The sequence below is a fragment of the Psittacula echo genome (genome assembly GCF_963264785.1).
Source record: "Psittacula echo genome assembly, chromosome: 18".
Classification (NCBI taxonomy): domain Eukaryota; kingdom Metazoa; phylum Chordata; class Aves; order Psittaciformes; family Psittacidae; genus Psittacula; species Psittacula echo.
This window is the reverse complement of record NC_137754.1, coordinates 3,522,878-3,655,153: the sequence shown is the minus strand read 5'-3', so window position 1 is coordinate 3,655,153 and position 132,276 is coordinate 3,522,878. Positions and strand designations below refer to the sequence as shown.

Genomic DNA, 132,276 nt, shown 5'->3' with positions numbered 1-132,276 from the left:
TGCTATGCTCCTGTTCTCAAATGCCTTCAGAGGGTGAAGCAAAAGGGTAAATGTTTGTGAGGGCTTTTAGGGTAAGGAGAATGTAATGCATTTGCCTGTTGAACTTTGCTGGGATACTTATATGCCTCCTATCTTGTATGATAACACATATGTATGCACTAGTGAAAAATGGCAGCGTCCAGCTTTAGATGTATCTGAAGATGCAGGAGTGGGTGTTAGGTCTGTACTTACATTTGCTTTTAGAAGGCATGGAGCAGCTTTCCTAAGGGAGAGCCAGCAGAGGGAGCAGGGCAGCCTCTGTGCATGGTGCTTGTTCATTCATTGCTTCCACACCAGCAAAAATAACATTTCAGGGAACAGTGTGTGTCTGTCTTAGTGCCTTAGCACAGGGCTATCTCCAGTGGGAGCAAAATGTGTTGTTTGGGGTTTATCTTCCCTTTGAGGCCAAGGATAAAACAAAACCTGACCTTCAAGTGATAGTTTTGTGGTGCTGAAATCACCTTTCAGAGGTGGAACAGAACTGCAGAGGAGCTAGATATGTATTGGCAGGTATATACATGAGCTCTGTGATTTCCTTGTCCTTTAAGCAAGCTTTAAAGCAAGGCTTTGCAGCCAGCTCTCTCCAGTAGCAGGCAGCCTGTTAGTGAAGGCAAGTAGAAGAGGCTGAGAATGTGTTCTGGGTCAGTCCACTAGCAAAGGGGGGAAGTTGTGAGGATTCCTTGTTTCCTTAGTGGAGAGAAGGAAAGTCCCCTCTCAGCAGAGGGAAAAGCTACTGCTAAACCTTACCTGGTTTTCCTTCTTCAGTTAACCCGTGATGTTAAACCACAATTCACAGGCCGCAAGTGATGAACCTGTATAGAGCTGTCAGGAGCCACATTAAAACAAAAGCTCAAGCAGTATTTTGACACTGGTAATTTAGGCATTGGTTGTAAACCACTCCTTGTCTGACTGCCTACAGCATTTATCTCCTGGTGAGCAGGGAATGGCACGTTGTGTTTCACATAGCACTTTGCAGAGTTCATGGAAAGAAAGGAAGAACATTAACTCTCTCCCAACCAGAACCAGGACAGGATTTCTGTGCTTCTTTATGATCTTCCTTTCTTGTTACTCTAAGATGAGTAGAAAATTATGAGGAGAAATAGGCTAAATTCTTCTTGTCTTCCTGCTTCCTAGTGCCATTAATATGAACCATTACCAAATCCAAGGAAAACTGATCATCTTCCTCTTTGCAACTTCCTGAGGCTGTCCAAAGGTACAGTCAGGGCTGGAAGTTGGTGTGGGAACACAGTACAGCTTTCTTCTTTAAAAGTGGTGGTATTCCCAACGCTGCATTTGTGATCACAAATTATTTATAAGACTTGGTGAATTCTAGTCCTTCTTTCAAACAGCTATTTCATTGCTTTCATCATTCTCAGGCAAGTAAGCTTGTAAAATACATAGTGTATGTGTTAAATGTTTTAACTACTTCTGCCTAGAAATACTGCTCTGCTGCCTGTGGTCAGCAAACCTTTCCATACACAGCCTCTGGAAGGGTGTTCTCCGTTATGTGTCAAAAGGATTATTTCCTAATTTCATGGGGAAGCAAAGTAAGTGTTATTTAGCAAAGATGCTCTTTTGCTTTGAAAATACTGGTCCTTTGGCTTTTGGGGGTATTTTAGGATGAAAAGCAGGTCATTGCACTAATGTGACTGCACAAGCTATTGACAACTGATAGAGCGGGGCTGGATGTTGACTAGCAGGATAGCTCTCTTTGGAAGGTGGCTGAAGTACCACAGCCAGATGTTTACCGCCTGCATGACCTCTATTGGAAAGTGATTAAAAATGAGTCAGTTGGGTGAATGTGGGTCGCTCAAACAGCTGATCCTCTTCACCCTGTGGTGTCCTCGCACTGCTGCGTGTCACCCCGGAGCCCTGCTCACTGAACATGACAGCCTGTGAGCACAGAAGTGGTGAGCGTTGCAGCTGAGCGTGCCAAGATGCTGGCTCAGAGCTTGCAACAGCTGCCAGCAGAGCAAGTCAGGATCTTTAGTCACAGCTTGCAAAGCCGAAGGCTGAGACTGACGAAGTGATGGCTCATGGTTTACAGGAGCTGACAGCCAGCGACCATTGCTCCTGCACAGATTGACCTCTGTATTTGGTGCTTCCATCTGGAACGGCGCGAGCAGATTTGCAGGCAGGAAGCAGAGTTTAAATGGCCTGAAATAGCTGGAATGGATGTTGAAAACTGTTGGCTTCGGTGGCGTACTGCAAGCAAGAGTAAACTGTGTTTAAAAACGAGGGGGTTTCAGCTATTTTTTCATCTTGCCTTGCGTTCCCAGACAAGTGGGTGGATTGTACAGAGCTGCTACCAGAGCAGGCAAGGTTGTAGGTATCTGTTGAAGCATTTAATAGAGAATGCTGTCCTCCTTCTTTCATTTCTCTTTTTGTCTTGCATTTACATGCGATGGCATTGCAGTGCAATTCTCTTGGCTGCTTTAAAAGGTGGGGTGGGACAGCATTCTCTTCTCAACTCACAGAAGCATAGAATGATTTGGGTTGGAAAGGACCTTAAGATCTTCTAGTTCCAACCCCTCTTTCAGAGCATCTGTACATATATTCATTTCTCATTGCCATCTCCTTCTGAAGCATTCTCCTATAGCATTAATGCTCACATTTGTGTCCTTGAGTAAGTTCACAGCAGGCTTTTTGGGATGAGAGAAAATAGTCTTTGAATAGCTCAAGGTGTTTCACAACTGAGCTGTGATTTGAAGTTGCAAACAGCATTTTACCTGTGGAATTCGAAAATCACATGCGTTTGCAGGCAGCCCAGTGTGAAATCTTCCCTACACAGCCCTTGCACTCGGCCTTGTGCAGAAAATACTTGAGGTCAAGAAAAACTTGTTTCATATTTGTGAAAGCCACGTGAAGGGGCTTGGCCAAGCCTTCGTGCCCTGCCTGCCAGTGCCTCTGCTTTGGTCCCACACCATCCTTCATGCTTGTAACCCAGCTTTGCTTCAGGGTCATACAGGCAGCCTGAGACATTGCAGGTGGATGAGCAATGTGGAAGGTAAAACACAGAACTAGAGGAGGTGCCAGTGCTGTGATACAGGGTCTTTGCACTGTGAGAAATTCAGTGTTCAGTGTAAAACTCACTGGTTTCAGGACAGCAGCCCTGATATAGGCAATGATGATGAAAAAGCTGCCCTGCCGCTTAGTTGTAGGTCCCTGTACACGGAGTGATGGCCATGAAGGAAAAAATGTCCATAAAGAGAACTTCGCTTTCTCCTCAGAGCCTTCCAGGAAGCATGAATGACACTGCCTGCGCCGGGGCTGTCACCTGCCTGTACACCAACGCCAAGCATGTTCTGTACGTGGGCAGAATTGTGCTTTGAGGCTTGGGGCAGCTCATGCTATAGTAAAATCCAGGCTTACCTTTGACCTACTTTCCTCCTGGGAAGATGCCCTTGACTTTGATTTACCCTGGAAACTGTTTGACTGCTATGAGAAACCAGTCCAACGGCTCGTTCAATGCACGTTAGAATAAAGTCGGTAAGTAAGAAATATAGGAAGTTACAGAATTGGGGCTTGGCTAGCAATGAATTCACTAGTTTTCAGTCTGTTTGACTTTGGAAATGGCTCAGGATAGCATGGTTAGTATTTTGAAAAGCTATTTAATCCACAAAGAACGCAAAGTTTTGTTAGCTGCAAGATGCACTTTGTAGTCTTGTTTTAGTGAAGCATTTGTATTTAACAGTTCCAAATGTTATCTTAACATTTAATGGTAAGAAAATGTTAGCTGAGGTTTAGATTTTTCCCTGTAGCTCTTTTGTAAGTCATCTTTGGCATCTGTTTTTACTGTGCTCAGCTTGAAGAGGGTTGCAGGACTGGGCCTTTTTAGTATCACACCTAAAGGCATTTATAAAAAGCCTCTAGTTAGTGAGTAGTAACACCTCGTTGTTAGGGTTGGGTCTTTTTCCTTAGTAGATCTAATAATAGGCAAAGGAGGTCAGGAGCATCATCTCCACTTTACAGATGGAGAAACTGAGTCACGGAGAGGCAGTGATTTGTACTAGATCAACCAGTAAATCTGGGGTCCTTGCTGAGTGTCATGTCCACTTGGTATGGGGTCACAGCCGCCTGCTGAGTGTCTTTGCCAGATCTCTGACTGCCACCTCAAGCACTGCAGAATGGGGTCATCATTCTGTGAAGTGGTGCAGAAAGGGCCACTGTTTGCTGGGGCATCATGTTGGTCCCCACAATGTGAGTGCCTCCACAGTAAAATGAATAGCAGCAATCAGGTCCCAATGAAAGCATGAGACCTTGATTTGTGTGTCCCCCTTCCCCACTTAATTTCCTTGATAGCTGCAAAGCATAATGAAATCTCCTAGTACCAAATTGCTGAGGATGGGATACAGCTCATGTAATTTAACTCTGAGGCTGCACTAGTCACTCAGGTTTCCTTTATAGCCAAAAGGAAGGAAGAAGCACCTCCAGACAGCAATTTGTCTCGTTCCTGTTAGGCATATATGAGAGAGTAATTATCCTGTAGAGGCAACTGTGCCCTGCCTCAATAAAGGAGCAGCCTGGAATGAAGTATCTTGCTTTTAGGAGAGATGAATCCTGTCCTTGGGAACAAATATAGATGAGTCCAGATGACATGATTTAAATAATAGAACAAATGTTTCCTAAGCTTGCACTGTTTGGATTTTGCTTTTGTGTCCATACATGTCTGAACTTGTCACACATGTGAGCATGCGTCGTCCTTGGGCTTCCTTTTAACACCTTGAGCTTCAGTTGGTCACACTGGTTTCCCATGGAGAAAGAGTTGCTGTTAATGCTGATTTTTATGAAAGGAGGATCTTGCAAGTCCCATCTAGAGTCAGTTTGAATGTGCCTGGGTGAGCTGATTTGTGAAGAAGCTGGCTATGAATGAAAGGCTCCAAATCCATGTTCCCTAGGCAAGGTTTTGTGGTGAGTAAGTAGGCGGTGGCTGAGGTCTATCATGAGTTACATGCAGGTAAGCACAAGGTTAGTATAAGCAAGGAAATAAGCCAAAATAGCCAGGCAACAGCTATTTGTACCCTTGACAAGAGGGAAAACAAATTGAGTCCTTTTGGTAGTGGATCTGACCAAAGTTCCCAGGATGCAGGAGGTTGTTCATCTCCTGGGACAAATGCCATGTGCTCCATGTCTTTGCATGGAAGAGCAAGAGAAGGGAAAAAAATGAACAGAGTTACAGGAGGTATTTTGAACTCAATAGGGCAAAGGGCTGTAAAGTGCAACCTATGCTCTTGATAACCCTGTGAAAAGATGGACAGAGCGGGGGATAAGCGGGACATCCTTGTCAAATGGAGCTGGTTTACTTCTTCCTTGCTGCTGTGCTGTCCTTGCAGCACAAGTATCTGGGGGTACAAAAGTGCTGAACTCCGCCTCCTGCTTGGAAGTCTATTTTGATGTCTTGTGATATTTACTCCAGGTGCTTTCCAGGATGGTGTGACAGAGATGGAGGTTTCACAGTACGGCTGTACCCTGCTATAGAAGGCAGGCTGGGCAGAGGCCACAGGGCTGCTGGCACATGGACTAGCTCCACAGCTGGAAGCAGCATAAGCACATCAGCACTGTGCTTGTGTTAATAAACTCTGCTGCATCATGGTGGTAATTGGTATAGCACTTTGCAAATAGGAAAGCAGTGCTTCAATGCAAGTGATAAATAGGTTGGCTTCCAGCCTGCCTAGAGCTTGCCCTCTCAGCTGATTAGGCAGTTGGGCACTTGATTGAATGTGAAATAAAGGATTGAATCAAATACCTTCTTTATAATTTGGTTCTGATTCAACAGGCCTGTTCCTTTTCAAATGTGGAGATGAGCTGGGAAACCATTTGAGTTTAGAAAGCTGCGAGAGGAATGTGCAGCATTTGGGATCTTGATTTCATCCCTAAAATCCATTGAAACAGCCATGCTTCTGGTTTACTTAATGCGAGCCTCTGTGATAAGATACACAATGCTTAGCATCATAATGAAGGGCAGGGACTGTAGTGATAGGACAAGGGGTAATGAGTTCAAACTTAAACAGGGGAAGTTTAAGTTAGATACAAGGCAGAAGTTCTTTACTGTAAGGGTGGTGAGGCACTGGAATGGGTTGCCCAGAGAAGCTGGCAATGCTCCATCCCTGGTGGTGTTCAAGGCCAGGTTGGACAGAGCCTTGGGTGACATGGTTTAGTGTGAGGTGCCCATGGCGGGGGGGTTGGAACTGGATGATCTTAAGGTCCTTTCCAACCCTAACTATTCTATGATTCTATAATGCTAACTGTACTTGAGTATTTTTCATCCTTTCATTCATTTGGGAATGTGTGCAGCTTGGGGTTTTATTGGACACTTGAGTTTTAGCAATGGGAAACTCCATCTCTTCTCATGGAATTGTTTTCAGCTGTAGTGCAATTTGGGGAGGCAGCATAGTATACACACACGTAATGCATTTGGGATGACTAGAAAAGGTCCAAAATGTGGTTTTTATCTCTCTCCCATGGAAAATGCAATCATGGCGAATTAAAATACATGAGTTAATATTCTCTTCCTTGGAAGTAAAGTCAGATACTTTGATTATTCACTTTCTTTTCAGCTGTTTCAGAACCCTGAAAATTTACACTACTTGACAAAATAAGGTTTTGTATTCGTACTGTGTAGGAGCTCAGGCTCCTGCATCCTTTGGAAACAGATTACTCTTTAATGTAATGTATTTTCAGATTAATAATTTCAGAGCATCCATTCAAGAGAACAGCTCCTTGGAAAAATGTCTATTTTTATCAGGTTATTGCACAGAATCAGCATTGCATTCAAGTGCTACTGTTTTGCAGTATCATCCTAAAGGATATTATTCAGCTGCTGAAGTGGTACTACAAAATGAGCATCATCTTATCACAGAGTGAATGCATGTGAAATCAAACATCAGAAAGGAAGAATTATATGCCATGCTAGGAAGAAACAGAGACTAAAATACAGTAGAGAAAGAGTTTTGCAGAGGCTGCCAAAGTTCAGAAAGGGAAAATAACATCCTAAAGAAATCAGTCTTAATAAATTACCAGTCCTAGAGGAACTGTTTCGTACTCTGAGAAGCAGTTCTGTGTTCTTCTTCACAGCAGCATGATTAATGGACTTAACTCTGCCCAAGGTAGCGTGTTTAAGCAAAAGGTAAGCACTAAAAATGAAAGCTTAGTATATCTGCAGCTGCCCATTGTGAAGCTGGATTCTCTAAGGAGAGGCAAAAATTAGTCCAGCTTCCTTTGCAGCTATTTGAATGAAATAAAGCAGTTACACTATGATCTATCAGAGGAAACTGCAAGCCCAGCAGAAAGCTGTATTATTCCCAGATAACTACCTTGCCTATGCCCTCTCTCCCCCACTACCATCTCAGCTACCTTAGTCACTTGACTGTGGAATTCACAGTAAGAGCCTGTCACTGCAGGTTCTCCTTCTAAGCAGTTATTTGACCTCTACTGGGTTCAGTCTCCTGTTCTGAATGGTCCCTTAAGATTTTGTCTTTCTTCATGGGTTCTATGAAACCCAGTATAACAACAGGATAAGTCTGTTTCTCATGGTGGTTTGAAGGTGCTGATGGTCAGTTCTCATTATCTCCTGACCAAAACACTGTGTGCCTTCGGACGCATCCCTGTTTGTTATTAGCTGCCTTATGTGCCTTTGTGATATCTTGTATGATTGTGCCCTTGCAAAAAAGCTGTAATCTGGTAGAACGTGTACTTTGTCAGCTGGAAATAAAGTGTCTTACCCAGTATTTGGACATACTGTTTGCCATTTAATTCTGAAGGCCAGTTCTCCTTTGGTGTATGTTGGAGCAGCACTACTAACATGTTCAGTGCTCCAGCTTCCTTCAGGCCGTATCAGTGATTTACACAAACCCCATTACCCAGGAAGAACAAACTGTCTATCAGTGCTTGATAAGTATGAAAATAATCCCTTAAGCAGGTGGCACATAAAGGTCTTTCAGGTGCATTGCTCTGGATCAACATATGATTTACATATGCTTGTCTTCCTCATGGAGATGAGTCAGAGGCTAAAGAGTTTCAGTCCAGGGAGGAACTGAGTATCTATTTCAAGCTGCTATATGGTCTTGATTTCTCCTGAGAGGGAGAGAGCAGGGACCCAACGCCTTAACTGATAGCGCTGATGTCTCAAATGATAATCTGTGGCATGGAGAGAGTCAGGAGAGTAAAAATCACAAGCCTACACTGCAGCAAGCCCACCAGATAGTGAACATTGCCCACTTGCTGGAGGTAGATGGACTCCACTTTCTCTATGGCTGGTGCTGCTCCCATCCTTCTGTGCTGTTCTGTGCACTGTGCTCTTGTAATTGTTTCTCTTTCTATGTTTCTAGACTATTAAACACTTTAGCTGGAGGTTTTGCTTTGTACGGTGCTCTGTTGATGCTGTACAATGCATACTGGCCTGTCAATAGTTATTTACAACCTGAAGGTGGGTTCTGAACCTTTGAAACTGTGTGATTTGATCACCAGTACCATGGGAGTGCTGCCTGTGTCAAACATGCTGCTTTGCAGTTGCAGATCTACCTTGGAGATGAGAGGGCTGTGACCATACAAAGTCTATGAGGGGGACGCAGACTCTTGTGCAATCACCGTAAGTGTGAATGCGAGTCTTCTGATGTTATATGCATTTTTCATGGCTTTTTCTTTTAGCAAGAAGCCTGGGTGTAATACTGATATCTTGGGCAGGAGAGGGAGCTTTCACTGGTGCATGTCACATCATTGCTGCCATTAATTCCTTTGGTTTTGTGAGAGTGCAGGCTGTTGTTGCATTAGAAAGCATGTTTATGGAGATAATCCACTTATCAGGCCAAGAACACATTCTCTCTCTTAACTAGACAACAAATTAGTTCTTTCCTTACTGAGACAGATAATAATGGGTATCCTAACGCAGAGGAACAGGGGGAGGGCACGGCCTGAAGGTGACAAGATGAGAAACAAAAGTGGAAACAGGAGATGAAAAATGAATTTATTGGAGAATGGCTGTAAAATACAAGTGATCTACTGCAGCAAGTCATTCATCAAGGGAATTTGGCCCTGCCTCACTCTAATCTAGATTGAATCTAATTTAGATTCCAAGCAAGGGATGGGAATCCTTTCCTGAACCAAAACAAGCCTTGCCACCTCCTACCTTTTCATTACTCATCCCTTAATTTGTTTGGGTTTCTTATGTAGGACACTCAGGAAGAATAGCTTAAAGCTGTGTGTGCCTGTGCTAAATCTGATGTTATAATCACTGCTTCGCTCTGTGTTGGGTTGATTTTTTTGCTGCAGTTACAGCACCTAAAGCTGGTAAAATGCCTCTGCCTGGGGCCCTCAGGAGGTTAGGTGTGAATATCTTTCTTTTCTAAGTGCTGAATTGCCTGCACTGCCGCTTGGCTTAGTGTGGGGGAGTCCACTTCAGCCTTGGGCTCCAGCCGTTTCTCTGGTTTTCATTCTCAAAATCAGCTCTGCATACATGGTTCACATATACCTACATACATGAACCAAAACCACCGTGGGAGAAGGGGCTGGGAGGTAGTTCTGTTCATTTTTGAGATGCCATGCTTGCTGACCTACTTTCTGTTCCTGCATTATAAGCCGATAAACAGCAAAGCTTGGCCTCCTAGGCTGTGCGTGTCTGGGAAAGCTAAATGGCATCATTCCTTCCCCGAGGCTTATCAGGACTCCCAGCATCTGAACCGAGGTTGTGGCTGTGCTCGGGGCCGTGGCAGCAAAGTCTTTACGTAGGGCTCTGTTGCAGATTCCTTCTTAAAATGTGCTTTTTCAGAGACTATTTCCTGAGGAGTGAGATGAGATTTGAGCATTGATTTCCAGTAGAGACTTCTGTAACATGGGGCATGTCAGGACGCTGCCTTGGAGCATGTCCCAGACCATCATTCCACCTCATCACTTTTTAACCCCCTGCTTGATTCTTTGCCACATGCTCCTCAGTGTCTTGCTATCCTCCCTCCTGGAAACCCACCTGGGAGGTGTTTGCTTCCTTATGAGTACTCTGCTGCCTTAGGGAAATCTCCTGTGTGTGCGTGCTCCATAGTCTGGTCACTGTCTCTGTGCTATAAATCTTGTCATACCTACATCTATAGTTCCCATACAACTAATTTGTCTCCTACTGATTCTGAACAACATGCCTAGATCTGAATAAAGTGGTGGGTTGAGCAGGTTGTTACAGCCCAAGGGTAAAGAGGTTAGCTGCAAGTTCAGGGCTTGGACAAAACCTGCCTGCAAGCAGCAAGACAGAGCATGGAATGGGAAAATCAAGTAGCTAAACAGGGATGGTAAATGGGGCTTGGAAGGGCTTTAGAGGGAAAGAGAATCAAATGGTGGAGTTGGGGGGATGCCTGTTGAGAATCTGCCGGAAGAAGAGGCAAGTTATTACTTTCCCTGCAGAACTGAAAGCATGAAAAGTGACAAACAGTTAAACTGAACCAGCCCATACGTAGTTTATACATCTGAATTCCTAACTGACAGCGAGTTTTCTGCCATCTCCATCTTAGTGCTCATCAGGACCACGTGCCCCATTTCAGCACTCTTCGCCAGCTTGTACTTGCCAGCCTCCTTATGGAAAGTATTCTAAGCCATGTGAGAGAAGTGGGTGACAAAACACTTAGCAGCAACCAGCTGGTAATGGGAATGCTGCTTCCTTCCCGCTTCCGAGAGCTCCACCAGAAAACAAGAACCCCTAGCACATGTGAACTAGACTGCTTCAGGCGAGGGCTGGGAAGCCTTGTTCTGGTTGCAGTAGGAAATTCTAGTCGAAACCAAGGCTGGGTTGGCCTCATTACAGCAGGACACAGGCAGCAAAACATCTCCTTTCCCAAGACTCCTTTCTTGTTGCTGAGGTGAGTATTGGGATCTGCTGTTTAATGCATCCAGCCACCTTCTGTGCTGTCGTGAACAACCTGCTTGGGTAGATGGAGGTAGCGCTTTCCACTGCCAAGCATGAGTTGTGCATGAGTAGACTGGGCCAGAGAAGCGATGCTGTCTGAGAGCTGTTTGTATTGCCTCCTCAAAGTGAGCTGTGAGCTCTTTTATCCCCTGTGGTAGTGTTTCCATGGGGCTAGGAAATGCTGCCACTCTCAGCATGAGTAGATCCCTTTGGTGGCAATGCCAACATTCTGATCACAAGTAGAACAAGTCAAGGAGAAAGCTCCTTCTCACAGCAGGGAGTTTGTCTGTATTGTATTTTCTAAATGTAATCAGAAGACTTGAACCTTCCAAGCCAGCATTTTGGCTTTGAAACTAAAATAACACACAGGAAAATCTATATGCTGCTAGAAATACTCCTGAGTGCATTAGATCTTCCTTATCAATCTAAGCCTGCATTTGGAATTGTGCCATGGATTGCCAGACTTCTGTTACGGGATGCTCCATTTCATGCTTGTTTCTGAGCGTGAGGCATGAATGTCTCTCAAACCAGTAAATCAGCAGAACATGGAGTCTGTTTATAGAGAACTGTAGCTCTTTCAATATTTAATAGTTTGCAAGTCATTAAATTCAAATGACAATGCCCCAGGAAGGACAAATATATGGGAAAGGGAGGAAAAAAACACAAAGTATTTAATTCTGAGCTATGACCAAGAGGAAAGCTGATTTTATGACTAGATTTCACTCAGTTGAAAACGCAAGGGCAAAGGCTTTCGGTACTTAAGGAGCTAAATGGTTCCTGTTTGGGTATTGGCACCCGAACGTTCCAAGAGTGTGAGACAAGATATGGAAAAGAACAGACTGTAAAGCTTTGCCTAGAAAGGGAAATGGGGTGAGAAGTTTTTGCTGAGCAAGATGCATAGGGAAGGAGAAGGGCTGCTATTGCGAGGCAAGGCCATGTGTGATCATGGGACAGCAATGAAGTTATGGGGGTCAGTGGTGGGGCGGAGGCTCCGTAACCTGGTCATTAAAACAGGAAGCAGGAAGTTAAGAGCCCTCACCTCAACCCCAGTTGTAATCTGTGGCCTTGGGCAAATCACTTCACCTTGATCTACCCCTGTTTCTGCTCTTCCTCATGGCAGGGAGGATTTCATGGGAATTGGATGGTAAAAGACTTTGTTGGTTTATGGATGCAGTACCCACTGAAATCAGAAGTAGGTGCAGAACCGACCCTACTGGTCTTTCTAATTCTACATTTCAATTCTGCATTTATGGACCCCACAGCACTTAGGAAAAGAAAAATCGTACTTAATACTCTATTACAGTTCAGGAGCACATTTCTTCCTAAGTTGAAACAAACTTCCATCTTCTGTTGAGGATATGTGAAATATCTTCATGCTTTTGCCATCAGTACATCTCACTGATGTGCTTTATTTCTTCCTTTCTCACAGGACCAACCAGTGTTGATATTTACTTGTGTTGCTGCTCCTAGATGCTGGGAAAGGGTGGCGATGCCTCTGGTGTACAAGAAGAAGACTATTTATAGAACAAACATCTTTGTTTAGAAGTGTCATTCCTTGTGTGGTTTACATCAGGATGGGTGTAGGAGGAGGAAAGACTACTGTCAGAGCACAGGGAGTTGCCCTCGGTAGTCAGCAATGCAAACCCCACTGAGCATCTTGCACCACGGCTGTCTGGGAGCAGGGAGTAGCTGCACAGGGAGAACAGTTATATGCAAGAGATGAGAACATAATCCTTGCCAGGCAAATGGAATATGTTTAAGTGAGAACGTCTGTCAGGGCTCTGTTATACAGTGCACAGCTTGGGGTTTAATACAGTGACATCTCTGGCATAAAGCTTATGGATTTTATAGAAGTTAATTTTGTCTCTCCTCCAAAGGCTTTGTTCATAGACAGCCTTGATGCTATATAATGTCTTGGGGTTTTAGAATGAAAATGGTACTTCCAGAGATGTTTTTACTCAAGGACTGTTTACATTGCATCCCATTAACTAACTACTGCGAGCATCCTGAGAGCATGAATGATCAGAATTTGGTAACTCGTGCACTGCTAGGGGCTGGTGACCATGTGTAGTACCATTGGAATGGAAATGATCGTGCCTCTGCTTAATGGGTCACAGAAGTAGCCTTTCACCTCGTTCTTACTGGGCATTTGTGGCCATGTGGATGGCTTCCAACATAATCACTTTTATATAAAGGGATATATGCATGTCTTTTGAAGTGGAATATATGTGCATGGTGGTTTTTTGTATAGCTTTCTCATACTATCAGCATGATACCTTATCAAAAATCAGTTGTTACCACTGGATAACTGTACCTGGACAAAGTTCCTATGATGCTGAATCTATAAAAGATATGAAACAAAAAGGGATTATAGTCCAAGTGCTTCTCTGTGTTGATTATTCAAATGTGTTCATAAGAATAGCAATAAGGAAAATGTGACACAAGTTGCAGATAAAACTTAATCCTCTTCAGAGCAGCAAGCGTCTCCCATGTATGAGTAATAAGAAATGCCTTTTTAAATAGGAAGCAGTGGTTATGATAATGGCCTTCTGGAAACATTGTGCCAAGAGCGTGTATTTCTGCATGTGTAAGAGGGATCGAGGAGTGAACATCAACAGTGTCCCTTGTTCTTGAGTTGGACAGCCCCATCTCCAGCGCTAGAAGGAAACCGTTTCTATCCCCAGAGTGAGTCCCATCCAAGAAGAGTTTGGTTTTGTTTAGTTTTGAGAGTGGGCAGGTGATAATGGCATCTGACCATTAGGACCAAGGATTCCTCTTGAGCTTCATTAATCCCCCATACAATGCTTGCAGTTTATCCAAATCTTTAGTCCTTGCCTGAACACAGACTTGAGCTGATGACCTGGTTTCAGCTGACCTTGAAATAAGCACCCTCTGTGACCTCCAAGCAATTACATGACTCAGCTGGCTATACTTCTGCTGGCTCTGGAGCTAAGGCTGCTTTAGTTATGCTCTGTTCAGGGCTGCTGGTGCAATTAAGTCATTCCCTTTGCCTTCCAGCTTGCCTGATCTCGGGGACTGTCCTGGGTTCAGCAGCAGCAGTCAGTTTTTCTTCTTCTTAGTAGCTGGTGCAGCGCTGTGGTTTTGACCTTCTCCCTGGGAAAAATATTGATAAAGCTGATGTTTTCAGTTACTGGTCAGAATGTTTATCCTGACCAAGGACTTTGTGAGTCTCATGCTCTGCCAGGGAGGAGGAGGGGCTGGGAGGAAGCAGGGACAGGACACCTGACCCAAACTAGCCAAAGAGGTATTCCATACCACAGCACGTCATGCCCAGGAAGTGGAACTGAGAGTGGCCCAGAGGGGCTAGATCACTGCGGGGTGGGGGTGAGGTACCGGTTGGTGAGCGGTTGTATTCTCTTGCTTGTTATTTCCTTTATCATTATTACTATTAGTGGTAGCAGTAGTGATTTGTGTTATACCTTAGTTATTAAACTGTTCTTATCTCAACCCGTGGGAGCTGCATTCTTTTGATTCTCCTCCCCGTCCCTCCAGGAGCGGAGGGAAGAAAGGTGGGGGGGGAAGTGGACTGCGTGATTCTGATTTACGGCCTGGGCTTAAACCACGACAGGGACTTTCTAATTTCTTATTACTTTATTTATCTTAACTTGCTGATGTCTGGCAGGAATACACTGAAATCTGTACCTGTTATCAACAGTTACTGCTTCATCCTTCTCAGAGCATTGGGTGTTCTACTGATAGCCAGTGCTTTTTATAGTCTGGAGTTTCTTGGAAAAAGCACTGACCCACTCTCTAAATGGTTACCGTGTGCAATGAACTTTATTACTGTGTAGTGTCCTCTCTGCTCAGTGTAAACCTGGAGAGGAATTTCTGCATCCCTCTGGCTTTTGTTGGGTCACAGAAATCTAATTCTGAAGCCCATATTGAGCTGGTCCATCACTTAAGTCCTTTATGGCTGAATGCTTTTAGAATTCGACCAGCATCAACAAAAGAACTAGTCTCTTTTTTTCACGCTTTTGCTAAATGGGGAACTTCAGATCTTTGGGGTGAAAGGGGAGTAGTTGCACTTGCACACAAAGTATTAGGTATTGCAGCTGATTTGGTCACCATGTGTGACCTTAATGTAGGTTTGTACCCCTGTTCTCTAAGAGAAGTGATGTACTTCTGTAGAGTTCCACAGTAACGGGGGAAAAGGTGTAAGTGATGCAGACACATCATCTATTTGTAGATAAATTACAGGGAAATCACTTCAGTTGCTGGGACACTGAAGCACTTCTGGCCATTAAATCATGGCACAGAAAGGCAACACTGAGCTCTTTGTCCAGCATCTTGTCTGTGATGGGGCCTCTCTGAGGTGAATAACAACAGTAATAACAACAGTAATAACACAGATGACGAGGGGCAGCAGCTAGAAAAGACACGGGGAACGCACACAGTGGCACCGTTTCTCTAGCTCTACGATCTGTATTGCCTGAGCTACTCATAGGAGCAGAGCAGCTCGGCTGCGTCTGCGCTGCAGAGGGGACAGCGCTATCTGCTGGCTTGGCAGGATTGGTGCTCGGGTGCTCCAGGGTTGCACAGCACCAGGCATGTTCCACGTCCTGCCTGCAACACACACATACATACATAACCTGTACGCACACATACGTGTGCATGCATACGTGTTCTCTTTCCCCCATTGTCCCCCCTAGGGATCTGTTCCTGTAATCTCTCCTTTCCCACACACTATTTGAGTTGGTTTTATTCTGGTTGTTTCTTTGTTTAACGTTTATAAACCAACAACTAAAAGCAAGCAAACTGTTGCAGAGTACCCAACAGGAGAAGATGCCTGCTTAGATGCTAAAGTGCTATTGAGAAATAGTGGGTTTGAAGGGGAAAGCGACAGTTTACAGATTCAAAGCTCTGTGTAACTTCTGCTATTGCACACAGCACCTTTGAATCTGAGTAGGGAGGTGTTCCCCCTGTTGGAAGACAAAAGACCTTTCTATTCTGGGAAGGTGGAAAAACTGCTTCTCCTTCCCTTGTTTTACTTATGCACTTGTTGTTTTAGATGAAAGATGATGCTGATTGTGCTACTATGAAGAGAAAGTTGAAACCCCACAAACAACAGGTGCAGAACGCAGCCAAAGCCCAAACGAGTTTCTCTTTCACAAGGGGAGATTGGATTCTGCAAGACAAGAAGTATACCTGACCCTGCATTTCCAGCTCAAAGAAAGTCTCTTGAAATCCTTCGTATTTCCTGGATGCCAGTGAAAACAAACCACACTTGAGCAGCAGCCCAGAGCTGTCTTGTGGGGGATTTGGGTATTGACTTAAAGGTGTCTGTCCGTGCTTATTGACAGCTGGGAGGAGATTCAGCCTTGTCCACTATTAAAGCAGCCAAGCAGCAGCTACCTCTTCAGCCAAGGTAAGATAGTACCACTTGCTGAACAAGCTTTTCTTTACCAAAATGCAATCACAGCATGGTGCTAAAATAATTGATGCCTTTATGTGTTTTACTAGCAGTAAGAATTCAGAAATTAAATGAGCAAATATGAATGAATGTGTGGCAGTCTGACACACTAATGGGTTTTCATCCCCTGCTAAAGTGAATGGGCTGAGGAGAGGCCTAAAAGCATGTCTGTGAAAGTGCCACCTCATTAGACTCCAGCTTGGTAAAACAGCACTTCAGTTACAGCACACAAAGGCTGGCCTGTGTGCATGTGTGCTGCTTGATTTCATTGGCATTGAAAACGGAAAACAATACTCCAAAAGTACCTGGACCAACACCAGGGCTTAGTATTTCCAGGATGTACACAATAGCATGCTTCTGAACATGGCCTGTATTAATGGTCTGAAAAATGTGGGTGTTTAGTTACTGACCACAGAGCGTTAGCAACGTGCAGGAATGTAGCTCAGTGTGTTTCTTTGTGTGTAGAGGGGAGAATCTGCAGCCCAGACTTTGGAGCACATCAGCTGCTCAAAGGGATCCGGGACCCCAGCCCTCTGTGCATGTGCAGGTTTTGGCTTAGGCAAAACTCCTCTGTTTGAGGAAGCCTTTCTCTGACAGGGAGCATCGCTCTGGAAGGCAGGAAAGGCTCACAGGCAGCTCAGGCAGTTTGCTTGGCAAGGCAGCTCTTATTCGCATATCCAGTTCAATATCTTGTTCTAATATCCAGTCCTCAGTCCTGAAAGGAAAACAGTTCTCAGAGCCAAGGAGAGATAGAGGTGCATTGAACAGCCTGTGTTTTCTCTGGGAGGTAAGGATGGCAAAGGGCCTGTGCCTTGTGGGTCCTCAGTGAAAGTATACAGGGAGAGCAGCCAGCGTTAAAGGGTCTATTGCCCATCAGAACAGACTCAGTTGGCCTCTTCCACAGGCATGAAGGAAGAGGCTAAGCCAAGCTCAAGTAGCAGCAGTAATCCAAGTGGCAAGAGGTCATGCAGCGTGTCTGTGACAGACAACAAGAGCTCAGTATGGAGCACAGCTTTCAGGAGCCACAGTGGGATGCACATGGAGAACCTCTCTCCACTGCACAGGGAGATAGATCTGTCTTAAAATGATGCAGCACAATTGCAGGCAGGTATCTGTGTGGTCACTCGGGGTACCTCATCTTAAGAGCATCACTGGGGACCTGCTTTCTTGAGTACGGGGGGGACAGGGCATGCAACTGGGGCTAGGTGCACCTCAAGACTGGAGGCCCGGTCACAGCATTGGGAAATCAGCTGCAAAATGCCACCCTGCAGATGCAAAGATGTGTGAAGAGCATAGCTGGATCCTCTGTACTTTAGAGGACATTATGATGAGGATCCAGGTGATGGCAAGTACGTGGAGATGCATTTTAAAACTTGAGTGGGAAAAAAGCTGAATGAGCTTTTGTAACCTACAGGCACCCTGTAAAGGCAGCTAGGGAAGCCTTGCCTTGCTGAGGATTTCTGTGTGTGGGAAGGATGCCTACATCTATTAAATTCAGCATTTTAACATTGGTATACATTATCCTGTAGGACTCCCCTGCAAATCGTTCCTGCTCCCATACCAGGCAGAGGCTGCTCTGTGGGAACAGCAGTGTAAAGGGTGCTCACTTCATTTCCCTGCTCTTACATCTAGCACTTGTGCATCAGGGGCTTGCACCACTCTTCCGTGGCTGTTGCACAGCTCTGGTGGCCTTGATGTCAGGATGGATGTGTAGGAGCAGTTGATACAGGGCTGGGTATAAGTTGGCTCCTTGCTGTGCAAGGAACAAGTTTTGCTGGTGTTCAGCAGCACAGTAAAGAGGGTGTTTGCCCTCATGCGAGCTGATGACATTGTGGATGGCAGAGGAAGCTGTCACAGGGAGGCTTTGTGGTCCTCATCCCATAGCCTGGCTCAGAGACCGTGAGAGTGAGGATTAGCAGGGGCAGGGTGCTGAAGTTATTTGTACCTCCTTGTCCTGTTGTGCCTGTACAAAAGTACCAGCCTTTTTTCTTTGCTTTTCCCTTTTTTCCTTCCTATTTCTTCCCTGTGAGGCTTAACTGGGTGGGTTGCCATAGCAACCCCTGCATGATAACTTAGGCTGCTCCTTGCAGCATTCAAGATTTCTCTCTCAATGTTCAGTCCCCTGAGTGTCAAAACAGTTTTGCACTTCATGGTGTGCTGAGCATCCTGCATCCTGAGCGTTGTGCCCATCCTCCAGCCTGGTCACTTGAGGCATCAGGGCTGTGTTGGAGCATGAAGGAGAAGTTGCACAGCCTTACCTTGCAGGAATACGTGCTCTCCATCTCTTTCACAGCACACAAGGCTGAAAATTGACACAGGCTTCCCACGTGTCATCCCATTTATTGCAAGTTTTCCTCAAGAGGGCTGGGCAGTGTTTGTTGCCTGTTGAAAATGGGCACATGGGGATGTTGGAATGGTTCCCAGCTTAGCCCACACTACAGCAAGAATGGAAGTATCTTATCCTTTCATTCCAAACCCATACAGTGTCCCTGAATAAGTCCAGAGAAGTGCGCATTAAAACCCCACACAGGTTCTGGACTGACTGCAAGTACTCAAGTTAAATCACCCTTGGTTTGGTCTGTAGTACATGAAACATGCAGTACATGCGGCATGAAGACTCAGCTTCTCCAGAGCTGAGAGAGAGGATGTGATTTCTGTTTGCTTCCTGACCTGTGGCTTTTGGTGTTACAGCCCACCTAAACCCAAACCCATTTTCTTCACCTCTGAGCCGTTTCCCTACTTTAAACAGCAGCTCGAACACTGTTTCTAACATGAAGTGCTTGAGGTTTGCACATGAGCGGTTCTGAGGGGCAACTCACTGCTGGTTTAGGATGCTTGTCACTGTGATTTGCATTGGTTGGCAGGTGAGTGTTGGAGTGCCTGGGATTAGAGGAGGAAAAAGGCTTCTGCTTCCTCTTAATCCTCTCAGAGCCCCTCTCTCCCTGGCAGGATTCTCTGTAATAGATGTAATTAGAGCAGCCGTAGCACGAACAGCACAGCTCTGCTGATCCGGGCTCTGTGTTTTCTTGGCTTCCTGAGAACAGATGTGATTTCCACATCCTGAAAGAGCTGGTTGTCAAGTGAGATAGCCGGGAACACTGTCCAGTAGCTCCTGTGTGTATATAAACCTGCCGCCAGCAGCTCTCATCCTCCATGCATGGGCTGGATTGTTCCAGAAGAGCTGGGAGCAAATCCTGTGCCTCAGCCTTCGTGGTGAATATAGCGAGGGGCAATGGGAGAAAAGGAAATGGTTTCAGGTAGGAGGCTACATCCTTCCCTTGTCTATAGGTATCGCAGCTGCCAGTTTGTCTTCCTGCGGAGGAAAGTCAGATTTAACGACGTGGATATTTGTGATGGATGGCTCCTAAGCTGGGAATTGGAAGAGTGTTGCTGGCACCTGAAAGCCACCAACTCTCAAGCTGTCACTGGACACACATTGAATGGGTATTTCCTTTGAACAGCAGCAGAGCAGGGCTGGGGTTGGACCTCGGAACAGGGCAGAGTAACCTGCCCAGTCAGTAAAATGAAGCAGAACAAGGAATCGGGAAGTTGCCCTTAGCTGGGAATTACTTGGAGTTGTCACAGTAGGCTATACAGGGCGAGGTGGAGGCAGTTGCTGTGTGTGTGGTTACTGGCAGATGATGAATGCAGCTTTGCAGCTACGAACATGATGTCCAGGAATAGCGTTGGCTGCCTTTGTGCTGTGCCTGCTGCACTTCAGCAGTGTTGGTAGGGACCAGCACCAAGGCAGAGCCCACCACCTGCAGCCGCGTGCCCAGAGCTTTCTGATGGCTGCGAGTTCCTCTTGTTTGGGTGGGTCTCTCTATCTGCCCTCCGAGTTTTGGCACTGCCGCTCGCTCACGTGTCGCTCTCTGATGAGGTTGCTCAGGTTTAATTCAATAGACTGGGCTGTTTGTCAAGCTGCCATCAGAGCAGATGCTTTAGGAGGAGGGAGCGCTTTGTTTTCCCCTCTATGTCCACAGTGACCTTCAAAGTTGGAGAAGCACAGTGGCCCAACGCCAGGAAGAGAAAGCCCAGCCTGCCGCTGGCATTAAACTCAGCCAGGACCAGGAGGAGAGAGGATTTCCCACTCTTTCCCACTGTGACCTTCAGCGCTGCGTTAAACCCATCCGAGCCGGAGCCTCATCCCTGACCCCCCGGTGCCAAGCAGGAGGATGCCCCCGGAGGGGCTGCGGGGCCGTGCGGAGGGAGGGAAGGAGGCGGCTGCCGCGCATGCCCGCGGCGGGCCGTGCCCCCCGCCCGGGCTCAGGGGCTCCGCGCAGCCGTCGCGGTGCGAAGGAGCCGCCGCCGCCACCTGCTGCTGCTCCGCGGCTCCGCCCCGGGCCCGGCTGCGGCTCTGCCCGCGGCACGGCCCTGTCCGTGGTGCTGCTGCCGCCGCCGGAGCCCGGCCCCAGCCGCCGCCGCCCGCATCCTGTTGCGCCGGGGCCACTGCTGGGAGCGGAGGAGCAGCGGCTTCCGAGGGAGCCTCTCCCCTGATGGGAACAATGGCTGCGCTGCCCAGGCTGCTCTGTGCCTCCTCGGTCGTGTTGGTGGTCTGGGGTAGGTGCTCTCATTGTGTGTTGTCTGCTCCGGTGCTTGTCTCTCGTAGAGTGCTGCTTCTCGTAGCAGCCCTTATCAACGCCAGCTTTCGAAGTGGCTTTTTGTATTTACAAGAGAGATTCAGGCAGAGTTGGTGTGAATGTAATGGAGTTAGTGCGAGCAGGAAAATGCATTACTGCTTAGCAGACACAGGGCATGAAGCGTGTGCTTTAATATGCATGCAAGTTCTTTCTCGTTGCCTTTCTGCTGCTGTTGTGAAATTTGCAATGTTTGGTTACCCCAGGGTGTGCAAACTGTGGGGCAGTGCTCGTTTTCCATGCAGTGTGAGCTGGAGTAAATCAGTTTATGGCAATCACGGTTGTTCTCCTGCAAGCAAGAAAAGGTTGGTTTTGCCAGTACAGCCACATCTGATGAGCACGTAACCTACAGCTCCATGTGTGGGTGCTTAGCTCTGCGTGCAAAGCTAATTTAAATGGAACAAAGCACGATCCAGGAGCTGCTTCCTTAGTTCTCCTAGAAAGCTGGTGCTACCCACAGAGCTGGTAGTCCAGGAGAATTGGAATCCCACTGTGTCCTGGGATAATACAGTGCTTGAGAGAGGGTTAATGGTATCTCAGAGCTGGGGAGGAGGGAGGGAGCAGGCAGCGAAGTCAGCACCTTCAGTGAGCTGAACTCTGGGCTCCAGAGGCAGGATTGGACAGCAGAACCCAGTATTATTTAGCCCAGGGGACAACTGTCAGCAGGGATTTAGTCTGAGACATGGTGCTGAAGCGTTTCTTTTCTTACCAAGTAGCTCCACAGGCAGTGATTTTTGTCTCGGTGTGAGCAGTGTGTACAGTTGCCAGTGTGAGCACAGATCTCATTGGAAGCATTGAGCAGGAATGTGTGTAAAATCAGTAACTCCTCCTGCTGCCACCTTTACTCGGGTCCAAGCCCCTGTACTGCTTATGAAACCTAGAATGCTCCCACATTGCCAGATGAAAACGTCCAGCCCGTTTCACTAAGCCCAATGAGCAAGCTGTCCCTCCACACTTCAATTCTGGGCTTTCTCTCCTACCAGACGGTAATTGCTGCTGGAGCCGGGAGCATGCTCAGCATTCATGGAGAGAAGCAACAATGCCTCCAAAGTGGCATTAATTACTATTGGAAGGATTAAAGTTGTGGCAAAGCAGATGCTGGAGGGGTGAATCTGCGTGAAGTGATCACCCTCTGTTAATTATTATGAATTATTTATATCTTGGAAAAGGAAGGTTGGTAAAAATTGACATTTGAGACTTATCTGTTGTCAGACAGAGTTAGTAATGAATCCGTTTGCCGTTGGGGATGATGCGATGCTGAGATGTGGATAACAGATGCCTCTCTAACTCCATCTTACACTTCTTCTCTTGCTGCTCCTTCTCCCTAGCTGGTTTTTGTTCTGCAGTATGTGTTGAAGTTCCATCAGAGACAGAGGCAGTCCAAGGAACACACATGAAGCTGCTCTGCATCTCCTGCATGAAGAGGGAAGAGGTCACAGCCAGCACGGTGGTGGAATGGTTCTACAGGCCAGAGGGTGGAAAGGATGAACCTGTATGTATGCCTGGTAGCTGAGCCCTTGTGTCGTAGGTCTTACTGTGAAACACAGCCCAGGGAACTCATGTGGGAGAAGCCAAAAGGTATTTATGAGAGTGTAAGTTCCTCCTGTGGCAAGATCCCCAAGGAAGGCTGTAAAGGGAAGGAGGGAGACCCAAATATGAGCAAAAGCTTTTATTCAAAGCCTCTAGAAATGCCCAGCGAGGCTGCTTTCATATCATAGAGGAGAGATGAGCTTGTTAAATCAGCTCTTAGCTGCAGATCTTCACTATTTCTGCAGCATTCTCAACCAGAAGTGCCACAGCACTGATTCTGAGCAGTAACTAGAGTGCCTTTTTCTTGCTTAGCTGATTTCCACTCTTGGGCACAGCCTTGTGACACCAGAGGGTTCCTTATGACAGGAAAAGCTAGAATCTGTGGTTGAGTTCAAACATTTGGGGTCATACATATATGAATGAGAACTTCCAGTTATATCCCTTGAATAGATGAAGTCAAGCGTGTAAGGAAATCAATTAGGGAAATAGAAGTCTGGAGTATACCTTTGGCTATATCTCCCTTTTTAGGACACTTCTGAATCCCAAAGCTATTCTTTGGAGATTAAATTGAACTCTGATAAATCTGCAGGATGGGATTCACTTTTTTGCCTCGGAAAGCAGTGGTATCCTCACTCTGGGAGGATCTGTGTGAGCTGGTTTGGTGGGTCCCTGTTAGGAAAAGGTAAAATTCATTTTCAGAGAGAATCAAAGTGGGAAGTGTAGAGATGAACAGCCAGAATTCAGGAAGGATAAGATAAAGGCTGAGTGCACGTGTTTGTTTCTAGCTTATTTTATCTAAGTACGAAGCATTAGATCAGTGGTTGCATTTCATCACAGTTGAGCTGGGCCAGGCAAGAAGGCGGATACTCTCCTACTGCCTGAGAGCTAAAGGGACCACACTGAGGAATGAGATGGGAATCCACTTTTAGTGACCTGGGTGATACATTTGCCAGTGGAAACACAAGGAATACTGACGAAAGTGAGCTGGGGTGGGTGGGGAATTGACGGTGCTGTGGTCAGTCCAAAACTTGGAGGGTATTAGAGCTACCAAAGCTCCATTCTTCTGAGGCACCGTTTCCATGCTGTCATTTTCATCATGCATCACTTCCATTTCAGCTGAATACCTCAGGGCTTACCAGAAATGTCTGTTTGTCTTCGCTGTATTTATTCCGTGGTTACTTCTTAAGATGATCTTAATGTGCAGTGACTGATAGGCTGACACAAAGACTGCTTTGGTTTTAGTTTCGTTGCTGATCTTTTGTGTCGTCCACATGTGACTTTTTCTCTGCCTTATTTTTAATACCTCTGTGATGGAGATAATTCAGTTTTCTGTCTTCTGCAAAGATTTTGAGGAAAAGGATGATGGAATATGAATAGATGCTGTTACCAAGGAAGCCTAAGCCTGAAACGCACATGTGTGTAGCTCGAGGGTGGTGATGTTCCTTGCATATGCTGCACTGTTGTCCAAGATACGAGTCAGTGATTAATCAGAAATACCCTTTCCCCACAGATCTACGAGTACAGGAAAACCAACCATGAGTTTCCAAGCCGCTTCAGTGGCCGGTTGCAGTGGAATGGGAGTAAAGACATGCAGGATGTCTCCATCACTGTGTTAAATGTGACCTTGAACGATTCGGGTATCTACACCTGTAACATCACCCGGGAGTTTGAGTTTGAGATTCACCGGCCTCTCTTCACAAGCTCCAGACTGATCCACCTCACCGTGGTGGAGGAGGGTACGAAGTGTTGTGCCTTAACTCATCAGGCTTACCTCTATCCAGGGCTAGAGCTTTTCATCGTGTCGTAGGAGAGGGGTGACTGAGCTGCCAGAGAATTGTCTCTCTTTGCACAGGGTTCAGGAGGAGAAACCCGTTTTCGTTTGCTGGCTGCAGCCTCTTTGTAGGCTCAGAGTGGTTGTGTGTGAATGTGGGAAGTTACAAGAATGCCTTTGCCTGGTAATTTGATTCCACTGAAACAAGCCAGGGGATCATTGCTGGTGTATTCTGATGGCAGGGTCCTGCCTGTTCCCTCTCTTTTACCCCCTCATAGTGTAGTGGCAGCTGGGTATTTCTGTTAAGGTGGGAAGGATGGCACGAGGGTGGGAATTGTCAATGGAGCCTACCGTGCTCCAATCACTGCATGTAACTGATCAGAGATTATTTCCCTTTCCTAACAGCTGGAGAAGACTTCACCTCAGTCATCTCTGAAATTATGATGTATATTCTGCTGGTCTTCCTCACCCTGTGGCTGCTGATAGAGATGGTCTATTGCTACAGGAAAGTCTCCAAGGCAGAGGAAGCTGCCCAAGAAAATGCGTAAGTGTGAAATCTGTGTCTGCTCCCGACTGTACCAAAGAGTTTCTTACTATGAGCATCTCCTACAGGTGACATTAGTTACCTTAGAAATACTTACAGGCATTCAGTATCTCTGTAAGGGTGGATGGACCCACCCTGTGGTCTGCACTGCAGCACTGAGGTTATGCTTTCCCCTTTCCCTCCCAACTACAGGACAGACTATCTTGCGATTCCGTCAGAAAACAAGGAAAACTGTGCCGTGCCTGTGGAGGAATAGCAGAGAGGAGTCAGCGGAATGAACGGCACCAAGGTAGGTGATGAGAAAAGAGTCTGCTTGTGTCTCAACCTTTCAGCCTTACTACAGCTGGTTACATATGTGCGGGGCTGGAGAAGAGGTGAATGGGAGACTCCTGCAGTCTGGTTGTGCCCGTCCCCTGGAGCTTCTCCAGTGACATTAGAAGCAATATAAGTATCTACTTGGTGGGTGTACTAGTATTACTTCAAACCCTGAACCAACATGCTTGCTTTCAGGCCATGGTGTAATTACTCCTCTTTTGCTCATTCCTGTTGAATGGGGAATAGTCACTGTCCCCTGTGGATGCTGAGCTGTGCTCAGAGACATGTAAGAGCACTATCTCCAATGGAAGCATCTGCATGGACTTTGTGGGAAAAGACCAAAATCTAGATCTTTTAAAGTCTTGTCCTGCTAGTTACCGTGCTAACTGTATCAATCATGATCCTCACTTCTGTAAGGTCAAATGACTCGTGCTCCAGGAGGAATTCTCTCCATTGCAGGGGCTCTGAAGACAGAAGGATCGCATCATGCCAGCCAGGTTTGAGGGGGAGCTCTGCGCCGTCGGGAGGAGATACGGGGAAGTGTAAATTCTCTTCCATTTGCCTTGGACTCTGTACAGCCTTGACTTTGGCCTCATGACTCCATTCTGAGCTGCCAGCCCATTTGCTAAAGGACTCTTCTTTTGAAGCATGCTGAGCAAAGGGCACAGGGGTGTGGGCAGCACGGCTCCTTTCCCAAGTTTCTGTTCCATCATCATGTTAATGGCTTTGTAAATGTCAAGTGTCATTTCTTAGCTGCTGTCACCACCACCTTTATTTGCTGACTATGCTAGTTCTCCATTGCAGAGATAAAGGGTATGTATGTTATGATACTCTGACCTATGAGACTGGGAATGAGGTCATCTTAGGGTGATGTTCCACCATGTCTTACAGCCCAAGCAGTCTTACTGGTGTTAAAATAGGAAGAATTTAATTAAGTGGTTGTTGCTTGGCAAGTTGCTCTGGACTTTGGGCTGCCCCATGCACAGGCAAGGTAGGATGAGGACTGTGATGGTGTTAGAATGAGTCCCCCTGTGCCCTGTTCACGCTTGCTTTTGGAGGAGGGAACTGAGACTATAGATCCTGAAGTACCCCTACTTCAGGAAGCAGTACTACGTAAGTATAAGAATCCCCTGTATCCCCCCCTTTTCATTTAGCAAGCATCAAAAGTCTTAGTTCCTTCCTTTTGCCTTGCATAGCAGGTTTACTCCCCAAGTGCACAGAGATACAGGGATAGGAATAACCTGCGGAGCCACGTTCTGTGACAACAGGCAAGTAGACAAAGCAAAGTCAATAGGATGCCCAGCCCTCACAGGAAAGCTTTGTAAAATGGTAGTGCTGTTAGTAACTGATGGTCTCCTTATTCTATAATGCAGCACCACCTAGAGGAATAGGCACCACATGCTTATTTTTTCCTAGGTAATGGTATTTTCTTGCTTGTGACAGTCACTGGTTTGAGTAGTTGGCATTCATTGTAAGTGATCCACTGCTGCATGGGAATCCCACTGTATGTTCAATGTTTCCCATGCCAAACCTACCTTTTCAGTTGTAGTGGCTGTTTCTGGCCTCAGATGTAATCGGTCAAGCTCAACAACTAGGATTATGAAGAGCGAATAAGGCAGAAACTGGCCGGGGTGGAATTGTACCTTAAGACCAAATGGGGAAGGTTTGGGTTTGCATCTAGCAGACGTTGTTACATCCCTGCTGCAATGGAGCCTCTACTGCTTGCAAGAGTTGACAAATTCTGCTACACTGACCGCTTCTAAATAGTTACCAAGTGCTTGTGAATCCAGGCATGCTTCCCACGTATGGAATTTCCCCTGCTTTGTTCTGCTGCTTTTTGTGTGTTGCTGAAATCACAGAAATTACTCTGTTTGTAAGTCAGGCCCGGGCCAGCTTTCCAACTGGCAGGCATTCAAAATTCCTTTTTTGGAATGGGTGTTACCTTTAGTAAACCACCACAGCACAGCCGCTGCCGTAGGATCGCTCTTGAGTCCAGCGCTGAGTCTGGCAACGTGAGCACGTTTTCCAGCACTTGTCTGGAAGCACGCTTGCTCCTTCAAACCGAGTAGCCTAAAGGAGGAAAAAGCAGCTCCTTGTTCAGCTGCATGTCTTCATTTTGGGCACAATCCTAACTCTAAACCCACAGCACCAGAGGAGGGACTAGATGGTAACTCCGGAGTATCTGTCACTGACCACGGCATTGACGCCCGCGGTGATTTTTAGGTAAGGCTGTGTAACCTCTCTCCCACTTTAGCTCTGCTCCTCAGCCCCCTGAAGCATTGGTAACCCTCTGGTGTCATAGTATGAACTCAGAAAAGGGGTAAACTAAGAACTTGGTGAGAGCTACCTCAGGTGGTAAAGAAGGGCCATCCTCTAGTCCTGCACCTTTGGTATCTTACACGCATCTTCTTAAGATGCTTTTTCTTGGACATATCTTTCACTTTTCCAGTTCCTGCAGCCAGATACTGTCCTGTGTTGATCTAGGCAGGAGAAAATGGTGTGTAAATATAGCGAAAAAGGAACAAAAGTGATTTTTCAGGGGTGGTGGTGCTGGACGCAATGGTCCTGGTTGGTGTCTGAAAAGACTCTCTCTGTACTTGGAAATGACCGAAGAGACTTCAGAACAGGCAGGATAATAAAGAGAACAAAGCACTCACGAGTCGCACTGCTTGTTTGATAGATTTTTGTTTTAATTTATACTGTACTTCCATTGTACTAGCTACTTTACATTAAGGTTTGGCTGCACAGCCTTTACAACTCCTAGGTTCTAGCAGGTAAGTTTCATTATCATTTTACTGCGTTCTTGCGCACAGCGCAAAGTTTATGACAGTTAGACAACTCCTAAAACAAAACCGCGGGGTCCTCCCCCCAACCCCAGAGTTCACCTTAGTGCTACAGGCCCTAGCCAACAGCCCCCCACCTCCTGGGCTCAGGGGGAACCCCATAAGGGGTGATTGTACCCCTCATTCCGTGCCGATGGGATGCGATCCCCGTTAAGTCGCAGTTACACACAGTAGTTGGGTTGCGGTATCCAGCGCCTCGGGTGGGGAGAACATGCTCCCAGGTTTATAGCAGCTTTACCCAGCCCCTGGAGCATGTGATGGGAGAAGGATGCCACCAGCATGGTCACGTCCCCGAGGTGCCACAGCCCTGTGATGCCACTCCTTGGAACGCTGCAATGGCTCTGCTGCTCCTCCCTCTGCCCCGACCAAGAGCCAGGTTAGTGCTACTGTGTCTGCTCCATGATGGAGGTGGGCTTGTGAGGATGGGGAGCGAGGCGCGGGTGGCACAGGCTCCACCTCTTTGCAGGATAAAGATGCTGTTTTGTAACAGACGCTCTCCCAAATCTGGGGCAGATTGAGGCCAAAACTGAGAGACAACCGAATGGCTCTAGAGCCTGAGCTGCACATTAGTTTTATTCCCTAACTATTCTGGGAGTTCGGGTTGGGGAAGGTGGCCATTGAACGTTAGCAATGGAATTGGCCTAAATGAGTGAGGTAACAGAAACGGCCAGAGGAGAGGTACCTCCCTGAGCCATGTGCAAATATAATTCCTTCAGCAGAAGGAAGTCCTTTTCCCTACTGAACAAAAATAAACCACATTCACTTAAAGAGCATACAGACTGTAGCAAGGGAAGGCGAGCAGGGACAGCACCAGGTCAGTCCATCCATGATACAGGGAATGATTGTCCAGCAGCAAAGGTGTGAAGGGAGAGGGAAAAGCCATAGCAAGCACTGCAGAACATGTGTAGGAGAGGAGGGCATGGCACGTCACCATGCTGAGGAAAGCCCATGCTGTCTGGCTAGACGGGAAATAATCTCAGTCAAGACACGAGGAGATTATTTGGCCAGTGTGCACATCTAGAATAAGGTATTATGGCACAGAGAGACTCATGCTGCAGAGATCAGAGCATGCCGGGCAGGGGGAATGGATCCTCTTGGGAACTATACTGACATGAATGTTCTGTGAGCCACTTACCTCAGGTGCTTTGGTTTAAGAGTCTCTGTTTCAGTATTGTTCTAAGCAAGCCCCTGCCGCCTATTTAGTGCTGAGACTGTCTGAAAAGACTAAGCCCGAATCCACCTGACTGTGCTATGATGAGTGGCAGCGAGCCTGGCAGAGATCCCATTGGAAGATCTTGAGAGTCCAGCAGGAAGCGCTGGTCTGTGGGATGGCAGCAGCTGCCTTGATGATCGTGATGGAATCACCTCCCCTGAGCCAGTCAGTGTGTCACTGACTGTGCTTTTCCACATGCTGTGGAAGTCCCACCTCTAAATCAGGAAGGGGTTCACTTCCATCCTCACTGGGAGAAGCAGATGCTGACTGATAGAGCCCTACCTGGTTAAAATGGCCAGTTCAGCACAGAAACACTGCAAAAGAAGTCCTCTCAGGCTGTAGGAGGTCTGCACTGATCGCTCCCTGTGTTTGCTCTGCTGTGCCTTAGCCTCCTCCTGCATGGGATGGCTGTACTAAGATGGGTACTGACCTTCGGAGAGGGGTTTTTCATAGGCATTAACTCACATCTTGGCTTTCTGCTCTTTCAATTCATGGTCATACTTCTACTAAAGGCATGTTGCATCTCTCTTCAGTTTCCCTTTATTAGATCTGAAGCAGACAAGCGGGGTCAGGCAGTCAGACAGCAGGCTGTAAGCTGTGTGTAAATGCATACTCCATGGCAGCAGTGTAATTGAGGTATGTTAGGGGAGATCGAAGTTGTGTGACCTTTTTCTCTTCTCCCAAAGGACTTCAGGGAGCCAGAAAGGATTTATGCAGAAGTTAGTATCAGTTAATATCAATTAATACTGAGGTTTTCTGCCTTGGATTACTGGTTAGTTGTTGAGCACCAGGTCACTGGTGCGTGGTTACCCATTTAACTCATAGCTCACTCCTACTCTTACCATTGCAGGTACCTTTCTCTGTCAAGCTGAATGTGCAGACCCAGCAACGACCCTGTCTTGGGGATGCTACAGATATAGTTTAGTATCTGGTTTACGAATGCAGTTCTCCAGGTCTCGTATTCACTTTGAGCTCGTCCCAGATGCCATAACCCAAACACCTCTTAAAGTAAGCACTGAAGGCATGTATTTAACAGAAGCAAGCTAGGATTAGCAGGTATATTCTTCTCCCAGATATGCACAATATATAAATAGCCTTGTGTCTCCTTACTCCCTCCTCCCAGTAGGTAGCATCTTACTCAGCCAGAATTAGGCTACGAGCTGTTGGCATTAGTCTGCAGGTTTGGCTGGAGAAATGCTTTGCTAGACATCTCTTCTGTAGCTTTTCAGATGCTGCAAACCAAACCCCAGCTGCGCTCACCTGGCAGATTGGCAGCAGCAGAAGGGTCAGAGGGAGCACTCAGCAGGAAACACAGCTACCAGGAGCTATTAAAAGCCCTGCCATTGACATGGGATTTCTGGCACAGGTAAGCGAGTAAAGATGGGAAGCCCTGACAATGGAAACCCTTAGCTGTGACTGTGTAAGGAAGGTGGAAGTAACACTATTCAGGTTGCTCTGCCTTGCTCCTAGAAAGCATTGCTGATTTCTCCAGGAAATAGCATCATAAACTGACTGGTCCAACATTTTCTATGGCTGTGAAAGGAATTAATCTGTCAACTGGGACTCAGCTGCAGTAGCAGGTGATTCCTGTCATAGCTCTAGGCAGGAAGGCATCTAGGTGAAAACATGCCAAGGTTTTCTTTAAGCTCTCACTTCTAGTGCCATTATGGGGTTAGCCCTAAGAAAAAGACCTTGCTTTTTTTCTCTTTTATTACTCCTGTGATAAATTAAGAGGCAATAAAATGTTATGAATCCTGTCCAACTGCAAGCCTGACTTGGTGCCAAGTGGCAAAAAGACAGTAAATAACTAGGAATGTGAGAAAGAGAAACCTTCCTCAGTCTGAAGGTCACTGCATGTACAAGATCTGTTTGGTGATGGCCACCCTTGTGCTGTTTATTGAAGGATTTAACATTGCTTTGTGTCAGGATATGGGCCAAACGTGTTAAACTCAGTTTAAAGCAATGTGCAGGCAGACTGAGTGTTAGTGCTTGAGAATGCTACAGTAATTGTGGGACTAAATGGGGAAACGGGACTTCTTGGCCAGTGTGTCAAGTCACAGTGGGGAATTGGGGCCCTCCTATCCCAAGACAAGCCACAGAACACACTAGCACCTCAGTTTCATTGTACAGTAGCCATTTCAGCAGCCTCCCTGGAACAAAGTCAGGGAGGAACAGTAGTCAGCAGCATTAAATTAAATAGTCATAAATACACACTAGTCTCTAGTTGCTGAGGCATTTTTTTCCCCAATTGTACCTTGCTTTCACACTCGCAAATGTCTCTTTAATAACCCGTGTTCATCTGTGCTTCTTCAAATGTGAGTCTTCTGTGGGACGTGTTGTGTTGTGAAAACTATAGGCAGGGTGGGAGAAATCAGTGGGTTACATGTATGTGCACTGGAATGTGGGAGCTTGGGAGGGTTTTCCTTGGACTCCATGAGGATGAGATACAAGGAGCAGTTACTCACCCTTTTGTCCCCTGCTCTTGCAGCACCCATTGGAGCTAGAGACAGCAGACAAGCTACAACCGCACTGTTTGCATACAGGGAATATGCAGCTGACTCCCTCCTGCCATTCAGAAGGTGGGAAAATCCTGGTGTTGAACAAGGTGGACACTGAGGACCTCGTGCGTCACCTAATCTACTTGGCTGGGTAAGATGAAAAAGCACTGATTAAACATTCAGGCAAGCATCCTGCATCCCAGGCAGTTGCAGTGGTTTTGGGTACAGTCTTGCTGCCTCTCTTCCTCATTTGCCTGCTAACAGGAGTCCAGAATTATCCCCTAGAACAAGTGAAAATCCATATTTAATGGATTTTCATGTCTTTTTAATGCAGCTCTACCACCTGACTTGCTTACAGAGGTAGAGCCTCACTATCCAGCTTACAAAGGATACCAGTCAGATACCTTACACCACAGACACGCTCCAGATTCTATCCTGCCACCCACTGATGGTCCCTTTTTCCTTTCCTTTTTTTTGGTCCCCATGACCCTTCCTAACTTCTCCTGGACTTTCAGAGCCCTTGTTTCTACATAGATGTAGACATGCAAGAAAAGAAGCTGTTCTTTCTCTCCCTACTGTTTTCCCATAGAGTTCGTAAGACAAGGCATAAGCAAAATGGTCTCTCAGACCAGGGGCAGGAGGGAAATTTGCTGAGCAGGGGAGTGGGAGCAGTTGCAAATCAATACTAGTTTTGGTTTGCTTTTCCAGTTGGGATACTCCCCCATCATGGGGAGTCACACAGGCAGTCACCCTTTCAGCACCAATACAGATCTTCAGCATAGGGATGGCTCAATGGCAGGGGCCCAAGCGCATGGAAAGCAGAGAACTACAGGGGACACTGTCAAAAGGATGGAAGCGTGCTTCCTGCAGCATGGCTCTCCTCCATCCGTGCACCTTGTAGGCAGATACTCCCCTCCCCACCACCTCCTTGGCTGTTAATGCAGTATCTATAACAGAAGGCACCAAACTACTGTTTGGAGAAAGCATTTCAGCTCATTTATGTGCTGTGCTCTGCTCTCTGAACCAGGCTGGCTGGCACCACAGTAAATGGCATTCTCTGCTCCAAGACGTACAGAAGATGCCAGCGAGAGATGTTCTTTGCAGACCTACAGCACCTCTCATTGCAGCCTCCTCTCTGAATGTGGAATAGTTCTGCAAGGGATTGACAGCGACTGCCAAAACCTCTCTGCCCTGAAGCCAGCAAGGTAAGGAAGTTGACAGTGTCCCCTTTGCGTGTACAGATAAACACAGTCACCCAGGGACCTTCATGCGCAGGGGAGGGGTGGGGAGGGCACTCACTCTGATGCTTCCCTTTGAAACAACATCAGACAGACAGACAGGCAGGAATATTACACAAGGGTGGTGCACAGGCCCAGGGGAGCACGCTCCGAGGTGCCCCTAAGCACACCTCAGTGCCGGGAGAGCACAGCCCTCCCCACACACACACAGCACACTACCACCGAGACGCTCCATTTCAGCCAGTGTTGGAGGTCAATCCTTCCTCTCGATACGTAGGCTTTGTTTTGTTTTTTTCTCTTAAAATCTGTATATAATATATATATTTATATTCTGTATATATATATATTTATATATATATATTTATATATCCTATTTACACATATTGCACACCGTCCTCTGGCCTCCTGCATTCCTGCCTGTTAGTGGAAACGTTTCCGTTTCTCCTCTGGATCTGACCCGAAGTCCCGGGACCCGATGCCATTCTGAAGATTTATTAGTGAATCCTTCATCTGCAAGACAAGAAATTTCTCCACTGTGATGCCACCCTCGAGGTGAGAACACACTGGGAATTCTTTCCCTATTGGTGCCTCCTTCCTCCATGTAAAGTACGGACACTATAATCTGGGAGTGGTGCATTCGGGATGGGATGTACAAGTGGGGACTGAGAAGATGGGAGCCCATGAGAGAGCATTCTCCCACCTAACAGAGAGGAGATGAGCTGAACTGAGGTATGGGACAAGCAGCCCTCTCCATAGGGACTAAGGTGGAAGCAGGCATGGCTGAAGGAGGACACAGTGACCCTCTGATCTTACCTGATCTAGAAGCATCACCGAAGATTTGATGATCTCGCGCCATTTCTGTAGCTCTGAGTCATGATACTTCTGCTGAGATTCTAGTAACTGAGCCCATTCTGTCTGAGACTGGGGTAACCTGTCAGGCAGGACATAAGCAACAGTGAACCCAGGGAAACTGAAGCTGAGGGGAAGCAAAGTGGATTGGGGGAGCGTGTAGAGTCTATCAATCGGTTTGATTCTTTTTACCCTAAAGGGTAAAATGTTTTCTTGAGCACAAGTGCATTTAAGCATGCTTAGCCTTTCCTAAATCGGATACAGTGCTTCTCTGTATGAATCAATAGCAAAGATGTGCCTTTTGCAGAAGTTGCTGTAGTGGGGGAGGAACCAATGCAGTGTGCTCTCATTGCTGGGGAGATGTGCACATCCTGGGAGATGCAACTGTCTGGTTGCCTTTAACCCTAGACACTGGGGGGAGTCTATACAATAAATACTGTTCCTGACAATAAACTCAGCCTGGCTGTTGTCATGCTTTCTGCAAAGGAAATGGGGAAATGCTGCCATGCAGCATAGAGCTTCACACATCTCAGCACACAGCAAGCAGCCACTACACTGAAATAGGATGTCCAAAAAGCTTTGGACAAGGCCCTGTGCTACCAAGTACTAAGGAAATTGAATCAATCTGCAATCACACTTCCCTGCTTCCCGTCTCCTACTGCCAGCAACCGTGCCCTGTGTTCTCTTTGTGATCTTTCTCTTCCTCCCATGCTCCAACAACTTCCTGACATCTGGACCTGTACCTTTCACAGCACTTATCTAATAGCTGATTATGCGTCACAGACCCAAATTCTCCTCCCCAGTTCAAAGCAAATGAGATAGATAGATAGTACCTCTCCTGTAGCCGCAAGCCCTGCCACGCCGTGAGTGTCTGTGTAGTATATTCTAACATCCAGAGCTTGTAGAACAGCATCATGTTGAGAATGACCAGCAGCACCAGACTGGGAATAAAGAGAACCGTTCATTAGGAGCACTGCATAGCCCACTGCTTGCCTGTCACACCTGAGGCCTTCAGAAGGTGTCAGGTCCACGCTGTATGTGAGTGGGAATTTAATCTAATTAAATTAGATTTTAATCTAATTTAAAAGCAAAAGGTGATCAGAACCCCAAGCTTCACCTGGTGGGAGAAATGTGTGAGCGAGGAAGACAGGAGACAGAAAGACAGGGATGATGGATCAGACAGAACAGGGTGGGTGAGTGGATGAGCTGAATGCAGAGAAAGGGAGGGAAATGGAAGAGTAAAGAGGTAAAAAAAGAGAGAGACAGTACCTGAAACAGATCCTAATGGGAGCAGGGAAGAGAAAAGGGAGTAGCTGCAGGTTAGAAACAGACCAACACAGAACAGGAAAAACAGGGTTGAAGGGAGAGGGCTCAATAGTGCAGAAGATACATGGGGAAAGGAGGGAAGAAAGAAACAGTGGGAAGAGAAGCAAGAAGGACAGATTCCTAACTGTGTGCCTGCAGCTAATGGTGAAAGATGCTCAGCAAAACATGAGCTGTGTAAGCAAAAGACAGCACAAGGCTGTCTTCTCATCCTTACATTGCTTTACATTACCTTACCCATCATTACAGCAACCAGCTGGGCTGCCGCTGCAAACCTCTGCAGTCTTTATCCCCACTGGGAAAAGGAAAGGCAGGAAGGAGCTCAAATTGAAAAGAAACCTCAGTCAATAGCTCAGCTTCTTCCCACCTCACTAAAAGGCAAGTGGAGCTTAAGAATGAGCCCAATTTCTGCTGTTCCTCAGGGTTTAACAACATGCTTCCATTTCTCTATGTGACAAAAAACCCCGCTGTGTCTGCACTGCTCCTGTACCACCTCACAGTGCCTGCCCAGCATCCGCTGCAGCACTAACCCATGAAAACTACTTACCAAAAGGCAAAGAAACAGTAAATACACCTGGGGCTAGGTATAAAGACCAAGCACAGGGATACAAAAATGCCCACAGCCAGCTCTCTTTGAGCACACATCCAGCCAAGTCCAAGAACAGCTCTCGTGAAAGGTAGTGGCAGAAAAGGGACCCAAATCAAACATAGCTCCTGCTGCTGAACAATAAAACCATGCCAATCTCTCTTGCTTCATGTATTTCCACTCTTATTTTGCAGAAATCATCTCTAAATGGTCCAGCTTCTTTCTGAGATGCTATCCTCATCAAAAGCACTGCCCAGGACCAGTCCCAAATAGGTTTTGCCAGACCAGAGGAAAGAAGCCACAGACAGACTCCTCACATACAGTGAGCCCTCTTAAGGTAGCACAGCAGTCCCAGGGAGCCTGGCACAGTCATCTTTCATCATAACTGCTAGTTTGTTGGCAGATTATATTGAATGACTTAATTTAACTAAAACCAAAACCACAGTTTCTAGATGTCACTAAAAATCTCTAAACGGAGTCCCTGAAATAATAAATACTTTCTACTTGTTGGAATTCTTCTCTTTTAAATATTGACTTAAGTGATTTATTTAAGTACTTCATTTACTTTAGGTATTTGTAAAATAAGATCCAGAACTTATAGAGCCAGATCTGTGGCCAGCTAACCACTGACAAAAGCTGGGATCAAACCAAACAAAAGACCTGATGGGACACTTGGGGGAAATCTTAATTCACTCTTTTCTGCCTGTCATTGCTTTTCCTTCCTCTGTGTTGTGCGAAGTTTGGGACTAGAGAGGAATACGTGAGAGTAAAAACTGGCTCAGGGGAGCACAGAACACAAAAGGACCAAAGCTTATAAAAGGCTGACAAGGAAAGCAAAGAAAATCACTTACACAAAACTGATGACAAGGAGCAGCTTGGAGACACTCTGCAGGTGGAAGCCGCTGGGGCTCTCCTCAGGGATGTGCCGTGTCTGAGTGGAACCTGAGGAGACAGAGAGATAAATGAGTTCAGGTTAGGAAATGCTGCCCAGTGGGGAGCGCATCCCTTTTCCCTCTACCCACCCCTCCACCTCATCAAATCAAATCAAATCAATCCAATCCATCCTCCCTGCCCTGGAAAGCCCTGTCCCCTCTTCCCATTAACCCTGCACAAAGCAATGAGGGATCCTGCAGTTCCTTACCTGCCACATGCTTGATCCGATGAGCAACCTCCTCGTCAGTGGGGGTGGTGACGGGGCTCAGCACCTCCTCCAAGTGCGGCACCCGCAGGTGGGCATGGGCGCGTTTCCTCCGGCGCACGGTCGATTGCTTGCTCACCTTCTCTTTGGGGGATTGTCTGTGCACCTCAGCCAGGTACGTGCTCTCTGTCTTGGTCAGCTCACTCTCTGCAGAGGCAGCAAGGGGAAGTGTTTAATAGAAGTGGCCTTGGCTTTGCAGAGATATAGATTGAAGCCTTCTAATGGCACAGCCAAGAGGCAGGGTCTGAGAGGCCCATGCCAGAGGATGCACCACACACCGTAGAATCATATAACCAGTTAGGTTGGAAAAGACCTTTAAGATCATCAAGTCCAACCATTACCCCAGGACTGCCAAGACCACTACTAAACCATATCACTGAGGGCCTCATCTACATGGTTTTTAAGCACTTTCATGTCTCAGAGTTCTTCCTCAAGAGCAGCCCTTACTTGGAAATTATGGCTTATCATGCAAAAAGCATTTAAAAATGTGTTTACCTATACAATCGAAAAAGCATACATAATACAGCCTTTTAAGCATAAGAAACATATGGCAGAAGAACCAGCAGTACACTTTACTGTTTCACCCTCCAAGGTCTGATCCCCAGTAGGCTGGCAGCAGGTATGACAATGTCATGCTGCAGGGATGCATGCATTATCTATGGAAGGTGCCACACTGTGCAGCTCCACTCATCACTGCTCTTACCCAAGTGACGGAAATAATCTTCTAGGCCACTCCAAAAGTTCTTCTCAATGAAGGATTTCACCAGCCCCCAAGGCTGTTTCCTGTAACGTAGCTCTGTGGAAACCCTACGGGAAGGAAGGAAAGTCATTATCCCAGTTTTGCTTCCTGGAGGCGACATCAATTCACACTCCTTTGTCAATAATAAATGAGAAATAACCCTGCACACTGTTAGTTCTGGAATGGTCTCAGCCCTTCACGTTTCTCCAGAAGCACTGCACAAAAAGGCCTTCCAAAGGTAGTGGCAGGAAGGCATCACAAGAGCATCCCCCAAGAGGACTCCCAAGACCTTCAGCCATGTAGCAGGCAGGCATTTATATTGCTTAGTGAAGCCTATAGCTTTGCCTGGCACCAAATTCCTCCCCTTGTCCCCCCCAAGCCCAGCCCCTGCAAGTATGTCACATGTTGATTGTGTGTGACAGCCAGCCCTGCAAACCACTGCTTCTAAGGAGGGGGGAAGAGAAGCCTGTAAAGGCTCTCCCCGACCCAGCTATAACTCCTCTGCACTGGGTCTATTGTCTGCCCCGTGTCACCACTGTAGGCTATCGCCCCTGTGGCAACTCTTCATAACAGGACAAAGAAATAAGGCTAAGTTCTCGCCAACCCCTTCTAACACACCAAACAGCAGAACTCCCACCCAAAGGTGCCTTTTGGTCATCAATAAGGCTCTTTTTATCCCCCAAGAAGTGTACCTGAGTCGGCTTTTGTTTCTGGCAACACGAGTCAACGTGTAGCGGTTAATGGTGTAGAAATAATCATGGTAGGGGACGTCGTGAGTTAGCACCTCTGCATCTATGACATAGCACTCGCTTTCTTGGCTGGCTTTGTACATTGTCTGCAGAAAAGATAGCATGCAAGGCAACTATTAGTCTGGTTAGAACACGGACTTGATAGATTGGCACCTTCACCAGCACTTTATCACAAACAGGAAAGCAAGCCCATACCCACGCTCCATGTCTGCAATTCTCCTGTGAACATCTCACCTTTAAGGGAAGGTATGCTCAAAGAAACCAAGGGTTTCACTCAGATGTTTCTCAAAGGCACACTTCAAAAGGACCATGCAGTCCCAGCAGCTCAGCCCCCAGCATTTTGTACCAGAGATGCAGTTACACACACCACCACATGAGGACCAGTTCCTTGGGACTCCATTAAACTGATGTTTGGCTTGTCAGGGAGCAGCCTGATCTAAAATGGCCCTGCTTTGAGCAGAGGTCCTTTCTAGCATAAATGATTCTGTGGTTCTAAACACTGCAGAAACATGTCAATTACTTCTTTTACATGCTTCTGATCTCATCCATACGCAAATCACAGCTTTTCTTACAGACTATTTCCACGTACCTCTGCAGTGAGGACACAGCAAAGTGCAGCTTGGTGCTTGCTCACAACATGCAATAAAATGGTCCTTGCCTGCCTGACAGTGTGCTGCTCCCTTTGCCCATCACTTAGGTCAGCTAATTGTCCTCACCAGCCTGGACATCTCTATGTAGAGCTGTGAGAAGCACTGGCCAGACAGTATCTGGCTTTCTTGTGCTCTGCTCATGAATAACATGTGCTGGACTGACCACAGCTCACAAAGCACCAGCCTGGGTAACACACACACACAATTGTCAGCATGTGCTGGTTTGTTCCCAAACAACTCTGCTTCTGCTGGAAAATGCATGGCCCTTTCCTTGCAGTGCAATCCAGTGTAAGTCTGAGATTAGCTATTCATGTCTGCAGTGATACTGGGTAGCAAGTTAATGTAAGAAAAGCAGGTAAAGGAAAATGGCTAGGGAGAACGACAACATGCAAAGCAGCAGGCCCAAGACAAGGAAATCAATCACAGCTCTGTTTCTACAGAGCATTAAACCCCTGCTCCCTCTTCCACATACCTGTGTCTCAGTGACAGTGGCAGTTTTGGGGGCCAAAGGGTTGGTGAGGGTAATGGTGTACAAGATCACTCTGGTCTGATTGCCATTTTCTTCTTTCTTCCAGGGATGAAAGATAATATCTGAGAGGACAAAACAATATTTCCTTCAAGTAACTGGAGAGGGATCTCGGGTCAATTCCCTAGGGAAAGGCATGACCATATAAACCATGCTCAGGATATATCGCCTTCCCCTTGGCTGCAGAAGCACAAGAGCTCAACTGAGTGTGAAAGAAATGTCCTCAGCCTCTCCCCCTTTCCCTGCACTTGGAAGAGGGGAAAAAACACCCACATTTTATATAGAAGACCTATCTCCTTCAGCTTTAAACCTCCAGTTACAGGGAAAGGAGGACTACAGCATGCCAAGGGATACTCTCTTTGCATCATTAACTGTGAACATGTCTGTGCCAGTGTGTGGTACGGAGCTAGAAAAGCTTCTTCCTCACACTGTTAAACCCTGAACACAGGATCAGGCTTTAGATGATGTTCAGAAAGAAGAGCCTGTTTCCTCCATACAATTAGACAATGCTTTTAGAACATAAAGCCAGACAGCTTACCGGAGAAGCGGCGCTGTTCCATGAAGTCCCTCTGGAACTGGGAGTCCGTGAAGAGCAAATCATACAGCTTGTCCACGCTGAAGTTGAACACCTCATTCACATACTGGCGCCCGTTCAGATCCTCGTAAAAGGCCTGGACTTCCCCTATAGGGAAACAGGCCCACAAAACTCAGCCATGATCCATGCCAATATCAGAGGATGTGCTTTCACAGCACCAGGACATCAGTATCAGTGAAGAAGGACCCCAGATTTGGTACTTGTAACCCTTTTCCCCCCACCGACCCAGGACAACAGTTGGAACGTCAGAAGGGGTCATTCACTACATAGGGACAACCTTTCGAACACCCCACATCCCCAGGATGGGAATTCTTTGCATCTTCTGAACTATTAGGATCCAGAAAAGGAATTCAATATCCAGTCCCTCACTGGAAAGGATGGGAGAAGGCTGAAAACAACACTGATGACACAGCCCTTCCCCACATACCTTCATCATGGGTCTCTGAGGAGTCACTGAGCTCAGTGGGAATGTCTTCGTTGTCATTGAAGTCTAGGGAAGGGGAGTTCACGGGGCTGATGATCTCTATCTTCTCTGCCATGATATTTGCAATGCCAATGTCTTTTTCCACAGGACTCTCTGCCACTGCCTCCTCCTCCTCTGGTAGCACTCCATCAAACTGCAGCAAGGAGAGAGCACAACAAGGGCAAGGTCAGCACCTGGAAACAGGGTGATTTCTGAAATCTGCACATCCTTGAGCCAATTTTCATATCTTTGGCCTCAACGTGTCTGGATATTAAATAACAGAGGGAGGAGCAAGGCTACCATACGGTGTTTGTAAAACACATGGACATAGGGGATCACCTCCTCTCCAAGAAGCACATACAGCTCAAGCCGGGGACGTACACAGGGCTTTTTGTTTGTTCAGACAAGCACATCAACACTGGGTTTGCTATCAAACAAGCCCTGTACAGCTAGGAAAATCTGAAGTTAGACACAGGGTGTTGAAACTGGTCCTTTCCAACCCTAACTATTCTATTATTCTATGATCTAAACAAGGTCTGCTCTGCTGTAATACTAGGAGGGTACATGCTGTTTCCTAGGGAATAATTGAAGGCAGAGAAGAAATTAGAAGCCTTTTATCTCCAACACTCCATTTCTTTACACCTAAAAGCCCTCAGTTCCCTGGATTTTAGGACTTTAGGCATGCTTTGGACACCTTTCCAAGGCCAAAGGCCATGCTCACAGATAGCGCTGATTCAAGTACCAAGGTTTGTTGCAGTGGAAGAGGAGCTGAAGGGTAAGCATCAAGGAAGATGAGCTGGGTCCCAGAGGAAAGGATTACTGCTCCCATTGCAACAGAGGAAGCACTTACCGAGGCTGGTGCTTCACTGCTTCCTGTGGATGTCAGTGTGCTGGCAGTGACAGATTTCTTTGGCAGCTGAGGGCTAGCTTCTGGCTTGGCCTCCATGCTGCTTTTGGAGGAGCTGTCGTTGACTTCATTCTCTTCCACGGGGATTTCTTCACAGTAGCTGAGACGCCACAGAGAACACAGGTTTTTATGTTTACCCCTCTCAGTACAGCTACAACTGGACACACAGAGCAAGTAAGAATATTTCTATGGGGTTTCCAGGCTGACCGGGAGCAGAAATGGCTCAGTACAGGGAACATGAGCACTTTCTGACCATGTAACACACTGACTGGCCTTGTGATGGGATGCTTTGGCATTTACAGAGCTGCTCATCTAGCCCAGCAGGTAGAGAGGCAGGCATTTCATCCCTGCCAACTTCCATGAGGAAATGTTGTGCTTTCAGCTTTATAGATATTACACATTTAAGGGCAAACGTTTGGCTGGGACCCAGCATCTCCCACTGGGGACAATCAGCAGTTTGAGGGATGCAATGTACATCAGGACTCCTGCTCTCCTGAAGCCATCTTTTCTTCATCACAGGCAGAGCTTACTCCTCCTCACTCACCCCATTGTGTTGAAGTCATCGTCAGGAGGCACGTAGTCTTCATCATCACTGGTCAGACCCAGCTCGTTCCCATAACACTGGTGGACAAAGTGCCAGAGCTCCTTTGGACAGAGAGGCTAAAGAGCGAACAGAGAACAATGTATGTTTTCACTTGAGAGCATCCTTCCCATAGTTACTGCATGGAATAAGGCAGGAAATTTTTAATCTAGCTCCCAAAAGCAGCAACCAAAAACATGGGGAAAAAACCTATAATAAGAAAAGTTTTATCCAGAAAAATGTGTTTCACCTTCTTCCCACATGCACTCTAATCCACATCAGGAAAAAAGGACCAGGTTCTTTCTCCCTCTCTTTTGCCAAGCACAGATCCTATGTTTGCAAAAAGAGCTCTGGAAGCGGTTCCTGTCTTTATCTCCATTCCCATTTGCTTTGCCCTTGAAAGCAAGGGCACTGAATTTTGTCAGGAACTCCAAAAGGCTGCTCAAATGACAGCATATGGCAGCAACACAAGCCGCCCAAAGCAAAGCGATCCTTTGGCATACCAACTACTACCCTCATTTTCAGGACAGGGTATTCTGGGTGCTTGATTACTTAAACCTTCCAGCACGGTATGAACTCAAGCCAGAAACATCCCGAAATGCTGGGGGCACCATAATGTCAGTTCATGAGTGTTGGTCCCGCAGGGAGGCCAGAAATACTCAATGGATTGTGGAACATATACTGGGATCAAATACAGGACAAGTGGGGCCCCTTCACAGGAGGTGCATATCCTGCCTTATTGTACAATCCAATCCACTGAGCCCTTAACCCTACCTAACACTGCCTGGTTTTGGGATGCCCTTTTCTGTCCTACCTTGAAGTCTACACACAGACTTAGTAAGAGCTTTGCCTGTGCAATGAGCTAATTCTGTCCCATTTTTAACTGTTTTCTTCTGGGCTGTTTCACTTGAATTACGGACCTCAAAAAAACTCCTTCCTAAGACATATGCTTCCACACCTCAGCAGAGGCAAAGTGGGATCTACCGCATGTCTGTACATAGACAGAATTCCATGTTAAAAGAGAGAACTTCACCTGCAGTGATGTACCTAAACACATGTGCTTACTGTCCCTATGTCTTCTTATGCACATACATTAGTTGCATCTGCATATATTCATCACCTCCCTTCCATCCCACCCCAGCACTGAAAGGCTGGTGTCTGTACCTTGTCAAGGAGAGCATTCTGCCACAGTCTGAACATCATCATGTACGTCCTGTCTCGAGCCCCAAAGGAAGTAAAAAAGTGCTGAATGGGAAGAGATGAAGAGAAAAATCAGTTCAGAAATGGCCCAATAAAGGGAAGAAGAAGAAAAAAGCCTGTTTGGTTCACTTCCCAGTTCATAGGACTAAGCAAGCCACATAGCACAGCTACTTGGTTCTTGGGTACAAGAACTAAATGCCCCACAGGAAGGCTGAGTGCTTCTCACCCAAAGATGCTTAAACTGGGAGAGAATCAGCTGCAAGTCCTCTTGCTTGCATCTGAGCATAGAAACAGTTCTGTTTGTGATGTGCTACTAAATAACCCAGATCTTCTACCCGTTCCCACACCCCACGTATGATCAACGTGTTCCAGCCTCAGCCTGAGGTCTGCAGAAGCTCTACTCCTCCGAGGCTCCAGGTAGCACAAGCACTCAATTCCATGATATTCCCTGCCCCTGTCAGCCATAAGGGATGACCGCAGAGGTGGAGGCTTCAAGGATGTACCTTTTCAGTGTCAGTGCAAACTTGGATGGCATTAGGAATGAGCCGTGCTGTTTTTTCCTTGGTCATCGAGCAGATATCCTTCAAGCGAACCGTCAGCTGCAGTCAGAGCCATGCAGAAAGGGGAAGGCAGAGAAAGAACACAGGTAAAGATGAGGGAGACAACGGGAAGAGTGCTTATAAAGCCATGTCAGCAGACCTGCCGGCACGGAACATGTGCAGCAGTGTGACAGCCTTACCAGTGTCTCCCAGCGGAAGATGTTGCTGTAAAAGCAGATCCAGTTTTCAGAGAGGTAGAGGCGGCCCTGCAGGAGAATGTCTCTTTGCAGCGCGCATGAGTAATCTGTGGGTGGACAATAGATGGCCATTTAGGAGCATCAAAATCAGGAGATGGGACAGCCTAAAGGTGAGGATCAGCAGCAGCAGCGAAGCTACTCAACGCAGTGCTGCAGAAAGCCAAAGGCAGAGCCAGAAGGAACTGAGCCACAGCTGCTGCTCTATCCAGTGGGTATGATTCCTCCTAAGGGCATGTCACAGACAATCTCTCTTACTGACTCACGATCTTGCCTTATTATCATCCCATGTGTCTTTTCCTTTCTGCCTTCTAGTTCATTTCTCTCCCATTTTAAGCATCCTAAACAATTTCTATTCCCCTGCTAAGAATGTGCACTTTTCAACAGGATGAGACATGGTATGAGCTCATCAGTTACATAAAAGACCAGATGCAAGGCACTGGGCAATCACTAATCAGCTGCAAGGCCAAAGGCTAAATGGATATGGGAAGGGCAGCCATGTGTGAATAGGGAGCAACAGGGATGTTGGAAAATAGGGAAGCTCAGTGGCATGTATGTTGAGACACGCAGCGCTGACCAAAGGAGGAGGGAGCTCCAAGGCTGACACACTGTCAGGCCTGGGGGAGCACTGTGCTCCTCGCATCATGAGGGAACAGAGCCATAGCCGATACAAATCAGTGTTGCTCTCTCTGAAGCAAAAGGGATGAAACCCATTAGAAACGGTGAGGAGGGGGTTCCATCTGTGCACAAGAAAGACACAATGGGCTTGTTCCTCAGCGGCAACCTCTCTGAAGAACAAGTTGCATGCATGTGTGTGTTGGATTTCCTCCCCAAACCACAGGCTGCACCTTACCTACGATGAGGCGCTCCGTGTCAGGAAGCTGCTTGAAGAGTTTCCTGAAGTCTTCATTCCGCTGTTTGTAGGTTGGACTCAATACCTGCAAATAACAGAGTGCCTGTTAAAGAGAGGGGCAGGCATGAGCACAGAGAAACGGAGTGGGAAAATGGGAACACCTTGGTAAGGAGAAGGGGGCTCAGATGCACTTACAAAGCGTAAGGCTAGGAGCTCCCACCACAGCAGACACACAGATGGGAGGATTTGGGATTTAGTGCATTAAGTGGGAAGAGGAGGAGAACCTGACTTGGAAGAGGGCAGGAGAGCTATACCCACATCAGAGGTAGCAAGAAGGAATCGTATGGAAGCTGTGGCTGCAGGAGAAACCTCTTTTCCTGCAATCCTGCACTGTACAAAGTATGACATATGTTTGCAGTGCATCAGTTTGCCACCAATCCCCAGCTCTCCCAGGAACAGCACAGCAACACAGGAAATAGGTGCTTTAGTAGAGCTGCAGCCCTGCCAAAGGGACCTGAACAGTCGCTGTCATCAAGAGCTCAGGAACACTGCAGTCATCCCATTCCTTTCCCCATCAAGTCAGTCAGTGAACCACAACTACCCACTGTACACCAAGAACACTCCTATGGGGCTCAGAAGATCCTCTCACAGTGACTCAACTGTGTTTCGCACTCATTCTGCAGAGACTTGGCCTCACGGTGCCGTTAACTGGAGGGAGTCCAGGAGCTGGCTTCTCTCTGGTGTTTACTGCTCTATAACGTGCCTCTGCCCATGTCAGACCCCCCTGCACACCATGCCCATGCTGGCAGCTGCTCAGAGCAGCCAGGGCATTTTCTGAAGGCAGAGTTGACCAAAAGAGAGACACATCCAAATGCAGGAGACCCGCATCTCCTACCTGATCTATCATGCTCTTTCTCTCACATGTAGGGAAGGCAAAGTAACCTGGGGTACAACCTCTTCCCTCCCCATCTCCGTTTCCATTCACCAACCCTCTCCTATCTCTTCCAGCTGTGCAGTACAAATCTCCAAAGCAGAAAGGGAACCTCCCCAGAAATCAAAGTGATTATAGAAGATAGCTTCTAGTCTGAACATCTGGAAAAGATCTTGGCCAGAGGTGGGCTCCAGCAAGAACCCCAAGCCCAAGATTTCCTGGGACAAGCAGACAGGATGGAAAAGGAGCAGGGGGAACAGAGATTACAATCAGCTCTGAGCTTTGGGTTCAGTGCATTACAGCAACCCAGCTTAGCACTACAGTTTCATGCGGAGGGGTGCCCCCTCCCTTCCCTGCAGTAAGGGATGCTCTGACCTAAAGCCTGTACTACAACAGACACCTCTGCTCAGCACCAGAGCTTCTGTTAGTGGCAAACAGTTGGGTTTAGAGACACTCACAGCTGGAAATTCATCTGATCCATATTCTCGTGACAAGTCGGCAAACCCGTCCAGGTCCCTCTGCAGACAGGGCAGCTCGTGATCCAGCACCAGATCCCAGAGAGACCCACACTCCAGCAAGGAATCCATAGCACTCCCACTGCACAGCTCCCTGTGCTCCCAGTCGAACTTTTCCTGTTCCTGCTGTCACCGCTCCTTGTTTAGATTCAAAGTCGAAAGAGATAGAGCAGCTTGGCAGGGGGTTACGCGCGCTCTCCTGTGCTCCTGCTCACATTCAGGTCGCCTGCCCTAGCAGGCTCTGTACAACTGAAAGAGGGTTTTCCCTCCAGAGGACTTTGCAGAAGCAGCTCATTGGGGCAAGCGTGCTGGCAGGCAACCTTGGCGCTCCTCTGCTCCAGCCTCACCACCTTCTTGCTGTGGGCATCCCTTAAAGCAGCACTGCAGAGGTGCTGGCAGCCTGAGCAGTCCCAGGCAGGTCAGTGCAAGGCATGTGCAGCTCCCAGCCAAGGTTCGATGCACAGGAGCTGGCAATTGATACAGCTCCAACCACCAGGACCAACAGCTCGGGGGCTTCAGCTTGGGTTTGTGTCCACCTTTTTCAACCAGAAAGCAGTTACTCCCATTCCTGCAGTGCCTCCTCTCTATTCCCTCTCTGCTCCGAAAGGCAGCTCCCGGTCTTTGTTACAGCTTCTCATGGAAGGATCGGGTGGGGAAGATCCCGAACCGACTCACACATGCTTTAAGTCACTGTAGCTGGGTAATGCTGCCGGCCAATGCCCTGCAGTAACCCGGGCTCAGCCCTGCCTCCCAGCAGATGTTTCCTGTAATGGAAAGTTGCTGGACAGAGTGTGCTGGGGGAGGCGCGAGGGGAGTAAGGAGAGACTGGTCTGAAGTGTATAGTGATGAGGGATCAGGCACGAGAGACACACACAGCTAGGAATCTTAACGGCTCCGCTATTCCTATATGTGTTTCTGAGCCCTCTCAAAAAGCACAGCTCTTTCCAGGTTCCATCCGTTATCAGGTCACTTTGGAAATGAAGGACTCCAGCAAAAGAACTCCCTGCAGGTCCCAGGATGATTGCTTGGAGCAATGGAACTCCCTATACCCCTCTGCCTCTAGTCCCCAGCCTCTCCATCTCTCTGCTCAAGTTTAGAAATGAACAGGTAAACATCCACACTATGGCACCAGTGCTGCTCAACCACAATACTGAATCCATGGAAATGAGTATCCTGAAGTAAATCCTCATCCTTCCTAATAAACTGGGCACACAGATCTCAGAAACCAAAACACCAACTGACCAAACAAGCCTATGCAAAGCCACTGTGCCATTCCAGGGCCAACAGCTGCAGTTTGATCCCTGACAAGAGCTCTGTCTGCTCAGACACACCACAAAAGCATTGCTGGTGCTAGACAGCACACAGGTCTCCCCATTTAACTCTGCCAGAAGGAAGCAGCGCATCCATCTGCCACCCAATGATGAGGGAACAACAAGCCTGGGAAGGACAAACAGTGAGGATTAGAGACATCTGTGAGGCACCTGCATTGCTTTACTGAATGGCCCTATTTGGTGGAAACTGTTCTTGGGATTACTTCCAAAAAAGAACCCACCAGGATGCTTCTGTCTGCACATCCACCCACCTCTATTGCAGGGATGAATGACACAACTGATGGGAAGAGCTAACCTGGAGGTGGAGACAGCAAACATTAACTACTGCAAACAGAGAGAGACAGGACAGGGTGGCACGATGATGTGATGGGGGAAACAGGGAGAAGAGGGTGACTCCTAACGTCCAGAGCTCCCTGTTAATACCCAAACAGATCCTCCAACAGGAAATTTAGAGCAACTGTTGCTGGGGGATGGGATCTGACAGCACAGTAACGGGGATAGGTACAGCCTGGTTCAGCACAAGCCACAGAGAACAGGAGAGATGGAAGGGGCAGGGAGAAAAGGGGGAAGGAAAATCTTATCTGCTTTGCACAACTGATGGACTTGCTGTTAACTCTTTATGGAAGAAGATCTACATTGCTTCTGGACAACAGGAAAACGACTGGAAAAGGACAGCATACATTCCCCCTTCTGACAGCAGTTCTGCTATGCTGATTAATGCAGCAAAGAAAACGGTCACCTGTCCCACAGCATTTGCTCCAAACCCAGTCTGCTCTAAGAACAAGTTCTTCTAAACCAGAGTCTCTGTGTCTACAGTTCCTCACTGAAGGCATGAGAATCACCTCAGGGACTTCTTCCCACTGTTAGCGAACCTAGCCAGCCCAGTCATGGTCTGCTCTTCCACCACGAAGACACGGACACAGGGCAAAGCTTGAGCGTTTGCTCTCAAACTGATGTTCTTTTCTAAACCTCACACCTGGACCAGTTTGTGTTCGTCCTTCGGAAGGCAAAGCAGAGAAAGCACACCAAGACCAAGCCAGGGCTGGTCTGCCAAACCAACCCTCGGTTCACCCCTTTTCTCCCACCCCTCGATCTGATAGGGATGTCAATCCCAAAAAGCAGTAGTAGGATCAAAAGGAGAACGCACAAGGTGAGAGAAGTTGGTAGCATCTTAAGGAAAAAGTAGACAAAAAAGGCATCCAGGAGAGGGAAAAGGAAGGGTTCCAACTGCCAGAGGACAAGGACCAATTGCCAATGCTACAAGCACAAGAAGAGCAGTTAAAAGCAGCAAAACCTAAAGTAATCTTAGGAAACTGGCATTCTGACCACTGATGCTCTGAGGATGTTTAAGGACTGGGTGCTCTTTGAGGCAAGGACTGTATATTGGTTTGTATTTATATAGCAACAGTGCTGAACTGGCACGAAGACCAATGTGGAGAGTGTTTGCTCTGAGCATAGTGAAGTTTATGTAAAATCAAAGTGGTGCAAAGTGAATAAAGGAAATCATAAGGGGTAAACTGCACAGATTCATTTCTAGAGCTGCTCTCAATGGGGAAAGGAATAGAAGAACCAGAATGGTCCAAACACCAGAATAATGCTGCCTGGAAGGAGCTGGCAAAGAAGGGAAACTATATCAAGGAGGTACATTAGCACATTTGTAATGGTAATAATACTGCCAAGTAGAACTGCCTTTGACTGCCTTTCTGGAGTTTGTGGCCCATCTACATTGCTGCTTTTATCTGGCCAGAATGCCTCTACTAATAGAAAATGGCTTGGTTTTGTTTGCTAAAGGAAAATAATTGGGGGAGAAACCACAAAAAATGCAGCCAGTGCTTACTCTCCGGATGTACTGTCTCTCATGCTGAAAATATATGGAGGAAAAACAAGAGAACAGAAAGATAAGATAGAGAGAACATGAAAACACAAGAGACCCACAGAAGCAGACCACAGCAAAGCACCATGCAGCAGGGTATGGATCTCAGCAACTACAGTAAAAGCACTAATAGCAAAAGTCACCTTTAGCCATGGCCACAGACTCACATTTTTGCCCAATCTGCCTCGCTCCCCTTCCCCTCTCTGCCACATCTCCACCAGTCTGACCTACCGTGGTTTATCCTTCATTCTTAATGCCATTGCCTCCATGCTTCAATTTGCTCCTGAGAGCATGGCCTTTCCTGTCCTTGCTGCTATCCTGGTGCTGATCATATACAGCAAGTAACCAAGTCTGCCTCTCATGCCTCTGTCAAATCCAAATCAGCCAAAATCACTGGTTCTGATGTCTACAGGAACATTCCATGCTGCTGGACATGGAATGGCTGCTGCATTTGCCAACTACCTACTTTAGAGCACTCGAGCCATGAGGGTTTAACTGTGCGGAACGACACATGCTTGCAGAATGAAAACAAGAGCAAGGCAGAAGCAAAAGAGAGTTTTGCTATAGTTTGTTAGACAGAAAACAGCTCCTCTCTCGCCCCACACCACCCTGAGAGATGCAAAGGGTTTGCAGGGTGGCAGCTCTGTCCGTCACATCAGGACCAATGCTACTGGGAAACAGTAAAGTACAGGATGTGGAGATCATCACAAGAGTGACTGAGAAGACAAAGCGTGTGCTCTCTATCTCTGGCATCCCTTCCCTCAGGATGCCAGTTCCGAGCCATTTCCATCTCTTCTTCTTGGAAATGGTCAGTATGCCCCAGTGCCACTGCAAAGCCCCTTTGCACCTTTCCCCCCCACCCAGGTACCCAGCCCGTATTCACCCAAGAGAAACTGGAGTACTTACATTATACCAACTCTGGCTTTTCTGTAAGGACAAAATAAAAGAGAAGCATTAGTTAGCACAGAGATCTTAGGATCCAAAAGAAAGATGGTCAGAGAAACTAGGTCCAATCTGGTTTGTACAAATAGTGAAGTGAAAGTGGGGTTAAACAGAAGATTTCAATGGTGTGGTCTAACAGTTATTTCCAGTTACAGGAACAAAGAACAAATCCAGAAGCACGAGTCCATCATAGGAAACAATTCAGGCTAACGTGTGCATGTCCCCATGCACACACACACAGACTGCTCCCTTCTGCAGAACAGCAGCATCCACTAGCACCAGGGGAGCTCCTCATAGTCATCATCAGCCATGTCTGTGAGAGGCTTCATCCTTGCTGGCCAGGTAGCAAAAATCACATTGCACTGAAGGGACCCTGTGCAAATAAGCCCTTGAAGAACTACTAGGAGAAGCAGGGACACAGTTTGACTCACAAAAGCCATCCAGCAAACTTTCAATAGCATCTTAAGTTTTAAAAAGGAGCCAGGATAACTGCTGAAAAGAAGGGGAAAATCACCAGAAAAGCTAAGCAAAACAAGAAAAAAGAGGCTGGGATGTATTTTTCCCCTCCAGAATTTCAGTGCACCGTGTTTTGCATCATTTCACATGTGAACGTGTCTTTATCACGGCATTTCAGATGGTTTGAGAGGACAGGCCACACGGCACACTGGAGCATATGAAAAAGCCAGCTCAGCTTGGAAAGTCTCATTTGGCAGTTCTCAGCTGGAGGTGAGATTTATCTGCACAGAGAGAGCTTCACACTCCCACTCCAGCCAGGCTGGCTTTCCAATGCCAGGACATAGAGCAGCACTGGCAATATAGGCTTTCCCCATTTTCAGGTGGATTTACCCAATGGCAATGAAGCTTGGGAGCCCTGTAGCCTTTTACTACTACATGGCTGTGCCCATTCTTCTCCCCCAAGCAGCAATGCATGTCCACATTGCAATGGGAGAGCTGAGGCAATACGCAAGGACAGAAGCAACATTTCACTGCATTTCTTTCTTTGAAGCCATCTTGCTTCTGACCCTTGGACTGGGAGTGTTTGTCACCCAGTCTGGAATATGAAGGGAAATGGACTGCTCTCCAGCCTGTAACAGAGCCTGGGGAAGCTTCACTCAGAGCTAAGTTCACATTCACAGAGACACAGAACTACCTGCTCTGGGATAGCCCACAACAGGACCGATGATGTACAGGATGTTTAATAGGGGAAAGTTAAGTACCAAGTGTTAATGAGATCAGACTGGACCAGAGATTTCTATGTAGACATGGGGTTGCTTACACTGCTCTTTCTTTACATCCCCCTGCTTTCAGTTCCCTTTGTTTCCTATATGTCACTCCTGCAGACAACCTTACTGGCATCTGGATCTCATTCCTGAAGGAGCCCTTGCAACCTTGGGCATTGCTGCCAGTTTCACTGCACTGGTTTCTAATACAAAACCCCACAGTAACACAGTATGTGCCACAGGCCAGAATACAGAAGGTTGATGTTAAAAAGAACACCCCTAAGGCCTTTCCCCAGATCCTGGGGATAGGATATGAACTGAATACACAGTATGGCTCATTAACTAACCAGAGGAATTTCCTTTTACTTCCTACACTTTTCCATACTCGGCCATACCCTCCATTCATAAAGGGCCTGGTTGAAGTCATTCTCCTTTGTAAGTAGGACACAGAAAAATGCCTTATGGAATTCAGCCTGTACTAAAAAGAATTGGGAGAATTAATCTTAAACCATACACACACCACCTTGTCTGAGATGGGAGTGGTTTTCCTGCAGATCTGTTCTGCCATCTGTTTGCCTTAACAAGCAAAAGGCATAACTCACAAATTCCTGGGGAAAAAGGATTCATAATCAAGCTATAATTGGCATAGACAAAACAGAGACACCGCTATCGCTGTGTCTTCTAAATCAGGGTGCACATGCTGTGGTGTCAGCACACTGCAAAAGGATTTCATCCCCCTCTGCTGCATTAACTGCAGTAACTCTTTTCGGCCCCTTGCATTTGAATGTCCCCAAACTTCAGCTCCTCCGTCCTTAAGCTCTTCCACACAATTATATTGACATCCAAGCCTCATCTTTTGCCTCCACTCAACATGAGGAGATTCCTTCCCCCTGACCTCTGTTTTGCAGGTAAAACAGTCCAAAGAGAAGGGAGGCTGAATCCCTGTATCTATCTTCAATATTATTTACCTTCTTTTTTAACTCACTTGGAATCAGAATATAGGGGATGTGAATGATGAAAATCAAGAGACAGTGTAATGGAGGGGGAAAAAAGAAAGAAAAAGGAAAAACATATTCTTACTTTGAGCAGGTTAAGTCTGTCATACTGGAAAAAGAAACCATAAGCATTAGAACTGAAAAGAGAAAAGAAATAAGTAAGAGAGGAATGGAGCTGCACACAGAAGAGGAGAAGATGTAACTGAGTTGCAGAGACGATGCTACTGGAGCAGGTATCAGAGTTCATAGTTACATGGTGGCTGTAACCACGAAGAACTTGAGGAAAGCAAAATATGGGGTATCTTCCATGAGCCTTTAATTAATATAGCGTTGCCTCTAAATCTTCATAGGTTAATGGTATTGCACATACTGCTATGGAAGATTACAGCTTTACAGTGCTAATAGGAAGCAGTGGATCACACATACAAAGTTCAGCCTGCTAACTTGATGCCAACACAAGTTGCCACCTTTCAGCATTACTGGGAGCAGGATCGCAACTCACTCCTACAACTTCCAGGGGAATGGAAACCTTTTCCAAGTGAATGACATGCCATAGAGCTCTCTAAGTATCCCTAAGTCCATTTTACAATTGGGAAAACAGAGGCACAGAACCAGGGTGAGGGTGGAGCTTGGAACAGATTCCAGAGCCCTTTCTCCTCACCTTCTTCCAAAATCTATGCTATTCACCTCACTTCTAAATCCCTATGCCCATATAACTGAAAGAAATGGATGACATTTATTCCTAAATCCCTCACCCTGGTCCAAAATGACCAGTATTTCATCACCTACTACGTACAGGGGGATTATACCACCCAGTGGCAGGGGTAAATGAGAAGACACAGCCAAACTCTTCTCATAATCACACATTGGAAGGACAAGGAGCAACAGTCATAAGCTGCAGTAAGGGAAATTCTACTTGAGTAGGAGGAAAAAGCCTGTTCAAGAGTGATTAAGCACTGGAGCAAGGGCTCAATGAGGTTAGGAGATCTCCAGTCTTGCAGCTCCGCACAGTGTGGCTGGCCAAGACTTTAGACCAACCTGTTCTAACCACATCAACCCTGCTTTGAAGACAAGAGACCTTCTGAGCAGACCTAAACTGTTCTACAGTCTGCAGGGCTACATCAAAACTCATGTTTTCCCTTAACCTCTTATTTATCCTCAGCGTTCATTATTAGCTATAGACAGTGGGAAAAATCTGAAGGATTTACAAGGGAAAGGAAATCACTTTTAACAGTGAGCAAGAGCAGAAGAGTTAAAAATACACATTTCATTGCTGGCTGTTAGCAAAAAGGGGGGTTTCTTACTAAGTTCAGAAAGCAGCAGTGTTTGCCAGTAAAAGCCTAATGCTGACACAGGCCTGTCGGTGGTTTGGTCCATGCCACATAACGGACACTATGGCAAAGCTCTTCCTCCAGGACAGATTTCCTGGAGATGTCACCCAGTGCTTAAAAACTCCTGGCGAAGCGCTCCCTCTGATGGCAACGCTGCAGCACGACAATTGACACAACAGACAAAAGAGGGCAGGGGACTTCAAGCAGATCTGTCAGCAGTTGTATAAACACAGCATCAAACTCATGGGCTCAAGCTGGTTCATTTCATTAGCGAGACAGGTTGGAAAATGAGACCGTTCTTCTTGCACAAGAAGGGTGGGGAGAGGAGAAGAGGCTGAGAAAGGAGATGTTAACATCTTAGGCTCTCTATTCCTAACCTCACCCTGTGCTAACGATACCATCATCATCTGTGTGGGGAGAATCAAGGGGGGTTATTACATCCGAGATTCCTCCCTTATACCACAGAAAGCCACCTTGGGGAGCACAGAAGAGATTGACACTGCTTTAGGCTCACCTTGCGCACAGACCATGGTAAGCAAGGCAGTAGGCTCTGACACAGGCTTGGGGAGGTGATGCCCAGGATCCCCTTCCCTCTGTGCGTTGTCTTCCTCGCACTGGAACTCCCCTTGAGGTCCACTTCCCTCTTGTTTCTCTAATTCTCTTAAAGCTGTTGGGGTTTTCCTCTCATCCTCACGTGCTGCTCATCACAGTACCACTATGCGTACATTTTACGTATACAGCACTCCCTACCAGTGTTCTTCCCCTCAGTCCCTCTCCTAACAAACTTCTTCATAGCTTAGGCAAAGCCACCTCCAGCTTACCACGACCTGTCCTGACCCACACACCTCTACTCACCAGCAATCCTTTCAGGACTCTTTGCTACTCCAGACCCGCATCTTCCATAGAGCTTCTTTCACACTGTTGTGGTTTACGCTACAGTTACCAAGCACAAGACAATCTGTCTAATAAAAGACATAACAAAGCTTCCAGCAGACACCAGCAATCATGCAAGGTCAGGCTGGATACAAGAGGCACTACGACTAAGGAAAAACAGTAAGCCAGCACTGCAGACTCCACTGCTGAGAACTCGCCTAGAATGAAACCTAAGGCATCAACAGGGGAAAGGCCAAGGCATTGATTCTATGGATTATGAAGCCATCCAAGCCATTCTGGTTTTAACTTGCCTTGTATACATGTGGAAATGCCAACAGCCTGGCACGGTATCCAGTAAGCATCCCATCCGCATTTCTGGTTGGTACACTCTTCTGAGGGTAGCATAGAGATGCGAGATCAATCTCAAATGATCTTATCTCCAATCCAAGCACCCACAGAGGGATCTTCTACTTATTACCTCTGAGAGCGAGCCCATGAATTCTCGCAATTCATTTGGGACAGGTCTGTTCTAACAGGTTTAAGCTGGATTCATTTGAAATCACTGATCTTTAATATTTACATCACCCAGGGAAGCGTGTGAGGGCAGTAAGCTGAGATCACTGGCCACAGAGCTACTATTCATCATAAAAAGCAAGCAAGAAGTTGTGGGGATCAACTCTTGTTTCTGGAAGGCATAAAGTAAGAAGAGAGGAAAGAGAAGGGATTATGGCACTGTCAGCCTACCAAAGCCGGCAGATTTCTCCCTGGCAAAGACAGCAGCTCGCTTCAAGGGGGAGGGAAAGCAAACCTTAAAGGCTAAAATTAGTCAGAAGTAATTGAAGGAATGTGATGAACAGGCCAGTTCTCACACCATGCGAGCAAATATTAATGAGATCCCAGTGATATAAGTGAAACCAGCTTCAGCTACAGGCACGGGGCTGAGCTCTTGCTGACATTCTCACAGCCGCACCAGGAGAATGCCTTACTGGGGTCACCGCTCAGTACCACAGGGAGGGTTTCTGAGTGATGAGACAATTCTACAGTGGGGGACAGGAGAGAAAAAAGAAGGCTTACTTTGGAGAGGCGCTTGTGTGACTTAATCGGAGAGAAAGCATGCAGGAATGAAAAGAGAGAAATTAAGGAAAGAAGAAAAATTACCTCGCAAATCAAGAGAAGGAAAACCCACAAACCCAACAGAAAACATTATATCCCCCTTCCCTTTTATAAAGCCAAGCTTTATAGTCATCACGTTGATATAGCACTCCTGTGGCCTTAAATCACAGCAACTCATTTCTGTAACTCCCCCTCAGTAAGGATGCCATTTCCCGGACAGTGTCCCCCAGCATGGCTATAACCACAGCATCCTGCCTGCCTCCCATCTGCACGGTTCTCCTTTGGGGACACACTGCTGGCACTGTAATGCCTGATGCTGTCATCCGGTCCTGCTGCCCTGGGGGGTGTTTGCAGGTTGCTGAGTGCACAGGAAGCAAGTCTGACCTCAAGGGCAACCTCAGAGCTGACAGGTCTTAAACGATCCATCTTGAGAAAACTCTTTGCCCACTCTTTTCAACTCCCATACTCTCCCCATAGCAGTGAGTGATCAGTTCAGCCCAGTGAACGTGGGCCAGTGAATCCCATTTCCTCTGCTGACAGTGACCACAAAGGGGAGTGGATGAACACTTCTTGTGTGGGATAGTGGATGAAGACTTTTTGTGTCCAGCACTAAATCTGGCAAAGATCTAACAACTCATTTCACATAAGCCATCAGAGTTATACCTGTGACACCATGAAGCTGTTCAGGCTGAAATATTTCACTTGAGAACACTGGAAATACACAAGTAACTATCTTATAATACACCACTCACATGAGGGTTATAATCAAAGGTTATATTTGGCTCCCATGTGTGTTTCAACAGGCCCCATTTGCTCACAGAAAATTGAGTCACCAAACCCTGTTCCTCAGAACAGCAAAGACAAAGCTGTTTCGAATACAGTTCAAAAGACACAGCATCTTTCTAGGGAAAATATCATCTACTCTGGCCAAGACAGTCAGAATACTGCACTGATAGGATATAATGTGCAGCGGATAGGCTAACTGATTCTGTGCAACTTGAGCCTCACCTCAACACTGGGCTCAGGACTGGAGACATGCATGGGCCCTTTTTAGGCTGTCTGCACAGAGGAACCTATATTTGTTCCTGGACCCTTCATGTTCCAGATTATAAAAACAGCTGATTTTCAAGGTCTTTCTCAAAACCACAGAGCCTCCCATAGAAACAGGGTCTCAACTGCAAAATCGTTAGCCTACATAAACTGTTATGGAGCTGCCGTACAAGCCATCAGCAACTCATGGATGCTAAAAGGATGCTAGAGCTGTGCCAAAATCTGACCTATACAAATGGCTCCCAGTTTAGAGAATCTCCAGAAGGATGATGGGGGAAGAAAGAGGAAAGTTAGCTACAAGGAAAAAGGCACAGGACAAAGCCAGTGTACTGCATTAGAGGGTTTAGAGCTGGGGACACATGCACACCTTGCCCAAAGGCATTTGCTCGCTGCTCACCTTGGAGTTCTTAGCCCCGCTGCGGCCTGACTGAGAGGAGCAGCTACGCTGTACACCCTGCTCCGGCGTGGAAGGGGATTTGTCTGACGAGTGGTCCGAGCCTTTCTCCACCATGGCGTCTCCTTGGGAGTCCTGCGGCGTCGGGGACCGGGAGCGTTTGCGCAGGATCGGGGAGCAGGCAGGCGTGCTGCGGTTGGAGTTACTGGCAGTACTACAGAGACAAAGGAAGAAAGAGCAGGGTTAATATCTTCAGCTCAAGCCGAATACAACTGCATCCATCCTTGACGTGGAGCATCACTCACAGGTATCTCCACCAGCACAGCAGACAAATCTGGCTTCCCAAAGCGATGCGCCCAATGCCACACGTAGGACTTATGTCCCCAGTGAAATTAGGCTTTACCAGTGTCTTTACATTTACATTTGCGTTTACATTTACATTTACCAGTGGCAACGGGAACTACAGCGGCTTGCCAGTGTCTTTCTCCACCTACTCTTCAATTCATCTGACCACAGAGAATGAACTCATTCTCTCCTGTCAGCTTTGAGGGTTCAAAAGGAGGATCTGAGCTTAGGAAACCTAAACTTGCTCTCAAAAGCAAAAGAGGTTATCAGTGTGTTCTCAATGGAGTCCACTCTTAATGGAGTCCCACTATGTCCCTCGTTTATTTTATTCCAGCAAGTGTAACTGGACTCAACAGGATGCACAAAAATGGAACCAACCACGTCTCTTAGGAAACACTCCATTAAAGATCATCAAAAACGATGGGGCGCTGAGAGGGGAGTCATGATGACAGACACCACAGTCATGATTTCCTGTATCTAACCATCCTTTCCCACACCAGCTCGAATTGGGCATGGAAATGTTTTGCTGTGACGTAAAAGCTTTCATGATTTAAAGAAAGAGAAGTTGCCCTTTCATACTGGGGAAAAGCAAGACCTGACAGAGGTTCACAGAAGACACGAAACATTTAGGGGAATGGAACTTCAGTAAATGCCCTAACACCTAAACCAGAAAGCCAGTTACATACGTATTTATACAGAACAGGAAAACTCAGATTTCCTCACTGTTCCTTCTCTTTTGATGCCTCTTCTTCCTGCCAGACACTTCAAAATACCACACGCTGCATCCATTTTTCCCTCTGTAACTCATTTCCTTTAACAGCCAAAACTGTTTATGACCAGCCCAAACATCTTTGAGGCCTTCCCTGCTGGTACTGTTCAACTCTGCAACCTGCAGGTCACAGTGGAACCTGGGCTGATCCAAGGAAGAACTTTGTGCTAACTCTGCCATGCTGAGTTGTCACTGTACCCTGTTATCTTCTGAGCATTCAAAAGCAAAGCCACATCTGAGCAAGGCAGAGGAGCAGGCAATAGGAAAAGGGTGAGGGAATTACAGCTGTAAGGGACTGAATTAAAGCAGTGAATACAATTGAACTCTCGAGGGCTATAATTTAAGCCCAATTACATAGAGCAAACCAAAGTTTGCTTCTCACAATGGGATGTACAGTGAGGGAGTTAAAGCGGATTGTTTCCTTTCTGAAAACGTGCCTGAGGTTTCCTTCATTCTCAGATAAAAATCACAGCCACCTCTTACCTCTGAAGATGCCAAAACCATTTTACGCACGTTAGTCAGATAATGTAATGCACTCCTTTATCGGGTTTGGTTTAGTACTGGATGAACAGGTCTCATGAATTACCCTCTCTTTGGTCACTGTCTGTTTTAACACACAAGTGATGATACTTTCCCTAAACAAGCTGCAGACAGAACACTACAAAGTTGCTTATGCAAACATCAACAGGAGCCAATTTCATTGTCATACACACAATAAGCTTACAATTGGTAAGAGAAACGCCAACAGCAAACTGTGTGCCCCTTTTCCTTGGTCAAGACACAGGAATACTGAATGCCAACTCCATGTACAGCACAACTGTAGCAATATTCAAGCATTAATTCCTCCAAATGATACCTGAAACTAAAAACTGAACAAAAGATGATCCCCCCAGAAATACAAGGCAAGAATTTGAAGCCAACGTTCCTGAGTCACGTCCCACTGTGCTACATCTGTTTGAACAGACATACTCGCTTCTCTTCTGTGAAACCCAGGTTTATCATGCACAATCTCCTTCTCATTTTCAGTTCATGTGAGTTCACACTCACAAGTTTCACTCTTGAGTTTCAGCTTCAAGCAGCTCCAACACAGACTAAGTCAAATGGAGCCAAGGTTCTGCTTGCTTTCTGGTTGCAGATATGAAGGAGCACTGAGTTTTTACTGTTTCTAAAGTAAAACACAATATAACCAGTTACTGTACCAGCTGCACCACATGCATGTGAAACTCAGATGAGACCACTAAAAAGTTTGGTAGTCCTATGCAAACTGTAGTCAAATGAGACAAATTCTACCTTCTGTGGACTGCAATAAATACATTAATACTAGCTCCAATACACACTTGCACACAGGCATGGAAGATTCAATCTCAGTTTTTACACTCTGAGCACATACATGCTCCAAACCAGCCTTAGCTTGCCTAGCACAGATGCAGCTATGGAGGCCAATTCAAGCTGTATCATCCACGGTCTTACAGAGCTCCTCAGTCATGATGAATAACCTATGCTGATGCAGCTACACAGGAGCACCATCAGCACTAACTCCCTTAAAGTTGGCATGTATATGTTTGTCCAGGCTCAGTTCACACTGCTGTAGCCGTAGGTTTTGGTGCCAAGCACAATCTCGGGTACTCTCTGGTCTCCCAGCTTCATTTTCCAGTCACTGAGCATCATCTCTGGCGTGCTTTAACAATCTCAATCCATCTGTACATATAGTGTTAGGTATGTACGAATTATCACCTTTGCAGATAGGGAAAAACAGACAGCTTCAAGGGTGCCTTCTTAGGCTTGAGGCAGGAGAGCTGATCAAATTCAGGGCTGAATCCACCTCACCATCTGATGATTGGGCAGCACTGAGTATTTGTTATTACATGGAGGGCTCCATGCGTGTGCACACAATGAGGAATATGAGGCTGGGCACAAACCCCCCCAGCCTGCAGCTCCGTCCCACTCGCCTCCCCCTGCCCTGAGCCCCTAAAACTCCCTGCTCAGTCCTTGAAGTTTGAATCTAACCCAAGGCACAGCCATGACGAACGCTTTCTGCAGTTGCCATAGTGACCACGGCCTGCCATTGAACCGGGAATCAGCGCCTGAAATGCCAAAACGGCTTGACCCACTTTGAAATGAAATAATAGTAATAAATAATGCTTTACAGACCTAATTGACCACAGCGCATTCAGGACCTCCCATACCCCCGCAGCGGAGCCTTTAGTAGATGCAACAGATTAAGTGAGGGACACAACACAAACAAGCCCACCTAAGCAGCAGCCCTTTACTCCTAGGTGGAGTATATAGAGTATACAGGCAGAGCGTGTCTTCTTGGTTTATGTTCATACTGTGCCTAAGAGAAGCAGCTCATCTTATGATTGGAGCTGCGGTAAAAATAACATGAGAAAGTGCGATGCAGAAGGGAAAAGGCCAAATTCTGTTCAGTCACGTGGAGGACAAGCCTCAATATCTGAGCTTTTCTTTGGGTGGTGGAAAAAGGATGAAGACTGGCAATGCACAGACAAGCTACCTGGTTATACCCTACCCTGAACACCCAACAAAGAAAGGATGCAAGGCGAGACAAAGAATACAAACTTCCTCCTCCAGTGGAGTATCTCCTGTAAAGATCTGAACCAGCCAGTGAACAGTGACTTCAGCAAGCAGAAGCTTTTGGGAATGGCTGCGGTCTGTATTCCACAAGCTATGCCTGGGATTCTTACAGCTATAAAGGAACCCTGAGGACTCTGCAATGTTTTAATGGAGAGCTCAGCAAGAAACATGACTTTGAGTCTGTGACATGAATGACATTCAAGCATCCCTGCACTAACATGTAAGCCTGTCCATCCTACCAGACCTGCAATAATCACCCTGCCTGCCACTACAACAGAGCCTGTTCTCCTCTCAGGTAGTAATGCACACAGTAAGAAGACGCACACAGCACATCCATTTGAATCTGCCAGCTGCAGGATGGGAACCAAAATAATCACTACATTGTGAAAAACCAAAGGATTTGTTACAAGGGCAGCTCAAGTGAGCAAGTGGCAGCTTCTGGTACATGATGCTCCCACCTTCATCGTGTTCACCAGCTTCTCAGGCGGCAGAAACACATCGATGACACCATTTCCTGCAGTGTATTTCTAACCCCCTCTGACTTCCTCGATTTGGAAAGCTAGGCAGCAGCCTCCAAGTCTGCCACAGGTCTCAGAAGAACTTAACTTTACAACATAAATGTGCTTCAGTTGCTTGCATCTCCCTGCAGCCGAGAGCACCTACCTGGTAGTAAGCTCTTTAAGGCCCAGAATTGGGGTTACCAACAGCATTGCAAACGTTGGGCTTAATTCTATAACCAGCTGAGCGCTGTATGCCTCCAAAACAGCAAAGAACTTCAGCATATATTGAACTCTGTTTGCCTGAAATCTGTGCAAATAAAGTCAAGCCTGTGCTTACATGCTTTCCTAAACAAGAGTGAAGGAGATCCTCCAGCACAGAACAGGACTCTACTGATAAAGCCTTGTAAAGAGCAGGAAAAACTGCAAGGTCAAGAAGGCACCTCAAGCCTGCACGTAGTCCAAAAGGAGTTAATTCTTCTCAGAAACAGCTAGTAAAGGGGTTCATTAGACGCCTACAAAGATACTTTTCTGTGGTACAGTCTGACATCAGTGGAAAAAGATGAGATTCAGAAACTCATTATGCAGTCTACCAAACAGCAAGCAGATGGTAACAACTTTTGATCATCACCAACCTACACTCACTTCAAATTGATAATCCAAGAATGAAAACCTCCATATACCCTCCAGCAATTCCCTGGGCTTGGCATGGTTCTACAAGCAATAACAAAATGCTATACTTATATTACATCTCCCAGTAAAAAAGACAGAAAAGCAAGCATTACATTAAAAAAGCAGTGATACCTGGAGGGTTGTAGAGTAACTGAGCAGTGTTTCATGGCAATTGCTTTAAAAAGGATAATGGCAATAGCATAATTTCTGCTTGTTATTTAAACAACTGGTTTTTAACAGAAAAGTCCATCCTTGTCAAAGATTTACTGTGATTGTTCTGACGTTTCACAGAATGATGCCCTCTTCCTATGACATTCAATAGCATCTTTACATATTCATGAGGCAAAATTAATGCAATTATTACGCTCAAGGGGATTAGCAAATCACTGCAAGCATTAGGAAGGAATTTGCCTTCTGCCCATATACAGCACTGCAAGGTTGGTCAAATGTATTATTAACAATGTCATTGTCTGTCTCTGAACCATCTGATACTGGTTACCACTAGAGACAGACTATCAACTCTGATGGACAAATAGCCTGATGTCTTACAAAAGCTCCCACCGTGCTGCGTTTGAAACAATGCCTCCACCTCTCCCTTTTTAGCTGGAGCTATTACAAATCCCAATCAAAAGTTGGAAAATGTTGTCAAAATAGAACGAGACAGATCTTAATAATACTGTCCAACAATGCAACAGCCCTAATTTAGGGAGGATCATTAACCTGCAGAGAACCAACACATGTAACAAATCATGCACCAAACCCCTCCATCACCCCCGGATTAATGTAGTTCGGTTTGCTCTGGTGGAAGGCAAACCACATGGAACAAAGCATGATGGATAATACAAAACCTGGGGAGAAATAAAGGGGAAATAATGCAAAAAGAGAATTTCACATCCCTCTGAGGCTGATGGCATGTCTCAGACACAGCTCCAACATGGTCACTCCATCTATGGCTGTACTTCTAAAAAAGGAACAGATACGGGCTTTGTTTCCTCTCCCTCCCACCACAATGCCAATGGCTCCTGTAATTAACAGCAAGAAGGGCAATATCTGATGCTCTCTTGAAAATCTCAGAGCCCAGAATTTGGGATAAAACAGAGCTTGCACGTTCTTGTTTATAATTAAATACAATAATGAAGGACACTCTTAAACCACCCCTGATGTGAAGGAAAGTTTGAAAACTTGGCAGCTCAAAGAATAAAAAGTGAGGTGAAAATAAATCTGAGCATGCTTATTTTAAACCTCATTATCTGCAAAATCCCTTAATGGTTTGGAGATGCATTGTTGCTGTAGTACATCAGTCCATCTGCATTGTTTCCAGGGAGAATAATGCAATATAGCACTAAATAGATAGTGATAAAGATCCATGCTCATTTTGGATGAGGATGTATGTATGATACACCTTCTAGATTACCCCAACAGCAGCAAAAGCACTCTTCCCTTCTGCCTATCTCCTGCTATAAAACATAGCAAGGCTACGAGCATCCCAGGACTTTGGCCACAGCACAGGTAGCATCTCCCTCAACGCATTCCAGCCTTGTGGCAGGGTTTTTTAAAACCACAGATTAAACATCTAATGAAGCCTTACACCACATCTTATCAGCGACAGAGCGGGGGTGGACAGGGATATTGTGTAGCTGGGGAGTAGAAGACAAAGCCAGAGCTGCACAGCTTCCCACTCACTCCTGCTGCTCATCGGCATCAGCTTTCATAAGTTAATGGAAGATGCTGTAATCGCCAAAGCTGGGACCAAATCGATTTCTTTTGTTCATCTCTTGATGCTTCATCCCTTTACCATTGGGAAAAGAACGATGCAACAGTTTCACAGCCCCTTGCCCTGATACCCTCCATGCAATCCCCCCCGATCTGCAGTAACCATACAGTGTTCAGCTGACACCTAAAAACAGAGAGAGTCAAGGGATACTGAGAAGAGTCAGACACCCTCAGTGCTGGAGTCACGCACAGCCCTTTGTCCTGAGGACCCGGTTCAGGCTTGTCCCCATACACAACATATTCTCTCTTGCTTCATCCAGCTTTCTGGTTTTCAGTGGCACAGAGAGTTGGAGGCTTCCCTTGGCGCAATGTTGGGCATCCAAAGTTATTGTGCTGCGGTAAAATACATCTCTTGAGATTCGGCCTGAAGTTTCCTTCCCACTGACCCAAAACCACAAGCTCCATCCTAAATCTACCAGCTTCAAAAGCAGTTCTCCTGCATATGCATGTGATTTAATGAAGCAAGGGAACAGGAATATATCCTCTGTACTGAATCAGTGCTTTCCCTGATAGATAGGACAATGCTAATCACCAGTAATCTGAATAACACCAATTCTTTAGTGAATGGGGGTTCAGCAGATTTTCACCGCCTATTAGCACCCCCCATTTCCTACTGCCAGAAACCAAAGCCACCTGTATAGGCACTGGAGGACAGCCTCAAACAAGGAGCACAAAACAAATCCCACCCCTCCCCATCACTTCAAACACACAAACAGAGCGAGGAATGCAGCGCAGAGGCAAGGCATCACTGTGCATGCTCCGAGCCCTTTTAAGAGCAAGGGAGCACATGGGCAAACAAATACACCATCACCCTGCCGCGGCTCCAGCTGCCCTCCCGTGACGCATCGCCTGTCCTCCCGGCATCAACCCCCTTCTGCCTCCCTCCATAGCCCCAGCTGCTATGAGAGCAGTAACTGCCCCTTTGGGGATGGGGGGGATGGAGGAGACAGCAGGCGTGAACGGAAAAGGAGGAGGGGTGAGGGGAATGGAAGCTGAAAATGCACACAATCAGATTTGCCCATCGGTGGTTTCAAACAATCAAAAAGGCTGCTTTAGCAATTCTACTGTGGGAGAGGTAGGGTGCGTGCACGGGGGAGAACAAGGGGGGAAAAGGAATCAGCCTGTGGAAGGGAAAAGAAACGAAGCATCTCTGCAACATGATGTCACGCTGTCTGCTTTCAAGTCCCCCAAACAGAAAGGAGCAGCAGCGGCAACCAACATGGACTCCAGATTTAATCTGCCTCGAAAGCTCATGTCTCCGGTGGTAGATTTGCTCGGCAGACCTGTGCCGAGCACAGCACGCCCGCCCCTTCCACACACATCCATGCACACACGGCACACACAGACGCGGAGGGGAGAGGAAGAGAGGCATCAGCAGAAGGAACAGGAGAGTAACACTAACCTGGTAGCCATTAGGGACCGTAGTGCAGCGCGGAGCAGCTAGGAATTCATTCATTCATGCACTCGTGCGTGGCGGGGGGCGAGCGAGGGTGGGCCAGCGGTGAGGTGGGAGGGTACTCACCTCCTGCACCATCTCAGAGCCCTTCCCGAAGGGAACAGGGAGACGGGGGGTGCAAGGGGCTCCTCACGGGGAGCCCCGTCTCTCAGCATAGTGCTGGGGCTCCTGCCATGGCTCAGCCTCCCTTCCTCCCTCCCCACTGTGTGTGCTGATGGTGGTTTGCGTGGCTCGGCCCCTGCTGCTCTCCCCCCCGTCGCTGCTGGCTCTTTCACACGCGCACAGCAGCACACACACACACACACACGCGTGCGCACGCAGACAAGAGCTGCTGCTTTACATAATGCAGCCCCCCTCATGCCTTCATTATTCCCCTTGTCCAGATAGAATGGGGGGGGGGGGGGGGACGACCTGCAACATCTCCCCAGTGTCCCCCTATTATACCTGCCGCTTTCAGATGCTGCCCATCAAGTCTGGCAAAGCCGACAAGCGAGAGATCCTACAGGTTGAGGAGACCGTCCTCATCCTCGCTGTGCGCACACCAGCCCATTCACGCACATGGGAGAAAGTTTGGAAACCTGGGAGCGTGTCGATGCAGGAACAGTAGGGGAAATTAAACCCTAATTAACTGGATTATCTAAACCGAGTTAAACACTGTGAGGACACACTCGCTCGGAATTAAGGTGACCTCAACTCTATTTAGCTTGCTTCATCTAAGAAAGGTTCGTTTGGTTTCATTTTTCATGCCTATCCGTGTGCAAACAGGCCTGGGATTTTCAAAGGCAGGTTATCAAGCCAAGTTTACAACCCTAGAGCAGCATTAGTATGTGGTGTTTCACTGAGGGACATACACCTCGCTTTAACACCACACACCCACTCATGGACATCTTTATCCCAGACTAAGAAGGTTACAGTCCCTCTCAAGGGCTCTCACAGTACAATATAAACTCCATAAGCTGAAGGATGGAGGCCTTTTCCCTTCTTTTGTTGCATTTTACCCATTCCTTACACAGAGGTGACCGTTCTCTCTTCGCTTTATAGAATCAATCACAGCTTTCATGCTAATGTCCCAAAACAGCATCTTTCCAAAAGGCTGATTATCCATCATTTCATTATAATCAAAATCAGTGGGAGCAGGAGGTGCTCTGCACTTGAGAATCAGCGCTCAAGCAGACTCCTGCCACTATGCAATTCAAATGCTGCACATGATTTTAAATGCAAAACCCTATCACCATACATGCCTTTATCCAGGCAGTACAACAGTACCATCCTCTTGTTCATATTACTCAAAGAATACACATAGATGCACATGGGTTCAGTGTGTATATGCCACTATTCTCACAAATGCACTGCCCCATTAAGAGATCCATCAGTGTCCTCTTTGTGCCATGAGGGACCGTAGTGCTTTCTTTCTTCACCTTCTCCATTTACAGTGCTGCCAACCACAAGCATCTAAAATACATCAACTTGCACCCCGAACATAAACTTGGCACACAAAATGTAATTTCATCTAAGAAAATCTGGTTTTCATACCTCTGATTCCATGACACATTTGTTCAGGTTCTGTTCCCAAGCTTTTCTTTTCAGTTAAACTTGTGTTATAATATTTCCCCTGTAGTTCCATGTTTACAGGCATTGGAGATTTACAAAGAGTACCAAACAAAATGAATCTGCACCAAAAATCACACAAGCTGACAACGTTATTTGTCATTTTATCCAGCAACATCTCACTTTAGGCTTTAAATCTGTAAGTCCCCATAAGGCTGGAGCTTTCTAGCTGTATGGAAATGAACAGTCTCTAACAGAAGAAGTTGTAAAGCTAAGTAACAACTGGCAATGAAGTGGGTTTGTCCTCACACACATCGACCTTCTGCCAACACAGAAATCTCTCTAAAGTTTGCGATGCCTTCTTCTCCAGCCTCTAACCTTCAATTCATTGGACCAGGTTCCAGTGTTTATGGGTAAACCTGGTGTGTTTTGCAACTGAGAAACCCACGTCTTGTGGGCCTCACTGGAAGCACTGAAGCACTTCTCCAATACAAACTTAACCACGAGCAAGAATACATCATTATCCACTCAGAAAACCCAAGGTGAGCAGCAGAGCCACTAGAACTTGCACCTTGGGTTTTCATTTTCATCTGTGACCATTACAAGTTTCAAATGGTTACAAAAGCTTGTGAACTGGTGCGTTTACAAACATGTTTAAAGAAAATGGCATGTAACATACAAACTTTCCCATTCCCTGGGTCCAATGCAATGGGACCTCCATACCCAAGGATGGTGTGACTCCCACTGAAATGACAGGTGAACAAACATAAACTGGACAGGGTTCAGACAAGAGCAACAAACAGCAAAGACAGTGGCACTGAATCCATCCAACACAGACTGGAGGGCAAGGAATGAAGAGCTTTACATGATCACCTGGAACAGGAGTTTGATAATAGCAGGTAACAGATGAAAGTGCAACAGTACCAAGTGCTGAAAGACAAGAGAGAGGCATTTTTGGATGTAAACAGAATTAACCACTGTAACTAATTCAAGGCTAGATTAGCCATCTGTGGCAAACAATATTACGCAAGCTCTTATGCTTTCCTAAATGCTGTTCTGTATCTCAAGCAAAAATCAGTTCAGGAGAGTCTTATACCTTGCATTCAACAGGGCTTTCACAGAGATATCTGAATGGTCCCATTTTGTTTTACAGCCTATGAGTCTTTCAGTGCTTATTTTTTGTGTGGCTTTCACAGATGTGTGAAGATAGTTGGAATTGTCCCAGCCTCTACACATTTTGGCATGGCTGAATGACTACCAAGGTCTGAACAAGATACTACTTTCATAAGTCACATGAGAGCTACGCTGCCCTGAAGGCTGTGAGGAAATTCAGTCTAATGGCTACTTCAGATTTGGAACCACAGAGAACACGGAGACCCAAAGCAGAAGTGGTAGGATAGACTCAATACAGGAGTTTAAGACCTACCCATCCTTCAGACTGTCAGGAAAGATGAATAAAATGAGAGTTCTGCTTCCACAAACACTGTGAGAGCAATGGTAGAAATGCAGGACCTAGAGGAAAGCTTCTTAGGTGTATCTGGGATAGCATGCAAGAGGCAGAGTTATGGGTAATTTGAAATATCATGCCACCTATCAAAAGCTTTACAAACTTTATCAGATCCACAAGGCTAAACCCAGGGTTGCTTGCACATATGTCTCTCAGCCTTTGCCCTGGTACTAAGAATCCAGACAAGCACTAGGGCATTGTTTCATGTGTGAGGGACAGCTTTAGGAGGAGTGAGTGGTGAGCTATCTGTGGCATGACATGGTCACACACCACAGCCTGAATACCAACCCCTACAGCAAGGTGAAAGTCACACATCGGGAGCACTCCCTCCCAGGATGCTCTAATTCAGATCATGCCTATCTGTGGCAGGTTCTTCAGCAGAAGCCATATCTTTACTGCCTGCTGGAGGGCTGGTTTCTGCTTTGCTGTCTCAGACCCAGCCGTAACACAAGCACACTCATGCATATTGCATCTCTCAGGTGAGAGGAAACAATGCATTGTCCGAGCCATTAAAGCCCAGGGCTGATGACAGATACACACAAGACAGTCCAGTGACTGAAGATCCAGGCCTACAGAGCAGCAGGTAGGTTTGACATAAACCCTATTTCAAACTGGTACGGCTTACCCCCCCTGTAAGCCATACCAGTGACAGGGAAGCAAACAGCAGTCTTTCAAAGTCTGCCTGTAAAGTGTTTGGGAACATGGGTTTGAAAACACGCAAGGTTTTTCATTTCCCGTTCCCAATAGTTCTTTGTTCAATTTTAATACACTCTAGTTTCAAAGCTTGAAGGATTTAAACGGTTATTCCCCAACATCTTTCCTTTTCAGCTGAGCGCAGAACAGAACCAGGGACGCTCACACTTTCATAGTACTTTTGGCCTTGTCTTCAAAGACAGCAGAAATGTACAAGAAAGCGCGTCCTCAGGGAAAACTCATAGTGCTGCAGCCTCAAGATCTCCAAGTAGGATTAGCATTAGTGGTTAACTGATGCAGCTGGGTGATAATTACTACTTTGCACATGTTGAATATTTCTGCTCATACCTCTGTTGGAGCACAGGAGCTGCTTTCCTCCTAACTATGAAGATACGGGCTCTGCTTTTGAATGCACAGCATTGTACAGGGTGAGTTCTCTGACTGGGATGTGTGGTCCTGTTTGCTGGCTCCTGCTCACACCATGGAGCATCCCTCCAGCGTACAGAATGGGTGCTGTTCTTCAAACCCCACAGTATTCTCACCCTATTAAGCAATAAGGAGCACTGCCAAAACTCTTCCTTCTCCCTCCCATAGAATGAGCTCCCAGACAGGTACCGGATCAAGCAAAAAGCATTTTAGAGAACTTTGAGCTGACAATGGCGTTCTCATGGAGCAAGATACAGTGGCTGCTAAGAGCTCATGGATTCCTACAGTAGTGGGGGATGGAGGAGGCAGGCAATCATGTGCTCAAAGGCATGGAGAGGAAGAGGGGGAGGAGGAGAACAAGGAGAGAGAGAACAAAGTGTCAACATCTTAACTGGGACACACAAAGAGCCAGTTCTTGGTAAGAACTTAATCCAGGATCAACAAGAGGTCAGCTACCTCTGCAAGGAGACTGCACTAAAAGGAGCTAATTAGCTTTCCTTAATTGCACAAAAGGAGCCACACAGAATTCAAGGCATTCACAAGGAGCAGATCCCACCTCACATCGGAAACCCTACCTGTTGTCCTCAGCACCACGCTCAAACAATCACCGTGTGGAAAGCCAAAAGCAGGCAAGGTGAAAGGATGTTAGCAAAGAGTGTGCGGGGAGTTAGGCTTAGCATCAACAAGTGAAATGGCTGAGCAAGAGCTGGAGCCTACATCGCACAGGACAAACACTTTTAGCATGGCCAGTGTATTTCCAGACAGCTTCTTCAGCAACCACTGCCATAACATGTGGAACTGCCCAAGATCCCTATAGTAACTACAGCTATTGCTTCCATAAGCATCCCAATTTAGGCAGGCATTGCACCCCGGGCAGAATAAAAGCAGAGCACAAAACAAATGCATCATGGACCATAATAGCCCCCGGTCTGTCATCCCATCATCTGGGATGATGCAGTGGAAAAGGGTGGCTGAATTGACCTTCCAGAAATTCTCAGATTTGAGTTTCTAATCATACGTTACAAAGACACGTACATATCCCTAAATCCTCTGCCAGCTTCTACTCGATACTAAATCCATCTCTTGTTTTCCTCCGAAACCATGATATGTTCTATTCTAGCCCACTGATGATAAGCTGGTGCATATTTTACCCCAGAAGCACTTGTGCTGCTGACAGTCAGCGTGCTTGAAATGAAGAATAATAAGCACATCAATAACTTTAACTGATTTCTCCAAGATCAAGCACTAATAAAAGTAATTCCAGTACGTATTTGTTTTAGAGCACCGTGCTCAGGGCTGGGCAGGCTGTAGGCAGACAGGGCCCTCACCGTGAGAAGCTTACAGTGCAAGACTTCAACCATGCATTGAAAGGCACAAAGACAAAGAGGCTGCACTGATTTCAAGCCCTGCTGCAATCCAGGGAGGCACCTTCGACTCTCAGGGACCGAGCGCATCCCAGCTCCATGCCCAGCTTGAGAGGATGAAGAGAAAAGCAAAACAACAGGTTGACCAGGGGACGGCTATCACACACACAAAGGAAAATAGCAACAGAAACAGGAGATCACCTATTAGTTACAGGTCCCTGTGGAATCATTACAGTAGTGCCTCCATTATCCGTGTATCCTTCTTTTCTTGTCCCTTCAGGATGGAGTTGAATATCATGCTATTGTACTTCCCGTTACATTGTGAAGGTAGCCACCAGGGGACAAGCAGCAGCAAAACTGCACCTCAAACCCAACCCAAACACATCACGTTCTTGGCATACCATTCCAAACATGACAAAGCCACATCCCGCTCTGCTCCCTCAGATATGCTGTTCCTATGCAAGCTCAGCACAAAGAGAGAATTCCCTGACAGCTGGATAAAGCTTCAATAGCTGCCACTGGGGAGAGCAAAATGCACATCAGCTGCTCTGTGCCAGGGGCTGGGCTCCGCTCTCCTGGTACAGACATGCCCCACTCCAATCCCTCCACCACCCCTCTGCCCCTTACTCCACACTGCACTGAGCTGAAGCAGCTCAGACCTGTGAGTAGATTTATGTAAAGAAGGAAGAGGAAAAGGGCCCTAAAAGGGCCTGATGTCTGTCTTTAGCACTGGCTGGTGCAGTGTGCACTTCTACATCACGTCATTCAGTTACAGTTACGCCAGCTTCACCATTCCTCTGGACTGTTCCAATCTGTTTATCCCAACCAAAAGCAGTCTCCTAAAGCCTTCCTCCAGAGCACTACCCCAGTCTCTACCTTCGGACTCCTGATTTCAATCCCAACACCCATTCACACATATTGGATTCTTCCCCACTCTCACCCACTGACTTCCTTAACCTTGCTTGACACTCTTCCAGGATGGGTTCAGATTCCTGTTATCTGCTGGGCTCACCCAGAGACTCACTAACACTAAAACAGCTCAGTGCAGCCTCTACCCCATGAAGACAGAGCATTGCTCCACCAGAGTCTTCTCCCCCCACTCTCATCCCTTCCACCCGACCCTCTGTATCTCCATCCCAGCCCTGCACTGCATCAGGGAAGCCTTTTTCCTGAGGAACTGCCTGGCCTCAGCATGCACACACAGACACACAGGAACCTGCATCCACAGGAAGGAGTCCTCCTGCCTGCCTGGGAGATGAGAAACGAAGAGCTCAGTGATGGCATCGCCACCTGTTAGCACATCGCATTGCCCAGGGTGAAGCTTCGTGTCTTCCCTGCTCCTCTGCTCTCCGGTTCCGAAACCACCATTTAAACTGCAGGCAGAAGCAGTTCTGCTGGGAGAGAGATCATTAAACCAGGCAAGAATCTCACTGCTGCGATGCATTTTATGCTCTCAAAAGTGGTTGACAAAAAGATTCCTCGCTCCGATAACGGCTTGGCATGGCTGAAACAAAGCCTTCTTTGCAACTGGCTACCCAGCTCTGGCATCTGAACTGGCTGCTGCCCACTGGAAAGAAAAGCTCCCACTGTCTCTTTAAGAATGCCCTGTAGCCCACATCGCTGGAGCTCAGTTAACCCTGGCTGCTCCTCACTCCAGACACCGATGTCAGCTCTGAGATATCAGGACCTCTTCCTTTCTCCTGCTCTTATTTACCTGTTCTACTGTCCCGGTACAGCTTCTCCACGCTGTTGCACATCCCTGGCACCCCAAGGATTTTTGCAGGGGCACTTTAGAAGAGCTTTATTAAATATCCCTCTAATCCCCATTATAAAAGCCACGAGGGAGTGCTTCTGTGATGACAAAGGAGCAGAGCAGTCAGCATGGACCAACGAATCCCAATAACCTCTAAATTCAACTTCCTTACTCCCACAAATCACAGTACTTAGTCATTTCTACATCTTATCTTGCTGAGCTGGAGGGACTATGCAGCCTTCTCCAAACCTTATCAGACACAACACAAACCATCTACCTCCCTACTACAACGGCAGGCAGCACAGCCAGCAAGAGGAGAAATATTTGTCTTCAGCATAGGGGCATTTCCAAATATAAACTCCTTGGAAGGTCGTCTTCTGCAGAGGGGTTAGAAAGCACAGAAGGTAGCAATGTGACTCATATTGAAAGTGTGTATAAACACACATACAAAAGCCTACCTCAAAAGCAATATAAACAGAGACTGTGATTCTCTTCTGGGCAAAGCATAAAGAATGCTACCCTACCACTGCCCTTGCTTTTGTACCTACTCCAAACAGGTATAAGGTGGGAAACACAAAGTCAGGCCCAGCAATACACAGAAAGCAAGCAAGCAGCGCGGCTCCTCAGTGCGCAGGATAAGAGCACAAAGCAAATTAGGCATGTTCTTGCAACACGATATAGGAGCAGGAAGGACTAATGTGATTCAGAGCTGCGTAAATCCAATCAATCACTTCTCATGGAAGCTGCTGAAATACGTGCTCTGTATGATCAGTTAATCTCTACCACTAACTTTATTATAAGGGTGCCATCATATAATCAGAAAGCTATTCTTACAGAGAAACAAGTTCAAAGGATAGCAACAAAAACAGCACAATATTCATGAGGCTCATTTATTAAAGGAAACTCGAAGGGCAAACAAAGTGAAGTGGTCAACAAGTATTTGAGGAATGTAAACATCAAAGAGAAAGGGAAGCAGTAGTAAAAGGTTTTGTAACAACAAGCAATGCAATTCTATTCCATTGTGGGAAAAAACTAGGCTGGAGTCAAATCCTTGCAGCCAAGAGCATGAGAGAAGTGGTATAAACGCATTCACTTGTCACGTTTATAAACAGCATTAGATAACCATTAGTAAAGACAAACCATTAGTAAAGACAAACAGTAGGGAACTGTCCTGCACTGGCAGGAGCACAGATCAATGCCTCAATTCCATCACCCTTTTTTCCTGTCTCTAACTCTGCTTTCCATAATTTTCCTAATAGGCAGCAGCCCAGTCCAATGGAGCAAGGCCCTTCTTTTAAAAGCCTCTCTCACTGTCAAACAATACACTCTTAGATCCATTTCCAAAATCATTTCGACTCTCACCTGTCTTTCAAACAGAAACCTGGAAGAATCAATGGGAAACCTGTTGGAAATGTTGGGGGAAAATAACATAACAGGCATTTGAAGCAATGATGCAGTTTTACTGCCTTCAGCCAGGCACTGAATATTGCTCAGCTTCTCTAAGCTGCAACCCCTAGACACGTATCTGCTTTCATAGCCTGCAGTTAAGCAACAGTGCATCCCCCAAACCTCATTCCTAAAATGTACATCAGATTGAAGGCCACCACATGAGAACTCTGCTTTTTAAACAGCTGACAGCGCTATAAAAACATAAATTCCAGTTCTGAGGGCTGCACAACCACAGCCCCATCTCCTCATGAGCAGAGGGCACTGCTTTCAGAGCTCTATAGCTGCTTTATTTCTATTCCTAGAGGGTCAGAAATACACCAAAATTACAGCTCTAACATACTGCCAGCTTTCTAAAATGCCTCTGTCTCCAGTGCAAACCTTTTAATTCACAGCACTTCGTGTGTCATCACTGCACAAGGATGAGACCTTGCAAACATGGAATCCTCAGACCTTGCCATCTCTTTCTCCTGTCATTTAAACACAGGCTTGTTTGCTTAGTATTTCATTACAGGAATGACTCTCATTAAAGAGAGCTGTTATTACACTAAAGATGGTGCCTTATATCATGTGTATATGTGAATGCGTTGTTCTGTTACCAATCTTTGCTGCTTCTGAATATATACCTCCTCCTTCCCTCCCCAAGTCTTTTTCATTCAATTCATTTTCTCCTCCACTTCCCTTCTTGCAGTTCCAAGGCCTGAAATTAGGTGTAGTCAAGCCACATTCTTCCAAACCTGGTATTCCAAGTGGTTTGAAAAGGATCCAAAATATATACCCTAAATATATATTCCCCTCCCACCAACCCAAACCCAAGTTCGTCCTTCTCTGCTCCTTTTCCGTATGCATAGAGTGGCTATGACATTGTCAGATGAGAATGGCAGCATTTACATCTTATGTTAGTTGAAAATAAGCAGAGCATCTCCCCCCAGGATCACTTGGCTGTGTCCACAGAGCGCATTCTGTCCAGGAAAAATGCTTACGGAGAATAAACCTCTGGAAATATAACCAACGGCATAGACCTAACATTGACCAAATGGAAAACTTTACTAAAGGAGAGGCTCGGGGAATGTTCCACCATCTTGTGTTCATCTCTGCAAGAACATATTGAAGTTGTAGAAGGGGAAGAAAAGCTACTGGTTTATGTGCAACATTTGTTTGGGTTGGTCTCCATTTCCTTAAACTTTGATATTTTATATGTGGATACTATTATTACTGTTATATCTCAATGTATACAATTTCCTTTCACCAGAGTCAAAATACTGAAATTAGCACTTACCATTCATAATAAGTATTAATTATGATAATACTACTAATAATGGCAGCCTGCCATTCAGATGCACTTTCTGACCAGGACTGAAATCAGAGGCACACAAGGGAAGATTCAACCACAAACACACTGCTTAATCAACCAAAGGAATACCACTAACTAGTTTAGAACAGAGAGCAAAGAAGAGCCTTGTTCCCAAGAGGAATTTCAGCTGACAAATGTGATTAAGCAAAAGAGATCTCGACCAGGAGGCAGCAATTCTTGCATAATGTGCCACAAGAGCTTCGATGGCAATATTTGGCTCTTTCAGACCTTACCGTAGCCACTTGTTGAGCAGAATAGCCTTGATCAAGTAGAAACATTAAGTACCTGAGTGTTTCTGTTTAACACATGCAGGGTGATTCACAAGCTTACAAAATGTGGAACACTGTTGAACATAGTATTTCTACCTCTTGTTACATGTAAATATCAAGCTGCGTTAGTGAGAGGGAGCGCAAGGCATGAATGGCATAGCAATATGTATATTCTCATATTTTATATAGCATCCTATACACAAATGGGGTATTTTGCAGACACGGAATCTGGGGCAGAGGCAAGATTGTGATACAAGTGGCTAGTGACAGATTAAGGCTTAAAACTGGCTTCTTGTGACTTTCAGTTCCAACAGGCTGGTCCTTGCTTCTCATTTGAAGGGAGCAAGGAGTTAAATGGCTTGAAAAGCGGAAAAGAGAACCTGCTACATGTTATCTACAGCCTCTTCTCAACTCAGTTTGCCTCTTTCCATGCTTTTTCCTCCTGCATAACTGAGGAAAAGAATCTCTAGAGAAGCCTCACTGCGGCCTCATTCATCTCAAGGCCCTGAGCAAGCAACGGCTGCAGAATTCCAGACCAGTTCTCAAGGAGTTTGCCCTTCACTTGACATTTATGAGGCTGCTGAAGGACCAGAGACAGCACAAGGTGATTTTACCAGCTGATAAGCAGAAAAGGCCATTTTAGAGCAAAACAAATGATGAGGATTCAATTAGCCAAAATAATCTGCAGCTCAAGGAGATGCTGGGTGTTGACTCTGCAAAGCACAATGTCTTCATGGTGTAAGTCAAAGAGCTCTTCTACCTCATTGTCCTCAGAGGGGTTTCAGTAAGCACATAGACATATACTAGAGAATAAAATTATAGATGGGCATCCAATTTTAAATCAAAAACTGATGCCAAAACCATGCCACATAACAAATAGAAAACACGAAAAGGCTACTTTTACATGTCTGCCATCACACAGAGCTTCAGCAAAGCAACTCTCAGAGCAAGGGCTTCATACTGACTTGGGTTTTCTTCAAATAGCCTCCTTCCACTGTAATTTTTTTTATATATATATATGTATATATATATATATTTTACTAAAATAGTCACTTCACATGTCCTTTATACCATATTACCACTGAAGGTATTAATTCAGCATGGCAGTCCAGAACAAAAACTGGTAATGAGCTGATCTTGGTTCTATTTCTGGCTCAGTGATTGCGAGTACAGTGAATTACATGCAAGGTTTTTCCTTGACATTTGTGCACTTGGATGTGCTTACTAGCACTTCCCACTACTGAAAAGCCCAGAGAAATTAGCACAAAACCTGCTGTGAACCACTTCATCAAGCTATGAGACCATTTACAAAATAGATCTATCGATACTCCTCAGAGTTGTTCTCTGGGTCACCTTACACAGCATCATGACGTTTCTTTCAGTTGAGAGAAAAGGATAGGAACTGTATTTTATGGACAGAGGTTCAGCCAAAATGGTCAGAATATTCTGGATGCAGAGAGAGACAAGTGACCTATTAATATGGTTTCCTCTTCCTGCTGCATCAACAGCAAATGGGAACATTCTGATTCCTAAGATCCACTTGCAGAATTCACAAGGAGGAGTGAAAGCCTCTCCTTTCCAAAACGCTAGCACCGTGTTGATACGTATGTGGGTCAGCTCTGACGGCTTTCAGCAGGATTATCAGCACCTATTTCTTCCTTTTGAATAAAAAGCACAGAGAAGAAATAGGGAGATGCAGAAGAATCGATGAAGACGGGAGAAAAGAACACTGAAAAGTAACATTTCAACCTGTAACATGAAGGTTGAACAGCACAAAAGGCACAACAGCACAATTATGTAACTTCAATGGAACTATATCGTTAGTCTTCCCCAAAAATTGAGGAAGAATTGATTTGGAAATCCATCTTTCATTTGCAGTACAATAGAACAAAGTTCATGTTCATTGCACACAGTAGCTCTTTGCACTATCGATATGAAATTGAAAGTAATTTAAACAGCTTCATCATTTCACTGTGCAATTAAGGAGGCAAGAATCCCAAATGCCCGCGTTGGTCACTTTGACGTATTATGGCAGGCAGTGATTCTGTACAATACAGAACACATTCCTCCTGGCCCTTTTTCACCAACCCTTTAGTTTAGATTCTGAAGTCATCACAGGACTACAGCGTAAAGACTGTATACGTGACAGCGCACAAACCTCCTCCCTTCCCTCCTAGACACTTGTGGCCCCAAGATGCTGACACACCAACTGAAAGAGCAGGTATCATTGCCTGCCCTCCCGAAGTGGCAGCCTTACAGCACACACAACTGAAACTGCCTAACGTTAATCTTCACTGCTCCCTGACATCAAACAGCTTCTAATTTTAGCTCTGCTGTTCTGTAACCCTACCTAGTTCCCATCCCACCCCCACAACTATATAATAGATCCTTCCTTCAGATAAGTAGGGTGTTGGAACATTGAGAGGGGTTTTTTTCCTCACCCACAGGCACTAGCAGAAAAATGAATTGCAGATTTATTTTTAGGCAGAGCCTTTGGCCCTTATTTTCTCTGTAGGTTCCCTATAGCAGGTTCTGCGGCTTAGAAATATTCCAACCAACAAATCAAGCACAAGCAGTGCAGAAGGAACCACAAAAGGAGGAAAAGCAGATGAGCAGACTTTTGTTCAGTATCCCATTTATGGGGTATCAAGTTCAGCCACCAGCTTGCTCTTATCCCTGCAAGACTCCTTAGTCATTTGATTGCCATTTTTCATGAAAGATCCAAATTAGTATCCATCTACGCTGGATTATGCACTTCTCTGACGAGGAAGAAGGCTAATGGTGAGCAGCACTGCCTAAGATATATGGGGAGTGAAAGCTGCCCGCCCTGCTATTGTAGTTTCTGCCTTTCTGAAGTTTAAAGCTCAGGGCCTGGCTTATTGTAGCCCCTACGGACCCATGAGATAACAGTGATGTAAGGCTGGAAGCCAAAGTTCTCTCTTGCAATTCCACATCACAACATAAAGCCATATACAAAGGTATAAAAACATCATGCTGTGACATGAAGATAACCTATTAGACCAAGATACTAGGCCCTGACTAGACAGATGCATGTTGTCTTATGGCAATAACAACATACTAAGGGACTGCAGTATCATTTCTGATACCAGGATGTTGTATAGAACAGGATGCTGCTGCACTGGTACATCAGGACCTTGCGTCATGTTCTGATGTCATGAAGTGATGACGGTTACACATCAGGGTTCTGCTGTCCTGCAGCGTACTGTGACCACCTAATGACTCCACGGTATGCAGCTATGCTGTGATATGATACCAGCTGGTGATGAGATCATTTTGGGCAGAATTAGGTGGCGTATGGCAAAAAACGCATGACATCGTATTAGAGATCAGCACATTGTCTTGTGCCAAAACAAGCCTGTGCTGAGACTCAGAGGTGGCCAGAGGTTCCCCCATAAGATGCGCTATGTTATTTTGATCAGTCTAACAGCATGTAATGAATGACTGGTCTAAAAACAGGCAAGAGCAAGTCCTCTTCCTAATGGTCAGAGCAGGCTGCTCCTGCTGACAGCATTCTGTCCCTGTGCTACTGCCCTTCCTGGTACAGAGAGAAATCATGTGTCTGCCTGAGAACGGCTCCATAAGGAAATCTGCATTAACCCCAGCAGTGCCATCTAGAACTGGAATGAACGCTTCTACAGCAAGGACCGAAAGATTTGGTTGTATGCCGTGCATTTGACATGGCTTTCTCTTTGCATAAATACTAACCCTATAAAACCATTTCACTGCAGATATTGGAGGCTGTAGAACCCATGTTAAAGTACCTTAACCAAGTTTGACAAACAGCAAAGCGTATTCTATACTTAGATCTGTGCCCCTCTAGAACCATGCCAATCAGTCCAGCAGTGACAAACACATATACTTAGGTGTTTAAGGACTTGAAATAACATCCTTAGCTTACCCTTCTGTGCCTGGATACTGCAGCGCAGTCACATAAATAAAACTGCCTGCAAACATCCTAGAGGTGAAACACAGTAACTACTGCATAGGCCCAAAATGCTGTATACTTCAATGAACTAAGGCAAGCAATCAGACCACTTGTTCCTCTTTGGGATTCAGAGGAGGATGAAGGGAGGATGCTGGACAGATAACCCAAGCAGGGCTCGGTTAGCACTCTCATAAGCATCTCCGGGGGAGCGGATGAGGACCTTCACTGCACTCCCCAGCAGAACACAGCACCCAGGGCAGCACAGTGCCCCCAGGATCCTGAGATAGAGAAAACTCAGAGATAAGAGCGTCACCTACTGAATCACTGCGGCATTTCAGCTAGCACAGGAGTAATCTTCTTATGTCCCCCATAAGAACCTACCAGGCTCACTTGCTCAGCTCTGAATCGGACTAAATTAACTGGCTAGCTTCAACCTGGCGTGTTATAAATGCTGTGACAGAACTGGGTATGCAAAAAACTCACCAGTGACACGCTTAAAGATGCCCAGCGTTGCTCATGGGTAGGTACAGAACCGCATGCAGTGGGGTGCCATGTTATTGCAGATACACATGAGCACAGCATTTCTAACACATGCTTTGCTCTCCCGGTAGTACGCTAAGCTATTATGCAACTCATCAGCCCAACTGCATACCACATAAAGCAGCGAATCAGTGCACGAGTTGGGTTTTCTTTTTAATTAAAGGAATAAAAAGGGAAGATTTTTGAATGCTAACAGTTATATCACTTGTACAGCCTGTGATACACATGGCTATGTATACATAAAAGAATTTCAAAGGCTCTCAGGGTAATTAAATTAAAGATAAAATGACAGAAATTAGAGACAGAGATGACCTATTGAGTCATCCCTGGCTCTGGTCCGTCCCCTGGGGCCCAGCACAAGATGCTGCCTAGTGCTGTGCTGTGCTGCTTTCATTCTTTACACCGAAAATAATAAATAAAACAACAGAGGGAAAATAACTTCACTTCTTTCTCACACTTCACAGGGAAGGATCTCAAAGCACCAAATTCAGGCTGATGCAAAACAGCACACTGGAGAGGAAGGCTGTTATTTCTATGATGACTTCCTTTTTCATTACAGAGAAAAAGGATTAAGGAGTAGAAACAGGCCTTCACGTTGCTCCTGTCATCCACTTTGCAATTTCAATCCCAATTACAAAGTCGCATTTCACTGTTAACTATGGAACTCTTCCCATCTGATAGAGTTCTGATTAAATCAATTTCATCACACTAATTCAAAGGCCATTTATCCCAACTAAGTCATTTTGACATACCAGGGATTTAAAATAGTTTTGATATACTCAAGATTTTATGCAAACCTTTGTTGGCCTGATTTATATTAGAGATATATATATAGAATTGCATCTATATATATTGCATGCATATATATTTACATACCTATGTAAAATACAAACTTGACCAACAAAAACATTGACATCCAAAGGTCTGAGATACACAAACAGCTTTACTGATCACTTTCACCAACATAGTGCTTTCTTTCATTACCCACTTGTCCAAACCTAGAGACTTCCCCCCAAAACACCCAGGCACCACCGAAGAATTAAATGAGCACTTTGGTACCTTCCAGGAAGCTGTTAGTTCCCTCGACTCCCAACTCTTAATACGTTATTAGAGCAACATAAGGTGCATTCCCCAAAAGCAGCTATTTAAAGGACAAGCCGAACAGGAGCCATTCCACGCACACCGGATTCAAAACGTTTTCTCCACCTTCCTTCAGGATAAACCTGCACGGATCTATTTAATCTGGGTGCAAACAGACACGGGCTCCAGACGCCCAGGTGTGCGTGCGTGCAGAGATGCAAATTCATGCACAATCATAGCAAAAGCCGGGAAGAGGAGGGGAAGGGGTGGCGGCAGCAGGGAGGAAGATGCAGCCAGACCAGAGGGAAGCTCACGGCATCACGATCCTGATGCAGAGATGCCCGGACAGGAACGGCCCGTCATTCCATCTATCCCCACTGACTTCCCCGGCGGCTCCCCCCGAACCAGCAGCCCCGCACTGATGTCCCCTCGGCGGTGCTGCAGTGGCTCCGAGCTTCACAGCGCAGGCACCGGCCAACTTAGCGGAGCGCATCCCTCTCCCCGCCGGCCCCCCCTTCGCCGCAGGGCTGGGAAAGAGGATTTGGGGAAGAGGGAAGGGAGGGGTGAGATCGCGCTCTGCTTACCAGGCGAGCTTGAACCCTTTCATTAGTACAGTCACGATAATCCGATGCCCGTGTCCTTGTCTGCCCACTGACAGCTCCAGAGGTCCCAGGACATATTGGAGCAGACCCGGCCGGCGAGCATCCCCCGGGGAGCGCCGAGCCGCATGCACACAGCCCCCCGCGGCGGGGCACGGCCGCCCCCCAGCCCCGGTACCCCCCCCGGAGCCCCGCCGACAGGCACCGCGCTCCCGCACTAGCAGCGCCGGGGGCTGAGCCGCCCCGCTCTCTGCTGAGCATGTGCAGCGCCGGCAGGACAGCGCGCAGCACAGCATGCCATGGCAGCACAGCATTCCATAGCAGCACGGCCTGACCGTCCCCCGGCAGCGCTGGAGCCGGCACAAGGGGGATGTGGCTTCCTTCGCCCCCGTCCCGTCCCTCCTGCCCCGGTTAGCGCAGGCAGAGTAGCCCCATCACCACCACGGGCTCCCTCTCGATGAATTAACCCATCGCTCCGGCCTCAGAACACTCCTAAGAACTGCTACAGCGTAATTGAAACTGGAATTGGGGGGGGAGAAAGTGTCTTATTCTCATAACACCCAGTACTGGCACAGAAGGGGCAGTTGTGGAGCTTTGCTTGGAAGTGCAGACTGGTTTGGGTTGGAAAGGAGCTTAAAGCTCATTCAGTTCCAACCCCTGCCAGGGGCAGGGACCCCTTCCACTAGAGCAGGTTGCTCCAAGCCCCTGGGTCCAACCTGGCCTTGAACACTGCCAGGGATGGGGCAGCCACAGCTTCTCTAGGGAAGAAGCTTTATTTGCTTTGACTTTGTTTAATAAAGGAACCAGATCTTTTTTCTGGTTCTCCCCCATCCTCAAGAGATGGACAGAAGCCAAGTTCTAGACAGACATCCCAAGTTCTAGTTCCACTTCTGTAAGGCTTTGGACATCCCAGCACAGGTAAATGGAAACATGACCATGGCAGTGGGGCTGAAGTTTCAGAAACTGTTCAAGTAACACTGAAATGTGGTTCCGGGTTGTTGAGTCCCTCCAAATAGCTTCCCAAGCTCCTATTGTGCCATGTTGCAGTCTTTGCTTCACTATTCCATACCATCATGCTGCAACAATCAGTGTGAAACTGCATCCTCTCTTCCAATCCATTTGTGAAGGACAGTGATTGGCAGCACCCAAACAGGCGAGCCTTGGGATAGGCAGAGATTGAAACACCTGCTTTGAATATTGTTTCCAACATGAACTTCGAAACACACCTTCTCATTTATTTCTAGACAAAAAGCATTAATTGAGCCATAAAGCTGGGCACATGCATTTCCACATGAGAAACAGCCTGAGAAAACCACATTCAAATCTCACCCCATGTAGTCCCAGACTCAGCCCTCACTAGGTCCAACCTGTATCAGATGCCTGGCTTGGACTCAGCTTTTCTCCATGAGATTCTTTGAATCTGTGGCCTGCAGGTTGTCAAGGAGGGAAGGAAATCACAGTGCCGTAAAATGGGTCAGGAGACCTGCAAGCTTGGCAAATCTGGGACAGACTAATGCTGCAGAGTCACGTGTTTAGAAACCAAAGCTCAGGCAAGAAAGGTATTTAAGAGATAAGCAGTCATGTACATAACATGGGGGTTTGGAAATTATCAAAGGAGATAGACCACTTAGAAATAGAAGGTGTCTGTTTAAGCATCCGTCTGGCAGCTGCAGCCACAGTTCAGCTGGGATCCTTGCAGCAGGAGCCCTGGTGAAGGAGCTGGGGATCACCACCACCAGTGAACCCCACGCAGGTGACCCCACTATTTACAGTTTGGATTCTGCATTCACTTGCCTGGTCCATCCATGTTAGATAATGCTGCCTGGGCAAACCCTTTCCTTTGCCTCCATCCTTCGGAAAAAAACACTCCAGGGAAGAGATGTTACAATTTAAATAAGGGAACAAAAGAGCATATGTAGATATCAAGAGAGAGATAGGCTACGCACAGCCACCCTGTCCACCTCCGCAGTGCTAAGAATACTCAGAATTCACACGCACACTGAATTCCAGATAAATTATCTACCTACTCCATCCCGAGCATTCATCCCACAAAATGGAAAATGGGAAGACAGAAAAAAGCACATTCAGAACGATGGCTTGAGCACTCCAAACCCAATTCTGGCTCTGTCTGCAAAAAGCCCTGTAGTCCATGTCTTTTCACTCATCTGTGGAATTACATGTTGTAAGGAGACATTGAGTACATGGTTGTAATAAGCGGCAATGATAGATTGCTTTGGATGGTATAAGCGTCAACAGAAATGACAAATGATCTTTGATCATTATGCTTTGTATGCAAAAAAGCTTTCATAAGCCATTTTTTCAAGAACTCCTTTATTTTTCCATATGAATAGTAAAATATAGCAAAAATAACAATAGCAGTGTAAACACTGGTTTTCCTTTCAGTTTGCTTTCATGTTTCATGAAAACAAACCTAACAGTGAAACACTGAGAGCAGGTAACTCTTTGGCCAACATTAGCCACCACAAAATCCTGAAACCACCACAATAACACTGTCTCCTTTATGTCTCACCTACCACGGCCTCTCCTCCCTTACCTAACCAAAATCTGAATTCAACAGCAGCTATGAGGTGCCCTTCACTTCTGCTGTGGAAAGCAGTAGCCTCCAAAGCATAAATGCTTAACTAGAGCACTAAGATCATCAGCTAAGTGCTTCCCTACAGCTTCTACACCCCACCTCTCACAGCCACATTCCTTCCCAACTCACCCCTGTACCTCTGTCCATACAGGATGCTGCAGCTGTGGCGCTCATGGCCCTGTTGACTGCCACCTCTGTGTCCATAGTAAAACTGCATCTTCTGCCTCTTCCTTAAAAACATGCTGTTCTCTACACCTTGTTACTTCCTTCTCTTCTCCTTCCCTTTATTGTAGATCCCTCCATCAGCTATTTCATAACATCTGTTGATTACCTTGCATCTTTCAGTGTTTGTTCTGTTCTGAGCTCCCTTTCCTATCTCAGTCATCAAATCACCTTTCCCACAACCCAAGATTTATTCTTGCCGTAGCAATCCCCTTTCTTCTTTGCATTCATTTCTACTTCACTATTCACAGAGCCAAATGTGTATTTTCACCAATGCCTACCCTTCATAAAGGATGTTAGATCAGATGTTCATAACTTTCCCTTCTAGCCATAATACCTGCAAGGCAAAGAATTGGCTTATTGCAGTAGAGATTTGAGTGTTTGGGAAAGATATTTCCTTTTCTAATGGCAAAAGAACGAGGTACATAATCTGCTAAGCCTAAACAATGAATAACAATAAGTTTACACGGTGTCCCTTCCCCCCAGGCCCAATTCTCATGAACTTCAAAAAGGATTCGAGAAGATAATTTGGATCCTGGCCCCCTGCCAGTAATATTTTGAGTACTTCTGGTCTAGAGCAAGAACACCATGAATACAGCCTCCCTTGTGGCTTCTGGTGCTTCCACCACCAGTCAGGATGAGGAAGTCAAACAGCACACACACAGACACTAAAAACAGCAACAGAGTAAAAGCCATGCAGGACTTTCTCAAACAGACTCGGAGATTCTGAGTCGCATTAAAAAAGGAGTTGGAAAAAAAGACGGATGTTTTCCTGACCTGTAACTATAAACTGTTAAGGCCACATGAATTTTAAGGAGTTAGAGCTGTAATACACAAACCCAGAGTTACTTCTTCTTCCTGACCTCCAACTTAGATGAAAGGAAGACTAAATGGTACTGTCCAGATAAAAGAGTGCTTTACATGCCCTCTGCACAGGCAACAACATCTGGACAAAGTGACAGGCTGTAATGGATTAGGGCTTGGTGTTCTGTTCTGGTCAGACAGCAAGGAACGGACAATTTGTACACAGCATTTCACCACCTCCCTTATCAGGGTCTGGAGGAAGCACAGAGGCAACTACAGACATTGAAAGTCATACAACAGTAGTTAATATTTAGCATTATTTTATTCACATGCCGGCTATTTTGCATTCCCCCAGTGTCCTTCTCCTCTTACACATGCTCCTCCAAGCAATCTCAGTCTGAGCAAGTGCTATCTAATAAAAGCCAAGGAAACAATCTCTGCAGGACTGTAAATCGGTGTCTTTTCTGTCTTCACTCATCACTCCTGTTACAGCTTTTGAAGACAATGTGTTTCTCAAGATGGAACACGTAATTCAGGTACTTAAATACCTCCCCATCACCCTGAAAGTTCTGAGAACTTCCCATGCATGTACTTGCAGCACAGAGAACCTTTCAGTGTGAGAGGAATGAAAGGCAGCTCACTGATTTATGTTCCTCATTTCCACTAGTTGACTATCTGGAAAATGATTCATGCTTTCCCAAGAAGAGTTGGCCTAATTTTTGTCTCTCCAACTACTCTTCCCCTTGGCACTCAGCACGAGCAGGGACAAAACAACCCAGGTTCCAACTTTTTGCGGGGCACCACATAAGCAAAGGTGACACATCACCGTGTCACAATCCCAAAGCAAGGTACCCCATAGCATACAAGGGACAAAGATTGCACCATCAGTTCTGAAAAGCCTTAAGACAACTGGTTGAATGATTGATTACCCTGGGATTAAAACAACAGCCTACAAACCAGTAAAAGCTGCACTCCTTTCTATTTTTAATGCTTTAAATACAGGACTATTCTTTACCACATCAGGAAATGACATTTCTTGAGATACCCTCAAAGGTGCCCCAGCAGAAAAGGAAGTGACAGTGCAACACAATGGAGAGCAGCTATGGAAGTAAGTAACATCCTGGAATTACATCCCATGGCCACTTCTGTCATCATCTCAGCTGAGAAAATACGTCTGTTAAACCTCCTCACAAGTTCTTTGCTGGTCCAGGCTAACCCCAGCAGAAATCAAGCAACATGAATAGCATCCCTTGGAGGCTTCAAACCAAGCAGAACAGGAGGAACTGACCCAACCTTTTCAGAAAGTGAAACAGATTATGGAAGAATATTTGGCTTCCAAATAGGGGACTAAACTACAGCACTTGCCATGGTCTAAGTCCAAATAAACCTGTATACATTCCAGTAATATTTAACATCATAACTGATTTCCAAGAAGGTTCAAACTAGACCCACTTTTCACTCAAGATGTATTTTCCCGGAAAGGTAATGAGGTTTTCAGTACTTTCACACTACGATGGTGCTTTAACACCATAGATCATGTTTTCCTTCTATTACAAACAAGCAGATATTAGAAACAAGTGCAGACAAAAGAGTTTTAAAGTGGGTTTGGTTTTGAAAATGTCTATTTTTCAACACAGAAAACCTGGAGTCCCCCAAAGCATCACAACAGCTATAACTGAAGTGTCATTTCCAATTGGCTCCAATGCCACTGACCCTTCAGCATCCTCCGTGGTAGCTTTTCTCAAGCACCACATTTGGAAGAGGGCACAGCAACAAACAGTTGCAGCTTGAGCAAACACGATAGTGGGGATGATTTCACCTTTATAAAGCAATGTATGTCCAGAGGGACTTCATATTAACACTAAAACCGCAAAGCCTGCACTGACATGCAACCCAGAGCAAAGCCGGGCAGCTGCTCACCAGTGTTATCCAGGCTAGTGTGAAAAGGGAAATCTCCAATTCAACTTGAATTCTATCTGAGATATAAGAATAAGCCCTACAATACATTAACAGTACCACAGTGAGGGTTTTAAACCATGGATTCCAATCCCCTAGGTAGAACAGTTAAGCTTCTGGAACACAGCATTCCTATTCCTTATTGCCATGCTAGAGCACTCACTACAGCGCTAGCTTAAGAGCAGGAGGTTTATACCTACTAATGCCATTTCCCACTCTTTGCAAGCTACAGTTCTTTTTAACCATGCTTAATATCAGACCCTGCCAAGATAAAAGCACAGGATGCATTTTGCAGGCACATCCCCTGCACTTTAACCTTGCTATGAACGGAAGTCTCATCTTCCTTATGCTAGGAAACAAACCAAAGGCATGACCACACATAACATATCCCTGCCGTCAGATACAACCATTCAATGGTGACACAGCCTTGTGCTTCCCAGGTCTCACCGAGCCATGCTGAAAGCCATTTCTGCCTCACAAGCCCATCTCAGTTCCAGTTCCATTCCCACAGCTTTCCATCCTGCCAGCCCTCAGGAAAGCAGAACCTCCACCCTGCTAAAAGCCAGCAACACAGGCAACAGAGAAGCCTCACAGCAAAGGGCGGATGCATCCATAAGCTCGAGTTACTTTCTCACCCGGCGCTCCCCTGAGATCCTTTCCAAGGAATAAAGCTGCCAAAAGGCATTGGTGCTCCCCGAGCAAGCCCAGGGACCGGGAAACCTGCCCCTAAAGCACCCTCTAGCGTCACTTTCCCATAGAGCAGCATGCCAGCATCCCAGCTCCCTCCTCAGCTTCATAAACCACCACTGACAAGTGATGGGGACTCCCCCATTTCTCTCCCACCTACCCTAGACCTTCACTAGAGCATCAGCATCTCAAGGTTGTCTCAAACCTTACAAGAAAGCACCATATAAAAGCCTTCATGCCCAGAACCTGAGTCCCATCACCCCCAGCACGGGTACCACTGTAGGGGAAAGGGTGAATAGAAAGTAAATGGTTGAGAGACAAAGTAAGAAGTTGCCAAGCGAAACCACTTACGCACAGTGAGGCCGGCAGCATTTCCATCCTACCTTTGCTGTCGCCATATCAGACGTCTCCATGTTTTCTGCTTGGCCTATCCGTAAACAAGAGCATTGAAGGAGAAGGGAGAGGAGAGAAAGGGAGAGTCAAAAGATGATGAAGAGAAGACAACTTGACAGGAGGATGACAACAACAAAAGTCACTTTACAGCTAGTCCCAAGCTTTTCCTCCTGCACTCAGATGGGCAGAAGAAGCATCTCAGGCAGATGGCCCCAGTATAAATACTTAGGAGTCTGGCACAAGACCGAAGTCATTGCCACCTCCCCATCCAAACTCCTCCCCCTTGCCACCACCCAAAGGTCTAGTAAGACACAAGGACCCTCCTCCTCCCAGCTTCCCTTTGAGGTCTGAGCTTCTGCAGGGAGCAGGCAAGCAACCCATCTTTCTCCCTCTCACATTATGTAAGGGAGAGGGACACAATCAAACCCCCACCACAAGTACTTTATGCATCAGAAGAAAGGAGGAAAGCGAGTGCATTCTGGACAGTGCACAGGGAAAGGGGAAGTGATCAGACATAAGGAAATAGGGAAGGAAGAGCCAGCTTTTGAAAGGAAAGAGTGAAAGGCATCAGCCAGACAGGTAGAGAAGCAATGGTGCAAAATAAGCATGCCAGAGACAGGCCATTTAGAGAGATCTACATGTGCAGAGAGAAACGCAAGGTGGAGGCTGATCATCTGCACCCTACTGAGAACACTCACCTCAGCAACACTCAAGTGATCTGGCCTAAACTAGGAACTCTTTGGTGCACACTCTGAGCTCAGGCTGAAAATCTCCAATCATCTAAGGTAAGCTTTGTCCCAGCATCAAGAGGCATCCGTAGCTGCCTGCCTGAGGCTGGCCCTGATTGGCGCTGCAGAGTGACTTCACACCGCCCCATTCATCACCCAGCTTCTCCCTCCCGGTCCTGCAGGCTCCTCCTGGCCTACTTTACTCCAGTAAATCAGTCTGGAGCCTATTGGGCAGCCCAGGAACCGCTCTATGCGGCTCCTGCCCTGGCAAACCAGACAGACATGAGCAATCCTGGCTGGGAGGGAGGCAGAAAAAACACTGCAGAGCTCAGTCAAATTAAGAGCCTCTGAGGGCTAGAAACATCACTGCTTGAAAGTGCTTATTCATACAACAGTGCTGCTCACTGTGCTCAGGCACACAGCAGGCACCGCAGCACAGCGCACAAAGACCAGAGGCGCTGGCAAATCCTTTGCAACACACTAAGCAGTTTACACATTGAAGGACAGCTATGCACCTCTGCAAAACCGTGGTGCTGCTATTCCCTTGTGCAATGCATACACATCACCCCCATAGAGCAGACCCACTGGGTTTTAGTAACTATTTTGCAGTCCTGCTATTAGTATGCAAAGGAATATATATATATATATATATATATAAACCAGCTATCACCATCATGCTGATGTGCAGTGTGAAGATGGGCCATCACTCCACGGACAACAATACTTAGCACTCAAATCACCTCAGAAAAGGACCATCAGTATAGAATACACACAGCAACACTCCTGCCAAGCCCTGTCTGGCATACAGGAACTGTGTACTTCTGGTGTGCATTTCTGCTGTATTTCATGCAGTTACCTGCTTATACAAATCAAGGCCGGCAAACCTCATCTTTTCACTTGGCATATTCAAATTAGACCAAGCACATGCTTATCAGGGATATAAAGCCCCCCTTATGAACACGTTTTCCGATCTCCACTCCAAGCATTGCTGTGGATATAATGTAGCTTCAACATACCCAATCCAACGCCGCATAGGAAAACTATTCATCACACCACCTGAGCTACACTCAGTAGGATGAGTATTGCCATCCCTGCTGTGTGCTAGGACTTGTGCCACAAATGCACACACTGTGGATAATCTACTCCCTAACCCCTCTTTTATGGAGCTGCTGAAGTCCCATAGCAGCAGGGACTGCTGTTTAAGCTCCCTTGAGTTTGTAATTGCCCCCAAAAAGATACCTTACAAAGAGGAAAACAGGGTTTGTGTTAGAAGCATTACCTGAACGTGTAGGACCCCTTCAAACAGTCACACAGACCAACTGTCAGCCATTAGGGCATCCTCTGTACAGATACATCATTGTGGCTTTACTCCTGCCCATCATTACAGTTGTAGCTTCACACTGAGTGGAGCAGAGTCACCTCAGATTCCTCGTTTTACTTACTCAAGTACCCACATAGTGAAAACAAGAGGCTTAGAAGGCTCAGACAGATTAGGTCACTAGGAAAGGTGCATGACCTGCAGGCACAGAATGCAACACTGCTTGTGCAGCACCACTTCAGCTACAGTTTGGTTCTCCCTTATGGCAAGAAAGAAAGGTCTGCAGGAGTGGGGGGGGCAGTAAAAAACCCCTTGTGCCTCTCTGAGCCGTACATGCAGAACAAAACCCATTAGTAATAGAACTAGTGGGAGGGAAAACTTGAAGCAAGTTATGAAACATCAGGAGAGAAGGAGTAGCTTCAAAGAATGCCAGAAACTAAGGAAGACATAGTTATGCTCCTCAGTGTATGGGCCAGATGGTTAAACTCCTGAACCCTTCCCCATGTCAGTGTCCTGCAGCCTCTGCTGTCAGAGAAAGCCACATGCAATCACAGCACCGTGAGTTAGGGCACACCTCCATTCCCACAGGGAAGAATAAATCTCAGAAGGGACTCTCTCTTTGCCACAAGCAATTGGGAAGCCACATGAGACTGGATTTCCAGAGGGAAAATGTGCATTTCACACTCCCAGCACCATGGGAGCTGTAGTCACACTGTACACAGAACAGAGTGCCTGTGAGCCATCTCTAAGCTATGTGAATGCAGTGTTTGTCCTGGCGTGCGAGTTAGAACTTAGGGGAGGGAGAGCAAGGTAGAAAAGCATCACTGCAGGAGAGCAGTACCTTCAGCTATCCTGGAAGAAGGGAACTGAGAGAAGCTCCCCTCCATCAAAAGGTGAAGAAAAACAATTCCCTATAGAGACTTTGGAGGAGAAGGAATACTGTCATGTAAGGAGAGAGACATTATCAGGAGGGTGGAGAAACTGGGATGATTCAGACTGCTGCTGCTGCTTTTTCTGAGCAATATTATAACAAAAGAGGGCTGCTGCTTCCATACAGTCTTCTGGCTCTTTTTTAACTCATTGTCTCACATGTTTGAACTCTTAACCTTCCATTTGCTTGAGGATGGTGAAACAACCTCTCCCACCCCAGAAAAGACTCATTCAGTCTGAAAAGGGGTAGGCAAACAACAGAAAGCTTCATGATTCATGGCATGCTTCAGAGAAATTGCTCTGATTTGAATCCATCAGAAAATGAAAAGCCATCTTCTAACTTCTGCCTTCCTTTGCGAATAACTGGGTACCACCAGTGAAAAGGCAATGAGATTTCATTACTTGCACAGAAATACGTCCTGATCATCTCCCATCCCATTTAGATCAAGATACTCTGAAATACCATGAAGTAGCAGGTCACATCACACCATAGCCTCATACCTTAATAGAACAAGATTTTCACTGTGGATAATGCTGAGCATCTGATCTCTCAAAATCAAAGTGAAGTGCCTAGTAGCCAAGACCCTTTGAATCCTTGTAACTTAGAATTCTTTCAAGTACATTGACTAAACCTTTATATGGACTCCAACAGCCTTCAGTCTTCGGGCTGGCATTGCCTAAGGGATAATCCATAGAGACACATAGGTAGCACACCAGAAAAACAAAGCCTTCTGCACTCATCTGGACCCATGGAGTGTCTAAATGCAGTATCCAATCATATGTTTCAGATAAATGGGTGAAAACCTTATAGCAAGAATATAAACCGGAAAATATTGGCTTTAGGAATACAAATCCTAGAGGAATGACTGCAAATTCATCAGGAAGAAAAAGGTCCTACATTCCTAAAACATGAGAGAGAAGAAAGTAGCTAAAGCAGGGGCTCAAGACCCAGGTCCTAAACACAAGCTTCCAGTTTGCAGAGAGCTGTTTCAGATGAGCAGTGAAAGCTTCCCATAGTCACTACCCTTTTGCATGTTTGAGGGGTCTTCCAGCAGCAGTGGCACTAGCAACAGGGTAGAACAAAGAGCAGCAGGCTGCAAAGAGGAATACAGTACAGAAGATGCCCCAAAAGCACAACGCAACAGCCTGCTCGAGCTCACATGAGGAAGGGAGCACTTACATGTTTAAGCCTGAAGCAAAGATTCTTTCCCAGAGCAGAGAAATAATGAAGTCTTACAATGCTGGAAACTTTATAGCTAGACCCATATCCCTCAGGCAAACCCATATGACATGTGGCCTGCCATTTAAATAAGAGGAGGTGATCTGGGAGAGAGGGAGCACATGAAGCATAGGGATAGAGTACTTGAGAGGGAAAACAAGCAGCAGAGAAGGCTGAAGGAAAAAGATTAGGTCAAACTTGCAGGAGAACAGGAAAATAAAGCAGAGGGACTCAAGGACAGACCTTGGCTTGTACCATTGCAGTGCCTGACCTTGCCACGCTGTATGGCACAGTGGGGAGACGCATGCTGCCGTCTTATCACCGAAATGCACAACAGATACGCTGCAAAGGCCAAGAAAGAAAAGGATGGGAAGACAAAGAACGAAAGAGAGGAAGGAAAGGAAGAAACACAGAGGTCAGTGAGCACTCACACGGTTACAGTCATCTGCAGAAATGGGGAAGTCTGTCCAAGTGCCAACGTGTTCCTCAGCAATGTGAGGAAGCTTCACTCCAGCAGCAAGGGAGCAGGACAGTGTTGGGGCGAATCCCAGCCCGTTTACATACACACAGTAGTTCTGGGGAAGAAAGCAGCCCAAAGCAGTGACCTCAGAATCCACGGTGGAAAATCACAATGCCACCACTGGGACAGCTCTTACTGATATTACTGGAGTCACTGCAGTTTGGCCCCAGAGAGGAGCAGTGACTAGGCTGATGAGAAGGCAGATCTATGGAGAGATCTCCAAAGAGCTTCATCTGCGCAAGAGGCACTGGTCTCCTTTCTATGCTCTCAGATTTCTTCCATCCCAGGCAATTCAATTTTAAAGGCACAGCTGCTTTTAAGTCCCTGCCAGATAATGCTGCTGCTATGGGATGAGATGCAAAAAACCCAAGAAAATTAAGACTTCTCTACTGAAACAAAAAGAATTTGAGGCTGTTCTTTACCAGAATGAAATTCTCAAGGCAAGAATTAACCAAGTACCACTGCTCTTGAACTAGACTGTCCATTACAGGTGGAAGCTAGCACAGCTTTTGTCCTGAAATGGGGAAGAAAACTGGTTTGAGCATCAGCACCAGCACCACCAGTTTTCTTCTTTGTGGAAAGCAGGGGCGTTCAGCCCAAAAGGGAGCCGGAGATAGAGTCCATAAAAGGGTGTTCCAAGCCCAGCTGACCCATTGCAAGGAACTAGTTCTGCTCCATGCTCTTTGTGCCAGGACTCTCTGATCCACTGACGCATGGAGCAGCCTGAGCAGCTTGGTCTGGGCTATCAGGTCACAACAAGAGACCCTGTACACTGCTCAATGATTAATGTGCCCCTTGCTTCTGCCACCAACAAACCAGCACTGATTAACACTTCTTCCCAGGGACACACGGTTGAGCTCCGATTCCCGTGTCCAATGCGCCACTAAATGGAGTTAGACTTTCAAGATGGAGAGGAGATTTGCAAGAAGCAGCAGGTAAGATACAGACTTTCAGGCATCTCTTTGTAAGGTATGTAACAGTTAACTTCCTCGTACATGAAGTAGCTATTCTTCACGCATTGCATTTCCAAACAGCATCTTATTTCCTATGGCCGTGGAACGCAGCAAGAATTAAGTCTGTACTTACCATCACCACATAATTCTCCTCCTCCCTGCCCCGTGTTGTTTCTCCTTCTTTATTTTGTGCTACAACTCATTTTGAGTGCTTGGTATTTCCCCAGTTAGACAGGCAACTATGAGGCGTAAAGACGCACATATTTTCCAGGGTAAGCATTGCAAACACTTGTGTGCACCAAAAATATACAGCACTAAAAGCGTGGAAGAGGCATGGTAAAATGTTTATGTGCTGGCTGTAAAGTTAAGGAAAAGCTGATTTGTTCAGGGACTTGCATCAGGAGCAATCCATACAATGGATGGCAGCTATCTCCAATGAGACTATGAGGATGTTTCACCAGACAAATCCAGACCAACTTGAATACCCAGTTCAGACAAATGGCCTTAGATTTTGGGGGAACTTTCCCCTATAGGAAAGCAATAAGAAGTGTCTCGCAGCTGGGTTTCAGAAAGAGCTGATGACTGCACTGTAAATGAGGGCCTGTAAAGGTCTCTGTAAGGGCAGAAGTACATGGATTCAAGCTAAAAACCAAAGCTATTCCCAGATCCCCTTCCACCACCCATACAACCTGCCGTGGTCTCAGGGGAAGCTGAGGCAGCAGCATGGGTCAACAGCCCTTTGTCCTCCAGCTGCACTCTGAAGCTTCAGCAGAACCATCTGTGCATTCAGCTTCCCTAAGCAATTGGCTAGAAAGCCAGGCCTATGAACAGTGATGCCAGCTCTGATTTAGATACCGTGGTCCCAGATTCCTAAGAATTGAAGTGGGAGAACTAAAAAAAATGCTGTAAAACATAAGCCTTCAGTTTCTGCCCTTCAACATATGCCAGTGCTGTCAATTTATTGGCTCAACAAGTGGGTTTTAACTTGCTTATCCCTGCCATGCAATGGATCCTAGGCAAAATTATTTCAGTAACACACAAACTAGATTTGCAGCTATTCTATCTTAGGGGGGGGAAAGAGGAAGAGACCTAGTTAAAGACTGAGAAAGTAACACAGAACTCGAGGGATATTTTGAGATGTACTTTTGTGGTGTTTGCCCACCTGTTTCCCCAAATATCCCCTTCCCATCACAAGGAAAAGAGGGTAGAAAAAGGAGACCTGAAAAAACATGCACCATCCCATCACATTTTAATACCACCTTTGTTTTGCTGCATCGTATTAATCTGTCACACTGCATCAGATGGAAGCAAGGAACAATGTACTTTGAGTGCTTTTCATTGCAGCGGGAGCACCCGGCTCAGTCACGACATGACTGACAGGTACCTCTTGGATTCTGATGATATCTCAGTTAAAATGTTCCCAGCATGAAGCAAGGTGGGTTTCTGTGACAGGGAGACAAAGAGGTATTGCCTACACCGTGTTCTTTTTGAGGAAACCCTGCAGTGATTTCTAGCATCGCTTCATTGCTATGAGTGTTATCAAGAAGAAGAGAGATAACTGGTACAGTTAAAATTCCCATACCCTTCACATTTAGGCATATGCAATGAAATAAGGACAGTTACAGCCCCTAGACATGTCCCAGGCTATATCCCAGCTTAAAAAGGCATCCCCATCAAAAAGGATGTGTTTTACAACTTGGGAAACTCCTGCCTAGCTATTTGAAGCCTGCAATACGGGTACCTGTGACACTGCATAAGCCTGGCCACATGCTGAGAGAAATAAGCATCAGGCTCCCTAGAAAATCCCTCTGCATCCTTGAAACTCCCTAGCTCCGAGAGGCTGAAATCAGGTAAGTTCTCTGAGACTAACTTTATAGCAGAAGCCCACAATGGCCTTGTCTGTCTTTACTGATCTTGCTTTTTTATTTAGTCAACAACTGGATGTTGTTCTCTGCCACTTTTCCACATGCTTCAGGAGAGCCACCAGTGCTCCACAGAGCTGGTGGGGTGACCACTGACTGAATTGCAGTTACACAACTGAAACCTCTGCACTTGGAAGCAGGAAGGAAGCGTACGGAGTCTGCCCAGTGTCTCAGATAAGGGAAAAGTGTGACGCCTCTTCACCTCCTCCTCATGTTCCCGAGCATCACGAGGTAGTGATGCACCCCTGTGAGGTCAGACCTCCTCTGCATTCAGTGATATGCAAGGCAAATCATGGTTTCTCTAATCTTAACTGACAATAGCCCAATAGAGACAGTGTCCCCACTGTGACAGTGTCAGTCTGTGGACTGATTGATCACTGTCCACTACTCTGGACAGTGATCCATTCTATTTTACTTTTCAGGATACCAATGAAGCTGTCTCACGAGTGGCAATCAGGTAACACCCAGAGGTATGATATTTGACTACATTTCTATAGATAACACAAAATTACCCTGTTATCAAGTTCGCTCTGAACTCTTCAGAAGTTCCATGCTCCGATGCACTGAGCAACAGCTACCACCAGGTACAGGAAAAGAACAAGGAAACAATCCTGCAAGGTCTCCTCTTTGTCTCTGGCCCCAGTAAGGCCAGAGGAGATGTATTTGTCCTCCCATACCCCTCAGAGTCATGGAGCAGGGAACAACAAGAGGGACTATCCACCTTGCTTCAAATCAAAGTGCCGTCCTTTTGTCTTAAGGAGACTGAATTGAGAACAGAGGAGATCACAGGTATAGTACAACATGGATGAATCAGATCCAATACAGCCTTACCTCCACCGACAGCAGAACACAGGCATACTCTGCGATTAACAGCCCATCTTCAAAAGACAAAACAATGTTGGCATATGAGAAATAGAGAGCAGGAGATATTTCCATTCACTGCAACTCTGCTGACAGTAGCCTATCTGGGAATCCAAATGGAAGAGGACTGATCTTAAGCTGCTCTTCTCTGCAGAAGAGAGTCAATGCTGGGGCTCAAGGAGCAGCACCAACCAGAAGGTGAAAGAGGAAAAAGGATACTAGCTCTGAACCTAAATATTACCCATCTTTCCTGCGTGACAAAGGAGACTTATGCCATTCTGATGTAGCTTTCTATTTAACATTATGTCAAATTGACTCAGTTTGGAGCTAGATGCAAACCCAAACTCACCCCAAAGTTATTGCAAGACCTCAGGGTTCCGATGCGGGGCCCTCTGAGAGCTCATTTGCCTCCAAGTCATCTCCACAACAAGGTCTTTACCACCACCTTTGAAAACCTCCCTAAAGATGATGCAGCAGCCATCCATCCATGATGGATAAAAGCTACTCAGAGATTTGATGAGTACTAGGATCCTTACTATCAAGGACTCAAAATTCACTCATCCCTTACAATGAGCACTGTTGGAAGGAACAGTGAGCTCACCTCCCCATATTTCACACTTACAGTAGGAAGCAGCAGCTGGCTTCTACTTAACCACCACCTTCACAACAGCATCCATTCCCTTTTAGTCCCATAAGGGTTTCTTAATACTGCAGAAGGCCTGCACCATGCTGTGGGGTTTGTTCCTTGCAGAAACATCACATCCAGACACACAAACCAGGGTGCCTTGGTTAACGCCTGCCCTCCCCTGTCAAGAGCAGACCAAGCACGCACAGCCACGCTTTGCTCCCAGTTCTCACCTATCTTCAGCAGCTCCAAGCAATGGAAAAAACCTTCTGCCCTCCCTGAAGCTGCAGAGGTTGCAAATCTCTGCTGTGCCTCCACTTGCAGGCAAGCAGGGGCACACTGTGTTAGCGCCTCTATCAAGGGGAAAGGGACACAGGCTAGGAAGATGCAGCATAAGCAAGCCCTGGGTACATAAATAAGATATGGTCTTCACCCTGACCTCTTACACACACCCCAAGGATGTCATTTTGGCACATGTTCAACGTGTGACCTCGGAATCCAGGCAGCCAACAATTTCTTATTCTCTCTGTCTTCAGCTGTTCCCTAATCTCCTTGCAAGCATCTTCTGTGAATTCTGAGCCATTGAGAAACCCTTTTTAGCTTATGCAAAGGAAAACCAAGTCCTGCAGCCCTGGAACTAGCAGAATAAGGTGCTGCACAGGTTAAGGGGCTAGTTAAGCTGCAGCCAAGATGTAGGACATATCAAACTCTGAGTTATCTTATAACTGCTCTTCCTTACTTCTTCCCATTTGATAGGGTCTCTGATTCAAGTATTACAAATTACATTTAATTGTTCAGGTAATTTTTTTATATGACCTCTTGTAAACTGCCACTCACTTCTCTCCCCTCCATTTCCCTAATAACCTATTGCTTTCCATCCTTGTACTTCTCATGCTCCCCTCTCTTCACCAGTTTGTCTCCTCCTTAGGCTGAATCTGAGAGTCTAAGGACCAGTTTTCCCTCTGATTCAGCAGCTTAACATTTACTCTTAATTGAAACATATTGTGCATCCTAAAACTGATGGGTGCCTCATGACAAACAACAAGTCCTTGGATCAAGCAGAAACAGGCTCATGAACTTGAACTTACTCTAGCTGAAAGCTCAAGGTAATATAACCTTGTCTCGTTACAGGGATTACAGAGCCTGCTGCGTGGAGACATCTCACCCAAGTCCGCATCCCAACTTTACCCACCCTTCGAGTCACTGTAAATCAAGCTGCTACTGTGAGCACAGTTATTTGGATACTCAGTAACTCAGCTCTGCCGCTCTCTCTGTACTTGATGTTTCAGCATGGGAGCAACTCAAATTAACTTCACCCCCTCTATATTCCTGTGAGGTAAAAAAGGAGTTCTCCTTATTTCATAAACAGCAACATGAAATGACTCAAGCTCACCCAAGCAATCAAAGAGCCAGTGACTGAGCCCTAAGTTCATACAAAACCTGACTCTTTCTAGCCTGTCCAACTAACTTCTCCCTTTATGGTTCTAAAAAGCCACTCATAAAGCACGCAGTTAGAGCTGTACAGACTCCCCTTCAGCATAAACCAGGCACAATAGATACAAGACAACTTACATGACTTTGTGGAAGGAAAGCTTTTTCCTCAGAGAAGATGCACACAGATGGCAGACCTGCTTCACTGTGCTGCAGGATGCCTTTTCAGGGGATGGGTTCTGGACCATGGCAGGACTTCACAATGCACAAGCCAACAGCAGCACTTGCTCTCAAGAGGAAGACTTGCACTGAATTCATCAGCAGGACAGAATTCTCAGTATTCCCTGAAAAGACCTGACGGTTGGAGCATGGTCCTTGGAAATCCATCACAGAGGAGTTAACTCCTAGCAGCACTCCTGGGTACGACTTTTATGGTAACAAAAGACATGTAGTTAAGATCTTTGCCATGCCTAGTCCGTATTCAGCCATTCTCAGCTATGTATTCCTCCCTTTTATCCCAGAATCAACTTTGCATCCCTTTACTTTTGGCTGCAGTAGCTTCTTTCAGCACTTTCCCAGCTGTATTGAGGTTGGTGCAGATCCTCCCTGCTCTGATCCTTGAAGTGCAGCACAGGCTCCTTCTGCCTGTGATATCGGAGGCAGCGTGCCAAGAGAAGGTGCACCTTTCAGTGCATACCACATGGTTTCTTGTTCTCCCCTCTTCTGCCCTACTCTGCTCAGCTTTTGTCACAGCTTAAGGACTGCTGAAAGCCTGGGTGGTTGTGGTTAAATACATTAGCAAAGGAGGGAAAAAAACAAGGTGGCAAAAGGCCCTTTACTAGTCCTTGTATGGATCATTTCAGGATCAGTATCCTCCTCCATGAAAACAGACTTAGTTGTAATTAAATCTAGGCAGCAGGAATGCTGCAGGTCCCCAATAAGCGAGGTCAGCAGGCTCAACATCCTCCTGGCTCTGCATAAATAGATCTGATTGTGCTGCACCTAAAACATGTCCCTTCCGGCCAGGAAGATATTCTTAGCACCGGTTCAAAGGCTTTAAAGTGCAGGCTTCCAGTTGAAAATTCCCTTCCTGCTATGCCCCATCTGAGTATTAACAAAGCCTAACCCTGTTTAATCAATGAAATCCCGGATCAAATGGTATAACAGCATGCATTACACAAAGAAAGCCCAGGTACGACAACCTAAGCACCCATCTGCTTTGCTGTCACATTCTGGTTGCAAACACCACTCACTGCTCAACTATACCAGGCTCCACAGCATCTGAGATTGGTAATTGGAGTGAAACATACGGAGGAAAGGTTAGCTGCAACCACCAAGTGCTAATTCTGAGCCAAACTCTGTTGGGTATTAATTAGCTCTTCAGGGTCAGGATGTTCTCTCAAGTGAGTCAATTCCTCAGGTGCCTACTCAGTTCTTATTCAGTCCATTGGCCTCTGATACCATAGCAGGGAACAGGAGGTTGGTAACCATCTGACTTACTACACAGTAAGAAAGAACTCTGACCTCAGCGATAGCTTATGTGGAATCACTGAGTAACAGACCTGAAACAACACTCTTCCAAGGGACCATGCCCGGATGCAAGCCTGAAGAATGGAAAACGCCATATTCAGATGCTTCTTGTAATCCACTGTGTGGCAGCACAAAGGAATCAGTTCCTAAATCTCAGCATATGCCCTTCTGTGGGCTCATTATAACCCCCAGTCACAAGTTAAGTGAAATGAAGCATAACTCCACTGTGCAATGCAGAAACAAAATAATGGGTATTTCAGAAACCAAAGTCCAGTGTAACTCTGAACCCAAGAACATCAGTAGGGAAATAGGCCTGGTAGTAGCTTAGGACTCATAGTTCACACACAGCAGAAGAAAATGAAGCAGATTCAGGCTCAAAAGATGAACTACAACACAGAGCTAAACTCAATCATCTGGCTGCAAGCAAAGCAACAACAATAAATCATGCACCAAAATAGGCATTGGGTTTTCAACAGCTTTTGTGCCAATGCTGCAATTTGAAGTAGTCATTAATCAACCCAAAGTACAAGGAACTTGAGTTTCTTCTAGAACTTCACAGCAGCTCTCACCCAGCTGAGTTCTAGATACCTCAACACTGTCGCAACACATCAGAAGTGAAATACAACAGCCAATCTTAATATTGTCTATGCTGAGGACAAGAACCACATACAAAGACCCACTTCGGTATTTTTAAGCATCAGAGCTGCTAAGCATCAATGCACATCTACAGTACTGAGGAATGGGTCTCAAGAGAAAAAGCAGGTTACTACAGGAGTTGGATGCCTTTGTCCCACAAGTTCTACTACGTTTTTTTAGACACTGATAAGACCAATGTAAATCACAGATTTTGTTGAACAGCTCTGAGAAATACAGGGACAATAAGGACTTCAACCAGCCCAGCCCATGTAATCTCACTGAGTGGTTCCAGCCTTTCCCCCCATTCAGTCACAGTCTTACCTGTCGTCACGCATATAAGGGCTCAAGAACCGGGACGAGTCATCATCGTGGCTGCTTTGCTGGCTGCTCTGCTGACTGCTGCAATACAAGGAGGAAAACAGAAGCAATTATATTTGCTTAAGTCCCTATGAAACACTCTGGTCGAAACACAGAACAAGAAAAGATTTATACTTCGTATCTGGGGGTGCAAAGAAAAAGTAAGTTCATATCTGATTTACAACAGGCATGAGTGGTTTGAAGCCTCTTAACCTTTTAGTGACACTTTCCTCAGAGCTTTCTGCAATACAGAAGTGGCGCTGCACATTGCCTATACACTGCTTCACCATGCCATTCCCGTTTATTACAGCTTTACACTCAAACACCGCACTGCTGCAGCCCCTCTTCTAGGCAGTGGGACAAAAACGCTGTTAAAACAAACCTGCTGAGGATGAGCGGCCAACAGTTTATTCTGGTGGAGAGTTGCGTGCAGAGCCCACAAGATGTCACTCTCCACCTTTAAATGGGTGTTTTGGGGCGGTGTGTTTAATCCCTTCCTTTCATTTCTATGGATGTTAGCCTTATTCCCTCCTAGCAGCCTCCACCTGCTCCTAGGACTCATCAGGCTTCCTGCTGCTCATTTCTACAGCTTCATTTCGTTGCAAGAGCTTTCCTTCTGAGCAGTAAATAGACCTGATTCTGCCTTCAGGTAATAGACTGCAGCACAAAGAGCAGATGTGCCCAGAGCTAGCTTCAATTTGATTTCTTGGGGTACCACTGGCTATAGAGTCATGGCAACACAGCACAAACTGCACAGTCCCACCTAGGACACTGTGTACACATGCCTGAGCACACAGGCTGTGCTAAAAAGGCTGTGGTTCCACTGTTGGAAGGACCTGGACTGTTCAAATAAAACTAGTTCAAGGTATACATACACGTGCTTGCAATCACAGCTTACACTGTGCTGTACACTGATCACATCACACTGCCCAAAGGCACAGAAATACAAATACAGTCCCCAAAAGCACCAAACTGCATCTTTTCCCTCTAAAGAGCAATAATTCTCAGCCAGCAACATGTAATTTTTTTGGCAAAACATAGTACTAAAAGACTGCCTGTTTAGAACATGAGGCAGAAAACTGCACCTTACTCAAGACAGGAAGGAGAACAGGCTGAAGCTCTCAAAAGAAAGTAATGAGGGATCAGTATTCATAAAGTCATTGAAAAAGTGATACGAAAATTAGCCTTTGAAGTTGGACATAGAAACCCATAAAAACCTCATGTAACATTTATGCCTTTCAGCTACAAAGTACGTGCACTGCATGGGAGACAGAGGCGTGCATCTCGCATGGGCACATTCACACAACCCCACCGAGCATACTTGGCTTGTTTCCCCATTGCCCACTGTATAGTTTTACCATCAGAGCCAAGACAGGTAAACATTTTTGCTCCAGCCTCTCAGCAAGGGGACAGATCTAATTTTCTGCTCCTACACCCACATACTTACTCATTCTTTTCTTCAAGTGTCTCACTGTAGAAAGAATAATCAGAGAATATTGGCTTCGAGCTACAAATCAACAGCTGGGTAAGAGCAACATGCCCCCAAAAGCAAAGAAACATCTTTCCTATGCTTCTGAGCTTAATTACAGCCCAGTGAACTGGTTTGGAATGAGCACAAAGGGAACCACACTTTCCCTCCTAACTCAAAGGAATTGTCACCCTTTGGATATGAGAAAGGGACTATTTCTGTTTCTTCATAAAAGAAACCCTCCCACAAGAGTTTGCCATTTCCATTGAGATCAAGTAAATACAACAAAACTTACCAAAGGAAAATTCCTGCTATCACAGCCCAATGATAGCACCTTCAGTGCTGGTAATCCCATGTGAAAGTTTACTTATGGACAGGTATACAAGATGAACCTTAGACCCTTTCCTGCTCACCCACCCAAGAGTAAATTCCTCCTTCAGAAAGTCCTCTAAATGAAGGTTTAAAATTTAAACAAATCCTGTTATTGCGACACCTTGCAAGGCAAGACCTTACCCCTATGAATGCAAGCAATGAAACCAACTCCGACCAGGAGAAATCAGTTTTTGTCTCACCTATTTGCCACAATCAACATGAGCTGTTTCACTCTGTCCTGGTTTAGCAGTAGCAGTCATTTTTTCTACTGGTGCAGTGCTGTGTTTTGACTTTCGACCTGGGAATAATACTGATAAAGCCGATGTTTTCAGTTGTGGGTCAGAATGTTTACCCTGACCAAGGACTTTGTGAGTCTCATGCTCTGCCAGGGAGGAGGAGAAGCCGGGAGGAAGCAGGGACAGGACACCTGACCCAAACTAGCCAAAGAGGTATTCCATACCACAGCACGTCATGCCCAGGATGTAGAACTGAGAGTTCCCGGAAGGGCTGGATCATGGCAGGGTGGGGGTGAGGTACCGGTCGGTGAGCGGTTGTATTCTCTTGCTTGTTATTTCCTTTATCATTATTACTATTAGTGGTAGCAGTAGTGATTTGTGTTATACCTTAGTTATTAAACTGTTCTTATCTCAACCCGTGGGAGTTGCATTCTTTTGATTCTCCTCCCCGTCCCTCCAGAAGCGGAGGGAAGAAAGGTGTGGGGGGGGGAAGGAGACTGCGTGGTTCTGATTTACGGCCTGGGCTTAAACCACGACACACTCCAACAGTGTTTTGCATGGGAGCTTTGTGAGCTTTCCACAAAGAAATGTATTTCAACATTCTGAATATTGGACAGCAGAGGTGTTTAAATGCCATGAAGTGTAGAGAGCAGCTGAAATGCAGGGCCTATTGTTTTATTATGCTTTCCAGTCCTTCTTAGGTCGACCTGCTTTTAAGGTGACATTGTCCCTTTGAGACTGTATAATAAGTTGTTGTTGTTATACTGGAAATAATATGAGATAAGGAAGGTCTGATCTGTGCTGAGCAGTAGTATAGGGGAAGCTTTCAGGTACACTTATGTCAGTTTTGTACCTAAAAGAGAAGGCCAAAAGCTGGTTCAAAATCTCAGGAAATCAGCAAAACAACCTTATCCCATTCTAAAACTCCGCAATGAAAAACCTGCATTTGGACAAGGGTTAAACTTTTGGGTACACAGGCACAGGTTGCCCCTTTCTCTATTATGATTTCAAAGACACTAAACATCAAGGCTTACACCATGTCGTTTTGGCTCAATTCTCATGCAAACATTCAGACTTATAACATTACTTACTACTATAGACGTTAAGAGTTTTAAGAACAGATTAACCTTGCCTTTAACAATTAAAGCTTGGGACTCTACCCCCACCACTCTTCCATCTCACTGCTCCCAAACAATTTACCCAAGCAGCCAAAGTACAGAGGAAATATTTTCCCTACTGACCAAAACAAGTGTTCTCATCACCCCCCACTGTTCAAATCAGTTGTGCACTATTTGCAAGACTTCTGTATACTGAAGAGCACTAAGAGTCAATTTTACAGTGGAAGGAGCCCTATACTCTTTGAGCAACAGTGTACCCCAATAGATGTATAAAGCAAAAGAGATCCTCAAGATTAAATTTGTATTCAGTGTTGTACTTCTTGTTCTCTTAATATAATCTCAGTTGCCAGTTCATCTTCCCACATCAGAAAACCCAATCGCCACTGCTGTACCAAAGAAATACATTCCTAAGACTGCTTGTTCTAATACCTTCCTTCTCTACCATTTTTAAGTTGTTACAAGTCTTAGTTTTTCTTGACTTCATGACCCATGTACACACACATATACTTAGATGAACACTCATGAGACAGTAACACAGAAGAACGAGGTTTACTAACTCTCACCAGAAGTGAACATGAACAGACTGAAGATACTGAAACCACTGCAAAACTTGCTTTTGTGACTTAAATCTTTGAGCCAAAAGCCAGATTTTGTACTATTCTTATCTGCCTGCCTTTTTTAATAAGCCTCATTTTATTCCGAGATCTCAGTCTCTGAATGATAAGGCAGAGTCAAGGCCTCTAATTTTATGCATGAATAGGCTTTTAAAGCTAAACAGGTTTTCTAGTAGAAGGTATTTGTCTGGATTTCAGAGTTCAGACACCCAGGCCAGTGTTCACACAGTAGAAGCATTCTGGGACTTATATAGCCTCCAGATGTGGATGATAAGTCCACCACACTTTTATATCTGCACGTGTGGTTTATTCAGTGGAAATGTCTTTCAACAGCGATGGATGAATGGGGTGAGCAAACAAAGGGGAAAGAAATGGCTGTGTCCTGGAAGATAGACTCAGCTAATGAATTTGGAGAATTACCCAAAAATCCGTGGCCTTCAGAAGGCTATTGTTACCCACAGCTATTAGCTACATTGCCAGGGCTGAACCCACATGAATATCTGGCATTCATTTTGCTTCATTAACCCCTGCATTCATAAGGCTTTGGCTTCAGTATTAAGCATTCCCAAAAGGAGAATAATAGACAGTTGACACATTCTTCAATGGCTTTCAGCAACTGTGGCAACAGTTTTTGGAACTAAAAGCCACTATTATATGAACTATGATACATTAATATTTCCATTAACATGGATTTGGGAACTAAAAGGTATGCAGGTTATAATTAATGGAACACTGAACTTGCATCAAGGTCTCTGTTACAATTTACAAAGCTTTTTGGCTATTTGAGCACTCAGCTCTTTTCATCCTCACAGCTGTAAGCACAAAGGCTTGAATTTACCTGCCTTCAAGTATACCACAAAGTGACCAGGACTTTGGAAGAACTATGACCACAAGCAGCATAGCAGTCCCAATATCTGGTGCAAGTTATGGTTCCTTCCAAGCTGGCAAAGAAATTAAACACACTATGCCTGATAAATGGTATTTAGTGTCAAAATCAATAGTATTTTAAGCCAAAACTCTCTTTCAATTAAGTCTAAATGATTCGTTATGAAAAAGGAATATTTTAGACAGCGAATCCCATGATATGCAAGCAATTTTCATTTGAAAACTCTCCTGAGAAGTGTTTCTGCCCATCTTTCCTTGGCAACATGAACAGGGTAATAACACTAGATTGAACTTCAAGCCTCAGGTGTGCCAAAAGAAAAGGTCTCTCAGTGCTTTCCCACAGGAGCTTGTCAAAGACTAAACAACTTTATCTTTCCATTTCACCCTCCTGCTCTGCTCATCCTTCTCAGAACACATCCCTCCTTGTATTTCTCATGAAACAGCAGAAATAGACCTCCCGGTCCCAGCTGCCTAACAGCACCTCTTTGTCCTAGGCAAATCAAATTCCTGTCATCAAAAGCACCATGTTACCATGGTTGCATGGATACGTTAATGTCTGTGCCATTACAGATGTCAAGAAACTGTCAGGTGAAGGGGAAGGAGAAAAAGATAGGGGACCAAATTGGAAATCACTGACCTAAGTTCCAAGGGATAACAGCCTCCCTTAGCATAAAGGGCTGTCCTTTGACAGACCTAAAGCTCTGAGTCTGGATTGAAAGCAAATCACCTGCAGTGATGCAGCTTTCCCACAGGTGCTGCAAGTTCCCACTCTCAACATACAAAGTTCTCAGGGGAAGCATATCCTCACCACTGGAGGCAGCAAGCTAACATCAGGCTTTATTAAAAAAGCTAAGGAGGACTCATGTGCAGCAAAGTGTAGCTGCTGAACGATAGCAAGCCCTATGGGAAGCGGGTACCACAGCATTACCGAGGATCACAGCATCCTTTGTTTACACAGCCTTGCTCTCCATGCAAGGACTGCCCTTCTTCATAGAAATAGGTGCAAGCACCCTGTTTCTGACTACATTTCATTGAAGCTGAAACGGGAACCTAAGAGGAAAACTTGTACCCAAGCTCATGCAGTGACTCAGTAAGACAAATGGCAGGCAGAGCCAAAAGGTGAAATTTCAAGTGCCTTGTTTTAACCTAAACTTAAAGCACGCATTACCTGGAGCCAAATGTGTTGCCAGCATTCCCAAGAACCAAAAGGGACACTTCCTACTCCAGAGCTTCATATCTTTTTAATAACTCAGTTTCATTAATGGGGGATTTACAGCACTGTTTAGTCTAAAACCAGTTAGAGAGCCAGAGTGTGACTGTAGTAGAATCACCTTTCCTTGCTGGAAAACATTGTAGATGGGCAAGTTTTCTCCTCTCACTGCATTCATTTCGCTAATGAAAACACCAGCATCAACCTTCACAGCTGTAAAGGCAAGCCCTTTCATCAACATCCCATTCAACAATGAACAACAGGCATCTCCAGTTTCAAAACAGTCTGGTGGAAAACAACTGTGGTAATGAACACGATGATTTAATTGTTAAATACCATTGACAGGCACAGCACTGTGAAAGACATCACATTCAGACAGTCCAATGGTAAATATTTGCTGACTAGATAAGACCAACAGCAACGAAGTTCCAGGCTGTTTGTAAATCAATCAGTTTTGATACTCTTGTGTCACTGGTCATCCTAAAGCACACAGATACTGAAAGGAAAACCACAAACTACTGCACAAAGGCAGGAAGATGCAGCCACAAAGAAAAAAGCTGGTGGAATTCACAGCCACTTGGCACACATTATCACGAACAAGTGACAGAAAGCCTGCAATCACAGCAAACAGTACACCAGTACTCTTCATCAGAGATAGGCATGCAGCAACCTGAAAGATCAGTTCAGTGCAAGCACAAATTAGGTCTCATTTGAACTTGCAGGCTCAAAAAGGAACCAAGTTGCTATTAAGCCATCATTCATGCCCTCTGACTTTTTAGATTAGAAGAGATACCACAGAAATGGACGTTTGTGCTTATGGACTTTCTGAAGCTACCAAAAGCCAGAGAAGATGAGCTGCTTTACTACAGAGAGCTATGTAAAAAATAACCCTTTTCCTGGTTTTGCTTTGAAGATGCAGAAAAGTAGAGAATCCAGTACTAAATATCCAACTATGTATTCAGGTTCCAAATGCAACCCATCAGATATACACTACATTTAAAGCTTTGATTTCTGGAGATGTGTGAAGACAATTAACAAGGAGAGATGTTGTCCAAAAGCATGGGACGGTATTAAAACATGTCACAATTTCTGCCAACATTTCAGAACACACCATGCCTGACATTTGTGCTCCCAAAAGCCCCAATTAACCAGCTCCAGCCACAAGCAGAACAAAAGAATGCAACCCATTTGCCTCTTCCATTATGAAACCCCCAGGAAGCTGCCAGTTCCTCACACAAATGAGGATCTTGTCGCAACTTCCAAAAGCAATCCCAGGACACACACATCTATCACTTCCTGCAGCGGCTTGCTGGGTTTCTAATGAAAGCGAAGCCCCACTTCCTCTCCTCTGTCCTAAACCAGAAACATGAAAGCTCTTAAAAGCCAGGGAAACCGAGAACTACAAAATGTACACAGTTACTCATTGTGCAGCTTCCTGGAATTGTATAGCACGAAGCGAACAGAAGTAGAATCCACCAAGGTTTTGTCTATGAAACCTCTATGGCTGTGTGTCCAGCAGCCCAAGAAGCCTCCATCTCCCCAGCATGTATCTTTTCCTAAGGTAAGATGGAATACTTCTAGTAATATATTTCAGGTTTACATCTTAGAAGCATTCTAGGATAGGTCTTGCTCTTTAGCTGAACTTGTCATTTAGGACTTCAATAAGTGTTTCGAGCAGAAGACCAAACTGAGGCTGTTCTGAGACAATCTATTCCCCATTGATCCAACAAAATCCACAGCCAGTTTTACATTCTTTGGAGCACCAATGTTTTTAATGTCACCGTTACCTAGTCTGGAGGCTGCAACTGACCAAACATTTATCCTTAGGACAAGCATCAACAAAAGACAAACTGAGTGATCTTGGAGCTCAAGGGAAAGGGATGTCTAGCATCAGGACTCAACAGCTTTCAGGACCTCCCATGAGAGCATATTCTGCAAGGAATAACAAAAGCAAACCAGGATACAAACCATTTACCATCCTTGGCATTCTTGTCCATTTCTCCCCTCATAGGGGAGCGCATTAGTAGAGTCTCTGCTCAGCATGAAAGCCTCACAGGAAACTGTTCAAGAACCAAATATTTCCCATACCTCACCTATTATATATGTACTGTTGTTGAGCATTAATACAGGAGCCTAAGTCAGGCAACGGTGGCACAGGGCTCATCTCATTCCAATACTGATCTTAAGCCAAAAGGGGAGCACTCCTTTAAGCCCAAGTGATCTACCCTCTCAGCAGCTCTTGTCTTTAACATCGAGAACCAAATGCTGCTAATCTCTGAAACTACAAGGATGACTAAGTAGTAAATAATAAATTAAAGCAGATGGACCTTCACATCCCCACATCAATAATGCATACTCATTACATACATATAAAATGCTAACAGATTGCATCTACTAACCTATGAGGAAAGAAACATCATCATGCCTTATGAAAAAAATCTGTGCACCTGTGAGCAGGGATCCTGCTTTATAAAGCTGTATGCAGGTAAATAACTTCTATCATTACCTGGGCAGCAAATGATGGATGAGGAGGATAGGTAAGCTGTCTGCATCCCTTACAAAAATCATGCTGTATCGTCTATATAGGCCTCTGGAGCACCAAACGTGGTACAGATCATCATGCTTTTGTACAAGGACAAAGTACAGGGAAACTCCTACCCCTGAGAAATGGCTTCTTTCTGCTCTTTCACCTTGAACAAAACTGTATCATAGGCAAGCCAAGCTCTTACAGGCCATCTCTGCTGTTTAATAAAAACAACCAGCCTCTCTTCTGCTTTGTCAGCCACATAACAGCTTTTAGAGAACCAGCAGGTAAACAAGCCTTAACATCATCCAGGCTATTAAAAACTAGCCACTGATACAGAACATTGTGTAGGCTGGAGTTTCTGGATGACAAAAGCAGCCAGCCTTCATCAGACCTGGAGCTTTACAGACAGCATTGAGTCCTGAAAGCATTTGTTTATTTACTTGGATGCTTACTGTATGCTAATGGTCACAGAGCTATTGCTCTTGCTCAGGGGCATGTGAGCAACACATGCATCAGTGACACAAGTCAGCTGGTGCACAGTTTGCTCTCAACTACCAGCTTTCCCGGGAAAACCCTGCCATGCAAACAGGCGCAATCTGGCCACATCATGGGGTAAAGCTTATTGGACTCCAAAATACCTATCAAACTGCTACATAACAATTTAATTAGAAAGAGGGAGTGACCGGAAGCAAACTGCATTCATCCCTCTGGTGGGAACCATACGCGATGTGGCCACCTTTTCCAGGTGGATATTAGGAACCTATGTACATAATAGTGTGCCCTTGCTCCTAGGTAGATGCATGGCACACTGACCACATTGGGGATCCCTGTTACGATAGTGTTTAATTGAACTCTAATTAAGTTACTCAGCTGGACACTGAGCATCATCACTGTCACTCAACCCTGAAACAGGGCTTGGTGGAAAAAACACTGGACAAAACACTTCAGCCTTTTCTCTATTACAATAGCCCCTGCTGGCTTTAAACAAACTCAGTACAGTAAATAACATTACAAACAGCAACATCATAATGAAACAGCAGCAAGAAAGAGCCAGTGCTCTGGATGACCAAGTGTGAAGCAGAAGAAGGTAGACAGGCAATATCTATCTGCTTTACATAAAGGCAGCTTCCTGCCCCGTATTTCAGAACAGGGTTGCACATGCCTTGGGGCACAGCAGGGCTCACACCACAGTACCAGCTGCAAGTCTCCTTCACATTAATGCCACAGCATCCTTCAGGTTCATCACTCTGTGATTAACTCCCTATAGATTCTGCCCTCTCCGTGTTGTTTCCATGCCTGCTGAGTTTTGAGAGCCCAATGATGATCTCTGTGTTCTACAAGCCCAGAAGCTCAGCACAGTCACCGGCAAACTGTTCGGGTTTTTTCCTTTGGACTGGAAAGGGAAAAATTCCATTTGGAAACATCATGTTTCCCATTGCAGAAGATTCAGAGCCTGCTACATGCGAAGGAAGAGGTGCCATGCTGGCTCTGGTATGCTAATGCCACCTAATCAGTCAACCTCTTCAGCTTTTTTCCATTCATGCTTCAAAACCATAACCAGGGTTAAGGCAGAAATGTCTCAATGGTGAATTAGCAGAAAGCTGTCATAGCCATGGAGATACCATGTGAGCAAGAATGGACGAAGTTTCCTTATGCACTTGCACTGAAACATGTTCTGGCCTCTGTCTCAAACACACCACCAATGAATCCAAATTAAATCCTTCAGCTGAAAAGCCATCCTTCAGGCTTGAACTTTGTGATAGGGCATATGCATTATCTTCCCTGTTTGCTAAGCTATAACTGAGTCATTACTTGTATCACCACACTAAATGAAAATTAGTAATATTCATCAACCAAGAGATGTCCTTCAATGGTAACTTCATGTTTTTATTGATGAAAGTTCCCCAAAACTAATTGGGGTGGATTAGTATAATATTAGCGTCCTATAAGCACTTAGGCAACACAGGCAGCGAGTCAGTGTAGTCTGTTGAGTGCAGAAACAGCAAGAGACAAGTTTCTGTTCTTATGGAAGTGCAGTACATGCTTTCAGGCATAAATACACATATAGGCTGCATGGGGGTTCCAAAGCTACTAAAGAATAATTGCCCTATGCGAAACAAGCATCAAGATTTATACAATGCACTCATTTCTCAGAGAAAACTTTAAGTGCCTGGTATACTGTGGGTCTTCAGGAAAGGTAGATTATCCCACTCTCCCATTAGAGGTTAACTACACTGTATACCCTGATGTACTGATACTTGTATCCCCTGATAGCACCTGCAGAGAGTTACATACAGTATAGCTTTGTCTTTGTATGGCCACACAATAACCCCCTTGGCATTAATTTTCCTGTGTTGACGAGCTCTTCGAGTTCTTCGCTAATTATGCATCCCCTTTGGAGCCAAAGGACTGAGTGACTTTCAACTCTGGAAAGGAACCAAGAACTGACATCCTGACATGCAGACCCACCTGCTAGGCACAAGGACTATTGTCCTCACAGTCTCCCAGTATCAGAGGCAGAATGGATGTCAGAGAAGGTTGCACATAAGGATTAGGCCATCACCAGCAAGCCCCATTAACTACATTACCCATTCCAGCCAATAGGCGAGGACAAAGTCCCAGGGAGAAGCACTCCACGGTTTCTAGGGGAACAACAGACCCTCCCTACGTATTCTGGACATGCTCCTCTTGGAAGCAGGGAAGGGGAAGTGTCCCAAAACATACCTGCTCTCACTGTATTCCTTCTTCTCTCTCACACGCAGCCACTTCCGAAGGAGGAAGCGCTTGCGCCGTGGGGAAGCACTGGGTGTGGAGCAGTTGGACCAGGGTGTGTCCTCATCGCTGGAAGGGGTGATTTCAATGGATGGGAGCTGCAGGTATTCCTTGCTGGAGGATGGATCCTGATAGCTGCAGGCCTCCAGGCTCTGCTCCTGCACATTCTTCATCCTCCTCATCTTGAAGCGCTTCCTGCGCAGGGTTGGGGTGGACGAGCTGGACCAGGCAGAGCCCCCCTCCACCACCTGCTGCTCTGGGACTTGCAGTGCTGGGAGCTGCAGGGTTTCTGTCATGTTGGCAGCTGGCATCAGTTGCCCTTTCTCCTTCTGCTCCCACCCCCAAGCACTCTAGCTCTGATCCCGGTGTAAACCACACCACGACACTGCGGCTTGCCTTCCTCCTCCCTCACCCGGTCCAGCACTGCCCTCCCTCTCAAGCAGGAAGCCCCATGTTCTGCACGTGCTTTCATTTAACACACAGCAGGGTAGGGATGTTCAGGACAGACATGCCACAAGGGAAGCCAGTGTCAAGTTTTTCTCCTTCTCCTCTCTACAAAACAAAGTCCCTCCCCTGCCTGGTCTCTCTCATAGCAGGTTTAGCACCGAGACGAAGGTTGCCAGCAACGATTTGGCTCACTTTCAGCTTCTTCCCCCCCAGTCCCCCTTTGCCTTCTGTCTTCTTTGCCTAATGTTGGCTCAGGAAAGCAAATCTCCTGGGGCTGTGCTAGGAAACTCAGCTTTGGTCTTCTCAAGAGACGAAGCAAGTATGGAGTGGAGCGGCGTGGAGCTGTGAGGAGGTCAGAGAGAGAAACAGAGGGAGGGAAGCAACAACACTAGATAAAAATCAGGAGAAAGAGGAGCAGGAGCAGCATGTTCTTTTCCTGTAGCCGGTAAAACATATGCAGGCAGCTGTTGCAAGTGGAACCGCACTCTTAATCCCAAGGGACAGGGTTTATATTACCAAATATGCTGCTGCTGCAAATCAACCGAATGAAAAAGGCTAAGACGGCAATAATAGCCCTCTGCAGAAGGCAATTGGATAGGCTTTCTCCTTGTCCCACCTTCCTGCTCCGCCAGCCCAGCCCATGGAGGGAGGGAGCAAGCAAACTTGGACTTTCAGCCTTCTTTCACAACTAGGTGGGGGGTTTTTAGTCCCCATTGACTGCTCACAGAGAGGACAAGGGCCTGAGGAAAAGCTATAAAGCAGTAGCAGCATGTGGCACCAGGACTGGGAGCCTGGTCGGCTTTATAGCTCAGGTTCACATACGAGTGAAAGCTGATTAAGTTCTTGGAGAGCAATGCTGCTTCCAAAATGACAGTGGGTGATGGATGGTCGCAGGTCCAGGAACCAACAAAGACACCACATAAAGACAAGCAGACATACAGAGCAGATTTGAGACCAGGAGAAAGACACACACTAAAACAAAAGACTCCCAGGCATTTAACATGCTAAGGAATCTCTACCAAGAGTCAAGCAGCGGGAGGAAAAGCAGCCTCAGGACAAGAACCAGTGTGACATTCTCCATCAAGACCCCCTGAATGAAGCTGTATTTTCAGGTGGAGAAGTGACATAACTTGTATTCTCTAAGGAAGTGACTAGAATTCAGCTGCATGGATTTCAAGTGTGCTCTCAGGAAAAACAAGCATCCCTAAATCACAGCTTCAGTTTTCATTGTTCAACAGCCTGAACCTTTAAAAAATATTAGTTTAAGGTTAGAAAATATTTGTCAACCCAAATCAAAATAGTTGTCCTTGTATGGGTTGCCTTGGTTGTGTTTGAAAATAAACTTCCCAAGGACTTTGAACATCAAAATCTACCATCTAGGACACAGATAACTAAGGACATCAGATACAGATTTATAACAGCAGGACAAGGGAGAAGGAAGCATTTCAATAGCATGTTGTATTGAGGTTTTCTAGTCCTTATTCTAGTATATTCTAGTTTGTTGTACTGTCCTTTTTGCTCTGCTCATCCTGTAAGCTAATAGCTCAAGCAACTCTTCAAATCTATTTCTGGAGCTCCCGTCACCTTGGTGTCGATGCATCAGGTGCACGCACAATCAAAATGCCTTCTGTATTTCTATATAAGTGGGTGTTTGTAAAGTAACAGCTTTTTCAATTCTAAGAAATTAATATCTACAGATTAGTCAAAATGCCAGCATTCCATGATTGAGACTTGCACAAGTATCTGTGCATCCTCTCTGCCTCTCAAGGGCTGACACCTTTCCTCCTCTGCAACAAACCTGATCATGGCAACAAGCGGCTGAAGGACTCAGGGTTTCTATCATGTCAGCACACATCCAGAAGCCTGCACATAACATTGCTGGCTAGCTGTTAACACAGGCATTTAACTGTCATCTTCTCATGGCATGTGGGAATCCAAACCCCACAATATAATCCCTAAGTCAGCATGTGCAACTTCAGGAGAAGGGCTTACTAGCCCTCTGGGGTCTATCGTAAGCAAGTCTGGCTTCATATATTAATGACCCTGATCTCCTACAGAATCTTTTATCAGCTCCATCAGATACTCAATTATAGAAATAAGTGCAAATAAGAAGGGTTAAAGTTTGCCCTTTTGCATGATTTCTGTAGTAATAAATTGCAGAGCGGACATTGCAAAACCACAAATTCCCCACTGATGCCATCTAATTAATCAGGAGACTCACGCTACATTGCTCTGGGCAAAAGGAGCATTTGGTAATCACCTTCTTGAGCAAGGCAAAACTGGCCCTTTCACCAGTCTGTTTTTCACTTCCATGGCCATGCCAGTAAAATTTCTTCACCCTCAGCCTCGCTGAACACTGGAATTGACTTCAGCGAGACAGGGGATCCTTCCCCATTCCTTCTTCACACATACAAACCTGGGGCTGTGCCATGAGACTCCTTTCACTTAGGACAGTGTACACATGCATAAGGACTATCCCTTTAATTCCAAGTACTTCACTGGTTAGTAAGCAACACTTCTATGCACTCCAACATTCTCAGCACATTTTTGTTTAGGAGAGAGGATGCTGACCACCTGTCTGATGCTCTTAGGAAAGAGAGGAGCTATGTAAGGAGAGAGACAGCTCAAACACCTGATCCACAGAGTGAAAAATACCAATCACGGTCAAGCACTATTCCTGTACAAATCACAGCAGCACCGTTTCACTGCCTCCATGAGAGCCTGTGCATTGCTGCATCCTTGTTTAACGACTACTCCTGTAGCTTAATGATCCATCTAATGACAGATTCATTAGAGCAGCAAATAGTTGTCAATGCTTCAGGTTGATGAACAATCTCTCTGCCTTTCTCCCACTCAAACATTCCATCCTTTCCAGTGTCCAGAAGAGGATTTATGAATTAAACAAAAAAGAAAGAAAAATCCTCTGAAAAAAAATAAAAATCCCTTCCCTGAATGAACATGAACTAATTCCAGCCCAGGTTCTTTCGCAATCCTTTCTGTAATAGCTTTCCCATGTGTTTAAGGGACAGCAAAATGTCATCCCTAGTAGCTGAATACAGAATATGAGATAGCACCGAGAGCACACTGTAACAGAACAACTTACTAATTAAAAGCAGTTGTTTTTAAGCACAGAAGATACATATAACCTGTTCAAAAGACTAACAAAGTCACAGTATCTGACTACAGCAGCTCTATCAGGTCAGGCAGGGAGAGCACTGCACTTGCAGACTCGGACAAATTCAAGCTGTATCTTCCTATTCAAACTTCCCTTTTCCTACAGTTCAACAGCATGTTTAACTTACTGTGCTTTCTGAGCAGAAGTGGCACAGAGAAACCTGCCATGTCCCCAACACAGCAACCCCTGCTAGGTCAAAAGCTCGATTTCCAAATTGGAGAACTAATGCGTTTCTTTTTCCTGTGAAAATTCCAAAGTATTTTTGTGAGTTCAAATGAAAAACAAATATTTATCTGGGTTTACTTCTGCGTTCCAACAGTCTTCTGCAATAACAGTCATGTTATCTTTGGAACCAGAGCACTTCCTTACACCAGGGCTTCAGCCATCCTTTGCTCTTTGTATGTTACATGAGAATGAGGCCTATTACAGTTTGACATACAACTTGTTGATACACGCAAGTAGCATGGATTGGCTGATTATTCTTCCTTTAGTGCCCCACAGTCTGTCCCTTTAAATCACACACTACCAACAAGCAGTTGCTATCACTTGAACACACAGAGTCCATTTTATTTTGGCTCTGTGATACCGGATACCTGCATGTGTTGTTCTCTGAAACCCAAGCACTATGTTACAAAACAGATGACAAGCTTCACAGGCTGCAAGGCAACAAATACCAGCAACAGGCTGATAGCCCAGTGTATCACAAAGCAAGATGGAGCCACTCCTGTGGACCATATATTCCCCTGTTCTTCCCTGCTCAGTAAAACACTTATTTCCATCACCTACTCCACAAGCAGCCCAGTTCAGAAAGCAGCATTGCACTTCGTTTCACAACCATGAATCTCCATTACTTGGGTTAAACACTGCCTCAACATCTCTTCACCTCCCAGAAAACACACTGTGAAGGAAAACAAACACATTTTTACCCTGAAGGGCTGAGGATGTTCCTGTTCCTTCCATGTCACCTGAACAAAGAACAGAACCATTTTCATTGTAGTTTGACCAATAACAACAGAAGTACTTTCAATCAAGACTCCAGTCAGTGAGAAATCAGCTTTTGGATAAATTACAGTCTTACATCAGTTTATGCAAAGTATTTGTCACTTTGGTACTCAAAAAGCAAAACCATACCCAGCACACTACAGAAGGATACCTGATCCAAAAACTAGAAGCAGTAACTCTTAGCTCCTACCAGAATCACATTCTTGTCGCCAACCACATGGGTGACGAGAGAAAGGAGTTGCAATAGGCTTAGCCGTGTTGTATCCAATCTCTCCTACCAAAACCAAACTGCCCTTGTGGAATCTATATGTTGTGTTACATATTAGTTGCTGGCAATACTTGAAGAGGCTGAGAAAAAGGCTGTCTCCAATAGGGCTTTCTGCTTAGAGGTTTACCTAAATGTGTGTGCGCTTTCCCTTCCAAAAGGGGTAATTCTTACGTCAGCAATAACCATTGTAGATGTCTGTCTGTGAATTCTTACCAAGTATCACACTTAACCAGGCATTTAAATTTTGACCTTCTACACAGTAGCAGTGCCCTGATTTTTCAGATACCACCCAGAATTCCAGGAATTGTCAAACCTGATTCAACAAACAGCACAGCATATTCTGTATTTTTTCAGCATCAGGACAATGCTTTCATGGTTAATTTCTTCAGGTACTGTTCTTCCTCCAAACTGAAGGGGAGAGCGGAGCCAAAGATAGCAAGGCAAACAAATTAAATCAGTGTCATGACTTTGCAATAAGAATCCAGCAGAAGATAACAACAGGGCAAAGGTTTCAGGACCTTCTCCTCAGTTGGAGTTTTCTTTGCTATTTAGAACTCAAGTGAACTATTTGGCACTGCTTGTTTACACTGCTCAAGATCTCTCACTTGAGTATCACAAAGAGAAGCTCATTGGTTCTCATAAATCTAAGGGAGGGGCTCTAGGGTAGATCAATAAATAGCATCCCTCATAAAATATGGGGTGATCCATTAGAATGAATTTCCATATGACCTTGGCATTTGGTTTGTGCTATAGATATTGTACATGAAGGAAGCAAGGGGACTACCCAAATTCCTTTGAATTCCTCCTCCTGTAGAGCACTCACTAACGGGTCACAGCTCACAGCACACTCCATTAACCACAGGAGAACAAGCCTGTAAGTACAAAACGTCTCTGAACAGCACATTCTTCCCTATCCAACTAAAACACCTGCTTTGCTAGGTCAGGTCAGTCGAGTTTGCTGTATTTAACCCAGTCCTGCACACAGAAACATGCACACCAGCTCAAGGACCTTAATACACTGAAAAACATCACTCAGCTGTTAAGGAAGATGAAAGATTGCCTACACAAGTGTGAAAAAATCACAGCTCTCATTAAAACCTTGAATACATCTAAGTTTTACTTGCCCCAAGAGCAGCAAACTTAAGATTAAACTAAATCCTTACTTCCCCCCTGCTAAATCACAGGCAAGAAGAAGAGAGCTGGATTTCAAATCACACCCTAACAAGTGCTCAGTACAGTAGTAATTAGGCCTTGTAAGCCTTTGCAAGCAACCCAGCCCATACTCAAGCCCAAGTAGCGTAAGTTGGACTCGACTGAAAGCAGGGGTGCACAGATGTGCAGCTGAGCAGCACACTGCATTGCTCACCACAGGAGAACAGTGAGTTAGTACAACAGAATATCCACAAGGATACCCTTAAAAACCCCAAACATTTTGCTTTCCTGTGATATGTTTCAGTAGGAACTGAACTCAGACACCTGAATCTCAAACTCCTACAATACATGCAGTATCCTTCCTGTAAGTAGGGGTTATGCAGATCTGCTTCCCGCCTGAGTCTTCGTTTTAGCTCAGAAAGCAAAACAGTGAATACTGCAGCAAGTATTGTATTGTCCTTTCTGGGCTGGTCTCACTCCAGTTAAAACTTGTACCTGGCTAAAAGCAGTGCTTCCTGGCTCATAACTTGCATGCTGTGTGCATGACTTGATATAGGAAATACAGGAATCTAAACCTGAGCCTAACAAGAATAAATGATTATGTTACCTGTAAGCCATTACTTTGTACCAACAGCATGGTTGGAAGTGGAATAGCCTTAAGTGTTTCTGTCTTCTGTTTAGGACAACTAAAACCAATCCCAAAACAATGATCTCCCTCCTTTGTTCTTATGGAATAGCAAGAGAAGAACATTTCTTTGTCTTACAAAAAGACCAAGGACGGGAATGCCTGCCAGAAAAGCATTTTCTCTGGTCTTATCTGCACAATGCCAAATGGAAACCACCACAGCTAGCTCTGTACTCCTAAGAGCCACTAAACTGAGAGTTGGACAGTGGTAAATTCATTTTATAATAAGCACATAGAAATTGCTTTATAAATACCATTCCTGTCCACCTCAATTACCCACAACTGCAGCAGCAAGGCTGATGGAGCCCATTCCTTCAATACGGCAAATGCCTGAGGACAACTGTCATTTTTCTTCATGATATCTGGGAGAGAGCTATTTAGAGAACACTTCATGGACAATTGAAAAATGCCTCTTCCAGCTGGCTTTGCCATTCACACTTATAATCCTGCACTTGCTGTTATGGAAATGAAGCCAGCATTTCTGGCTTTGTGAAATGAAATGCATTTGTTTCCCCCAGCACATATTCAAGATTACACATATCATACGATACAGACACAGATTTCCCTCCATCGATGTGCGTTACATGCCATAAATGTGTTTGATGCATTAAATATTCACAGACTACAAAACTCACACCCGTGTTTCTTGCTTGCATATACAGAGCACATACAAGACAATATATGTACCACATCTACAGCATCTGTAGGTAGGGACTACAGTAAATAAGTGTTGGAGAGCTCTATACCCTGAGATCACAAAGCACTGTCACATGCAGTGTCACAAAGTAGATGCACCCTTCTTCATGGAGAAGCAGAACACGTTCAGTATGTCCCTCAGGCAGAGGTTTTACCTGAGAATGCATTTGCAAGTGTGAAACAAGTGATAAATGCCTCCACAATACACTAAGGAATGCAGCAGATCTCTTAGATGCTAGAGACATGAGAAGACAAACACCACCCTCCCAGTTACATCTCCCCAGCAGCAATCTGTTACTGCATTTCATGGGCACAGGCTAGTGATGCCTTTGCTGCAGCAGCAGGTTACACTGCTAATATAGGTTGTAAATAAGCTAAATATACACGCACAATTCCAAGTGTCAGAGTCTCTCACTGACCTAGTTCCAAACAGTTGCTGAGGATCATCGGGCTAGTGGCCACCTTTCAATGAAATAGCTTACAACTGACAGGTTATGGTGCAATCACCAGAGATCCGCTTCCTGTAGTTTCCCTCTGAATTATCATTGTTAACCTCTTGTGAGGCTCATGGGGAAAGTAAGGTCAAGCTCTGCAGAGGCACTCAATCAAGGTCAGAGTCAAGTGCTTCAAGAGGAAACTTACACTAAGGATGCCTTGACAGTGCTCTATTTCATCTATCCCCAGAGCTACGAGCACCAGTAATGACCACAAACTGAAGAACTTCTTTCCTTTGCTTTTCAATTTCAAAGTAGCAATAAAAGCAAACACGCCAGCTCTTTGGGATTTTAAGTAATGCTGAACAAACAGAATTCCTATTTTTATACATACACCAGGATTTTTACCCAGCAAGCATCTTAGCTTCCAATACCACTAAGAGGTTTTACCTGTTTATCAGAGTGGTTTGGACCACACGTCACCTTTCCTACCCTTTAAACAGCCTCTCAAATTCTCACAGGATTGCAACCAGTGTAACAGTTTTCTGTAAGCACGATTATCCAGAAAGGCTTTATTTTGCCTTAAAGTCAGTGAGATGAGCAATTGTTGCTGAGACTGGATGTCAGGGTTTCTACAACACAACCCTACTCTTCTTTTGTCTTTCAGAGAAAGCCATTTCATGTCTCCATATCCTTTCAGATAAAACTGAGATTAAGAGAGCCATCTGATGTTACAACTGCCTAAGTTTAATTTAAGAAAGTACATCAGTCACATGGTGATCGTCAAAAGAGTCAAAATATCCAGGAGACTTAAGAGTTCATCTGAGCTACAACAGCTGAAAACTCCATGTCCTGTCACCAACGAGAGCAACACAAAACAAGTAACCATTTCAAGGTGGTGAATAGAAAGACAAGTTTGTCATCACTCCTTTCTGATCACAGCTACAGCATGCATTGGAATCCAACTGCTTGTGAACTAAAAAATCTGCTTAGCTGAAAATGAATAATTCCTGAGTATGACAATCTTAGTCTTTTTCCCCCCCCCTTTATTAAATTTGGGCACTAATATTTACTGAGCTTTAATTCTCAGCCATCATCTTGAATTCTATTATGTGTGATGCCAATTTCTCTCCTACCATGACTGAATTGCAACTTGTAAGTGGTGAGCAACAGGAAAACAGTCTCTAATGTAATTCCATCTACTTTATAATGCACCCTCTGCTGTTTGTCTCTGCTTTTTGTTTACAGCTCCTACCACGTTTCATAACCACTGCCACATGCTTACTGTAATCTCCAGGCACGGGTGAGTTCCAAAATGCAAGGGCACAAATATATCTTCAAATTCCTTCTTAAACCAAGGGCCGAGATGACTGCAATGTGATACTGCTGCATGCAGTGCTGTCTACATGAAGAGAAACAGATAACCTAAAGAAAAAAGCTATACATAATGCAGAAGATATAAGATTCTTGCAACAGGGGCTACATGATTTCTCCTTCATCCAACTAAATGGGCTTTTATTTATCAATTAAATTTTGGAAAAGACAGCATCCTACATTCACATTACAAATCTGTGTCTCCCCATTTGAGCTGTGATTGAAGTGGAGCATCCACGATGGATCAACCTGAGGTTTCTTGAATGCGTCCCTAAAGCAAGATGCATTTTACACTTGGTCCGGGTTCCTATGCCTGTATTCCAAAGCACACAGCCCCGCAGATTCTCTGAAGACCGAGTATGGCAGAAGGGACCCTTCACCAGCAGACCCCTGCTGCTCTCTAGCGTTCGAGAAGCTACAGGCAGGATGACAGCCTGGCTTGTACTATACAGTCAGCATGAGCTTGCTTTTCAACTGGTTCCTTGCCTTTAACATAGTTAAGTACAGGTACACAGGAATTACTTTTAACACAACATTATGTATGTTGGAACTGTCACTAAATGTTGCCGGACACATTCACCCCTAACTGTTTTTTCTCTGGGGAAGAGCCCATGTATTCATAAGCCTTCCAGAAAAGCATCTCAAGAGGTTGTGAAGTTATGTCAGATACACTGACAAAGGAAAACAGTTGATGAGCAGGCAGTAGCAGAACAAGGACCAAACTGGCATAGGATGAAGAGGTACAATCAGCCTGAAAGGTCCCAAGCTGGGACACTTCTCCTTCAGGTTCAGAGAGTTATTCTGAGAAAATCTTTAGGAACAAGAATCTCTTCCTGGACAATGTTCTAAAACAATGCTGAAGGACCCAGCTAGCTGCAGACAGGCTTCACTAGCCAGTTGTGCAAGATACGGTACACAGGACTTGCTGAGGAACAATTTAATCACTGGGATAAATCAATCAAGTCAAAATTACACCAGGAATGATTCGGTTCCAGGTTTTATCCTCTTCCCCCACTACCTTCTCCAGAATTAAAACCATTTGATTCCCCAAAATTGAATTCTACAGATATCAGACACTGAGCGGGTTCTTGGTTGGTTGGTTTTGATTGGGTTTTGTTGGGTTTGATTTCTACATAAGGTTATGCATTCAAAGACTGAACTAATAATTTACAAGCAGAACAACGTGTTATTCCCAGGTTCAAATTCCAGCTGAAGTGAGGGTGGCGAGGAAAAGCCAATTCCTGCAAACAATGCCACTACCTTTGGAACAGAATTGGAAAGCAGAAAGAGATGAAATCTTTGAACCGTGAACTTAGTTTGCAAAGTTCTGCCTGTTTGTTACAAAATTATTCAGCCCAGACTCAGCATCTGAGTCAATAACCTCTGCAGGAATGAATACTTAGTGCCTTGCAGAATCTTTTCCTTAGTTATAAAAGTATCTGCCATTCATCCCTGCCCGCGCAATTTCACTCCCACTTCCTCCCAGCCAGCTAGTATTGAGTACAAGCAACCAGTGATGCTTATTAATGTTTTAAATTGTATTTCTGGGCCTCTCATCAGGTTGCTGAAGACCGAACTACGCAATGCCACCTTTATCGAGTTGTAATAAAACCACCCAGACTAAATGGTGAGTAAAAAGCCCCTGTAAGTAGAAGCTCAGTGAGGCATGAGATAAACGTCTTTCATACACTGGAATATGGCAAGTACCTACTCTGGGTGAATCAGTGTCCCTGATGTGAATAATATCTGGTAATTAAATCTAAGGCACAGAGCTTAAGTGGTTGATTTGGATCTAAAATAACCAATAGGCTCTATAATTAGGCATAATTAAAAGGTACTGATAGCAGCAGGATAACTGTCAACTGCCCAATGCAATTCCTGAAGAGTTCTCAGAGTAGAGCATTTGATTTAAATACTAAGTGTGCACCAAGCAAGCAGCAAACCTCTTTCCATTTATCTGGGACAGAGCCTGGAGACTGGCAGACCTTCCTTCCCTTCCAGTACAACTTAGTCTGCCTCCAAAGACAATGATTGCAAGTTTCATTTCAGACCTAAGATTGAACCTGTCACACCTTCAGTCTTAATATAAAGGTGCAAAATGTTCACATCCCTGTGCTTAAGTCATCCCTTGATTTAAGCATGTTGGAAAGCAGTTCGTGAGCTTTCAAGCATTTGCTTAGACCACTATATAGTTACCATTAGAATCCCAGTGTGAGTTTGCAATAGCAAATAAAGCTTTCATCTCCTGTACAACATAGGTAATTAATACTCCTACTTAACAAAACTAAGGCATGGAGGGTGAAGTGATTTGTCTGTACTCACATACTTTGTTCCTGCAGTCACAGTTACACAGGATCTTCAGATAGTCCTTGAATGTTGTAGAACAGGCACCAACTGTCAGTGAAATTTGTACTCCTGTACCAAGCAGGCTTTTGGGATAAGAATAACTTCATGCACCTTGTACAAGGTGTTGTGCTCAGTGGAATGAGGTGCTGTGAAAGCTGTTGCTCCTTTTTTCCAAACTTAGACCGTCAGACAAAGCAGGTATACAAATACCTACACAAAGAGCTGTATGCCTGAGACATGAAAACACATCTCCTAACAGCTCAGATCAAAACGATCGGCCCACTTAGTCTAAACTTTAAAGCACTTAATAATGAGGCAGAAGCCCAGACAGATGGATGAGCAGGCTGAGTTTTTCCCCCTCAAGAAGTGAGGATTCAATAGCATCTGCTCAAGACATCCAGAAGGTTTCTGTCACACAAATAAAAATAATCATCATCTGTCAGTCTCAAATCACTGCAGCAAACTCGCATGGATGAAGAACTGAGATTCTCAGCTCTCGGAAAATCAGCCCTTCTCCAGAGGAGCTGCACCAAACTTGCGAACATACAAGTCAGCCCTGCCCTAGGAGCAGGGAATGTACATCTCATGTCACTGCTGGCTGGTCTTTCCCACATAAAACTCTAAGGCAGCTTCAGGGGGATGAGGTATTAGTGAAAGTTATCAGCAATGTGTCGAGTGTCCCTTGTTGCACTACATGGAAGACTAGGGATTTCCTCTCCAAGTTTCATGCAAGTGGTCTATATGGCATCCTCAACCATTAAGTGACAAATGTGACACATTCCAACCAAGGCTGATCAAAATTCACTTAGGTCAAAATGACAACTGGAATCAATTCTCCAAAGATTGCCACACCAAGACCACTTCCGATACTCGATGACATATGCATCCTCCCTACAATTTATGTGATCTGCTTATTAGGGGCCAGCAAGAACCACTGAAAGCATAGGTTTTATGCACAGCTCTATCTTTGCTTACAGTACATCCTTGGTCAAATCTTTGCCATAGGCCTGTAATGTAGAAAATGATACTTTCCAGGTAAAAAACTTCAGTGATCCAGAACAAAACTAAATCTAAGCTAGCTATACTAGAAAGGAGACCCAGATCCCTTATTTCCACTCAAGCAGGCCACTGATGAGCTAAAAGATGTGAACACCAATTTGAGTAACAGCAAAAGGCTTGCATGAACTCACATCTTTGAGATCCCTCCACGCTTTTCTGACCAGTTCCATCTGTCTTAACTCTTCTCACCACCTACCTTATTTTTGAAGGTTAACAGCATCTAACACTCATAAATACAATTTACTACAGACTAATATTTATAGCATGCAGAACAGTATCTAAGTCATTTCACCTGCATATCATTGGTCAAATAACACTGCTTTACAAGGCTGATCTATATAACATCATCAAGCTTTTTCTATTTAGCACTTTGACACTCTAGTTCCAAGAGCAAACTCCTCCAGAGTCACAAACACACCAAGGAAGCTGCTATGGTTCCATATAAACTACAATCAACAAGGCTGTTCAATGCCCAATATTGCACATCCTCTACTCACACTTTCCTCCTTTCTGCTACTCTTTTCAGTTAAAATTGTCTAAGTTCCACTAGTTGAACACTCAGACTATACTTTTCAAACAGCCAGTACAAAATGCACATGGTAGCGCAGCACTTACGGCATTAAACAAACAGCAGACGGCATAGGCAGTCTTCTGTGGATACCTTCACCAGGGAAGCCTCTAAAACACAGCACTGGATTCATTTCATCACCATTGGGAGCTGCAGTGGTGTTGAAGGCAAACTCTCTGGATTTGTACGTACACAGAAAAAAGGGAGGGGGAAGTGGAAGATCACCAGATCATAGGAAATGCCGCTGAGTAAGGTATGAGAATCAGGCAGGGTCCTCCGTGGCCACCTTCCCCTCCCTTCCCACTGTTATCCTAAGAGTGGTTTCAAAGCCAGAGGCAGCAGACGGCTAACAAAGTTCACATTTATAACACCAGTCCTCATCTGACTGGAACTGCAGTAAACGAACAGCTTGCTCCAGCATTGCAGCAAGCAGAGAGCAACTGGAAGCAGCAACTGCTACCACGGCAGCTGCCACAAGGACCAGAAGGAAACCTAGCATCTGTCGGTGGGTCTCAAGCCTGCAGGCACACACTGATGACGATGACATTGTCCCTCACAGGGTGCTTCTTCTAAGAAGCCACTTTAACAAAGCAGCTGACAAGAGATGACGGAAGGGATTGTCTTACATAGCGAACATTAAGGATACAACTTCTCGGAAGTAAATAGTGATTCCACACATCCTTTTTCATTTTCTAAGGGGTCAGCAGTCTGACTGGATGGGTAAAAACTGGGATATGCCTGAAGGGGCTTCTTCCTTCCTCCCAGGAATTATCAAGCTGGACTTCAGCAGTAATTTGGCTTATATGCACATTTCTTCACTTTTAAGTGCTGTGTATGAAAATATACACAAAGCACAGGAGCAAAAACTGAACTGAAGCTCACAGTGTGAAACAACAGCTGTCAGTAACCCAAGTACCAAAGATGAACATGATTGTGAAACCAACTCCTCATTAGGACATACTCCACATTAGTCACTTCATATTTAAGAAAAGGCAAGTGACAAGAACACGAAGATCTATAGTGACACAAATACAGACTCAAGGCTCACATTTTCCAAGGCTCCTATAATTTTCTTCAGGCATTTCTTTAATGCAGTTGATAAGCCACCTCCAGACGCTCACAGCACTACAGCCACACTCACAACACTTGCCACAGTCTACCCTCTATTTATGAGTCTTTAACAGAGCCTGCCCATCTTCCTTCTCAGTTGGTACCACTGAAATACAATTCCAAGTCACTGAACTGACACACACATCCAGGGCTCAGTGTCTTCGGAGAGTTTTTGGCACCTTCTCTAGGATTCTTCAAAAGATCTGTTAAGATCAAAGTCACAGGATGTAATGCAGAAAGCACTACAAGCAACAAAACCTCTCAAGTTCATCAGAACAGTAAAACACTTCTAAAAGTGCAGTGGGATGCAGGCATACGAAGGACACTCCTTGATTATTTGTCCTAAGTGACAAGTAAAAGATCAGTAGTTACTGTTAAACATAGTACGTTTTTCCCACCTCCAGTCAGTTCAAACTGGGGAGCAGGGGTGCTGTAGGAGAGAATGGGGCAAAACTGTTTCAGGTAGATTAAGAACTGACTTCACGTTTCCCCCACAAAATGCCTAATCACTTACTCAGACCAGCTCCAGACAAGACTTTTTTGTATCAACCCACCATACACAGAGCCTCAGGTCAGACTCCACTACTTCAACTGCAGTCATTTCCTGACCTCTACTCTGCTTCCAACACAAATGAACTCCACTTCCTGATTCTCACAATGCTGCTGGTGTTGGCCTTCACATAATTTATAGTGAATATTTTACTTCCTCCCCAAATATTGGAGGTTTAAAGGAAAAACCTTTTTTTTTTTTAATCCAGACACAATCAGTTTATTTTAAAATAACTCATTTTAACATATTATTTTCAAACTTCCAGAAATACTAAAATACAAAAATCTCATGGATTTACAGCACTTACAAGTATCCTTCTAGAAGATGTTACATCACATCATTCATTTTTGATCTTGGATGTCTTTACAGCTATTCACAGCATAACAGTTGAGTTTAACTGCTCCTAATTCCTTTCTTCTTTTTAAACTGTAACTTCCAGAGTTCGAGCTTTATCAAGTCAGGCAGTCCCTCAGGCTTTTCGCCACCATATCTGACGTAAACCAGAATAATAGGGCAGTGAACACTCCCATCATGTGTTATGAACATACAATCATCCATGGGGCTTACCAACAATCAGTTCTTACTTGCTTAAGATATCATGGGCCTTCCCTCCTCAGATGTTGCCATAGAAACCTCAAATTATGTCTATAGGGGAACAGGAAAAAAAGGTTTCCTAAGGTATGGATGAAACAGCTCCATGGAAACAAGCCCTGACTGTCAGAGGAGATGAAGGGGAGGGCTTGTGTGGGAAGACACCAAGATAATCATCATCTAAATATGTAAAACAAGAGCCAAGCAAGCTGTCATTCATGTATCTGCCTACTTCGTGACTGGCACTGAGACCTAATGGCACAAGAACTACTTCACATCAGGCGCTGGCCAGTGATTCCAGTGTTCCACACACACTGGAGCTGTACAAATACATCTATCTGTATGGTAATAATACACCACACCACTACTAAACCTAGGAGCTAGTGCGACCTAGCATCATTAAATATGATCCAAGCTAAGAAAGGTTAAGAGAAGTCCATAAGTTCACTCACACACACCCCATGAAGCCTTCCCCCAATGATTCTCAAACCTTATAAATCTGCCAGCCTTTTCTAGGAAGAATATGGAGAGATTTTGGGGAATTTTTAATCCCACAGATAGCACCAGATCAGCCTTTCTCTGGAAAAGATGGCATTGATTCTTTGAGGTGATGTTAGAATCACAGACTTTGGAACAAGAACCATCTAACACAAGAAACAGCAAGAAACCTTACCCACTTTCTTCACAAGACAGAAAGCTGAACCATATCAATGCATACTATTGATGGATTGTGCTCTAGTCGCTGAGGCCAAGAGTCAGCCATCCTAAACATCTGTCTGATGCAGTTACCTGAGCTCCCTCTATATTATTATGAGGTAATCACACTCTTATCTCATGGTTAAATAAGGATTTAGATAGATCAAAAGCCTAAAGCAAAAATATCTGATCCTTAATCAGCACATAAATCAGTCCATAACCTCAGTCAACTTATTTAATGCTCTTTATCTGAAACTACCTGAGCAGCTGGTTATCTGCACCTCCATTCCCTCAGTTACCTCGGCCAATACCCAAGTCATCATTAAGTGTTGATGAGGTAAGTAAAGCAGAGGAAGCATTCAAACAGGTATGTCAGTGTGTCAGCTCTTCCAGGAAAAAGGAAAATCAGAGCTTTTCCAGCCTGTGGCTGCTTTGTCACTGATTTGAGGTTCTGATTTAAAGGTACAGAGTTATATTCTCCGCCTTCTCATTTTTTCCCCCCATTTGGTTTCCCTTTTCCATTCTCAGCTTGTATTTACCTAGAAAGACCTTTAGTATTCAAACACTGCTTTGGCAACTCACATGAATCCATCCAGCTGTAGTTCACAACCCTGAACTTGTGAAATACTGTGAAACCACACACAAACACCCCTCATGGCCAGGCAGGCTACACAGACACAGCACTCTCAGGAGCTATTCTTCCTTTTCATTAAGTTAACATGGGGTGGAATTCAAAGACACAACATCCTGCCCTGGCCCCAGCTTCCCAAACCTGCTATTTCATGTTTGTGCAACCTTACACCACAACTTTTAAACTTCTTCCTGCCCTGCTTGATTTCACATACCCCCATTGCTTGCCAAAACCTAACTCACATAACACTTGCTTTATAAAAGTCCCCTCTTGAAGGCTCAGGAATAGCCTTTATGTGTCTGGCTTTCAACAAGTCCAGGTTTCTCCAGCCCTTGTAACAGGTCTGCTGTTTACAGCTGGGAAACTCTGCTTTCTGTGCTGCAGGATGTTAAAACAAACCTATGGGGGGAAAAAAAGGCATCACAGACTCAAAGGGCAAACATCAGTTTGCTGGAGCAGTGCCGTCAAAACTCAAGCATTATGTGAACTGGGTCTCTTTGGAGCTTGGAATGTATTTTCACCATATGCTTAGGAAGAGAACCAAAGCTGAGCACTGGGCAGAAGGCTGGCATTATTACAGCAAGAACTAGACTTTAAGTTTACAATTTCAAGTCATTGGTTTCATTCAGACAAAGAATTTGAATAAGAAGTTGGTGAAATGAACACAAGCAAATCCTTAAGTCAAGAAAATCAATCTCAAGTAAACACCTTTCAAATAAAACTGTGCTGTGTACAGCTTTAATAAACACCTTTACTCCTCTAATAACCACCTTCTTGCATCTTAAAAGCACAAACAAGTCTTGCTTATCTTGGCCTGCCAATCATACAGCTAACATGGGGTGTATAAATAGGCATAACAGATAGCAGTGTTGCACAGACTGAAGCAGAAAAACAGTCTCAGTTCTTGGGCTATTGTGCTTCTCTCCTTGCCACAATTACAGAAGGAACATTTTCTACAACTTAGAAGTTGTGAGCATCTTCCAAATCCATCTCTTGTCAGAGAGTACTGCTTATTCTGCCCCAATCCTCAGCAGAGAACGTTCCTTTCAAGTATTTATATCTACCCAGTTCTGAATATTTAAGATACTGGAGGATGCTTGTCTTAACTAGCTAAATGTAGATCTTCCACAGGATGTTAATACCCTGTTTTCTTCCAAATTCATAATTTTGTTACCCATATCCCTTGCACTCTCCTTAAAGGGAGAACCTGACTTTGTAGCATCTTGATTGCAGATTTATATGCCATTATTGCCATGAAGATGGCAGTTTAGAACTACAAACAGCAGGGACATTGTCTGCAGGTTGGCAGTAACTAAGTCAAACTTCAAACCAAAATAGCAGCCGTCCTTGAAGGGTGCATTTCTAACAGATTTGCTACAATCACTGACCAAAATTACCTTGACAGGCTACTTAATTATTTGTTCTACTCTTAAACAACCTTTTCCAAAATGCCTACATTACGTTCTGTCTTCCCTCAAATCACTTCATTGCTTCCACTTCTGTCTCATACTGGTGCTTTAACTCACATCTTCTCTTGCTCTGCATATAGAAGCTGAGCTCTCCCCCTTTAGGAGGGCCTTTTGATTTTATGGCATCAGTCCTTAACCCAAAACACTCGATTAGGTGTAGGAGTTCCTGACTTCATTCCCTCCTCAGAAGAGTTCCAGTAAAGCACAAGCATCAGCTGAATTAAACCCCTATGAAAAACACTCTCAGGAATTCTGCTTATGATCCAAGGGTGCTAAAGAAAGGAACAACATACAGTAACGATTAGCAAGTTATTCAGAGCTTTACTAGAAAACACACAGATGGCACACAGACAGTCAAATGCTACACATACATTTTATGACATTTTGGAAGCAGCACATTTGGATTGGAATACGCCAAGCTGTTACTCAGAACGGCTTACTTGCCATCAACAAAACTCTCTCCCATTGATTTTCATATTTAAACACATATGCAGCACATACCTTTCAGCATGCTCATAGTAAAACTATTAACATGGATTTGCTATGTTGCTGTGATTAGTTTTCTTCTCCCTCTTGAGTCTGGAGGGAGCCAGAAGCCAATGGAGCAAGAAAACCAATATGTAAACCCATGAAAAGGACACCAAAAGACAGTCCCCTCCAGAAACTTCCCGTACTCATGGAAGTGGTCATTGAAGGGACCTTTTAATGTCTCCAACTTGTGAAAGTTCTTACAGAAAGAAGTCCAAAACCCCTGTATTTTCTCTACCCACTACATGAGATATTTTTACCATTCTAATGCTTCTTAACCCGTGTAGCAGATGAAGATGCCCAATGAAGAGACCAATAGTCTCTTTATTCATAAATTACATACTCCTATATGAAGTTTAACCACAAAGAGAGCAAGACAAAGTGCCCTCTTTCAGACATAGCTTACAGGTTTTGTGCTCAAGTAATTTCATCTCTATTTCTGCTCACCCTTCAAGG

At 45.4% G+C, this 132,276-nt stretch overlaps 2 protein-coding genes across 9 annotated transcripts; one reads left to right on the top strand and one right to left on the bottom strand.

Annotated features, from left to right (window-relative positions):
* Nucleotides 1-20,585: 20,585 nt before the first annotated feature.
* On the top strand, nucleotides 20,586-25,090 carry SCN3B (sodium voltage-gated channel beta subunit 3; the record flags this gene model as incomplete). Its single annotated transcript, XM_080631555.1, is given in 7 exon segments — nucleotides 20,586-20,623; nucleotides 20,625-20,847; nucleotides 20,849-20,912; nucleotides 22,318-22,481; nucleotides 24,030-24,255; nucleotides 24,696-24,834; nucleotides 25,027-25,090. Coding segments are annotated over 7 exon segments (918 nt in total).
* Nucleotides 25,091-33,361: 8,271 nt separating this feature from the next.
* Nucleotides 33,362-113,350, bottom strand: GRAMD1B (GRAM domain containing 1B; the record flags this gene model as incomplete). Of its 8 annotated transcripts, XM_080631519.1 has the most annotated exons (23): nucleotides 33,362-33,451; nucleotides 33,755-33,872; nucleotides 34,624-34,731; nucleotides 35,060-35,071; nucleotides 36,551-36,641; nucleotides 36,841-37,044; nucleotides 37,601-37,704; nucleotides 38,329-38,471; nucleotides 39,508-39,626; nucleotides 40,100-40,243; nucleotides 40,584-40,773; nucleotides 41,470-41,683; nucleotides 42,071-42,186; nucleotides 43,271-43,351; nucleotides 43,810-43,905; nucleotides 44,046-44,149; nucleotides 44,953-45,037; nucleotides 49,567-49,590; nucleotides 50,509-50,529; nucleotides 56,038-56,058; nucleotides 57,524-57,734; nucleotides 101,802-101,879; nucleotides 112,992-113,350. In XM_080631519.1, 23 exons carry the CDS (start codon nucleotides 113,348-113,350, stop codon nucleotides 33,362-33,364), a joined length of 2,733 nt encoding a protein of 910 aa, XP_080487645.1. The 8 variants fall into 8 exon arrangements, with proteins under 8 accessions (XP_080487645.1, XP_080487646.1, XP_080487648.1 ...); XM_080631520.1 differs by lacking the exons at nucleotides 35,060-35,071; nucleotides 56,038-56,058 and adding an exon at nucleotides 52,845-52,868 and having other exon boundaries at nucleotides 41,470-41,626; nucleotides 57,494-57,734; XM_080631522.1 differs by lacking the exons at nucleotides 35,060-35,071; nucleotides 49,567-49,590; nucleotides 56,038-56,058 and adding an exon at nucleotides 52,845-52,868 and having other exon boundaries at nucleotides 41,470-41,626.
* Nucleotides 113,351-132,276: the final 18,926 nt, after the last annotated feature.